The sequence below is a fragment of the Schistocerca americana genome, chromosome 6 (genome assembly GCF_021461395.2).
Source record: "Schistocerca americana isolate TAMUIC-IGC-003095 chromosome 6, iqSchAmer2.1, whole genome shotgun sequence".
NCBI lineage: Eukaryota > Metazoa > Arthropoda > Insecta > Orthoptera > Acrididae > Schistocerca > Schistocerca americana.
Window position 1 is genome coordinate 486,409,369 of NC_060124.1, and position 144,179 is coordinate 486,553,547.

Genomic DNA, 144,179 nt, shown 5'->3' on the forward strand with positions numbered 1-144,179 from the left:
TTACAGAAGACCGAAAGGGATCAAGAAAAACACAACCTGATATACCAGACAGAAAAATTTTCAGGCCGGAAATTCAGGGCACAACAAAAGTTATAACAAAACCCTGAAAATGCCCATTGTTGTGCACAGCATGGTCCAATAGGGTCTAAACGTGAATTATAACAGCAACAGATAAGTTTAGAAAGTAGCGAAGCAACACTGAGAAAAATGCATATCATTATTGGGTCAATATCACGGCCCATTTTAAGTTATCACGAAATTTCGTATAAGAGAATTCAGCGTGAAATCTTAGTTTGATAACTTCACCCTGTCGGTAATAGCTATGAACTCAATGCTGGGTGACAAGTATCATTGAAATTGCCGCTGCATATCTGGAATGATAATCCATTCACTAAAATTTTGTCCAGTAATTCAGTTTATTTTCTCAGCTTCACCAAGCCAAGATTTCGGTAATGACGCATCGTTACGTGGCTGTTTCTTAAAATAACGGATCACTCTACTGCTGTTTTGAAATCGGTAGGCAATTGTTGTCTACATGGTCATCGCCCTACTGAAATAGGTTGGAGCGTGTTTTCCCTTGACCTCCTATCTTATTTATTTATTTTATTTATTTACACGTCAAGTTCAGTAGGACCAAATTGAGGAGCAAATGTCCAAGGTCATGGAACGTGTCAGTACATGAAATTACAACATAAAAGTAATAACAGATAAAAATAAATGTTCATGAACCTGAAAAAAGTCAGTCCATAAGTTTAAGTAAACGCTATTAGCAATACAATAAGAATTAGTTTAATTTTTTAAGGAACTCCTCGACAGAATAGAAGGAGTGACCCATGAGGAAACTCTTCAGTTTCGATTTGAAAGCGCGTGGATTACTGCTAAGATTTTTTAACTCGAGTGGCAGCTTATTGAAAATGGATGCACCTTTTTCCACAAGAGTTAAGGAAGTCCGATCCAAATGCAGGTTAGATTTCTGCCGAGTATTAACCGAGTGAAAGCTGCTTATTCTTGGGAATAAACTAATATTGGTAACAAGAAACGACAATAAGGAATATACATATTGAGAGGCCAATGTCAAAATACCCAGACTCGTAAACAGAGGTCGACAAGAGGTTCGTGAACTCACACCACTTATTGCCCGAACCGCCCGTTTCTGAGCCAAAAATATCCTTGTAGAATGGCAAGAGTTACCCCTAAATATAACACCATACGACATAAGCGAATGAAAATAATCAAAGATTACTAATTTTTCTGTCGAAGTATCACTCACTTCTGATACCGTTCGAATAGTAAAAATGGCAGTATTAAGTCATTGAACAAGATCCTGAACGTGGGCTTTCCACAACAGCTTACTACCTATCTAAACACCGAGAAATTTGAACTGTTCAGTTTCAGTTATCTTCTCTTCCACTCGCGGTGATCTACACTCCTGGAAATGGAAAAAAGAACACATTGACACCGGTGTGTCAGACCCACCATACTTGCTCCGGACACTGCGAGAGGGCTGTACAAGTAATGATCACACGCACGGCACAGCGGACACACCAGGAACCGCGGTGTTGGCCGTCGAATGGCGCTAGCTGCGCAGCATTTGTGCACCGCCGCCGTCAGTGTCAGCCAGTTTGCCGTGGCATACGGAGCTCCATCGCAGTCTTTAACACTGGTAGCATGCCGCGACAGCGTGGACGTGAACCGTATGTGCAGTTGACGGACTTTGAGCGAGGGCGTATAGTGGGCATGCGGGAGGCCGGGTGGACGTACCGCCGAATTGCTCAACACGTGGGGCGTGAGGTCTCCACAGTACATCGATGTTGTCGTCAGTGGTCGGCGGAAGGTGCACGTGCCCGTCGACCTGGGACCAGACCGCAGCGACGCACGGATGTACGCCAAGACCGTAGGATCCTACGCAGTGCCGTAGGGGACCGCACCGCCACTTCCCAGCAAATTAGGGACACTGTTGCTCCTGGGGTATCGGCGAGGACCATTCGCAACCGTCTCCATGAAGCTGGGCTACGGTCCCGCACACCGTTAGGCCGTCTTCCGCTCACGCCCCAATATCGTGCAGCCCGCCTCCAGTGGTGTCGCGACAGGCGTGAATGGAGGGACGAATGGAGACGTGTCGTCTTCAGCGATGAGAGTCGCTTCTGCCTTGGTGCCAATGATGGTCGTATGCGTGTTTGGCGCCGTGCAGGTGAGCGCCACAATCAGGACTGCATGCGACCGAGGCACACAGGGCGAACACCCGGCATCATGGTGTGGGGAGCGATCTCCTACACTGGCCGTACACCACTGGTGATCGTCGAGGGGACACTGAATAGTGCACGGTACATCCAAACCGTCATCGAACCCATCGTTCTACCATTCCTAGACCGGCAAGGGAACTTGCTGTTCCAACAGGACAATGCACGTCCGCATGTATCCCGTGCCACCCAACGTGCTCTAGAAGGTGTAAGTCAACTACCCTGGCCAGCAAGATCTCCGGATCTGTCCCCCATTGAGCATGTTTGGGACTGGATGAAGCGTCGTCTCACGCGGTCTGCACGTCCAGCACGAACGCTGGTCCAACTGAGGCGCGAGGTGGAAATGGCATGGCAAGCCGTTCCACAGGACTACATCCAGTATCTCTACGATCGTCTCCATGGGAGAATAGCAGCCTGCATTGCTGCGAAAGGTGGATATACACTGCACTAGTGCCGACATTGTGCATGCTCTGTTGCCTGTGTCTATGTGCCTGTGGTTCTGTCAGTGTGATCATGTGATGTATCTGACCCCAGGAATGTGTCAATAAAGTTTCCCCTTCCTGGGACAATGAATTCACGGTGTTCTTATTTCAATTTCCAGGAGTGTAGAATATTATTACATTTATACTTCGTCAAAATTCCCAGTGTTCGGTTAGACTCAAGGATTTGGCACATAGCAACAAGACACCTGATCCGTGTCTGTTGTGTGCACGCCAACATAACCTCGTGATCCGTATCTAAAGCTAAGAGTAAAAACTGCCTCAGGGTAACAAAGACGTTACATGAGCTGAACCGCAGGGCTGGAGATTACTGTAGTCACAAGACGCCGCGCGCCTTCCGCCACGTACTGATACGAAGCGCTCAAGTGTGCTCCCGCTGTGCATACTCGAGCGTTCCGGCCGCGGTGATTTACAGCCCTCATCTTCAGGTAGCAGTAACAGGAGCGGTACTTAAGGTGCCCGCTGCCGTGCGCTCGCCGAGTAAACACGCCCGCCATGAAGCAGCTGGTCTCCGACGCGGTAGATAGCAACGCCCTCAGCGGTGCCTTCGCGACGGCCGCGTCGGCAGCACCAGCTGCCATCGAGGCGGCCATCCAGCGAAAGGCCGAAGAGACCAGCCGGGCCGAAGCCAAGTACTCCACCTGGCCCCAGTTCCTCGCCGCTTTCGTCGGTAAGATCGAACAGAGTTGCCTCAGCTGGCATATTTCTCCGTAATCGGGAGATAAATCGGTCGGATAGAGAAGTGAGTTGGCTTTCGAGTCGTAGGTAGTGCAATGTTCAAATACACTACTGGCCGTTAAAATTACTACACCACGAAGATGTGCTACAGACGCGAAATTTAACCGATAGGAAGAAGATGCTGTGATATGCAAATGATTAGCTTTTCAGGGTATTCACTCAAGGTTGGCGCCGGTGGCGACACCTACATCGTGCTGACACGAGGAAAGTTTCCAACCGATTTCTCGTACACAAACAGCAGTTGACCGGAGGAGTAATGCGTACCATCACGTTTCCGACTTTGATAAAGGTCGGATTGTAGCCTATCGCGATTGCAGTTTATCGTATCGCGGCGTTGCTGCTCGCGTTGGTCGAGATCCAATGACTGTTAGCAGAATATGGAATCGGTGGGTTCAGGAGGGTAATACGGAACGCCGTGTTCCATCCCAACGGCCTCGTATCACTAGCAGTCGAGATGACAGGCATCTTATCCGCATCGCTGTAACGGATCGTGCAGCCACGTCTCAATTCCTGAGTCAAAAGATGGGAACGTTTGCAAGACAACAACCATCTGCACGAACAGTTCGAAGACGTTTGCAGCAGCATTGACTGTCAGCTCGGAGACCATGGCTGCGGTCACCCTTAACCTGCATCACAGACAGGAGCGCCTGCGATGGTGTTCTCAACGACGAACCTGGGTGCACGAATGGCAAAACGTCATTTTTTCGGATGAATCCAGGTTTGTTTACAGCATCATGATGGTCGCATCCGTGTTTGGCGACATCGCGGTGAACGCACATTGGAAGCGTGTATTCGTCATCGCCATACTGGCGTATCACCCGGCGTGATGGTATGGGGTGCCGTTGGTTACACGTCTCGGTCACCTCTCGTTCGCATTGACGGCACTTTGAACAGTGGACGTTACATTTCATATGTCTTACAAACCCGTGGATCTACCCTTCATTCGATCCTTGCGAAACCCTACATTTCAGCAGGATAATGCACTACGGCATGTTGTAGCTCCTGTACGTGCCTTTCTGGGTACAGAAAATGTTCGACTGCTGCCCTGGCCAGTACATTCTCCAGATCCCTCACCAACTGAAAACGTCTGGTCAATGGTGGCCGAGCAACTGGCTCGTCACAATACGCCAGTCACTACTCTTGATGAACTGTGGTATCGTGTTGAAGCTGCATGGACAGCTGTACCTGTACACGTCATCCAAGCTCTGTTTGGCCAATGCCCAGGCGTATCAAGGCCGTTATTACGGCCAGAGGTGGTTGTTCTGGGTACTGATGTCTCAGGATCTATGCACCCAAATTGCGTGAAAATATAATCACACGTCAGTTCTAGTACAATATATTTGTCCAATGAATTCCCGTTTATCATCTGCATTCCTTCTTGGTGTAGCAATTTTAATGTCCAGTAGTGTATATGTATATTCAACAAGCCACTGCACAATGCATGGCAGAAGATACATCGTACGAGTATTATCAGTTTGCTGTACTACTACATTCGCGTTCTGTGCGAGAGGAAAATGACTGCCTACATGCCTCTGAATATCCGTATGAGAGATATACGGTGAGGGATGTGTAAGGGTCGAACAATCACTTTAGAATATATTTCCTGAACGAATTTTCGCTCTGTAGCGTAGTGTGTGCTGATTTGAAACCTCCCGGGACTCGAACCTGAGACTTCTGTTCAGATCTGGCACACACTTTTAATCTGCCATTAAGTTCCAAATAATAGGACATTTCTGTGTGGAGTGAAAATTCACTATGGGAACGATCCCTCAGACGATGGCTAAGTCATGTTACCGCGTTATCCGTATCCCACAAGGTGTGCAGGGCAACTTCTGCAACTTCTGTGAAGTTTGGAAGGTAGGACAGACGGCACTGCCGAAAGTAAAGCTGTGAGGGCGGGTCTTAACTCGTGGCTGGATACTTCAGTGGACACAAGGCTTGGCCGCTGTGGGCGTAGGTCCAATGCTTGAATCACAGTTTTAATCCGCTAGAAAGTTTCATTTTCCAATAAAGGTTCTCTACACCTGCCCGACAGGGTTTTGCGAGAACTACATTGTCCTTTTCTCCAAGGATTCCTATAAAAGTTACCTGAGCATTTATTTCATACTTTCCTGTGGGCTATACTGACCTCTTTGATTTCTAGCACCATACCTCACAATTCGTTTGATGTCTGTTGTGTGTTGTCATGTCTACTCAGTAAGGACTTTAGACACTGCAACAATATTTCACAACTGGTCACTCCAACAATCTGTATGTGATGTGCTTTACAGACCTACCACACTTTCCCAGAACCCTTCCAACAAATGTAAGTCTTCCATTCTCCTTTCCTACTACTGATTTTACATCATCATTCCATTTCATTTCGCTTCTTACGTGCTTATACGATGTGACGTGGTCAAGATACTTGAAATGGTAGCTGTAGGAGTGGTACAGTGCCAAGCCACTTTACAAAATACCTTAGAAACAGGTTTAATGTTAAACTTCCTGGCAGATTAAAACTGTGTGCCCGACCGAGACTCGAACTCGGGACCTTTGCCTTTCGCGGGCAAGTGCTCTACCAACTGAGCTACCGAAGCACGACTCACGCCCGGTACTCACAGCTTTACTTCTGCCAGTACCTCGTCTCCTACCTTCCAAACTTTACAGAAGCTCTCCTGCGAACCTTGCAGAACTAGCACTCCTGAAAGAAAGGATATTGCGGAGACATGGCTTAGCCACAGCCTGGGGGATGTTTCCAGAATGAGATTTTCACTCGCGAAAGGCAAAGGTCCCGAGTTCGAGTCTCGGTCGGGCACACAGTTTTAATCTGCCAGGAAGTTTCATATCAGCGCACACTCCGCTGCAGAGTGAAAATCTCATTCAGGTTTAATGTTAGTCTCTTCAAAACCTTAAACACTTCCACAGTAATGGTCAGTACAGAAAACTGTAACCAAACTCTAACAACCAGCTTAAAGAACATTATTAACTTTACAACTCCGATTGCGGACTGTAAAATAATATTGACAATAAACAATAGGTATAAAGAATCATCAAGTATGACCTTTTCTCCTTAAAAGAAATAATTACAACTTACAATTTCACAAACGGCTGGCTCGAGACACCAATAAAGACAATCAGCTAAACAACAGATACAAGCCTTGTAAACCCATTTGCAACCACGGATAAACAACAGCACATAACCTGTGGTGGTGGGTGGGTTTATGCACCACAGTATTGATATTAGTTTTACAAATGGCATGTTCTTCAGTACACTTGCTGGCCTTTCCCTTTACAATAGTCCGCCTCTTGGCGCTTCTGCTTACAATAACTTACGATACCTGTAACGCAAACCTACTGGCACCAGGCACAGACAGGAAGCTACAGCGCTTAATTAAGATGTTTAACAACGGCAAAAGACATAAGTAACCCCAATACACACACACACACACACAGACAGACATAAAATTTACAATGAAAAGCAGTTACAAGTATTAAAATTATTCCTTAGCATCAAACGCCACGGACCCGTTTAATTTTAACCTTTTAATTTAGCCGTCTGTGAATTAAGCCAACAGATGATTGCTCCCTCTCATATCAGCTTAAAACCAACAATATGAGTGACTTCCAGACACTTCAAGAAGAAGTAATTATTTGACCAATACAAGTAAGAGCGGATGACTTTATGAAACAACTTCGTATCAACCGCAGTGCGAACAGTTTAAGCTAGTTATTCGTATTCCACATACAATCAGTAAGTCAACAGCGAGTTCAGAAATATCTGCTGGGTTGACAAGAAGTAACAGGCTCACCCCACTTAACCATACTAGAATTATAAACAGTTCAGCCGGTCACTGTGGCAGAGCAGCTCTAGGCGCTTCAGTCCGGAACCGCGCTGCTACCACGGTCGCAGGTTCGAATCCTGCCTCGGGCATGGATGTGTGTGATGTCCTTAGGTTAGTTAGGTTTAAGTAGTTCTACGTTCTAGGGGATTGATGAACTCAGATGTTAAGTCCCATAGTGCTCAGAGCCATTTGAACCATTTAAACAGTTCAGTGATCATCCACCCAGCTAACCTTTACGTTATGGGTGAACTCCGTTTAGAGCACAAAACATGTAAAGTACGATGAAACAACAACAACACCATGTGATAGTTCTTTAAAAAAAGAACACCGTGCTAAATTATAGTCACCTGAAGTAAAGACATTTCTTAACGGGCGAAAGAAACTTGAACAGTAGAACGTGGGCAGATTACTAATATCAAATCGCTTAGACCAACCAACTGTTTCACAACACATACACTCGGTAGAGCAATCCTGTAACAGAGTAGTATATAACTGCGTAACTATACTGGTACTTCTGTGTGCCACACCAATGCTTGAAACAGCCTTTTAGCCTCCAAACCAATCAGACTAACAAACGGTCACCGGTGCTTGTGAACGCCAGTACAATTTGGCCCCTCAGACTCGAGTACAGTACTCTCCTTGCACTCGTACTCAGCGAGCACGCCGGCTCCGCACCATCACAGCGGTCAACGCGCCCCTCACTCCACCGCCCACTCGCTCTCTCACTCTGTCAACCGGCGCGTGACCCGCGGAGTATCCTCGCACCACCGCGGAACCAAACTTGAAAGGACTCGACAGCAACTGACACGCCGCGAGCGCTTAAATAGTCAAAGACCCTCAGACCATCGTCTCTGATCGGAACACTAAACCACGGACGACCATCAATAAATACACTACTGGCCATTAAAATTGCTACACTACGAAGATGACGTGCTACAGACGCGAAATCTAACCGATACGAAGAAGATGCTGTGATATGCAAATGATTACCTTTTCAGAGGATTCACACAAGGCTGGCGCCGGTGGCGGCACCTACAACGTGCTGACATGAGGAAAGTTTCCAACCGATTTCTCATACACAAACAGCAGTTGACCGGCGTTGCCTGGTGAAACGTTGTTGTGATGCCTCGCGTAAGGAGGAGAAATGCGTACCATCACGTTTCCGACTTTGATAAAGGTCGGATTGTAGCCTATCGCGATTGCGGTTTATCGTATCGCGACATTGCTGCTCGCGTTGGTCGAGGTCCAATGATTGTTAGCACAATATGCAATCGGTGGGTTCAGGAAGGTAATACGGAATGCCGTGCTGGATCCCAACGGTCTCGTATCACTAGCAGTCGAGATGACAGGCAAGGCTGTAACGGATCGTGCAGCCACGTCTCGATCCCTGAGTCAACAGATGGGGACGTTTGCAAGACAACAACTATCTGCACGAACAGTTCGACGACGTTTGCAGCAGCATGGACTATCAGCTCGGAGGCCGTGGCAACGGTTACTCTTGACGCTGCATCACAGACAGGAGTGCCTACGATGGTGTACTCAACGACGAACCTGGGTGCACGAATGGCAAAACGTCATTTTTTCGGATGAATCCAGGTTCTGTTTACAGCATCATGATGGTCGCATCCGTGTTTGGCGACATCGCGGTGAACGCACATTGGAAGCGTGTATTCGTCATCGCCATACTGGCGTATCCCCCGGCGTGATGGTATGGGGTGCCGTTGGTTACACGTCTCGGTCACCTTTTGTTCGCATTGACGGCACTTTGAACAGTGGATGTTACATTTCAGATGTGTTACGGCCCGTGGCTCTACCCTTCATTCGATCCCTGCGAAACCCTACATTTCGGCAGGATAATGCACGACGGCATGTTGCAGGTCCTGTACGGGCCTTTCTGTATACAGAAAATGTTCGACTGCTGCCCTGGCCAGCACATTCTCCAGATCTCTCACCAATTGAAAACGTCTGATCAATGGTGGGCGAGCAACTGGCTCGTCACAATACGCCGGTCACTACTCTTGATGATCTGTGGTATCGTGTTGAAGCTGCATGGGCAGCTGTACCTGTACACGCCATCCAAGCTCTGTTTGGCTCAATGCCCAGGCGTGCCAAGGCCGTTATTACGGCCAGTGGTGGTTTGTCTGGGTACTGATTTCTCAGGATCTATGCACCCGAATTGCGTGAAAATGTAATCACATGTAAATTCTAGTATAATATGTTTGTCCAATGAATACCCGTTTGTCATCTGCATTTCTTCTTGGTGTAGAAATTTTAATGGCCAGTAGTGCAGAAGACACCACTGTCGCCACAAAGCCAGGCGCACGGCTCACTATTCACCACTATCTACATTTAAAGAGAGCCGTCGTTCATTACCCCAAGTGCAATTATTTTTCCGGGTCTCTCTGCAACTCCTTACGATCACCCGAGGACAGTACTTTCTTGTATACAACGACATCATCGTCGTAGCCGTCGTCGTCAGCGAACAAACCGATACTGCTGCATTATCTACATTTACATCGCTACTCTGTAATCGACTGTCAAATGCATCACAGACGGTACTTCCCGTTGCACTAGTCAATATAGATTTTTCCCGTTCCATTCACGTAGGGAGTGCGAGTAGAATGACTGCTTCAACGCCCCTAGAGTGCTATAATTAGCCTAATCTTGCCTTTCCGGTCCCTATGCGAGGGGGTTGTAGTATACACATATCCCTAGAGTCATCATTTAGAGTTGCTTCGCCAAACTTTCCAAGCACGCTTTCGCGGAATGTTTGAGTCTATCTTCAAACTCTACCAATTCAGTGTTTTCAGCTTCTCTGTGACGCCCTCCCATGGGTCAACCATACCTGTGACCAAATGTGCTGCTCTCCTTTGTACACGTCCAGTCCGATACCTGCTTTACCTACCACTGAGCCTGTCTGACCGGCCCATTTTATATCCCTACAAATTGTTTCTTTTGTATTCATCTGAATCGACCTATTGCAACCGTGACTCATTGATTCTGTAGTCATTTCTTGCTTTGTGAAGTGCGAAGTTTTACATTTCTGAACTTTTAAAGCTTGTTGCTAATCTTCGCACCACTATGAAATCTTATCACTGTCTGAATATGTGTGCAACTTTTTTCAGATAATAATTCATTATAGATCATTGTATCATCTGTGAAACCTATGAGGGTAGTTTTAATAACCCCTGTGTGATAAACCATTGACGTATACTGAGACTGTCAGAGAATGGAAGATTAAGGTCTAGCATTTCAAACATGACGAGGTAACTAGAGACGATGCAAAATCTCGCATTTTGGAAGGACAGGGAAGGAAATCGGCCTCGGCCCTTCAAGAAAACATCCCGGACTTTCAGAAGTCATGCAGCACCTAAATATGGCTGTGGGACGGGGATTTTAAGCGCTGTTCTTCTGAAAACAAGTTCAGTGTTTTACCATTGTTCCACATCGCCCGGTCCTGTCATTTCATTCTCGTACTGGCCGTTCGATACAAAGCTTAGCGCTATTCTGAGCAGAAAGCTGCATATAGGGTGATCCGTGGTGATGTTACAAACTTTCAGAAATAATGGAGAAGGGTAAACCAATTTGAGACATGGGCTCTATAATGCATATCTTTAGAGCTATAGGCACTTGTTCAGTAAAAGACGTGTGTTTCACACTAGCGAAGATGAACAAGTGTTCATAATTCTTAAGGTAGGCGTCGTAGTGCTCATATTTACCAGACTGTTTTTTCCTTGTTTTCGTCCATACTACAACCTCTGAAAGTTTCCTCCCAACAGTCTTAGTACCAACTCTATTGGTACATATATTCACATGAAAGATATATCAGAAAGATTTTTGCTTATAACTTTCGATGCGAATATTTCCGGGCCAGGGTTGCTTGTGTCAAGTTGATAATTTATCCTTGCTCATCATTTCTGAAAGTTGCTTACCTCATCTTGGAATCACCCTCTATATGAAGGTGTTTCTCACTCATACGTAGCATCAACTAGATAAAGTTTGGGTTAGTAGCATTGCAAACATACATAGGGAACCGTGAGCGTGGAGCGACGAAATTACGCACCGTAGTAGGGAATCCAAAACGGAATACTTTAAGATACTAGTGGTCGGATGAATGTTTAATTTTTTACTGGCATAAACAAATAACCCCGTGCAGGAACGACTTAACGTCAGAGCAACTGGTCGAAGTGACGACCGACACTCTCATCGCTTCCATTGAAAGAACTGAACTCCGGTTTTGAAGTTATTTGACCAAACCGCTTTCAAATGTTGTTGCCCACATATGAAGTCTTTGAAGTATGGAGATCATGGGCAAGATGGCGAGTATTTTGTTGACGAATCTTCTCCGAGACGTCTCAGCATCGTCTCCTCAAGTTCTGCTTCAGCAACAGTTTTGTGTGACAACATGTACCAGCTCTGGGCGGTTTGAACAAGCCATTATCTCATAAATTTCTGTCCTCGCATTAAATTGTCAGCTTTTTGGGCACTACATCCCGTTGCATCATTCACTACACGCATGTCTCCAAGTTTTTGTAACGACTCATACTTTATCTGTAGCAACAAGGAATATAAGTATTCATCTGCATTTATACTTTGCAAGGCACGCTGCGATGGGTGTCAAAGGGTGTTTCTCGTACCTCTATACAGGGTGTGCCACCTAACGTTACCGCTGGATATATGTAGTAAACCACATCAAATACTGACGAACCGATTCCATCGACCGAACGTGAGGAGAGGGGCTAGTGTAATTATTTAATACAAACCATACAAAAATGCACAGAAGTATGTTTTTTAACACAAACCTATGTTTTTTTAAATGTAACCCCGTTAGTTTTGTTAGCACATCTGAACATATAAAGAAATACGTAATCAGTGCCGTTTGTTGCATTGTAAAATGTTAATTACATCCGGAGATATTGTAACCTAAAGTTGACGCTTAGGTACCACTCCACCGCTGTTCGATCGTGTGTATCGGAGAGCACCGAATTACGTAGGGATCCAAAGGGAACGGTGATGGACCTTAGGTACAGACGAGACTGGAACAGCACATTACGTCCATATGCTAACACCATTTTATTGGTCTTTTTCACTGACGCACATGTACATTACCATGAGGGGTGAGGTACACGTACACACGTGGTTTCCGTTTTCAATTACGGAGTGGAATAGAGTGTGTCCCGACATGTCAGGCGAATAGATGTTCAATGTGGTGGCCATCATTTGCTACACACAATTGCAATCTCTGGCGTAATGAATGTCGTACACGCCGCAGTACATCTGGTGTAATGTCACTGCAGGCTGCCACAATACGTTGTTTCATATCCTCTGGGGTTGTAGGCATATCACGGTACACATTCTCCTTTAACGTACCCCACAGAAAGAAGTCCAGAGGTGTAAGATCAGGAAAACGGTTTGGTCAATTTATGCGTCCTCCACGTCCTATGAAACGCCCGTCGAACATCCTGTCAAGGGTCAGCCTAGAGTTAATTGCGGAATGTGCAGGTGCACCGTCACGCTGATACCACATACGTCGACGCGTTTCCAGTGGGACATTTTCGAGCAACGTTGGCAGATCATTCTGTAGAAACGCGATGTATGTTGCAGTGCTCTCCGATACACACGATCGAACAGCGGTGGAGTGGTGCTCAAGCGTCAACTTTAGGTTACAATATCTCCGGATGTAATTAACATTTTACAATGCAACAAACGGCACTGATTACGTATTTCTTTATATGTTCAGATGTGCTAACAAAACTAACGGGGTTCCATTCAAAAAAACGTAGGTTTGTGTTAAAAAACATACTTCCGTGCATTTTTGTGTGGTTTGTATTAAACAATTACACTAGCCCCTCTCCTCACGTTCGGTCTGTGGAATCGGTTCGTCAGTATTTGATGTGGTTTACTACATATATCCAGCGGTAACGTTAGGTGTCTCACCCTGTATACCCCTCTCTCTCCTGCTACATTCATGAATTGTGCATGAGAAGATTGATTGTCAACAAACCTGTGTATAGACTCCAATTTCTCTTGTTTTCTCGTCGTGGTCATTTAGCGAAATTTATGTGGAAGAAAGCAATATGATGTCCGACTCTTCTTGGAAAATATGCTGTCGAGATTTCAACACTATACCTCTCCGTGATGTACATCGGCTCTCTTGATAGCCAGGAAAATCACGGAAATTCGATCGAAAAGACCTTATCAGCCATGGCGAGTTGCTGGCGTGAGGAATCGTCAGGTTGAAAGATGCTCTTCACATCTTGAATCGTGCAAGGAGGTATTCCGTTATAGATTAGAGGTGCAGAGGTTAGAGATAATGTTATGTCATCTGCGGCTAATCAGAGTTGTAAATGGTACCAGTTCCCTCTACACGGACGGTAACGCCATTCTCTCTCTCTATAAGGAGGTATGTCGGGACAGCATGGACAACTGCTGTATTGTGTTATCATACTGGAAGATAACATCACAGAAATTTCGCAGATAGGGCACAGTCACAGGCTTTAACAAATCAAAAATATCACGATTAGTTTCCAAATTATGTCAATCAAAACCAGAGGAGATCGCGTTATGTACCCAACGACACTCCACACCGTCGTAGCAATTGCAGGATGCTCAATACGAAAACGAAGACAATCATGCAACGAACGCTCTCCTCGGAGGCTCAGCACAAAGATAGCACCATCTTGATGCTACACATAGCAGTGAGACTCCAGTCTCTAGTACCGTCTTTCTGTCTGCTTAATATTGGCGAGGCATTCGGGAGGACCACGGTTCAGACTCGCGTCCGTCCATCCTGATTTCGGTTTTCCATGGTTTCCCCAAATCACTTCAGGCAAATGTCTGGATGGTTCCTTTGAAAGGGCACGGCTGATTTGCTTCCCCCATTCTTCCCTAATCGCAGCTTGTCCTCCTCTCTAGTGACCTCCTTGTAGACGGGACGTCAAACACTCATCTCCTCCTCCAACAATGGAGCACGCAGTGGTGAGTACAGTGCGAAGCTGTGGTTAGCGCCGCTGTCTAGTAATCTGCTGGTCGCCAGTTCAAGCCCAACCACCAGCTATTATTTTTTATTTAGCCTTTAGTGATTGTGGAAGTTTCTCAAAATTTCTTGTGATTGTAATCTTTTTATATTACGGAGTATTCGATGTCTGTATAAATAGCTACGCTATCCAATAAAGAGTTCAGTACTGTTCTGGCTGTATGTTGGTGTTCATAATAAACGTGCTTTCGGTGGTAACTCTTGTATTTCATTCGCGACCCCGCTTTCGAATTTGGATTTGATTCTGATTACGACGTGAAATTATGTAGTGGAGACCTGGGTACTTCAAAACGCCTACATGTCCATGACTGTAACTAGCCAACGTAAATGCCGTCGCCTACACGTACAGGATCCGAAATAGAAGCTGTACATTATTCCAGAGGGCAGTATATTCAGGAAACCAAAGGGTCCCAAAACAGCAACTGCACATCAAACATCCATCGGTGTTTTCCTGAGCCACTCGTCAGAACCCGACGAATTTTCTGAAAGGGTACACTGGCAACGAGACAGATAGAGCACTCCACCCTAGAAGAAAAGTGTCCGAAAATTCACGACAGCAACAACCGTCGGCTGGAAAAGTTTTTTTTTTTTCATTTATTCATAACATCACGGACCGTATTGGGAAAGTTTTGTCCAAGTTTCAAGTGGAGACAATCTTTCGATCCATCATGAAAATTAGTGAAAGTTTAAGATCGGTGGAAGACGCACGACACCCCTTAGCTACCCCAGGTGTGTATAAAATTCCTTGTAGCTGTGGCTTTGTTTATATTGGAACAACTAAAAGGAGTGTTAATACCCGCCTAACGGAACACAAAAGGAACTGTAGAATGGGACAAATTGACAAATCAGCTGTAGCGGAACACGTTTTCAAAGACGGTGATCACGAAATAAAATTTAGTGAGACAAACGTGATAGCTAGGACATTATTATACCCCCATATATAGAGAAGCTATAGAGATCTATAAGCACGAAAATAATTTTAATAAAAAAGAAGAAGGATTAAAGCTTGACAAGATATGGCGGTCGACTTTGCACCAACGAAGTGACAATCGATTATCTGTAATCGAGAGAGATGGCACTAGCCAGAGATAGTTTTAAAGTCGAAAGCACGTGATGAGTGGTGGCGCCATCTAAGCGCTCTTTATAAGCAGGACCTCCAGCGCCTAGCAGCCAGTCGCTGACTCACCTCGCAAGATGTTGCCCGCAGTAGGCAACGAAAAGTCAGGAAGGAGAAGAAGTTTTATATATGGACCACGGCAATTCAGCCCGGAAGTTTTAATTAATGAAGACGCCAGCCGTTATAGCTTATATGTTATGATTGCTGAAAGGATTCGATCCAGTAGCCAAATACAACAAGTGGGATGACATGATGTGTTTGGAAAATTTATGCTTTTCCTTGAGGAGCACAGGCCAGCAGTAGCTGGAGAACAACGAAGTGAAGCTCAATATCTGGGACAGCTTCCAGGACGACACGAGAAAAACGTTTGGTGACATTTTACAGCAAGTCTGCTTAGCGGAAGATCAATTGAGGAGTAGGGACCAGGGCCATGGGGAAAGCACACAGACCTACTTACAGAATGCTTCGGCCTTATTTCACATTTTGAGTTTGAATGTAGCAGAGCCCATAAAAATCTCACAGTTGATGAAAACAGTGGCAGAAGACATATGCCAAGCTCTTCTGGTAAAAAAAAAAACGTAACAGCGACCGATGAATTCAGATATTGGTGCCAGCGCTTAGAGAAAATGCAACAGAAAAAAAAGAAAAAGAAGAAAAAAGAAGAACTGGAGGAAAGGAATATGACAGACTCCCGAGTGTGGTCCCTATGGCAGTTGAAGAAAGCCACCACGACCTCGCATTTTATGGCAGCCAGTGTTGTGTCTAGACAAGACAGCCTAGACACAATGAGAGGAAGCCGAAAGGCACGCGCTAAGCTAAAGCCGGATGCGTGAGGTCTGAAACAGGATACGTAATGAAGGCTATAAAGAAAAGTACGTAGCTTCGGGAATACTTAACTTTAATCCATCCTTTTGGTACATCTGGAGATTGTGGCGATACAAGTGAGACTCTTTAGATACATGCAATGTTACTAATGGCGCCTTGCTAGGTCGTAGCCATTGACTTGGCTGAAGGCTATTCTAACTATCTGCTCGGCAAAGGAGCGAGGCTTCGTCAGTGTAGTCGCTAGCTACGTCGTCCGTACAACTGGGGCGAGTGCTAGTCCGTATCTCGAGACCTGCCTTGTGGTGGCGCTCGGTCTGCGATCACACAGTGGCGACACGCGGGTCCGACATGTACTAATGGACCGCGGCCGATTTAAAGCTACCACCTAGCAAGTGTGGTGTCTGGCGGTGACACCACAGCCAGAAATATCTCAAGACTAAGAAATAGATTAATGTCGATCATATACGTCAGGAGGTAATAGGGAATGTTGGATAAGAAGTCTGTCTAGCTTTAGCACCAATCTCTGCCACCTGTCGAGTGTCGACACGCCAGGAAGAATGGATTCGGCCAACTCGAGCTTACACCGCAGCCGTCAAACAATAACGCAGAATCGACTAACGCAGACACAACCGACTCTTCCGAAAAGTATGACACCCTGTGGGAAGAACAGACATTTCGATCACGGATGACAACACGCCAGTATGTTTTCACTGTGAGCAGCCTGGATATGTTAAACGCTACTACACAGAAAGAAGACATGTTTGCAAGATTTTTACACCGCCGAACGCCGACTATCACAACAATTCTACTCACACCAGTCAACTACAGACAATTGTAGTTGACCTGTGGTACGAAACCCGTCGCTGTATCCTGGACTAGGTCGCTCGCCAACGCGCCACTGCTGATCTCGTCGCCGTACAAGCAGCTCTCCTGACCGCCGAATTCAGGAAAACTAAGCGAAGCAACAGTCTATGCCGGCCGGTGTGGCCGTGCGGTTCTAGGCACTTAAGTCTGGAACCGCGTGACCGCTACAGTCGCAGGTTCGAATCCTGCCTCGGGCATGGATGTGTGTGATGTCCTTAGGTTAGTTAGGTTTAAGTAGTTCTAAGTTCTAGGGGACTGATGACCACAGATATTAAGTCCCATAGTGCTCAGAGCCATTTGAACCAACCATCTATGGATATCGGCCATAACAGACGAAAATCCTCATTGAACGACAATCATCAAGACATCAGGAAATCCCGCTGAAGTCATCACTAATGATCAACCTGTCCCGGCTCTCAACTCAGGGGCTTTATTTTCTGTAATGTTGTATGCTTATCGTCATCAGCTAAAGAATACGGTGATACGAAAGCGATTGTGCTGAAACTCGCAAAAGGGAAATAAGTGAAGCTGAGAGGAGGATGTAGGCTACTGCAAGAGTAACTATCAGTGACAAATCACAGCACCTTCGAATGTAGTATAAATGTTACTCTCGGATGGGATTACAAGCAGTCATAGACAGTGGAAGATCGGGGCTCCAGACTGATGAAGCTATTCCAAAAAGCGCACATGAAAATATCGCTCTGGGCGGTTGTTCGTTGAACATGTTATTCTGTCGTCATCAACGAGACGAGTTCTGGTCGTCAAATGATACATTCAAGCTGTGGAGCTTTTGTCGACTGACAGAAGCTACTGAAGCTCACAAATAAAATTCTCATGCCAGCGACGATCATAGGCGTTCTAGGTGGACAAAAACAACTTTGAATCACTAATTGTTACGAGCAGCTACATCTCATCCCTAAAAGGAAGGTGCATAGAGACAGCCTAGCCAGGCCAGGATAGGTAGCTTTGTGTCATCGACGAAGACTCTTGCTGCGCCACCACTACAGACAATGCATTACTATCGAATGAACTCCCAACAGGATCTAGTCTGACTGAGGAACAATGGTTGTGAGCTTTAGCCACGCCGCACCAATTTTAAAATGCTTTCAGATCCAGACTGAAGAAGTGACAGACCAAGTGGCCGATGGTAAAACACCATATCAGCAGTGGAGATCATCTACAAATTAGCCAGCGCTCTTACGGGATGTTCCCAGGTGAATGACAGTTTGAGAGGAAGTGGGGAGGATCCTGCAATATATTATTAAACCCACAATGTGTCCTTGGTCCTATCCTGTGGTCCTTGTGTTTGTGCACCGATTACTAACGACTGAACAAAATCATGAAAAGAGGTCACTACCCATTGCCGCGCATTGAAGACACCCTCGAACGCTCGAAAGGAGCAAAGTATTTTTAAAATATAGACGTGTAGGAGGATTCTGGCAAATCGAGATTGATGAAGCTGACTGAGAAAACACTAACTTCATATGACCTAATGGCGCTGTAAGTTTAAAGTTATGCAATTTTGGACTGTGTAACAGTCGAACGTTCTTCGAACATAAGATGGACAACCTGCTTACACCCCTTAAATGGACTAAGTGTTTTTGTTAATTTGATTACACTGTGAAACGTCCCCTTTGAACAATTACACATGACTGTGCTTAAACTGACACACAGTATTTTGTTAGCGCAACGCAATCTGACTTTCAAAATTCCCTACAAAAGAATGGCCCTGACTAACATTAAACTATACCTTTCACAAATCACTTACCTCACAAAAATCTTCGCTGCTCAAGCTACTGCAATACAGCGAGCGCCACTACTGCCAGCTAAATAAAAGATTCAAACTATGGAAGGCATTAACTACTGATAGGGATAGTTAGCAAATGAAAGATATTAATAGAGAACAAACAATGTATTTACCTTGATATCATCATATATAAATATAGCAGTTCATGACAAATTTCAAAACTCCGCCATCTCTCTCCCCACATCCACCACTGCTGGCGGCTCACCTCCAACTGCGCAACGCTACGCGCTGTTCACAGCCAGCTGCCTAACACTACGATGGCGAGTATTACAACAATGCAAAGCAGCCACAGACTGCACACAGCACAGCCAGTGATTTTCATACAGAGGTGGCGTTACCAATAAAAAAAACCTAAACAGCCTACTTACATAGCCCCCATGCTCCCCACAAAAAATTTTACAAATTGGATTGGGCAGTGGCCAATACAGATTTGAAAATTTTTTTTTCATAATTACAATAACAAAGAAATCAAATGCACACACTTATTGATACAATGTTGGTCAAAAGCTAAAATTGTCTCACAGTCCATAAAGACAGTCCTAATCGTACATAACAGGAGAATAGCAGTGTTTTTCTCAAAGTCTGAGCAGTAAAAGAAAATGCACACGGAAGTAGTGGATTTCCATGCAGTCTTGAAGAAGTAGTGTTGTCCTTCCAATGGAAAGACAGTGCTGACTCTCGATATCCAGACAGGTAATGGGCCACAACAGAGCAAACCCACAGCAGAGTCAGTCGAAATTTTGAAGAGTATTGGTAGGTAGGTCATCACAGAGCAGACCCACTGTAGTCCTGGTAGAGATTACGGTATTGGTGGGCCACCAGAGGTGCAGACCCACTGCAGTCCTTGTAGAAATAATGGCATGGTGGGTCATCATAGATGCAGACCCACTGTAGTCCTTGTAGAGATAATGGTACTGGTGGGTCATCAAAGATGCAGACCCACTGTAGTCCTTGGAGAGATAGCCAGCAGCCATCTGTTGTGACTGTGCAGGTGCACAATCACCGTTGAAGAGTCTTGCGGATAATATAGCAAGTCCATAACCACCACTTGTGCACTCACAAAGTTTTTGAAATTGTCCTTAGAACCAGCAATGCTGTTATCCAGTCCCTTGCTGAATCATTAACACACGTGCAAACACTATCAGTCCCTACTTCTCACATATTGTCCATATACTATGACCAACAGAAACGTGTGCAGTGAAATGTAACTAACAAGTTAATAATATCATGAACTGGTGACAATTACAATTTTATAACATAAGAATACAATAACAAAGGTACAAAACACATCATTAAAAACATAATAATACAGATAACGTTTGTAGTAATAGGGGCTTTACAAAAGAATAGAAATAAACATATACATCAGTGTTACACGAATTATGACATAAGTAAATACATAAAAGATCAGAATAACTTTTGAAACATCAACTTTACACATGAGCATTAAAACAAAACAGAATTAATAATGTCTAACATCTTTACAAAGTAAATAACATATTATTAGCGCAAATTATATTTGAGGATAACAGTATTCCTCATCATAGTTCATGTAGCTGAGTATGAGAAAAATTCTACAACAAAAGTCTGATGAGGTAAACATATAAAGACAGGAAGAACATATATACACAAGGGTACCCAAACACATAGTGGGATAACACAAAAGGAAAGGACAGGGTTTGTTTCATTGCAGTATTTTGCAAACAAAACTTTCTTTGCTTCTTGGAGATCTCCCTTCATTCATCATTATTCCCAAAAGTCCTATCTAAGCCTGCCTTCTGTATTTCGTTCACATCTTCTGTCAAAAATAGTTTTTCTCTCTGCTTTCTGTATTCTGTTCACATCCTCTGTCAATAATAGTTTTTCTCCACTGTACAGTATCCTTTTTATTTTGCCAGACCATTTTCTGATAGCTTCTCAATGCATTTCTTTTAAATTTATAATAGTTAGTTTCTTATATAGTCTCCTCTTAAGCTAACTTAAATCTACTGAGCTCAGATACTAAACTAAGGGACGAGGCAATGCAGCAGCACATAACAAATTAACACAAACAGCAATGCAAAAAAAATGGAAAATTGCAAAGCAAGCTACAGTAAATATAAATTACCAAGCAATGCAACATTACAACTAATATGAGCCAATGTACAGTAGCAAGAAAAATAAGTCAGTAGTAAAATTAGCTTAACAGAGTAACACAATTTAAAATTCAGTAGCACTATGCCTGGCAAACAGCAGCAGCAAATATAAAAAATATAAAAAATATAAAACTTATATCTATGCATGACAAAGCTCAAGCAGAAAAAATATTACAGTAAAAACAACAATGCAGATAAGGGAAATGTATATTCACATCTTAATATCTATGTAATTAAAGTGGTGCACCACAACAACTGATTGTAAAAAGAAATATTACCATGTACTTGAAAAGAAAATTATGTGTTACTGTTACTAGTTCCTTCTTATTGTTCTTTCCTTTCCAAGTGCTCCTTTTTTAAAGAATGTGGATCATAAAATAATTATTTAATAGATCTGTTGACAGAAAGTGTTCACATTAGCAAATGCATTTTATTTTATAAAAGCAATGCTGCAACACAGCTGGAAACCAGATATCAAGTGAAATAAGCAACTACGAAAAGCAAAGCATAAAAATATCATTCAATAGTCATGTGGCATTTCGTAAGTCAGTAGCTCTCAACTCTCATAGAAAGACACTTGTCATAATCAGGTGTGCAGATGTACGAATATTTCCCATCAATTCATAAGCATTTCAGTAATTAGCACAAAGTACGAGTAATCATATGTTTTCAGATAATGAGCGTGTAATATTTGCGATGCTTTCTACAAAGGAATGTCAATAGCAAGGTTAATGGAAGTAATGAGGGTGTCGCATTTGCAATATTTTCTCTAAAGGAATGCCAATGGCGAGGATAAAGGCCTGCCTTTTTTCTTTTTTTTCTACCTGTGCTTCCGGAAAGGCACACCCTAATGGCTTGTTCTCCAGGTGTTCGACACAGCTGCGTGCCCACGACGCATTACGTGCAGGTGGTCACTTAACTTTCTTACGGAAATATTTACGACACCAGTTTCCGCTACAGTGACAGTCTCACATAAAAATATTTCACAGGTCAAGAATTAGCGTTGCAACTCTGTAGAAAGAAAATCCTAAAAATATAAGTGTCCAAATAAAATATTCGTCAGTATTGTGATACAGTCACGCATATACACACACATTTCATAACTCTGAAAGTACGTTTCTTGGTTTCCAACATCCTTTTCATAAATCAGAGTCCCTAAACACTACTCATTATTCCTTACCTCATTATACATATACATATTCGTCAACACTTCTTCAATATTTCATCATGAGAAATACGTAGCATAATAAACATTCCTCAACAACGTAATACACATCGTCGTCGTAATAATAACATCATAACACTTCAGTCAAATCTCAAAATCGTCGTAACTTCCTCCAATAATTTCTAAGCCTAAAAAAATTCTCTGCTCATGTCAAAAGTGTCAGCTGCCTCAAACGTACTTTAAAAATCGTGATCTCATACCAAATACATCATTCAAAGCTCTCATAGTATCACAATGGTTCCGAAAAAATATGAACAGTTTACAAAGTACAGACAAAATACAATTTCATAAGTGTGAAGTTATCCAACTGTGTAATTGCGTAAACATCTGTCACTGATGTAATAAAAAAAGTTTATCTCTCAGTTACATGATCAGATAGCTGTGTAATTTGTGTGTTAGAGAAATATGGTACCGATGTGTAAAGTTGTATAAGCAAATACCATATTAGCTAGGGTTCCTTGTGGTTGCCAAACACATGGTACACAAAGTAGGCGTATACCCCCCTGAGGATAAATGTAATTATACTCCCAGGTGTTACAAATTACAGCAATGGAATGAAATGTATCACGGAAAACTTTCTTTGTAATTAAAAAAATCTTTAAAAATAAGTGTTTTAAGTATAAGATTAATCACTCAAATGCGTGTACTGTAGCGCTAAACTGTGCATCTTGTCGCAACATAATCTCTGTGGAAGTGTCGTAGTTATCGTCCTCCGAAAGCTAAGTTCTGCAGAAGTCAATGTACTTACCTCATGATAAACAAAAGTGAAATGCTTTATGTATAGATATCTTAGTTATTACGCTTATTGCCGTGATGAAGAAAGTACTGTGCTGTAACGTATTGTTGTGCTACGGAAAAGACAATCTCATTGTTGCTGTACCACATATGTTACTACAAAAACATGTTTTACTTTCCAGAAGAATTCAGAAAAACTGTGCAGATATAAAACAGAAACACTGCAAAAGCAACATTGTAAATTGTCACTCATTAGTAGCGTCGTGATAAAATCGCGTAGCTGTCACATCAACTAACCACTGTGCCATCTGGTATGTCACTGAAAGTACTTTAAATCCAGAATATATTTTCAAGTAGACCAAAATGTTGCATTAAAATCTCATTAGCAGTACTGGTAGTAGGCTGTTTAGGTTTTTTTATTGGTAACGCCACCTCTGTATGAAAATCACTGGCTGTGCTGTGTGCAGTCTGTGGCTGCTTTGTATTCATTCAAAAAGTCTACTCCCAGTATAATTTCCGTCGACAGTAATGGAACAATAAGAAAGTTCATAGAGAAGCTGTGGCTTTGACAAAAGAATTCTAAGTTGGTTTGTTGGCGTACATCTACACTTTTTCCAAAGATTGCACCTTGTAATTTAATCTTACGTAACGGAAGTGTGGGGCAATCGTTCGATTTCTTGCATTTGCTAAAGGCTGTTTCACTGATTACTGAAATGGGACTGCCAGAGTCAAGTACTGCCGTAAATTTTACGTCATTTACTGTAATGTGAATCACAGGATATGCAATGTTGTTATGTTTTACGTCGTGTTCTTGGAGTAAGATGTCCCTAATGTCTTCCATTTTTACGTAATTACTAGCTACGGCAGCTGCGTCGTTAGTTTCATACGTGCGTTTTGTGGCTGCCTGCGGTATGAGTCATTGCCTATTGTCTCTTTGTTGGCGCGCGTCGTTATTGGGATTTGGAGACCTAACTTCTACAAATTCACCGTGACGAGAGGGCCCTGCCCTGTTTAAATCCCGCCAGTTCTGATTCAATTCAGGTCTGTCGTTACGATCACATCGTCTGTCGTCATGTTGGTAGTTCCTGTAGTTTCTTTCTTGTCGGTTAAGTGGTGGAGAATTTCTCCCTGAATCGTAACTGCGCGCTGGACCGTTGCGTCTAAAGTTATTCTGTCTCCCGTAATAATAATTATTTTGGTTCCCATATTGTCTGTTTCTCTGATTGTCTCTGTAATAGTCATTACTGCGGAGAGGTGATCTTTCCCTGTAATTATTACTACTCTGCCAACGGTTGTCATACGGGTGGTGTCTGTTTTGGTCACGATTTACGTTATAAGAATAGCCTTGTCGTGTATTATTTCTGTCATTGCGGAATTGTGACAGATGTGACCTGTAATTGTTGTGCTCCTGTTCCCGCGTTCCCCGATTGTCAGTGTCAATTTCCAGTTCTTGTAACAGTCCCTGAAAAGCCTCAATGCCTTCTTTGCAACGTCCTGCTAAAATAATATGTCGTAAATGTTCAGGTAATTTGATTAAGCAAATGCGGATGAGTTCTGAGGGGCTGTATGGGTTTGACAGGTACTGATTCTTGTGCAACATGTCTTCAAAATATTTCACAAGACTGGAGAATTCAGATTGTTCGAAATGTTTCATCATTATGATGCCATGTTTTACTCGGTCTTGTGTGGCTTGAGACCAATATGCTGAGAGGAAGGCATGGTAAAATTCTCCTTCACTGTGGCAATCGTGAATGACCGATTGCATTCTTACAGCTGGTTCATTCTCTAAGTAGCCACACATAAATTCTAATCTGTGTTCTAACGACCAGTTGGGAGGAAAACAATGAGAGAATTGATGGAGCCATGCTTGTGGATGAATGTCGTTGCCAGAATTCTTAAATGTTTTGAATTTACGTGTAGTAATGAACAGCTTATAGTCAAAATCGTCATGTCGGCGAGTCGCATGTCGGTCATTGTTACTTCGTTTCGGCGGTTCCATCTCAAAATCCAATGCGCCTTGCCAATTTCTTTCATAATTTCTGAAGTGTCCTGTGTTATTATTTTGTGTTTGTTCCGTATTTCTATGTCCCTCTTCCCGTATTGGAGCGCGAGTGTCCTCTGAAATACGTAATTCTTGTATTACCTGCGTCAACTGATCTTGTACTTCCCGGATTTCTCTTTTGTCCTGTGTATTGATTTGATTTTGATTTTGTTTGAATTTTCTAATTTGTTCATACTCTTCAGTGTCCGTGAAGGCTACAGGTGTTGTGTCATTCAGATCATCATCTACCTTTGTAGATAAATTAGTGAACTGATCCGAAAGTTCGGCTACTTTCTCCGTTAGTGTACTTATTTCCTCAGTGTGTTTTTCTGAACCAAGTTTCAGAGTATCTACTGTGTCCTTTAAGTTTTCCTGAGTTTTTGCAAGTTGCGTAACCGAATCGATAGATGCAACTGAGTCAAATTTTGCTTGCAAGGTCTCATGATTTTCATGAACAATAGTTTGCAGTTTTTTTATGGCTGCTTCGTGATTCTGTAATGCATTTTCATGCCGCGAAAAAATAGGTTGGAAATGCTCACAAATTTGTGTTTTTACGTCATTACAGACTTTTTGACATTTCGATTCAATGTGATGTAACTCAGTAGTTAAATCCTCACGTGTTCATTCAAGAGTTTGCTCCAATGAGTCTAACTTTTTGAGATTTTGTTCCATTGTGTCTAACTTTTGAAGCTTTTGCTGTGTTTGTCCCATTTGTTGTATTAATTGTAATAACAATGCATTGGTGTATGAAACATGTTCCTCAGTGCTTTTCGGCAGTGAAGTTGCACCGGCAACATTCACATTTTGACAAGCGGAAAATGTGTCTTGACTCATTTGAGAAAACGGTGAGGACGCAAAACCTGAATCTACAGTATTTGCAAAATTGTGTCCTGTCATTTCGGATTCCTGAGGCGAGCTGTTGCCGACCGATCGATCGATAATGCTTCCCTCTTCACTAATTGTTTCACTGTCCACGCCATTGTTTGACGCCCGCTCCATTTCCCTGTGCACAGTTACCAAATTACTACTTTGAACATTAGTAAATTCATTACTCGGCGGCGCTGATAAGCTACGCTCGTCGTCACTACTATTTCTCAGTTTAGTTTGGAGCCTAGTGTTACGTTTTTCACACGCCATAATTGTCACAATATTTCACACGATAACACAGAAAAGCACAATTTGAAGTGCAAAAATAGGAGAACACATTAACATAGCACTGAAAATAATATCTAGTTAATTGCAAGCGTAGCTGCGAAATACTTGGTGCAAATCTACATGAATGCCACAACTGTTTTACTGTACAACAATGAAAGGCTACAACTACAAAGGAGATTCTCTCTACAATTACGCGCTAGCAATAAACAAAAGCTACACTAAATACACAAACTGCAAGAAAAAATCAGAAGGTTCCAGTGAGGTATCCTAGGCTAAGGGTCGACATATGAAACGTCCCCTTTGAACAATTACACATGACTGTGCTTAAACTGACACACAGTATTTTGTTAGCGCAACGCAATCTGACTTTCAAAATTCCCTACAAAAGAATGGCCCTGACTAACATTAAACTATACCTTTCACAAATCACTTACCTCACAAAAATCTTCGCTGCTCAAGCTACTGCAATACAGCGAGCGCCACTACTGCCAGCTAAATAAAAGATTCAAACTATGGAAGGCACTAACTACTGATAGGGATAGTTAGCAAATGAAAGATATTAATAGAGAATAAACAATGTATTTACCTTGATATCATCATATATAAATATAGCAGTTCATGACAAATTTCAAAACTCCGCCATCTCTCTCCCCACATCCACCACTGCTGGCGGCTCACCTCCAACTGCGCAACGCTACGCGCTGTTCACAGCCAGCTGCCTAACACTACAATGGCGAGTATTACAACAATGCAAAGCAGCCACAGACTGCACACAGCACAGCCAGTGATTTTCATACAGAGGTGGCGTTACCAATAAAAAAACCTAAACAGCCTACTTACAACTGTCGTTTTTCAAAGACACTTGAAGAACATATAACCGTCTGTTGGGCGACTTGAAAGATGTTCGATACAGGAGGTCTCCACCTGAATCATAAAAAAGTGCCCCGTGTCGCCAAGAAATAAAAATCTTGGGTCTGATGGAACTGATTGATGCAGGAAAAAAATTAGTCCAACTTTGGCCACCAGTTGCAAATCTGTCGCTCTACACTAAATGTATGAAGGTATGACATTCACGCCGTCATTTTACAAGCCATAACGTGAGTGAACAGTATGACTATCGAGAAGGCCGATCATGTACTGTCAGTGAAACTGGTTTAGGTGAATGGCACCAATTACAGTGCCACACTGGCAGAGTATCGTCGACTGGAGGGTTTGAGGGGAGGCCCAATGCCATTAATTGGTTTAAAGAAGATGATAATGAAATTCGAAAACACGGGTGAGCTTGGTGTGGTAGCTGGAAGAGGAAGGCGGGCTATCCCAATGGAAGCAGTTGGTGTGGTTGCTGTTGCTGTTACTGACCATGCAGCCAATGCCCAGGTAAAGCTAGTGTTCGTGCTGTGCCACCAGTATGGTCAACAGCATGGAAAGTTTTGCAGTTTATTTTATACTGGAGCCTACAATATCCAGACAGTGTAGCAGCTAAACTGCAGCTACGTTGTGAATTCCATCAGTTTCTGGCACGAATCGAAGTTGATGGCATGTGGCCGGACAATAGTCTATGCAGTGATGGCACACATTTTACACAACAGAGAGCAGTGAATAAGCATAGCTGCCGATTTTGCGGCACGAAGAGCCATTGCACTTGCCGTATGTGACTGTGTGGTGTGGATTCACAAGCACCTTTATCCTCAGTCCATTCTTCTTTAAAGTGAATACACTTAAAGGCCTCGTCTCGTACTTTCAAATGTTCAAATATGTGTAAAATCTTATGGGACTGAACTGCTAAGGTCATCAGTCCCTAAGCTTACACACTACTTAACCTAAAGTATCCTAAGGACAAACACACACACCCATGCCCGAGGGAGGACTCGAACCTCCGCCGGGACCAGCCGCACAGTCCATGACTGCAGCGCCTTAGACCGCTCCGTCGTCAGGTATATCATGACGTCTGCACAGTATCGAGACTTCGTCGCATAGCAAGTGATTCCTGCTGTGAAACAGTGAAACTGTGTGGAAGCCACTGTTTTCATGCAAGATGGGGCAACTCCTCATGCTGCTCGCCCAGTGAAAGATCTGCTTAATGTAATCTTCCACGAACGTATTATCTCCAGAGGTTCTACAGATGCATGGCCTGGAATATCATCTGATCTGAATCACGTGACTTCTAGCTCTGTGGATATCTAAAAGAATTCGTTTGCCGTGTGGAGTGGCCGCATGGTTAGAGGCGCCATGACACAGATTACGCGGGCACTCCCGCCGGAGGTTCGAGTCCTCCCTCGGGCATGGGTGGGTGTGTGTTGTTCCCAGCGTTAGTTTAACTTAGGTTAAGTAGTGTGTAAGTCTATGGACCGATGACCTCAACAGTTTGGTCCCGTAGGAATTCACACACATCTGAACGTTTTGAGAACTCGTTTACCAGTGACACGTTCGGTGTCTATCTAATCTGAAGCCAGTATACAGGAACACGTTACTCAGCTTCCACAGGAGCTGCTGCAAGCAACTGTTGATCACATCGTTTTACAGATGCAGAAACTCGTCGACGTCCTTGGTCATCATATTGAACAAATCGTGCAAGCAGCGTTTAATAACAAAATTTTCCTTGTGCCTTCCTCACATGTTTTACCTTTTCTGTCCACATCCCATTCGTAATACATTACATACGGAAATGTTTATACACGTCATTCTTGCATTCACAGAGCCTGATATGCAGCTGGTGGCCAAAACTGGAACTAATTTTTTTTCCAGGGTAAATCGGCTCTCCACTAATATACACAACTGACCATTAATATTGCTATACCAAGAAGAAATGCAGATGATAAATGGGTATTCATTGGGCAAATATATTATAATAGGACTGACATGTGATTACATTTCCACGCAATTTGGGTGGATAGATCCTGAGAAATCAGTACCCAGAACAATCACCTCTGGCCGTAATAACGGCCTTCGCACGCCTGGGCATTGAGCCAAACAGAGCTTGGATGGCGTGTACAGGTACAGCTGTCCATGCAGCTTCAACACGATACCACAGATCATCAAGAGTAGTGACTGGCGTGTTGTGACGAGCCAGTTGCTCGGCCACCATTGACCAGACGTTTTCAGTCGGTGAGAGATCTGGAGAATGTGCTGGCCAGGACCTGCAACATGCGGTCATGCATTATCCTGTCGAAATGTAGGGTTTCGCAGGGATCGAATGAAGGGTAGAGCCATGGGTCGTAACACATCTGAAATGTAACGTCCACTGTTCAAATTGCCGTAACTGCGAACAAGAAGTGACCGAGGCGTGTAACCAATGGCACCCCATACCATCACGCCGAGTGACACGCCAGTATGGCGATGACGAATACAGACTTCCAATGTGCGTTCATTACGATGTCGCCAAACACGGATGAGACCATCATGATGCTGTAAACAGAACCTGGATTCATCCGAAAAAATAACGTTTTGCCATTCGCGCACCCAGGTTCGTCGTTGAATATACCATCGCAGGCGCTCCTGTCTGCGATGCAGCGTCAAGGGTAACCGCAGCCATGGTCTCCGAGCTGATAGTCCATGCTGCTGCAAACGTTGTCGTCGTTCGTGCAGATGGTTGTTGTCTTGGAAAGGTCCCCATCTCTTGACTCAGGGATCGAGACGTGGCTGCACGATCCGTTACAGCCATGCGGATAAGATGTCTGTCATCTCGACTTCTAGTGATACGAGGGCGTTGGGATCTAGCAAGGCGTTCCGTGTTACCCAAACCCACCGATTGCATATTCTGCTGTCAGTCATTGGATCTCGACCAACGCGAGCAGCAATGTCGCGATACGAGAAACCGCAATCGCGATAGGCTACAATCCGACCTTTATCAAAATCGGAAACGTGATGGTACGCATTTCTCCTCCTTACACGAGGCATCACAACAACGTTTCACCAGACAACGCCGGTCAACTGCTGTTTGTGTATGAGAAATCGGTTGGAAACTTTCCTCATGTCAGCACGTTGTAGGTGTCGCCTCCGGGGCCAACCTTTTGTGAATGCTCTGAAAAGCTTGTCATTTGCATATCACAGCATTTTCTTCCTGTCGGTTAAATTTTGCGTGTGTAGCACGTCATCTTCGTGGTGTAGCAATTTTAATGGCCAGTAGTGTATTAGAATAGCTACCAAGTTTCGGCTCCATACGATTATTACAGCCCACACTGGACCCCTGTGAGTAGCAGCATTTTAATTATAACCACCTGGTACTTCAGTTCACCCCAATTAGACATTTCCTGGTGTTGCAATTTTTATGGCTAATATTGCAGTAAACATGGCACTAGCCCGTATTGCTTGGCCAAAGCCTGCTAGCCATTAACCAGAGACAGTGCTATTCTCCAGTAGTTGTAACCAAAGCGCGGTGCTGCCCGCAGTGAACCTGAACACGTTCGCGTACGGAGCGGGCGTGGGCTGGACGACGATGGCGCTGCCGCAGCTGCAGTCCGCCGAGGCGGGGCTGCGCGACCCGCCGCTGACGACGGACGAGGTCTCCTGGGTGTCGTCGCTGCAGCCCATCGCGGCGCTCGTCTTCACCCCTCTCTACTGCGGCCTGACGGCGCGCATCGGCCGCAAGGCGCTCGGCTACCTGACCATCGCGCCGCTGATGCTCACCTGGATACTCAAGATAGCCTCCTCCTCCACCATCGTCCTCTATATCGCCAGGTGCGTGCAACTACACGTCCCCCACTCGTGCTGCCACCGTACCACAAGTTCATTTCCTTAAGTGTGTTGGCGGTGGTCGTTCAAGAAATTTTAAACATGTGTATCGTATCTTCAGTGTGTTTATCTACAAGGTACGCCCAACTGAAAATGGGACCTTCGCTATAGCGGTGTTGTATGTAACCCCAGTGTGTGAATGCGTTTTCCGACATATGGTATAGTATTCCCAGTTGCACAAGTAGAGTAGACCACTTCGCAGCAATTTCATCATTTCTGGAGAGTTATCTCTCTTGTGAACCCTCGTCACCAGTTTTTGTAAAGGCCTCGTCGCTACTGCTGTGGAGGCCGAGTTGCCACTGTTGTTACGGTAGGCCGAGTTTGTGAGTTCGTGGTGGTGGTAAGTTCCTATAGGAGCAAACCGCTGAGATCATCGGTCCCTAGGCTACCCCGCGACGCGTGAGTTCGTGAAACGGCATCTGGTGCAGTACACCGCTAAGACAATTTCTCCCTGCCACTATTACACAGCTATGCCCCAGGGTCAGGTAACAGTATAGGAGAACAAAGCTTCTACAACACTTCAACAAATTAGTAACACAATCACACAAATGAGTTAAAAATGTGTGTGAATTCCTAAGGGACCAAACAGCTGAAGTCATCGGTCCCCAGGCTTAGCCGGCCGGAGTGGCCGTGCGGTTCCAGGCGCTACAGTCTGGAACCGAGCGACCGCTACGGTCGCAGGTTCGAATCCTGCTTCGGGCATGGATGTCTTTGATGTCCTTAGGTTAGTTAGGTTTAAGTAGTTCTAAGTTCTAGGTGACTGATGACCTCAGAAGTTAAGTCGCATAGTGCTCAGAGCCATTTTGAACCCTAGGCTTACACACTACTTAAACTAATTTATGTTAAGAACAACACACACACCCTTGCCCGAGGGAGGACTCGAACCTCCTGCGGGAGGGGCCGTGCAATCGGTGACGTGGCGCCTCTAATCGCGCGGCCACTCCGTGCTGATACAAATGAGTTAAAAAGATTTATTTATCTTTATGATTAGTTGGCTGATTAAGTCTGCAACACTGCATGTAATATAACACAAAAAAGGCCCTCAATGGCTAAGTGCAAATAATCGTAGGGAAGCTTCGCAATACATATGCAAATGCAATTTACAACAACTGTCACTTCCTTTCCAAGGATTCACTAAACGACGTTCCCTGTGTAGTCAGCCCTGGACAATGATCTATAACAAAGTCGGGAGAGCTGCTCTTCTATCTTCCGAGTATACCTTGTCGTCCAGTCATTCGCGGATTGTACTAGGCCGGCAAATGGCAGGGGAAATCGATATCTTCATCCTCAGCGCTGCCCGTGGCGCTGGTGGAACTAGCTCAAGAGGCGAGTCTCTATGCCACGGGCGCCGGCTCGCAACTTCGCACCTGTGATGCTTTTTCCCTGGCTGTGACGACACAGCAGTGTTGTGTGTTCATTGCATGATGGATCCCTCCCAGGTAGCATGATGAGTGGTTATCCAATTTCTTTGTGAGAGAAAGGAGCATGCTTCACAAATTCACCTCAAGATGAAAGAGGTGTACGTAGGGCAGTGTCTCTCACGATGCACAATATTTCGGTGGTGGCAGCGTTATGAGGTGCGATATGTGGCCAAGAAGACCTTTCAGCGCTTCAGAAATTTCGATGGTGGTCTTGGAGCATGCCCTTTACAGTCCCGACATATCTCATGTGACACGCATATATTTGGCCACTTGAAACAGTCTCTGAAAGTTCAGAGGTGCCGGACTCCATGGAATACTGGACCCTTCGCGACTAGGAGTTTCTACATTGAAGTTATCCAATCCCTTCCTACGCGCTGGGATTGATGTATCAACGCCAATGACAGTTACCTGTAGTTGTACTGATTCACATGAACTGTAATTATAATTTTATTAAAATATCTGCATATATAACTGCATTCTTCTTTCCATTTGGGCACATCTTACATATTAGGGCCGTCAGATCAGCGAAGTTAAGCGCTGTTGGGCTGGGCTAGCACTTGGATTGGTGACCATCCGGTCTGCCGAGCGCTGTTGTCAAGCGGGGTGCACTGAGCCCTTGAGAGGCAAACTGAGGAGCTACTTGACTGAGAAGTAGCGGATCCGGTCTCATAAATTGACATACGGCCGGGAGAGGGGTGTGCTGACCACATGCCCCTCCATATCCACATCCAGTGACGCCTGTGGGATCAGGGTGACACGGTGGTTGGTCGGTACCGTTGGGCCTTCCAATGCCTCTTCGAACAGAGTTTAGTTTTTTATATGTTAGGGCAATAAGGTTTGTTGAGGAGTCAGCGAAGATTCTGAGAACCAAAACGCGGACAGGCTTCTCCACAGCAGAATATGCTTGCCCAGTGTGGTCCAGAACACTTCACGCCAAACAGGCAAACGCGAGGTTAAATAAAACTTGCAGACTAGTTATTGGTTTATGTCACCTACGCCTCGATATACAAAGTGGCCGAATGTACGGACCACAGCTCCCGAAGAGCCAGTCAAAACACACTGAGAAGCCTAAGCTTGCCTTCGTCAATCTCCACCTACTTATTTAGAAATTCCTGTGGTCCTAGAAGACTCCGTTCCAGCAACATATTCCTCAAAAACGGACTTACTGTGCTTCCAAATGCCTACCCTCCACTCTCAGCGGCGAAAAGTTAACCCTAGATTACCAAACCTTCGTAAAATTTACGATTGCAGTGGGGTATAAAACAATATTTTGTATCAAGTTTGGTAAGTAACACACCAGTGTTCTAGAGTTAAGATAGAAGACAAACTATTTTATATTCCGGACAACCGCAGCCATAGGAAAGCATGATGTTAGGAAATTTTACCAGCACCAAGTGGAGTTCTTCCTAATCATCGTGAGATGGAAGATTTGGAGGAGTCTGAGTCGCACCAGAATAGGCATAGCACTAGCCCTAGTGAATTGCCCCGTTAGTAAAGTAATAGAGATTATTTTCGTGGGCATACAGAAAAATGTCAACTGAAGGAAGATGGCAGATTTCATTGCAGAAATATCAACATTAGAGACATCTGACGTATACCTCGTCTTCATGACTGTTTCATTCCTTAAAAGAGCTCACACACTACAACGATCTTTGGAGACAACGAATTCTACAGACTCTTGACTTGGATTAAGCAGTACGTGGATGTGAACCATTCATTTAAGTGGTTCCTCATCCTGTAACCAGTCAGTTCCCTGTGAAATAGGTGTTGTGCAGAGTAATGTGTGGGAAGTAGCTACACACCTACTACTCACAGGAAGTACCCAAATGCTTCGTCAGAGTGCTGATCTCTTAGGGTAGGCAAATGCCTCATAACATATCTTCTCTAGTAAGCTAGCCAGATACCTCGTCGCAGCGCTAATCTCTTAAGGTAGCTAAAAGCCTCGTCGCAACTCAGCTCTCAAGGTAGCCAAATCCTTCGTCTCACCCCTCCTCGCTTAACGTAGCCACATATCTCGTCGCATCTCTTCTTACGTTTTTCAAATGCCTTGTCAATTTTTTGCTCTCTTAAGGCACCCAAATGTCTCGTCACAGTACTGATCCTTCGTCTCACCCCTCCTTGCTTAACGTAGCCACATATCTCGTCGCATCTCCCCTTCCTTAAGGTTTTCAAATGCCTTGTCAATTTTTTGCTCTCTTAAGGCACCCAAATGTCTCTTAAGTTATCCAACTCCCTCGACACATTTCCTCTCTCTGACGGTAGCCAAATGCCTCTTCACACCTCAGCTCTCTTAACGAAGCCAAATGCCTTGTCACACCCCTTCTCTCTTAATATAGCCACATGCCTCGTCACATCTCCACTGCCTTAAGGTATCCAAATGCCTCATCACAACACTTACCACTTAAGGCAGTCACGTGCTTCATCACGTATCTGCTCTCTTAAGGTAACCAAATGCCTCGTGTTGTATTGAGCTACTAGGTGCTGGAATGTCGTGTGCTCAATTCTCACCTTTCTGCACACGTATTTTCTCAAATGGGATTTGTTTCACCAGAGACAAAATGCTCAATAGTCGGAACAGTCATATATCAACCATTGATAAAGGCCAAGGAACAGCTATGACAAGCCATTGGCAAATTTTCAGTCAACTTGTAGACAAACATAACCAATGAGTTGTTACCTTATCCACATTTGCTTCTTTGCCACTTAACTGCACCAGTATATGCTGTATTTCTGAGAGTCTTACTCCTTGAATAATTGGAAGATATCCAACTTGATTTCTGTGAATGGGTGAGGTTCTAACATGTTGGAGCTCCAACTCGCTTTGCACGTCTTGTTTATGGACAGTATACACTGTATTTGTGAGAGACTTATTTCCCACATAGTTGAAAGTATCCAACTTGATCTTCATGCACAAATGTGGTGCTAATATGATGGAGCCCCAGTACGCTTTCTTCATGGACGTATGCCTTTGGTGAAAAGTACATTATAAAGTGTCACTAACAGTGATCGCTGGTACGTTCAAGCGATCATAGAACACACATCTTAAACTATAGCATTTTTATCGGAACTGGAACACCAACAGTTCCTCTATGCCAACTCGGGGGACTTTGCCTATTACACAGCTGGTCGTTAACATTTCAAATAATATAATTTTCCTTTTTGAGTGTATACAGTATAGTAAGAAGAATATGTGATTAAATGTGTAGACGATCTTGCAGTATACAGGGTGTCAAATTTAGTACACATTTCTGATATCTCTGGCAGCAACAGTGGTTTTTGTCTGGGTGGACAATCACACAGAATTTATCAATCGCAGTGGCCGGCTGGTGGTGGCGTGCCAGTCTCGCCACAATTCATGACCACATGTTTTCATTGGATGAAGAACATGCTGGCCAAGGCAACAGTCAAACACACTCTGTATCGAAGCGCGTCGGGACAGGACGGACAACATGTGGTCTTGCTGTTTCTTATTGAAAGATGCCTCTAAGACCTCGAAGATACTACGTGAATCACAGGTGATTGTCCTGTGCTTTCAATGGCATTCCATTCTATCATGATAGATCCTGAGCTGGAATGATGATGACGATCGCAGTGGGAAATGTATGTTCTCCTTGGAGCCTGCACACAGGAATACGTCCAAGGTGATGCTGTACATAGAACTCATCTGAAAAAATGATGTAGTGCCACTCCTGTGTCCAGTGTTGTCATTGAGCACACGTCCCTTGGCACACCTCTCTCTGCTACCACGACAAGGTAAGCTGCAATAGTGGTCTCCTTGCTGACAGTCCATGGTGCTCCAGATGCCATCGCATTATACATGCGGATAATTGTCTCAAACATGTCCATATCTGACTCAAGCTACTTGATGACTCTGTATGTTCCTGATTACCTGAGCAAACATTATGTCCGTCCTCTCGAGTGCTAGCCATGTGGCCCAGTGGAGCTCCTGGACAGCACGGGGTAGTGCCCTGTGCCGTACTGAATCTATCAATTCCATATTCACATGAGAGTCTTGCGGTCCCGATGAAGGCGAAACGCGGTATTGAGGAAACCACGGTCTGGATACTTATCAATTTTGTCGCCGTCGAATTCCGACATGTACATGTACATATTCCTCCTTCTCACACGAGGCAGAGAAAGATCGCTCACAGGCAATGACATACAAACGTGATTTATGAATGAGATACCCCTGCACAAACTTTTCACACACTGAAGCGCCAAAGAAAATGGTATAGACATGCGTATTCAAATATAGAGATATCTAAACAGGCAGAATACGGCGCCACGGTCAACTACAAGTGTCTGGTGCAGTTGCTAGATCACTTACTGCTGCTACAATGGCACATTATCAAGATTTTAAGTGAGTTTGAATGTGGTGTTATAATCGGCGCGCGAGCGATGGGACACAGCATCTCCGAGGTGGCGATGAGGTGGGGATTTCCCTTACCAATATTTCACGAGTGTATCGTGAATATCAGGAACCCGGTAAAACATCAAATCTCCGACGTCGCTGCGGCCGGAAAAAGATGCTGCAAGAACGGGACCAACGACGACAGAAGAGAATCGTTTAACGTGACCGAAGTGCAACCCTTCCGCAAATTACTGTAGATTTCAATGCAGGGCCATGAACAAGTGTCAGCGTGCGAACCATTCAACGAAACATCATCGATATCGGCTTTCGGAGCCGAAGGACCTCTCGTATACCCTTGATGACTGCACGACACAAAGCTTTACGCCTCGCCTGGACCTGTTAATACCGACATTGGACTATTGATGACTGGAAACATGTTGCCTGGTCGGACGAGCCTCGTTTCAAATTGTATCGAGCAGATGGCCGTGTTCGGGTATGGAGATAACCTCATGAATCCATGGACCCAGCATGACAGCAGGGGACTATTCAAGCTGTTGAGGCTCTTTAACGGTGTGGAGTGTGTGCAGTTGGAGTGATATGGGATCCCTGATACGTCTAGATACGACTCTTGACAGGTGAGACGTATGTAAGCATCCTGTCTGATCACCTGCATCCATTTATGTCCATTGTGGATTCTGACGGAATTGGGCAATTCCAGCAGGACAATGGGACACCCACACGTGCATAATTGCTATAGAGTGGCTCCAGGAACACTCTTCTGAGTTTAAATACTTCCGCTGGCCACCAGGTTCCCCAGACTTGAACAATACTGAGCATATCTGGGATGATTTGCAACGTGTTGTTCAGAAGAGCTCTTCACCCCCTCGTACTCTTACGGATTTGTGGACAGCCCTGCAGGATTCATGGTGTCCTTTCCCTCGAGCACTACTTCAGACGTTTGTCGAGACCACGCCACGATGCGTTGCGGCACTTGTGCGTGCTCGCGGCGGGCCTACACGATACTAGGCAGGTGTACCAGTTTCCTTGGCTTTTGAGTGTATATGAGGAATGTAAATGGCGTTATTCTTTCCTATTTTGTACGAATACACAGAAATGCTGATCATTTGCCAATATGTGCACGTTTTAATGCATACCGCTTTACGATGTTACAGTTTTAACGTTCAGCAGTGTGCCAAAAAACTGTGCCTGATCCGGTTTCCTGGCCTCTGAACTAAATTGTCATTGTTCCCAGCGTTCCTAGTTAGGCGTGTAGTCTTGCAAGGGTTATATGGAGGTTTCTGGAATGACGTATTGTGAAGTACAACCAAATTACTACCAGTTTAACAGACAGACGTACAGTACATAAAATAAACCACTATTTTATAAGCTTTGATCTACTTCTCCTGGAAACTATTACATGGTATTGGATACTCGGCCGTTAATCAATCGTAACGGTGAAATCTTACTTAAAGAAAAAATATTTAAAACACAAAAAACAAAATGCATGACTGTGATAGGCAAAGTTAGGTTTATGAATTAGGCAAGATGCTGGAAATAACTGATATGTAACTACATTCAATTAAATATTTATTGGACATTAAACACCCAGGCCGTGTAACAGCATTTGGAAACTTTCTGATAAGCTCCTTCCAACAATGATTCAGTAAAAACAACCACCAATTCCAAACAAAGTAAATGGTTTAATTGGAATAAAATTCTTAATAAGAAATTCCTTAAACATACTTAAATGCAGCTGAATTCTCGCAAAATTTCTTATGCTGGTTTAAATGGAATAATGTTCTCAAGTTCCTTATAATCTCTCAGAAACGCATGTGGTAATACAATAATATACCGACCAGTGATATTGTGATTTAACACAACCTTCAACTAGCTACGCCCATGCGTGACAATGGCCTCCACATACCATCAACTGAACAGCAAACTCACAAAATACGACAAGGTTTCCTGCAACACGTGTAAACTCCTTAATCACTGAAATATTCGATGAACATATCCACTAAATAATCTCCACCTTGGTTTTAAAATGTTAATCCTAAACCCACAATAAATTTACTATTAATTAGCACCCCTGAAGGGACCACAAGATTAATTATCATTTAAAATTGCCATAACGGCACTATAGTTTAACATGCCGCTTAACTGTGGGCACAATCCTGGAAACACAACTGTCAGTACAAAAAGAGCCTGGGTTTGAACAATTTACCCTTTGACTCACCTTAACGGCGAACAATTTACCAGTATCCAAACTTGCCAATGACGACCAGTCCCTACCACACAGTGTTAGAACATCTGCTAAACACAAATTCACTTCACGGGCCCTAGCTAACTGATGACAGTTACCAACGCTGCGTTAAATGACATGAGTGTGACCTTTAAATTTCGACATACGATGCCAACATAAACCGTAAAATTACTAAATACTGAAAACCAGAATGGTGGAGAGCAACCGTTTCACATTTGCAGACCAAGTTCACTACTTCTCACCTAGTGCCCGCCAAACTAAAAAAATACTCTGCTCTGCGTCCACCAAATTTAGGGAGGATTTCTAAGGTTTGTCAACCTTCAGCAAAATCGGGTTCGGTTCGATACACAGCCACGTCCCCATCCAAGGAAAAGCAGCAGCCCCTCCCAAGGCGCCACACTCGAAATTAGTGCGTCTGATTTGCAGAAGAGAACCCCCTTGCTATCCTGAAGCCTTCTCCAGGAATGCGGAACCAGTTGTCTTCATAAGGACTGCGAACCCCACACTCCTCACTAAGGCACTAACAACGTCTCTCTCTCTCTCTCTATGTAGACGCGCAAACACTTCCCTATACTCGCTCTCCGTCACAGAGCCAGCCTGTCAAAAACATACGCAGCCATGTGACTACTGGCTCCAGCCGCTCGTTTCCTTGTCTCATCTGCCTGAGACCGTTAAAGCTATGACCTTGACCTCACGAGTCTGCCACCGGTTCCGACCGTGGCGTCACAATCATCTTACTCACCAAACAAAGATCATCTCAAGCCATTGGACGTACTGATACAGACCACGCCACATCTCACCAATGATGTCCAAAGTGTGGGGTTAGAAAAAAGGGATGCTGTTTTCCAACATTCACTATCACGATGAACAGCTGAAAAGTAGACCAGAATGGCCACCGGCACTACGTGACGAGCGGCCTTTGTCTCAGGGTGGTGGCCGGGGCGAACGCGGCCGGGTCGCTGGTGCTGCCCTCTATCTACGTGAGCGAGATCGCCAGTGACGACGTGCGCGGCGCGCTGGGCAGCTTCCTGGCGCTCGCCGGCAACTCAGGCATCCTCTTCGCTTACATCGTAGGCGCTTACCTCACTTACGACGTCGTCCTCTACGTCTGTCTCCTCCTAGTGGCACTCTACGTCGTCACCTACTTCTTCATGCCAGAAACTCCGTTCTGGTTAATGAGTGCTCGGAAGTACGAAGACGCCAAGAAGGTACGTAAATCATCTTGTATGTCTTCATGCTGGACAGCTATGTTTCTTGATGTATAGATCTCCGGGATCACGGCCGTAACTAATTCTTTTTCTTTTGAGATAGCTCAGCGAAGAAATGTCTAACCATCTATAACATATAATCTCCTGACCACCCGTGTGTGCCGTCGCTGTTAGGTAAAGCAGACGCATTGACTAGTTCCTGCTTGCAGAAGGAAGGGGGCTTTTTTCCACCTGAAGTTAATGGACTGGGCTTTCCGTAATCCTAAATGAGTGGTGCTCAGAGCCAACTAGGCTGATTGAGCAGCGCTGCAGCTAGCGTTGGTGCTGTTGGTAGGTTTCTGTCCTCTGTTGGAGGCCACACCGTATCGTTTAGCTGACATGGTTGTGGTTCCAGAATGAGATTTTCACTCTGCAGCGGAGTGTACGCTGATATGAAACTTCCTGGCAGATCAAAACTGTGTGCCAGACCAAGACTCGAACTCGGGACCAGTTCGAGTCTCGGTCCGGCACACAGTTTTGATCTGCCAGGAAGTTTCATATCAGCGCACACTCCGCTGCAGAGTGAAAATCTCAATCTGGAAACATCCCCCAGGCTGTGGCTAAGCCATGTCTCCGCAATATCCTTTCGTTCAGGAGTGCTAGTTCTGCAAGGATTGCAGGAGAGCTTCTGTAAAGGTTGGAAGGTAGGAGGCGAGGTACTGGCAGAAGTAAAGCTGTGAGGACAGGGCGTGAGTCGTGCTTGGGTAGCTCAGTTGGTAGAGCACTTGCCCGCGAAAGGTCCCGAGTTCGAGTCTCGGTCCGGCACACAGTTTTGATCTGCCAGGAAGTTACATTGTTGCAGTTGTTTGTCTTCTTCTCGAGTTGACTGGCGCCACTTGGTTTGTCAAGCACTGCATAGTGGCAGCAGCAGCGGTTATCGATATGTAGTAACTGTGGCCCTATGTCTTGGGGCGACGTGGTTCTTCTTCCGGGACGTTTCAGTGGCAGTTCGGTTGGGGACTCAGGAGGAGTCAGGTCCGCACAGTGAGAAACACCAGGACCGCTGGTGGCACGCATGGACTGCCGGATCGAAGGCCTGTGGTCACGAGGGTGCACGACCTCGTCGTAAACCGGATCCTGCAAGCTTTAAGTTGAGTGCATTTGGATTCAAGTGGAGAAACCTCCACCATTGCGAAATCTTGCGGTTCTCCAGTGACTTGCGTTAGTGTTGCCATTCGTAGTGTTGCCGAGGCGAAGAGCAGCGAGTGGAGTGCTTGGGGAAGGTGGATGTGATTAGCTTTCCTGGACTTCTAATTACTATTTATTGAGATCAGTTTCTTACTATTTGTTAAGTTCAACCAGCGGTATTTTTCCTCCTTCGTGGCCGCTAACGCCCCAGTTACCTGCTCTGGGGGTTAGTGTATGTAACGGCAGTGTACGTTTCCTCGTATTGCCGCTGCTGTCCGGTGAGGCGTGTAGTTTTGACAGCTTTCTTGATTGAGGGTTGGTTGGCGATTGTTCTACTGTGGTGGCAGTGATTCCTTTCTCGTTCAGGGCACTCTAAGCACAGTATTCTGGGGGCATAGTGCAGTCCGTTGCTTCCGGCTTTGGCGTATTTTTACGTCTTTGCATTTGGTTTATTGGACGTCAGGTAGCCTCAACAATATTCTCATTAGTCATTCGTTAGACTGCAACTAGTCTGAGTTACCATCTTGTGAAGTAAATGCAACTCTAAGCTGCCTATCTCATCGCTCGTGAAAGTGTTTTTTGCCGGACCTACTCAGAGGTCGATTCCTTGTGCACTGTTTGTGACTGGCCCTTGTGTTTTATTACTGTATTTGCTGTTTTATTGTACGTTTCTAAATTTTTAATATAATTTCCATTCTTGGCGTTACAGCGGGTTTAAATGAGTGTGCTACCAAGTTTACCATCATTTTGTCTCACCTGCTTGGTGATCAGTTGCTTGTCCTTTTAAATTAACCTTTGCCATTGTATTTCCTGTTTTACTGTATGTTTTTTAAATTTTTTATATAATTGCCATTCTTGGTGTTACAGCAAATTTAAATGGTTGTGCTACCGAGTTATCATCATTTCGTTTCTCCTGTTTGGTGATTAGTTGCCTGTCTTTTTAAAATTAACCTTTGCTATTGCATTGCTGTTTTACAGTATGTTTGTTAAATTTATAATAATTGCTGTTCTTGGGGTTAAAGGCCTTCAGCTGTGACTGTGGTTACTTGCCTTAAAATTCTAATTGGGGTCACACTGGCTTGTTTTTAAAACATTATTTGCTGTTTCTGTAATTTATGCTCATTTGGTAAATCGTAACGCTCTGAAAGCACTATTAATTACACAGTTGTTTATTTCTTCATTAATAACGTGTGATATCTTGATTTAATGATGAGTCTGGAATTATCGTTTCAAAATAAATGTGTGTAATTGCAAAAGGAACCAATAGTAACTGATTACGGCTCCGTCCACAATCGTTACCGAATCTTGCCTTCCTTGACTACCAGGTTTCACTGATCGTAAGGGTGAATAATTTTCTCATGATTGCCGGTGTTTTAACATTGTTGGAGATAAAGTTCTTAAACTCCTGCGAGAAGACAGCAGTTACAGAAACGCCGTAAGAAAGAGCAGCAAATGGCAGCACGAAATGGCCAGCCAAAATGCCTTCATTCTGATGCTTTATCGGACTAGCCGAAAGACCTATATGTTAAATTTATTTACCCGAGTCAGAAGCCGTACAAATCTCTAGTTCACCTGACTCTACAATGTTTAGGGATATCACAAAAACTCAATTTAATTAATTTACATTTTACTCAGTTTACATAATGAACTACATGATCTTAGCTCAGAACTGAGCAACAACTACTGTACCACCTTCAGCCTTCACCAGCTCATCATCACTGCATGACTCAGGGCACCGTGGACAGTTGTGCAGGTGATCCATTATCTACTCTCCATTCACATTGCGTTGCTCCTTTGGAAAGTCCCCATTTCACAAGGTTGCCCCTCGATTTACCAGCTCCTGATCTTAACCTGTTCAGTGATCTCTGCTTGGACCAATCTGAAGTACGTCCAGGCGGTAGACGCTCAGCAGGTTCCTAAAGTAGATCACATCAGCTGCCCATCGTTGTTGCCTGACAGAATGTGGAGACAGAGTTAGTGTTGACGCTGTATTAAGAAACTTCTTTAGGATTGCAGCCCCAATCTTTGTGATTGATGGCCATGGAGAGGGTATAAATGATTTAATTCTTCTGCGTTCAGTGTCTGTTGCTACCTTACGACGTGTAACAGGTGGTGTTTTGTCCAAGTCCTGAGGGATATGTGAAGCACAACTGTATATCTTTATCCTCGTGGATCCACGTTTCCGACCCAAACACAAGGCAATAAAGTGTTCCCTTACAATTTAAATAATCACTTTGCGCGAGAATTTACTCTGCAAGAAACAATAATCGTAAATAATACAGGGTTATTACAAATGATTGAAGCGATTTCACAGCTCTACAATAACTTTATTATTTGAGATATTTTTACAATGCTTTGCACACACATACAAAAACACAAAAAGTTTTATGAGGCATTCACAAATGTTCGATATGTGCCCCTTCAGTGATTCGGCAGACATCAAGCCGATAATCAAGTTCCTCCCACACTCGGCGCAGCATGTCCCCATCAATGAGTTCGAAAGCATTGTTGATGCGAGCTCGCAGTTCTGGCACGTTTCTTGGTAGAGGAGGTTTAAACACTAAATCTTCCACATCACTATGCGTGAAACTTGCCCGCACGTGTTCAACCGTTTCTTCGCTCACTGCAGGCCGACCCGTTGATTTCCCCTTACAGAGGCATCCAGAAGCTTTAAACTGCGCGTACCATCGCCGAATGGAGTTAGCAGTTGGTGGATCTTTGTTGAACTTCGTCCTGCAGTGTCGTTGCACTGTTATGACTGACTGATGTGAGTGCATTTCAAGCACGACATACGCTTTCTCGGCTCCTGTCGCCATTTTGTCTCACTGCGCTCTCGAATGCTCTGGCGGCAGAAACCTGAAGTGCGGCTTCAGCCGAACAAAACTTTATGAGTTTTTCTACGTATCTGTAGTGTGTCGTGACCATATGTCAATGAATGGAGCTACAGTGAATTTATGAAATCGCTTCAATCATTTGTAATAGCCCTGTACACTGCAGAAGAAAAGTAAGTGATGCACACGTGGAAATCTCTTTAAACCAACAGTATATACACCAAGTGACAATTCATGGGATAACGATATGCACATATACAGGTGGCCGTAATATCACGCACACAAGGTACAAAATGGCAGTACACTGACCGATCTGTCATTTGTGCTCAGGTGATTCCTGCGAAAGGCTTTCCGACGTGATCATGGCCGCACGGCAGGAATTAACAGTTTTTGAACCCGGGACGGTAACTGGAGCTAGACGCATGGGACATTCCATTTCGGAAATACTTAGGAATCCAATATTCCGAGATCCACAATGTGAAGAGTGTGCCGACAGTACCAAATGTGAGATATCACCTCTTACCATGGACAACGCAGTGGCCTCCACTCAATAACACAGAGCAGCGGCGTTTGTGTTGAACTGTCGGTGCTAACAGATAAGCAACACCACGCGAAATAACCGCAGAAGGTAATGTAGGAAGTACGACGACCGTATCCATTAGAGTGTAAATGTGCTATGCCAGCAGAAGACAGACGCGAGTGCCTTTGCTAACAGCTGACATCGCCTGCGGCGCCTTTCCTGGTCTCGTGACCATATCGGTTGGGCGTTGACTGGAAAACCGTGGGCTGGTCAGATGAGTCCCGACTTCACTTAGCAATGGTCGGATTCGAATCTGGGGCAGACCACACGACACCGTGGACCCAAGCTGCCAACAGGGCACTGTGCAAGCTGGTGGCGGTTGGGTTTACATGGAATATATTGGTCCCTTGGGCCCAAATGGACCAATCACTGACTGGAAACGGTTGTGTTCTGCTACTTGGAGACCATTTTCAGCCATTCATGGACTTCATGTTCTCAGACAACGATGGAACTTTGTAGATGGCAATTTCACTGGGCCACGATTGTTCGCCATTGCTTTCAACGACATTCTGGAAAATTCGAGCGGATGGTTTGGCCACCCAGATCGCCCGACATGAATCCCATTGAATACTTATGGGTCATAATCGAGTGGTCAGTTCGTACACAAAATCCTGCACCGGCAACACTTCCGTAACTACGGTCGGCTATAAAGCCAGCATGGCTCAGTACTTCTACAGGGTATTTCCAGCGAAATGTGGAGTCCATGCCACATGAGTTGCTGCTCTATGCCAGGCAGTAGGTCCGACACGTTGTTAGGAGGTACCCCATGTGTTTGGTCATCTCAGTGCATTGATCTCAGAGCTGCAGCATGATCATATGGGAGATCAACGTCCGTACGATTCCAAAACTTTCTGCCTCTTGTGGCAGATCCTGCATCTGGTTGGCTGTCATAGATCAAAGTCCTTGAGCTCATTGAGTCATGCCTCACGTGGCTACACACAGAATAAATGCAGCAGCGAGCTATGCCGTGTAGCCTGTTCGAAATGTTATGCTTTGGAAGAAACAGAATACTGGCGAGCAGCGAGCTTGTGCGCTTATGAAACAATTTAGTGCGAATCCCTGACGTTTCAAGTTTCTATAGAGAGCTCTTGCACTCTTTTATGTAGTGATAATACTTCAGCCTTCTTCAATTAATCTGGCATATTCTGTTGTTTGGAACGTGTGTGTGTGTGTGTGTGTGTGTGTGTGTGTGTGTGTGTGTGTGTTTGTGTGTGTGTGTGTGTTTCAACTCATATGATAATTCTCTATTAATATCCTACAAGCTCGATACTGACCTTCGTTTTTTGTCAGCAGACTTCTGAAACCTTTGGATGCAGTTCTCTCTACTTCCTTCAAAATACTTTACAACGGTTCATTCAGTCCTGTTATGTACTCGTAATATTGCATAAACAGAAAGTGACTACCTGTCCTCCTCACAATTTTACGAGATTTATGCGCTATCTTATGCTACCCTTAAATGACCATTGTCTGTACTGCTAATTAAGCTTCTCAAATGTTATTGATCTGTCTATAAGCCCTCCTCCACGTATCTCGCAGTTGTCTGGAGCAATACGCCGTACATGACGTCTGATTCTCTGTCAACATACATTAAATTTAGATTTCTCTTGGTTCCTATAAGTTATTTCATATGTGTACTTTAACGATGTCGTAGCTACTGAAAATAAAAAAGTGTGTATCTCAAAACGATTTTTTTGTCACTTAATTACTCAATCACAATGAAGAAGTGAATTTCGATTTAACATTCAACTAAACATTTATATTGTATTGTCTCATATTTCGTTCTCACTTGTTGGTCTCTGTAGCTTGGAATAGATTCATAAATAATTTGTTACAGCCTCCATTGGACTTCTCTTTTAGATAAAGAAAATTGCAGAGAGTCCCCTGTAATAAAGTTTGAATCGGTCAGTGATCATGATACCCCTCGCCACTGATAGTAAAGTAAGATGCCTTTGTTTGCGTTTTACGATTCGGATCGCTCCCTGGACTTTTTGTGCACTTTCAAGATAGGTTTTGTCACGCTCTGGACATAGCTTCTGTCCAGCCGTTGACTTCGTGAACTCCGCCATTGTCGACCATAAGAACCACCTGTTGTTTGTTCCACCGGACTTTCAGTCATCCCCTGTGCGAGTGACTACAAACTGTGTTCTGCCTACGTCGAATAGGATCCCTTAGCAGCACTGTTGATTATTACAGCAACGCACTTGTCAAGAACGTGCCTGTTCTCGCAACGTCGCATCTGACGTCATGCCAGACGTAAGCGGTTAATGTCTGGCTGTGTAATTAACGTGAGATCTGTGGCAGCACTGCGAGGCGCTCTGTTGTGGAGATAGCGAAGCAGTCACGCAACAGATAAGCTTATTCGCCGAGGAAGGACGACATAACTTACAGCACAAGAGAAGTCGTGCCATTCTCACCAAATCACCTTACCTATTCCTCGAAAATATACTTGTCTTGCCCTATACGCAGAAAGAGCAAAATTATGAGTCTCTGTTCTGACTTCAAGAGTTGTTGTTGTGGTCTTCAGTCCTGAGACTGGTTTGATGCAGCTCTCCATGCTACTCAATCCTGTGCTAGCTTCTTCATCTCCCAGTACCTACTGCAAACTACATCCTTCTGAATCTGTTTAGTGTATTCATCTCTTGGTCTCCCTCTACGATTTTTACCCTCCACGCTGCCCTCCAATACTAAACTAGTGATCCCTTGATGCCTCAAAACATGTCCTACCAACCGATCCCTTCTTCTGGTCAAGTTGTGCCACAAACTTCTCTTCTCCCCAATCCTATTCAATACCTCCTCATTAGTTATGTGATCTACCCATCTAATATTCAGCATTCCTCTGTAGCACCACATTTCGAAAGCTTCTATTCTCTTCTTGTTTAAACTATTTATCGCCCACGTTTCACTTCGATACAAGGCTACACTCCATACAAATACTTTCAGAAACGACTTCCTGACACTTAAATCTATACTCGATGTTAACAAATTTCTCTTCTTCAGAAACGCTTTCCTTGCCATTACCTATCTACAGTCCGCAGCTCGTGGTCTCGCGGTAGCGTTCTCGCTTCCCGAGCACGGGGTCCCGGTTTCGATTCCCGGCGGGGTCAGGGATTTTCTCTGCCTCGTGATGACTGGGTGTTGTGTGATGTCCTTAGGTTAGTTAGGTTTAAGTAGTTCTAAGTTCTAAGGGACTGATGACCATAGATGCTAAGTCCCACAGTGCTCAGAACCATTTGAACCTGTCTACATTTTATATCCACTCTACTTCGACCATCATCAGTTATTTTGCTCCCCAAATAGCAAAACTCCTTTACTACTTTAAGTGTCTCATTTCCTAATCTAATTCCCTCAGCATCACCTGATTTAATTCGACTACATTCCATTATCCTCGTTTTGCTTTTGTTGATGTTCATCTTATATCCTCCTTTCAAGACACTGTCCATTCCGTTCAGCTACTCTTCCAGGTCCTTTGCTGTCTCTGACAGAATTACAATGTTATCGGCGAACCTCAAAGTCTTTATTTCTTCTCCATGGACTTTAATTCCTACTCCGAATTTTTCTTTTGTTTCCTTTACTGCTTGCTCAATATACAGATTGAATAACATCGGGAATAGGCTACAACCCTGTCTCACTCCCATCACAACCACTGCTTCCCTTTCATGCCCCTCGACTCTTATAACTGCCATCTGGTTTCTGTACAAATTGTAAATAGCCTTTCGCTCCCTGTATTTTACCCCTGCCACCTTCAGAATTTGAAAGAGAGTATTCCAGTCAACGTTGTCAAAAGCTTTCTCTAAGTCTACAAACGCTAGAAACGTAAGTTTGCCTTTCCTTAATCTATTTTCTAAGATAAGTCGTAGGGTCAGTATTGCCTCACGTGTTCCAACATTTCTACGGAGTCCAAACTGATCTTCCCCGAGGTCCGCTTCTACCAGTTTCTCCATTTGTCTGTAAAGAATTCGCGTTAGTATTATGCAACCGTGGCTTATTAAACTGATAGTTCGGTAATTTTCACATCTGTCAACACCTGCTTTCTTTGGGATTGAAATTATTATATTCTTCTTGAAGTTTGAGGATATTTTGCGTGTTCATACAACTTGCTCACTAGATGGTAGAGTTGTGTCAGGCCTGGCTCTCCCAAGGCTGTCAGTAGTTCTAATGGAATGTTGTCTACTCCCGGGGCCTTGTTTCGACTTAGGTCTTTCAGTGCTCTGTCAAACTCTTCACGCAGTATCATATCACCTATTTCATCTTCATCTACATTCTCTTCCATTTCTATAACATTGTCCTCAAGAACATCGCCCTTGGTTCATATGGCTCTGAGCACTATGGGACTTAACATCTGAGGTCATCAGTCCCCTAGAACTTAGTACTACTTAAACCTAACTAACCCAAGGACATCACACACATCCATGCCCGAGGCAGGATTCGAACCTGCGACCGTAGCGGTCGCGCGGTTCCAGACTTAAGCGCCTAGAACCGCTCGGCCATACCGGCCGGCTCAACGCCCGTGTATAGACGCTCTAAATACTCCTTCCACCTTTCTGCTTTCCCTTCTTTGCATAGAACTGGGTTTCCATCTGAGCTCTTGATATTCATACAAGTCGTTCTCCTTTCTCCAAAGGTCTCTTTAATTTTCCTGTAGTCAGTATCTATCTTACCCCTAGTGAGATAAGCCTCTACATCCTTACATTTGTCCTCTAGCCATACCTGCTTAGCCATTTTGCACTTCCTGTCGATCTCATTTTTGAGACGTTTGTATTCCTTTTTGCCTGCTTCATTTACTGCATTTTTATATTTTCTCCTTTCATCAATTAAATTCAATATTTCTTCTCTTACCCAAGGATTTCTACTAGCCCTCCTCTTTTTGCCTACTTGATCCTCTGCTGCCTTCACTATTTCATCCCTCAAAGCTACCCATTCTTCTTCTACTGTATTTATTTCCCTCATTCCTGTCAACTGTTCCCTTATTCTCTTTCTGAAACTCTGTACAACCTCTGCTTTAGTCAGATTATTCAGGTCCCATCTCCTTAAATTCCCCATCTTTTTGCAGTTTCTTCAGTTTTAATCTACAGTTCATAACCAATAGATTGTGGTCAGAGTCCACATCTGCCCCTGTTAATGTCTTACAATTTAAAACCCGGTTCCTGAATGTCTGTCTTACTATTATATAATCTATCAGAGACCTACCTTCAAATATCTTATATAAACAATGATGAGCCAAAAATTATGACCATCTGCTTAATAAGTTGTTTGTCCGTCGTTGCTACGAAATATATCACTGATTCATCGTATCAGGGATCCGATAATTTGTTGATAAGTTTGTGGAGGTATGTGGCATTAGATGTCTACGCACAGGTCGTGCAATTCGCGTAAATAACGGGCCGCTGATCTGCGTATGCTGTGATGGTCGATAGCGACGCATAAGGAAGGGTATCATAGAACTTACATGAGGCGAAACTAATCGCCGAGACATCAAAGCGAGTTCACTATAATTCTCCTCAAACCACTGTAGGACGGCCCGGCTGAGAGACGCGGACAATTGAAGACATGCGAGGAAAAACGGGCTAACCCTCAAACGTAAGGCCTTAGAGATACGTGTTGCCATCTATTGCTGGGTACGGGAGCTATCAAAATTGGCATTGGTCTCACCCCTAATTGATATTTAGGGGTGAGACTAATGTCAGTTTTGATAGTTTCCGTCTCCAGCAACAGATGGCAACACTTATCTCTAAGTTTTTACATTTGAGGGTCATCATGTTGTTCCGCGCACATCTTCAATTATACTGCTGAGAGACTACATCGCCGTCAGGGAACACATCAAGCATGAACGTATGAAGGCGATTCGCAGCTGTCAGCGTCTCTTCAATTACTGCCGGAACCCAAACTGATATTCCCTGAGGTGAGTCGTCTCAATTTTGCACCATTCTTCAGATAATTCGTGTCAGTATAAAACCGATTTTTTCAAAGATTTTGATGTGTATCCGGGGTGACCCAGAGGAAAGGTCAATATTCAGGAATATGACAGAAACGTTTAATCGAAGCAATAAAGTTCAGTAAATATGCATACCTTGAGAGCATGCATACCTTACGAGCTATAAGCAGTTCTTCGTCTTCTATAGTACGAAACAAATTTCTCCTACTGCAAGCTCTTTGCTTTCCATATTCGGAGAATATGGTAGTATGGACCGTACCAAGAAAAAAGTTCAGTTAACATGAACTCTAAAGTGCATACCTTAAAAGCTTTTAGCTCTTGTTCATCTTCGCTGCCGTGAAACACGTTTCTTCTATTCAAAAAAGTGCTCACAGCTCATGAGGCATGCATATCAGAGTCCGTGTTTACTGCACATTTTTTCTTGCTTTGCTCACCTCTACCTTCTCCAAAAATAAGGAAAGCGAAGAGCTTGCAGCAGTAGAGTTTTGTTTCACGGTATCGAAGATCAAGAAGTGCTCATAGCTCTTAAGATGTTCTAAAGTAAATGTTTACTAGACTCTTTTGCTCCGAATGATCGTTCCTGTCACATACCTCAACTGAAGGCAAGGTAAAGTTTGACATGCATAGAAAAGAGGCTACGGATTATTTAGTTCTGAATGTAACATCGAAACACCGTTTTAAATGTGAAACTAGAGCCTTCCGGGCCCTCCTACATAGGTTAAGTAATGTTCACCGGACATCAAAGGCATATGAAAGCGAGTTCGGTCTAATCAAGTATATTGCTGCGCCTAGCGGATATCGGGGGTCTATGATTGAGATACAGGATTAAAAAGACCGAGTGAAGCGCGAGGGAGCATGGAAGAGAATCACTCTGTACCCAGTAGAGAAAAAGAAAAGGTTTTGTAAGTTTCCATATCATGGATACGTATCACACAGGACTGGACAGAAACCGATGACAGCCAACATAGCTCCGACATTTTTCATACCAAAAAAATTGAGCACTGCGTTAAGGGACCGTTACGTTTTCAAAGAGGATCCTTACGTTTATCCTGGCGTGTATCGCACTCATTGTGACAGAAGCCAGTTGCGTAAGAGCAGATACACTGACAAAACAGGCGGCATTTTCATATGAGATTTAAATAACACGAAGTCTTGGCCAATTTTAGGTCAGCTTTGACAATGCGATTTATTGATATCCAGCATCAGCTGCGGCAGGTTAGCGATAACTTAACTATTCTACACAGTGCAGAGGAAGGTCGGATACTCAGTTTCCTGGAAGAAGTTGAAATCTTAAGAAGTCTTCATTTTCATCCTCTAGATGCAATTAATGGATGCACTGACATTATTCTGGAAACTTAAGGTGTGCGTGAAAGGTAATATTTCTAATGTTGTGATGGTTCCGTCTCCTTTCTGCTGTTACTTCCCGATTTTCAAGTTTAAACAGTTCACTAATCACTTATCTGTAGTGCGGCTGGTCCCGGCGGAGGTTCGAGTCCTCCCTCGGGCATTGGCGTGTGTGTTTGTCCTTAGGATAATTTAGGTTAAGTAGTGTGTAAGCTTCGGGACTGATGACCTTAGCAGTTAAGTCCCATAAGATTTCACACACATTTGAACATTTGAACTTATCTGTATCATAACGCGCCTGCGCTATGGGTCGTGTGCGGCCTCAGTACTGAAGGCTAGCATTTACTATTACAGTACATGGTTTTGCTGTTAGTGTTCCCGGTCGGACAGCACTGAGGAAACGGTTTTTATGGAATTTATGTAAGTAATTCCACGCAATATGAGATTTCTCTTCGCCTCTTTATTGCAGTTTACGTATTTCAAGATTCTGATGGCTTTTGGTGTCCGGTCATGATGTCCTTTTTTTCGGGTTTGTCTAGGTCCCCCTTTTGTTCCATGACAACACTGGGATGAGGATGACCGCAGATGGTTAAGTGATTTTATTCGTATCTAACGCTATAGCTTGTCAATCAAAAGACCTTGGTCAGTCAAAGGGAACATTAACACAGGACTTAGCGGCCCTTAACTCATACTTCAAAAAATGGACGCACAAGCCTAGTACCAGTAGGAGCGAGGTGTGTACTTTTCACCTTAACAACAAACAAGCTAACATGAGCTCAAGGTACAATCTCATGGCAATATTCTCCGTCACAATAAGTACCCCAAGTATTTTGGTATCACATTCGACCGCACTGTATCGTACTAAAAACTTCTGGAAAACTCATCAGCCAAGACAAAAAATCGCGACATCATTCACAGACTGTGTGACACAACCTGGAGACTTTGCGTACGCTAGCTCTGGAACTGGTTTTTTCGAGAGCAGGGTAATGTGCTTCTGACAATAGCTGTAATATCAGCCACATCGATGTGCAGTTCAACAACACAATGCACATGATAACTGGTACGTGATTGGATTGGATTGTTTGAGGGAAGAGACCAAACAGCAAGGTCATCGGTCTCACCGGATTAGGGAAGGATGGGGAAGGAAGTCGGCCGTGTCCTTTCAAAGGAACCATCCCGGCATTTGCCTGGAGCGATTTAGGGAAATCACGGAAAACCTAAATCAGGATGGCCGGTCGCGGGATTGAATCGTCGTCCTCCCGAATGTAACTGGTACAATCAGATCACTCCTTTATACTGGCTTCCGCTGCTAAGCAATATCTATCCACCACAGATTCTCAGAATTGAAACCTTGCTTTGAGATTACCACATAATATACCAGAGAGTAAGGAATTACCCATTTATCACGACGTCCCTGTCGTACGAAGAAATAGGCTGCGTTCGAGACACCCGCCACTACTGTACGCTGAACAGCTGGTTACAAGTAACAGCAAAGTAAGAGATCTCTGAAACAACAACTGTCAAATTACCAAGAGCAGGAATGGTTCGAGAAATATAACAGTGATACTGCTGGCGACGAACATGAAAGGAAACTGTGGTTGGAGTTAAATAGCACCCGCCTTGGATGTGGAAGGTACTACGACTTGCTCTATAAATGGGGTATACGGATTCTCCGAGTTGTGACCGTGATGCACTGAAACAATTTATCGGACGTGTAACAGAGGAGTGTGTCCTTCGATGCTATTAGGGCACGTGGAATGATTTTGGAGTGGATTAGAAAGCTAGATGTTGATATTTAGCTGTTTTATTTTTGTTTCAGGCAAGGATATTCGTTACATACTATAAATGTAGCATGCGTGTGCCATACGAATGATGTAAGTAACGTCCTGTTCTATCTTTTAATTTATGTTAATTCATTTTAGGAATTTTAGCTACGTAGTCCTTACCTGACATTTTATATTTGAGGATCCATTTCCACTGTCTTCTAAGGCAATATCTTCATTATTACAGTTCACACAAGATGACGTAAATTTAAATGTATCGAAAGCAGTAGTGTATATAATAAAGAATTGTCGATCGATTAACTGTCGCACTATTTCGTCATTTTACAAAATCTCCCAGTATAATGAACATTCCTCCGGGGGACATCCTGCATGTGTGATGACACTGCAAATCTTTGAGAGAAACAAATCAGTAAGTTGTATTTTGCCTGCTTTCATCCAATAATGTCTTATGGGATAACTTTCTGGGATAACTCATTTTAAAGAAAGAAAGCCTTTACTTCGCAAACACGCGTTGTAAGAAGAATATGTGGCGCTCACCCACGATCATTTGATAGACATCTGTTTACGGAGTTGGGCATTCTGACTTCTGCCTCAAAGTACATATACTCCGATATGGAATTTGTTGTAAATAATCCACTACAGTTCAAAAGGAACAATTATGTACATAATTACAATACCAGAAGAAAAACTGACTTTCGTCATTCTACATTAAAGCTGTCTTTATAACAAAAAGGATCGCACAATGCTGCCACAAATATTTCTGATCACTTACCCAGTGATATAAAATTCTGACAGACAGAGAAGTAAAATTTGAAAAAAAAACTAATAAAGTTTCTCCTTGGCAGTGACAAGCGGGTTGGTTGGTTGATTTGGGGGAGGAGACAAAACAGCGAGTTGGTCGGTCCCATCGGATGGGGAAGGAAGTGGACCGCGACCTTTCAAAAGGAACCATCCGGGCATTTGCCTGAGGCGATTTAGGGAAATCACGGAAAACCTAAATCAGGATGGCCGGACGCTGGCTTGAACCATCGTCCTCCCGAATGCGAGTCCAGTGTGCCAAACACCGCGCCACCTCGCTCGGTCGCCTTGCAACTCCTCCTATTCCGCAGAAGAATTTCTGTTACTGTAATGTGTGAAAGGTGGTGGGTAGGACTTACTAACTCTTTATTTGTACATCTTCTTTCTTTTCGAAAAAAAAAATTAAGTTCAGTTTGCAATGTGAATGTAAATGACTTGTTACACATCATTACGATCTATCGTGCAATATGATCCTTGGAACATAACACAAACCAACTAAGTAACTAAGTGATATTTTTGCTATTCGCCACCTACTTTATATAACACCATTATTTTTTAAAGATAATGAACATTTTCTTTTCGAATCGTCAGTCTTCTGTCTGGTTTGACGTGGCCCACAACGAGTTCATATCAAGTGCCAACCTCTTTATCTCAGAGTAGCACTTGCAACCGAAGTCCTCAATTATGTGCTGGATGTACTCCAGCCTTTGTTTCCTCTATAGTTTTTACCCCGTACAGCTCCATCTTGTATAGTGGAAGTTATTCCACTTAACGGATGTCCGACCATTCTGTCCCTTCTTCTTGTCAGTGATTTCCATATGTTCCTTTGCGCAGAGCCTCCTCATTCCTTACCTTATCAGTCCATCTAATTTTCAACATTCATCTGTAGTACCAAATCTCAAACGCTTCGAATCTATTCTGTTCCGGTTTTACCGTAGTGCATGTTTCACTACCATACAAAGCTGACCTCCAAACGTACTATCTCAGAAATTCCTTCCTCAAATAAAGTTCTGTGTTTGATACTAACAAAGTTCTCTTGTCTAGGAGTGGTGACGTGGGCCAGGAAAATTCCCCATGGGCTGGACATTTGTAAAAGGGCATTTCCCAGGAATTTGCGCAAAGCAGTTTTAAATGCCCAAAATCTGGGCAATTATAAAAAAAAAGCATTTTTTAAAGTTTTCGTGCTAGAATGTATAATTATCAACTAAAGTAGGTAAATGGGATAATACTCCCGATATTAAAGGTTAGTAAATGTTTACACTCGCCTTTATTACTAAGAACGCAAGGAAAGAAGAGAGAAGCATTTCTTTTTTTTGCGCGCGGTTTGCTGAGAGCTACTTATCATTTATTACGTCCTTTTTTACCAGTTCCATTCTTCATTTTTGATCTCTCTCTCTCTCTCTCTCTCTCTCTCTCTCTCTCACACACACACACACACACACACACACACACACAAAACATACATACATACATACACACCGCGTTGAACGGCTATGTAGTGATAATCCGGTGTAAAAAACATTGTCCTTAGGTCATCTTTCCTAATGTAATCACTGTCAAATATCTGTACATTATTGAAGAATGATTATTGATAAAAGAATATTACCGCATGTATTAAACTGCTGACACGTGTTTCTTGATAAAAAAAATGTACCCTTAAACGTTAAACTGTTTTCAGTAAAAAAAAAAAAATATTGTCAGATGTAGTGACATTTGAGACAAACTATAGTTCTCTGTTCTGCTCCTTTCTTTATCCACTTTCGTATGGCTGTATTGTTGCGAAGATAAGACGAGGAAACTAACATAAAGAAGATTTGATAGCAAAGAATCGATGTGCAAGATGCTGGAATCGTTCCATTCCGATACTAGTCGATTCCTAGAGAATTCACGATTCTTGGAATTGTCGAATTGGAACCGCTAGGTAACACATTCCCAACTAAAATCATTAGGGATAACCTTTTTTTTACTCTAATTCCAGCTATTCTAAGTAAATATTTGTGTTATTGCTATTATTGGAAATAGGTATTAGATGAAAATTGAGTGAGGGGCTGGTAATTTCAAGTATTTCATGAAATTCTGTGGGTTATTTAGTTAACTGGAACTGGCAGCACTGGTCTGTCCGCCTGAGAGTCATTCATCTCTATGTGGCTGAGTGAGCTGCAACACAACCTTGTCTTTGTGTTATTTACAGTTTTGTAGACAGTAGGCTATTGAACAGTTGGAAGAAGGTTAAGGAAAAATGACTTGCTTGGAACGTTTTCAGTTTAAACTGGAAATGAGTATCTTGTAAATATTGATTTACGGAAGACGAACAGTCACATTTCGACAAAACGGGGAAGAATACCAACAAGTGATTCAAGTGCCCTCAGAATTTGAAAAAAAAAGTGCTTGCGTTAGGTACAGCGGTTGAGAACAACTTTTGAATTTTTTGCTGTAGCTTAGTATAAATAAAAATAGTACCTAAAGGCTAGCTACTTAACATAAATAATGCTTTATTTTAAAGATTTCTTTTGTACTTGAGTGCCGTTTTCTTTTTTTATTACGTACTAACCCAGTGAGTGACCTCATTAGCGATGTAAAAAGTTATGTTTACAATCCAATTTATTTCCCTAATAACTCTCCCCGAAATCTCAAACAGCTGATTCAACTTGGTTACCAGCCACTGAAGTAGCAGTGTTGCAAAACACCTTTTCCACCACAAAATATCAGCCTAATTTCTTTTATAAGCGCCGCTTATCAATTAATCTGTAAAATGCGTCAACGCCTGGTCATTTATGAATTTTAGTCATTTGTCCAGGCATTTATCTTGATAATTTGCCGCGACTTATAAGTGGCCAGGCATTTTACAACACTACAAAGAAGTGCCCTTTTTGCCAGTGCTAATCTGCTTTTATGTCCCCCTTTCTCCGTCAGTCGAGGGCTATTTTGCTGAACACGGATGATATGAAAGACAACGTATTCGACTGTGCAGTCCCTCCGCTGGCTGCGCCGCGGGATAACGGAGGACCAGCTGGAGCTCGAGATGGCCCGGCTGGAGGCGTCGCTGGGCAGGGATAGCAGCAGCGGCGGCGGCGGGGGCGGCGCAGCCCATGGGGCGGCGGTGGGCGGCCGACTGTGCTCCGCCGTCAGCCTGGTCGGCATCTCGCTCGTCATCGTGGTCGCCATCAACCAGCAGATGGGCGGCCTCTTCGCCGTTGTCAACTACGCCGTCTTCATCTTCCAGGAGTCCGGCAGTTCTCTCTCGCCAGAGCTCGCGGCCATCGTCATAGGTCTGCTACAGGTACGTGTTCCACCCTGCTGCGGTCGATGCCGGCGTGTACGCGAGTTAGATATATGAGACAGGCGAAATATCCTCAGACTTCGAGAAGAATGTAATAATCCCAATTCCGAAGGACGCAGGTGCTGCTGACAGGTGCGAATATTACCGAACCATGTTTAACGTCAAGCTTGCCAAACGCCGAGACGAATCGTTTACAAAAGAACGGAAAAACTGTTAGATGCCGACCTCGGGGAAGATTAGTCTTGTTGCGGGATAAATCCTGAAACACAAGGGGCAAAACTGATACTTACTACTTATCTACGTTTATAGCATTTATAGATTTAGGGAAACCTTTTGACTATGTACTGTGGAATACACGCTTTCAAATTCTGAAGGTACCAAGGACAAAATACAGGGAGCGAAAGGTTATCCGCAGCTTGTAGGGGAGACCGAGAGGAACATTCCTCCTAACGCTTGGATCAAAAGGGCTCAATAATGAATTTTTTTTTAGAAAAATTAGGAACCTTTTATCTAAAAGTTAATAACATAAACTAACATACTTGGTTTGTTACAGCAATAAACTGAGAAAGTGTTTTTAAGTCCATTCCCCCCAGTACACAGGGTGCAATGAACCCCGTTTCTTTTCTTTTCTTTTATTTTTCTTTTTTTTTAATTTCTTGGATGCTACTTCTTACATGTAAGCTGGGCTTCGACGTCCTCACCATCTACACCAGTGTATGAGTTATGAGCAGACTGCCTGCACTTCTAACATGCAATCCATCCGTCAGCTGCCGGCCACGGTGACCGAGCGGTTCTAGGCGCTTGAGTCTGGAACCACGCGACTACTACGGTCGCAGGTTCGAATCCTGCCTCGGGCATGGATGTCTGTGATGTCCTCAGGTTAGTTAGATTTAAGGAGTTCTAAGTTCTAGGGGACTGATGACCTCCGATGTTAAGTCTCATAGTGCTTAGAGCCATTTGAACCATTTGAACCATCCGTCAACTGAAGTGGAATATAATTTCCTGCAATATGTACGTGCCGCATCTTCGTCGTCTTCGGATGTTTCATTTTGTATGGGATCAATTTCTTTTTCTTACGTCGTCCTCTTCTTTAACTGAAGAGCCTATTCCTTTTCCTTTCACTTTCTTCTTCTCGAGCTAGCAGCCTAATCTTTCTCTACTCTAGCTTCTTTAGCTCCCAGGACTTTTTTACCGCTTCTTGTAGCGCAATGATGTAGAGAGATGATGTAAGGGTACAGTTTTACTTCTCTTTCTTGTCACTCGTTTCTTTCCTGGTGTAGCTCTGGATATTGGAGTAACATTTCCCAGGCTAAAATTAGGGAAGCTTGACCCAGTGGAGTTACTGATGCACGCATATTTCTCGTGGGCCAATTTTATCTCTCCGATTTCCGTAAATAAAGACGTACCATCTACCGACGAGAAAGGCACAACATGCAGTAGAATTCATCAAATGAAGAATAAAAGGCGACCGGGGCACAACAGACTATACCAGTACACCACACTGTCCCCAAACGCAAATCTGTTGAGACAATATACGGTAACAAATGTTAACACTTCTTTTAGAACAGCATTGTACACAAAGATAGATAAGAACATGCTGATGTAGGAGGACTAAACGTTGATTGTGAAGAAAAAACTATGACCGATTTACCTTGAATGGAAATGGTCTTTTAAGTTACAACAAGACAGCGAGGTCGCTCATTTTTTGTATGCAGACTAAGCGACTGGCGCGTTACAACAGCTCTAACCTTACTAAACCGTAACAGACATTGGTTTGATAAACACTTGTCACTCTGAGAGTACTGTAGCGGCTCTAGACGAAATTAGACCTCAGAGACCGTTCTCCCCCGGTAGTTCATTCCGTCCCGGTCTCCTCTATAGAATCCAGACTATAATTATAAGGGTTGAAGGACATGAGACGAAAGCAGTGGTTGAGAAACGGGGAGACGGGATTGTAGTCTAGCCTCAATGTAATTCAATCTCTACAATGAACAAACCGTAAAGCAAAACAGCAGGAAATATAGAGGGACAATTAAGGTTCAGGGAGAATAAATGAGACATTTGCGGTTTGCAATGACATTCCAGTTCCCTCATGACACGCCAAAGGACTTGGAAGAGCATTTTAAGGAATAAATAGTGTCTTGAAATGAGATTATAACTGACCAAAAGTAAAACTAGAGTAATCAAAAGTAATCGAATTAAATCGGGTGATGCTGGAGGGACTAGATTAAGAAATGAGACACTGAAAATAGTAGATGAATTTTGTTATTCGTGTAGCAAACTGATGATGGCAGAAGTGGGGAGGGTGTCAAATGTAGACTGGCAACAGCAAGAAAAGCTTATTTTAATTAAATTTTCGCCATTTGAGTATACAACTTCCTTATTTCATATTACTATCAAGATTTAGGCTTAACCCATTCTTAAGTACAACGCTGAATACGTTTGTACAAATGCACAGAATGTGGGAAGGGCCAAAATTTAGCATCAGTACGCCCTCTCAACATCAGAATAAAAATTATCGAAATAATACTACTTACATATTGGCTATAATTAGACTTTGTTAAGCGAAGTCATTGTCAAGATCCTATTGAACTTGATATTCTAGTTCAAAACCACAGAAATGTATGTTTCCAGACATAAAACAATCGAGCCACAGAATGAACATCAGTACATTAGTTACATGTGAGGTGAACATAACGAACATTGTAGGTTGTAAGTCTATGTTCTATAATCCATACATCTTCGGAAGAACTGTGTTATCTGTGAGTACATCTGTAAGAACATGTTTGGAAGAATGTGTTATCTGTGAATACAAGGTGTAAACAATATGCTTACAGCACGAAAGTATGACATCGTGCCGAAATGACTACCCTACATCATATACTGGTTTAAATGAGAAACATCCATACACCAGTGCAATGCAGAACAATTATAACGGTGACAGAGAACAACCATCTGTCGAATCTTAATATAAACTGCGTCTGTGTGTTATACATATATATGGTACAGAATATTACTAAAGTCTGTCATTAAAATACCATGTGTTGTAACCAATATGTTATGGAAGAGATATAATGCATGAAATATGAAGTACGAAATGCACAATTAATATAATGATTGGATATTTATAAAAATAGAGTCCTTCTCATTTTATATGCACTTGCACAAAACCTTTATCAGTGTTGTACTTGACAATGGCTTAAGGTTGAAATCATGATAGTAATATAACACAAAGAAGTTGTACATTCAAACTGCGGAAATTTCATTTAAACATTATTACATGATTGTGGCCCAAAATCAAAAAAGGTAATAAGCAAGCAAAGCGTTTTTGAAAAAGAGGAGTTTGTTTTCTCAACGTGTAACATAAATATAAGTGTTAGGAAACTTTTTTGTGGGTATTTGTCTGGAATTAGCGTTGTATGGAAGTGAAACGTAAACGATAAGCAGTTCAGACAAGAAGTCAATAGAAAATGGTTCAAATCGCTCTGAGCACTATGGGACTTATCATCTGAGATCATCAGGCCCCTAGAACTAACCGAACTAACCTAAGAACATCACACACATCCATGCCCGAGGCAGGATTCGAACCTGCGACCGTAGCAGTCGCGTGGTTCTGGACTGAAGAGCCTAGAACCGCTCGACCACCACGGCCGGCTTAAGTGAATAGAAGCTTTTGAAAAGTGATGATACAGAAAAATACTGAAAAATAGATGTGTAGTTTGAATAACTAACGAGTAGATACGAAATCGAATCTAGGAGAAGTGCAATAAATGGCACAGCCTGTCAAGAAAAGTGGATTAGTTGGTGGAATAAATCTTCAGGAATAAAGGAATTTCCAGTCGGGTAATGAAGGGAAGTATGGGGAGTAAAAATTGTAAGGGGGACAGTAAACAGTTCAGATGGATGTACGTTCTGTAGTTATGAAGAGATGAAGATGCTTAAACAGGACTGACTAGCGCGAAGAGCTGCATCAAATCAGTCTTCGGACTGAAGACCATAGTAACAACGGTAGTGGACGAAAGCCTAAAACTGGACGGATCACACAGCTTCAGCGTGTAAGAGGAAGCTACCACCTCTCCAACGTTTCAGAAATATAAAGAAGCTGTTCGGAGAGCAGTTCAGAGAGATGTTCGAACGGTTGTAGAATTACAGACCTCAGCATTTACAAATCTAGATTACTGTGGTGTTGTTATAGTAGAAAATCCTGGCATAGCTGCTGTGTGGAGTGGCTGCGGAATTCACAACTCCATTTAGCTCTTCAGAAGTGTTCATCCAGGATATGTGCAACTTACTTTGTCACACAATGTCTGTCTGAAAAACCAACATGCTATGTTTCTTTACTGTCTACTTAATTTTTAACTACATCCTATTTATCTAAAAAGTTCAGCGCCTCTATCTGAATAGCAAATTTTTCAACAATACCTACACGAAACTTCCTGGCAGATTAAAACTGTGTGCCCGGCCGAGACTCGAACTCGGGGCCTTTGCCTTTCGCGGGCAAGTGCTCTACCATCCGAGCTACCGAAGCACGACTCACGGCCGGTACTCACAGCTTTACTTCTGCCAGTACCTCTTCTCCTACCATCCAAACTTTACAGAAGCTCTCCTGCGAACCTTGCAGAACTAGCACTCCTGAAAGAAAGAATACTGCGGAGACATGGCTTAGCCACAGCCTGAGGGATGTTTCCAGCCTGGAAATGCCTACATGTTTCATATATCACTTACGTTGATGTATTTCTTACTGGATTAAATGTGAGGATATGCGAAAGCTGAAAGGAGTAAACTTCCCTTCTCCAGTTTCCAACAGTCATTTCACCCTTCAATTCCTGATTTAACGATTAAATTCACAGAACTGTGCGTATCACAAGTCAAAAATTTGAAGACGAATTGTGAATCTAAAAACGACACAATTTGCCACCACCCTCCGTCTGCCCCCCCCCCCTCCACCTTCCGCGCCCAACCTACCCTCTTAACCCTCACCCTTCAGTTAAATGAAAATGGTCTAGTCATTGTCCTGAAGAGTAATGTTACACTCCACTTTCCTTTTTATGAAAAGTGTTCTCTAGAGGTATTGGACTGTATGCCATTTTGCTTTGATTCTTACCGATAAACATCGAATTTTGTCACTTCTGTTATTTGAGGATGCGATATGTGTGTTCCCGGCAGGTGGCTGGTGGTGTTGCATCTGCGCCGCTCATGGACCGATTGGGACGTCGCGTCATCTTGCTACTTTCCAACGTGTGCGTCGGGGTCTCGGTGACGGTGCTGGGCGTGTACTTCTACCTCAGGACGGAGACCGACGTAGACGTCTCGCTGATAGGCTGGCTGCCCGTCACGTGCCTCTCCGTCTACCTGCTGATGATGGCGTTCGGCCTGGGCCCGATGCCGTACATACTGCTGTCGGAGATCGTCGCTCCTCGCGTCAGAGGCGTCGCGTCCGTCCTGGCTTTCAGCGCCATCTGGGGGTCAGCGGCGCTCATGACCAAGCTCTACCCATTCATGTCGGAGGCCATGGGCGTCCACGGCACCTTCTGGTTCTTCGCGGCTATCTGCCTCGCGTGTTCCGTCATCGGGCTTTCAACGCTGCCCGAGACGAAAGGACGACCGCTGGAGGATATTCTGAGGGATCTCAAAGGTGGCAAGGAAACTGTAGACACAGTCTCGTAGTTATGATTATGTTCGGTACAGAACCTTCATACGCGTAAAAAAAAAAAAAAAATGTACTACACCACTCGCAGATGACTTCCGGGACGGTATGCTCTACATACGTCAACTGGACAGCTTCGTCGTACCCCAGATGCGTGTGTCGATCTCTGTCCAGAACAAGCTTTGATGATTGTCAGTCACGTTCAACGAATGACAATGAACTCGTTGACAGAGATTACAAGTCTTTGTCCAGGAACTTCAGCCTGTTTTTGGGCTATATTTATATAATTTCCTTATAGCTTTTGAAACAATAGTCACTGGGTATAAACGAACGTTTCATTTCTCCACACATCTGTTGCATCCTATGTCCCTGCTGGAAATGATGTTCTGCGTTGCCCCTGATGCCAGATCTATAACGTTGTGGTGAATTTGGGGCCGTGAAGCGTGTCATCGACAGACAAAAAATGTGACAGTCTCTCTGCACTAAGCGTGGGTTATATGATGAATATGAAACAATCCACTGCGTAGTATTGCTCCTGCTGTGTGGAGAAATGTGCTGTCTTGATGCAACGAGACTTCTTCGGACGACATTGACCTTCGTTTGTTGCGAATCGGAGAAGTACAGAGTATCCAGAACGTATTTTTACTCTGCGGGGCAGTACGCGCTGATTTGAAACTTCCTGGAAAATCAAATCTGTGAGCCATCTGGACTCAAACCCGGCACCTTCGCCTTTCACGATCAAGTGCTCTACTGACTGAGCTTTCCATGCACGATTCACAACCAGCTCTCACTGCCGCCGCAGAAGAACATCTGTGACGTTCGGAAGGTTCTAGATCAGGTGCTGGCGGAAGTAAAGCTGCGAGATAGGGTTGTGATTTGTCGTGGGATATCTCAGTAGCTCCGTGACTTGCCTGTGAAAGGTAAAGGTCCCAAGATCGAGTACATGTCCGGCACTCAGTTTTAGTTGATAAAAGATGCTGTGTGGTCTGAAATATTTTAGCGACGGCAAACGTTTATAATGTGGTGGATTTTATCCACTTGACATCTAGTACATGAGGTCAGCGTAAAATGAACATGGTTTACTACAAAAAAATGTGTAAGATCTAAAGATGACAGCTAAGACTGTTGAAAGCGGTTGTCTTCAATAAAAAAATTTTTTGTGTGATCTTGGCCGTTGAATGGTTTTTAGCAAATAAAATAGACTGCCCTTCAGTATTCCCATAATGACAAAAATCAATCACACAGTTTTAATCTGGCAGGAAGTTTCAAGCGTAGAGTATCTCCACTATATCTATCCATCGATATAGTATTTATAGCACGTTGTTTCCCGATGGTGCAGCCTCGGAATGGAGAACCCATATGTGCGCCATTGTATCGGAAGGAAGATTCAGATTTAGAGCCACGTGCACAACGAGGTCATTGCAGACTGAGAACAAGGTCTGTCGTCGATGCGAGAAAAGAGATCAGCCATCCTTTCTTCAGAGAAATCATCCCAGCATTTACCTGACATGAGTTGCGGAAACCACGAATAAATCAAATCTGGATGGCCGGACAGAGATTTGAACAGTCATCCTACAGAAGTCGAGCATTTTAGTTCCAGTGACTAGTCATATATGGGGGTACCCCCTAGTGACATACAAGTTAATGTGTTAATCACTCAGAGGAAACCGCATTTCCTACTTGACTTCTTGCTGTATATCGTAGAATTATAATTGATATCATTATCTTCTTGTGAAAATTTGTTCCTGTGTTATATTATGTGCAAATCTGAATAAAGTTCTTTGTTACTTTCGTAAACCTTTTCAGCTCCGATGAACACTTTCAGATTACACAGTAACTGTCACATGGTGCTGAGTGTTCCTTTTCTGGAGTTTTACAAGTCACTGCAATACACTGTTACTCATTACTGAAAGCTAAGAAACAAAAGATGCGAGCTACTCATGAATTTTCAGCTAAGGTGTACAGCAGTTACTAACTAAGCATGTCCGCGGTTTTTTTAGTGGGGAAAAACAACGTTTTACTTTCTTGTAGTAAGCTAGAGGGAAGAATGTTATGTAAAACTGTTCCACAGCATTACACAATCCCACACAGCGTTCAAACATTTAAAACGTGTTGTTTGCGTTGACACGACTGCATCGGTTACCGCTGGTGTTATACGTCCGCCATTAAAGTAGAAACATCAGTTCACTCTCAGACACAACGCCATCGTCATTTACATGAAATATCTCCACGTTAGCGGATCACATTTGCATTTTTCATCTTCGGCTGGCGTTCTAACGGCTCTGACACCACCTGCCGAGTGAAAAACGCGATATCGCTTTGCGGTTCATATACAACGCTAAACTGCACGTCGCTGGAATGTTTGACTAGATTCACGTACTCTACTAACCGACAAGCTTCTGATGCATGTCATTTTGAAATTGCAATCAAGATGTTTCACAGAAAAGAATTATCCGCCGGTAGGGCACTACACGAGGCAATCAGGCATTCAGATTAGAATTTCAGAATAATACAAGTAGATTGCCTGTAAATTCTATTTCAAAGAGACATTATCATCATCAGTCGGTTTACTCGCTGTTGAACTGTACTCCATCCACAGCGATTTTCACGTCTTCTTAATATAATCTGAAGAGGTTGGCCGGTAATCTTCTCCGCTTGAACTAGCAACCTACTTACCGGTCTTCCTCGTAATCTTCTGCTTTCGATTTTGCCTTGTAGGATGGTCTTTTCTAAATTATCTCCTTCTCTTCTCAGAATGTGCCAAAGGAACTGAAGCATCTTTGGCCGACAAACGATGATAATGTGATGCCAACTTCTTCTATAACGGAAGCAATGGTTTTTCTTTCTGTCCATGGAACGCTTAACATCTTCCGCCAACACCACATCTCGAAAGCGTCATTGCCACTGGTTTTCGCGGTCCAGGTCTCGCAACCGTACAAGCACGCAGGGAACACCTATCATCCCACTAAGGTCAAAAATTTTCCATAAATTTCAAATTTCTGACTGGTTTGATGCGACCCGCCACGTATTCCTTCCCTGCGCCTACCTGTTCATTTCAGAGGATCACTTGAAACTCACGTCCTCAATTATTTGCTGGATGTATTCCAATATCTGTCTTCCTCGACAGTTTTTGGCTTCTACAGCTCCCTCTAGTACTACGGAAGTTATTCCCGGATGTCTTAACGGATGTCGTATCATCATGTCCCTTCTCCTTGTCAGTGTTTTCCGCATATTCCTTTCCTCTCCGATTTTGCGCAGAACCTCCTCATCCCTTACCTTATCAGTCCACCTAATTTTCAACATTCGTCTATAGCACCACATCTCAAATGCTTCGATTCTCTTCTGTTCCGGTTTTCCCACAGTCCATGTTTCACTACCATACAATGCTGTACTCCAGACGTACATCCTCAGAAATTTCTTCCTCAAATTAAGGCCGGTATTTGATATTAGTAGACTTCTCTTGGCCAGAAATGCCTTTTTTGCCATAGCGAGTCTACTTTTGATGTCCTCCTTGCTCCGTCCGTCATTGGTTATTTTACTGCCTAGGTAGCAGAATTCCTTAACTTCATTGACTTCGTGACCATCAATCCTGATTTTAAGTTTCTCGCTGTTCTCATTTCTACTAATTCTCATTACCTTCGTCTTTCTCCGATTTACTCTCAAACCATACTGTGTACTCATTAGACTGTTCATTCCGTTCAGCACATCATTTAATTCTTCTTCACTTTCACTCAGGAAAGAAATGTCATCAGCGAATAGTATCATTGATATCTCTTCAGCTTGAATTTTAATCGCACTCCTCAACGATTCTTTTATTTCTTTGATGTACAAATTGAACAGTAGAGGCGAAAGACTGCAGCCCTGTCTTACATCCTTTTTAATCCGAGCACTTCGTTCTTGGCTGTACACTCTTATTAATCCCTCTTGGCTTTTGTACGTATTGTATATTACCCGTCTCTCGCTGTAGCTTACCCCTCTTTTTCTCAGAATTTCGAATAACTTGAGTCATTTCACATTTCCGAAAGCGTTTCCCACGTCGACATATCCTATGAACATGTCTTGATTTTTCTGTAGTCTTGCCTCCATTATCAACTGCAACATCAGAATTGCCCCTCTCGTCCCTTTACGTTTCCAAAAGCTGAACGTCATCTAACACATCCTCAATTTTCTTTTCCATTCTTCTGTATATTATATTTTTAAGCAACTTAGATGCATGAGCTGTTAATCTGATTGTGCTCGCACTTGTCAGCTCTTGCTGTCTTCGGAATTGTGCGGTTGATACTTTTCCGAAAGTCAGATGGTATGTCGCTAGACTCATACATTCTACGCATCAACTTGAATAGTCGTTTTGGTGCCATTTCTCACAATGATTTCAGAAATTCTGATAGAATGCTATCCATCCCGTCTGCTTTATTCTATCGTAACTCTTCCAAAACTCTTCTAAATTCTGATTTTAATACTGCAGCCCCTATCTCTTCTAAATCGACCCCGGTTTCTTCGTCTATCACATCAGGCAATCGTAGCGCACCGACCCGCTCTCTCCTCTGCATTTAACAGTGGAATTCCCGTTGCAATCTTAATGTTACCACCCTTGCTTTTAATTTCACCTATTGTTGTTTTGACTTTCCTATATGCTGAGTCAGTCCTTCCAACAATGATTTCTTTTTCGATTTCTTCACATTTTTCATGCAGCAGTTTCGTCTTAGCTTCCCTGCTCTTCCTATTTATTTCATAACTTCCTGATTTTCCCGGAACATTTTTGTACTTCCTTCTTTCATCGATTAACTGAAGTATTTCTTCTGTTACCCATGGTTACATCGCAGTTACCCTCTTTGTACCTATGTTTTCCTTCCCAACTTCTATGATTACCCATTTTAGAGATGACCACTCCCTTTCAACTGTACTGCGTACTGAGTTACTCCTTATTGCTGTATCTATAGCCTTAGACAGGCTCAAGTGTATCTCGTCATTCCTTAGTACTTTCGTATCCCACATCTTTGCGTGCTGATTCTGCCTGACTGATATCTTAAACTTCAGCCTACTCTAAATCATTACTACATTGTGGTCTATATCTGCTCCTGCGTACGCCTTACACTCCAGTATCTGATTTCAGAATCTCTGTCTGACCGTGATGAAATCTTCCCGTATCACCCAGCCGTTTCCAAGTGTACCTCCTCCTCTTGTGATTCTAGAAAGAAGTATTCGCTATTACTAACTGAAATTTATCACACAACTCAATTACTCTTTCTCCTCTCTCATTCCATGCTCCAAGACCGTATTCTCCTGCAACCGTTTCTTCTACTCGTTTCCCTACAACTGCATTGCAGTCCCCCATGACTATTAGATTTTTATCTCCCTTTACGTACTGTATTACCCTTTCAATATCCTCGTATACTTTCTCTGTCTCTTCATCTCCAGCTTGTGACGTCGGTGTGTGTACCTGAATTGTCGTTGTCGGTGTTGGTTTGCTGTCGATCCTATACTAATTCCTGCTGATATTATGTCAAAAGCGCTTCACTGACAATGAATGATACAATTTTTAATAACTGGCAATAATAAAATATTCAGCATAGTCGTATTCATTTATTAATTTCTGTCTTTGTCTTCATATACATGTTGTTGTCGAGGTGCTCATTCCGGAGACTGGTTTGATGCAGCTCTCCACACTACAGTATCCTGTGCAGGTGTCCTCATCTCCGTGAGAACGCAACCCACATCCATTTCAACACGCTTACTGTATTCATCTCTTGGTCTAACTTTACGATTTTCACCCTCAACACTCCTCCCATACTTAATTGATGATGCCTTGATGCCTCAGAATGAGTCCTATCAACATATGTGTCCTGTATACAGGCTGTTAGAAGCACACTTCTTTTGATGACTGAGGGCAATGTGCTAAACAAAATTACATCAGTATTTACGTCATTTACAGGTTAGTAATTTCAACTGTTACTTGCAGTATGTTTTTACGTTAGTTAGTAGCTCCAAGTACGTGCGGCTCAAGCAATCAATCAACATATATTTTGCCTGGACAGCTGGTCATATATTGAAATGTAGACATGTGGACGCAAAATGGACAGCCTATACTGACCTGCGTTGTCTCTTCACAGTGCAGTTATGACGGTACACGCTGTATAAAATCAGGTAGTAATTTGCGTGATGTGTTTGTGGGAAGATAGATGCGGAGAAAGAAACAACCAATACACTGAAGTAGGAACACATTAAGGTAGAAATTATCAGTATCCGCACCTATACCCCTAACACTTCCCCTCTCTCTCTCTCTCTCTCTCTCTCTCTCTCTCTCTTTCTCTCTCTCTCCCGACATTGCACTTTCACATTCGAATATTTTATACAAATGTATAAGTACAGAATCCAAATTACGATACAGGGTCCCGAAAAGGGTCTGTACTCTGAGAGCGGAGATCTTGTAAACGTCTGTGTGGCAGGGCCTCTTCACAGCTCTACAGACGGCTGCTGTTTCCGACTTTAGCCGTTGCCGCGTCGACGTTGAACGCTGTCGAAAGCGCTGACAGGTGTCAGGCATTTTCTTAGTTGACTCGACTGTACGAGTGTCTTACAAGGGAACCTCTCCATCGCACCCCCCTCAGATTTAGTTATAAATTGACACAGTGGATTGGCCTTGAAAAACTAAACACAGATCAATCGAGAAAACCGGAAGAAGTTGTGTGGAACTATAAAAAAATAAGCAAAATATACAAACTGAGTAGTCCTGTTTTCTCGATTGATCTGTGTTCAGTTTTTCAAGGCCTGTCCCTGTACCAACTTATAACTAAATCTGAGGGGGGTGCGATGGGAAGGTTCCCTTGTTAGTAGTAAAGAATAAATGTATAAAACTTCATGCTTGATACGCCAATTTTTCTCGCGTCTCAGTGTTTATGACGTCATATCTCTTGAAATATGTGTTTTACAATGATGTATTTCTGTAGGCGGTATATGTGAAATATTTACGAATGGTTTTAGTAGAAAGGGGTAATAAATTTAAACGTCAAGCATGAAGCGGCAGTTGTTCATGTATCTCAGTGTTTATGACGTCATATCTCCTGATATTTGTGTCATAGTATGATATAATTTTGTAGGTACATTCAGCGACATATGTGGATAATGTCTGAAAATTTTGTTGCAAACAGACTTATCAGAAGATAAATGATAAATTTGAAAGTCATGCACTATGTAGCAGTTTTTCTCGTATCTCATTATTTATGATGTCATATCTCCTGAGCTATCTGTGGTACCATGATATATTTGTTAGTGCATCTAGCGACATATATGGATGCCGTCTGCGAAATTTTTTGCAAATATAGATCGTAGCACAGAAATAATACATTTAAACGTCATGCATGATGCGGCAATTTTTCACTCATCTCGCTGTTTACGACATCATATTTCCTTAACTATGTTAGGTACGTGGTTCTTACCTCCACAGCATTTACTGTCTGACATTAAGGTATATGTGTACCAAATTTGGTTGAAATCAGTCGAGTGGCATAGGATGTTAACTACGATTGCTGGAGGACGTCAGCGCGTTGATGCCCAACATCCAATTTGGGATGGTAGAAATAATGTTCAACTTGGGTACTGGACGAGTAAAGTGAGGTGAAGCAACAGCTTATATTTACGGATTGTTATAATCGATTTTCACTACCGTGGAGTAAATACGAAATGTGATCTCCATAGGAATATGTAGACACGGTTCACCATGATCCGTCCGTTCAACAGCATATTTCGTGTCATTCAAGCTAAATATTGTATGTACCGGCAATAGGTTCACACTATCGTTTACATACACAAGAAACAACACGAATACAAAAAAAAACTGTACTTCTCACTGACCATCATAATGTTGGTGGAAGACCATAGTAAACCACATCTCATTAGGGCACTATCAAAGAAGGTACGTGACATTACATGTAGCTGCAAAAACTCTGAGACAAGTATGCAGCTTCCCATTCTATTAATGAATATTTCTTTGCTGTGCTCGGCGACCATACAGTTTCGCATGAAAAAGATACAGCTCACGCAAAAATAACAACAAAAAACAGATTGTTCATTGGCACTAATCGGTGGGGACTATCCTTACCTTTTGGAGTGGCCACGGTAGGTACTATACAGTAACAGCCAGAATATGGTCGATACACATCTTGAGCTGAGCGTTTGCACATTACCGTGTCGCGCGAGGATTGATTGCCTGCGCCCCTTCTATCAGTTTTTCCCCACAGCACCTTTATGGGTCACAGTTTTTATCTTTAGTGTGTTCACTTCTTTTATTCCTGGCTACAGTCATTAAACAAGTGAACAGCTTCGTAACCCTGTAAAATTTATTCAGGTTTTATGCATCGAAGTTGTTGTGGCGATGGTAACTGCGTGGGAATTTCCGCCAGTAGGCGAATACAGGAAATAACACCAATTTCCATCAGGTGCATTTGAGCGTGGCCTAATTTATCACTCTTCACTAGTTAAACGTGGACATTACGAGCATCGCGAGGTCATAAGGAAGTTGTCGTACTTCTAAATGTGAGCAAGTAATCTCTCATATTTTGAATATACTTCAGATACATAAATTCCAACTACAATTTGTTCAGAAATAGAAATTGGTGTTGATGACAATTCAAGACGTGGAGAGATAGCGAAGCTCCCATGCAGTTTCAGTTAGGTCGTTCCGCTACAGACAGGCACTGGCGTGGTAGGCCTATATTTTAATGACGGGGGAAGACTTATGAAAGAAAGTTTCGAACCGGTACTGAACAGTTTTATTTGAATGTTCAGATAGCTGCATAGACCAAAATTGAATGTGATCTCCTGTATATAGCACATGAATTTTGACTCAAACTAATTGCCTCTTTGGTAATGTGATTAAAGTAATTAGGTACTACTGTTAAAGATTACTGAGTTCCACCGTGCTCATAGAAGTGCAGAAATAAAAGCGGACCCTTGCTATCAGTTGAGGTTGCCACATAGGAAAATATAGAAAATAAGTTCATAACATGGTACCAGAAGACCAAAACTGAAACAGTGCTTCTTAGCTGCAGAACAAGTTAGATGGGCGCTTCTCGAATGCCATAGAACAAGAATTTTGATTCAAAACTAAGTACCTCTTTGGTAATGTGATTAAATTAATTATTAGATAATGATGAGTCGATTTCCAGTGACAATATTAGATTTTTCTGCACTGGAAAGGTAAAATATGGTGATGTTTGAATTAGTAAACAGTGACACTGACACACAAACAGCCAAGAAGGCGACGAATCGTAAGCCTACAGCCCAGTCGTGAGACAAAAGTAATTTATATTTTAAACTTATGAACTAAACAGTCTAGATTACCTTCTCATCTAAAAGCACAGTAAAGGTAAACAGCTCTATAAATTAATATCTACCTTCAACAATATGTATAGACACAATTGAAGAAATCAGTTAAATAAAAATACCTGGTTAATTAAAATACAGGGAGACGGTTGCTATTACCAGCATCCGATGTTGCGCGTAGCTAAGATTGAGCAGTTGTTAAAAGCTCCTCTTTTATATATAAATGTACAACAGAAATTTGGCGTTAACATCTTCATAAAATGGTAGTGCCAAATCATGTAGGTGTTTCCATGTGTATTTTTGTTACTGGCATATTTATTTTTTATGTGGTAATTGTCATACGAAGAAGGCGAAGATGACTTTGTCTGCGTCACAGATAAGTATTCGGTGACTTTTGTCCGGTTACTCAAAAGAAATGTAGAGACACAACAGGCCTAAACTGTACTTCTTTACTGAACCGAACATTTCTGAAAAAACGACTAATACAGGTACACAAATGAGTGTTCTTTCACTGGGGCAACGAACCAGCCCACAGATCGATAGTCATTGTAACATCTTCTAGGATATGAATTTTTCCTCACTGGCTCACTTTCCTAATTTAGCACTAATTTATTCCTTCTCATCCCGTCCTAATTGGTTCCTTACCATTCCTTACCTCCGGTTTCTCCGGAAGAAATTTTCTGCAATCGATGAAGAGGTCCATTGCAAAACGCAATGTATTGAAGAACTTGACTTTCGCAGTGGGATGAAATAATTTCGTACTCACTGAAATAAGTGTATTGTTGCAAAAGAAGTATATTTTAAAACGAACTGTTTTCGTTATCATACTTCCTACACTAGCTTCACACATGGTCATCATGCGGAAAATCGACTGCTTGGCCTCGCCAGGGCTCTTACCGGGCGTTCTTTGGCCGAAGAGGGCTGAGCGGCCCCACGCTGTTAAACATGCAAATCCACGGCCGCTACCCCTGAATAATGTATCAGCTGGGGATGATGAGTAGGTAATTTTTAATTCGTCGTTGAGGAGACTGAGGCGCCAGTTTCCGACGGGCGCTCTCAGGAAACTAAGAGGACATCTGATCTTCTCTGCCTGTTGAACTAAAAATGAAGGTAAAACTTAAGGAGTCGGAGTTTCATATTCTGCAGAGTCAAAGAAAACGCCAAGGGAAACAGTTCGGTAAGACAATTACAGAAATTAGGTTGGGTTTCAAACTCGTATATTATCGATAAAAGGTTGTTATCAAAATAATACAAACAGCAAAGTCCCAACGAACACAAACCATTCGTGAGATTCTTCTGAAGACACCATTCTGACTGGTTCTATGCTGTCCGTGGCAAATTCTTTTTTTCTGCCTCTTCATCTCACAGTAGCTCTTGCACCATATGTCCACAATTATTTGTGTATATTCCAGTCTCTGTCTTCCCCTACAGTATGTATCCTCTAGTGCTGTGGAAGTTATTCCCTGATGCCTTAACACAAGTCCTATCTTCCTGTCCCTTTTTCTTGTCTTCTTCTTGATCCTTTCTCCGCGAGTTCTAAGAAGAACCTCCACTTATTTCTTATCAGCCCACTTAATTTCCTGTGTAGCAATACATCTCGTATGTTTCACTTCTACTCTGTTCCAATTTTCCGCTCTCCGTAATTCATTACCTGTGCTCCAAACATACGTTCTCAGAAATTACTTCCTCATGCTAAAGCCGATTCTTTTGACCAGGAATATCCTCTTCGCCTTTACTACGTTCCTTTTTACGACTTCCTTGATTCGTCTGTCATGGGTTATTTTGCTTCCAACATAGCAGAATCCCTTAACTTCGTGTACTTCGTGATCACCAATTTTGATGTTAAGTCTCTCGCTATTCTTGTACTGCTTCGTACTTTCCTATTTCTTCGGTTTTCCTAAGTCCATACGTTGTGTTCAGTAGAATTCATTTCATTCAGCATGTCCTACAATTATTCCTCGCTTTCATTGAGGATAACAATGTTATCACTGAATATTATCACTGATATCATTTCACCCCAATTTAATTACACTCATGAACCTTTCCATTATTTCTTTCATTACCTCTTCGATGCATAGGTTGAACATCAGGTGTGCAAGAATACATCCACGTCTTATAACCTTTTTAATCCCAACATTTCGTTCTCGATCTTCCATTCTTGTTGTCCCCTCTTGGTTCTTGTACATATTGTATATTATCCGGCTTTCCCTATGGTTTACATCACTTTACAATGTCGAACTCTTTTTCCAGGTCTACAAACCTTATGAGCGTATCTTGATTTTCCTTCAGTCTTGCTTCCAGTATCAAGCGCAACTTCAGAACTGCATCTACGGCGCCTGTAACTTCCCCAAAACCAAACTGATCATAATCTAACAGCACCTTCATTTTCTTTTCAAATATTCTGTACATTATCGCAGCAGAAGATTAGTAGCACCGCGGTGTAGGGGTTATCATACTAAAAAGTTGCATGAATGGTCCCGAGTTCAAACCTCACCTGGCGTGTACTATTTTAATTTCTATATTCGGTTTGAGTACATTGTAGAAGTGTCCACAAATGGCAAGAATCATTGTACTGGACATGTTCTGTAATTGTATATATACTGTTGTTTTTTGGCCAGAGGCACTTCGCTCCGAGCTCTTGTATGTGCAAGTGCTGAATAAACCTTCGTTAAGTGAAGTTAGTGTTCGTCATTCATCTAATTACACCTACTTCTACGTGACATTATACTGGTGGATACGCTGGGTATGGGAACTTGTGATAACACACATTATTGACGATACAGTGGCTCCCATCAGGCCACGACAGAGGCACCGGTTTACGTGGCGAGAAACCCGATGGTGGTGATGATGATGATGTTTGGTTTGTGGGGCGCTCACTGCGCGGTTATCAGCGCCCGTACAAATTGCCAACCTTTGATCAGTCCAATCTCGCCAGTTTCATGAATGATGATGAAATGATGAGGACAACGCAAACAGCCAGTCATCTCGAGGCAGGTGAAAATCCCTGACCCCGCCGTGAATCGAACATGGAACCCCGTGCTCGGGAAGCGAGAATGCCGAGTTCGAGCCATATTCGACAGACCGCAATCTATCGGAGACAGAAGAAGAATAGGACGTTACGATGAGAACAACTGTGTACCACCACATGAAACACCCTTCCGGGTTCTCTGCTGACGATCGCTAAGATTCAAACAAGTGGCTGAAGGTGTATGAGCGTATAGCCAAATTTAACAAATGGGATGACACCGAGTGTTTGGCTGACGTATTTTTCTTCTTGGAGGGCACTTCCAAGCAATGGTACGAGAACAGCGAGGAGAAGTCCACAAGCTGGGAAGTATTCCAGCCGGCCGGTGTGGCCGTGCGGTTCTAGGCGCTTCAGTCTGGAACCGCGTGACCACCACGGTCGCAAGTTCGAATCCTGCCTCGGGCATGGATGTGTGTGATGTCCTTAGGTTAGTTAGGTTTAAGTAGTTCTAAGTTCTAGGGGACTGATGACCACAGATGTTAAGTCCCATAGTGCTCAGAGTCATTTGAACCATTTTTTTGAAGTATTCCAGGCGGAACTGCGCAAGTATTTCGGTGACACACAACGACAGAAGCGCAAGGTTGAAGATAAAGTGCAGGGCACAGCGTCCAGGAGAAACTACAGCATCCTACATTCAAGACGTCTAGGAGCTGTGCAAAATAGTCAATCCTAGAATGAAAGAGGAAGATAAGCTTGCACATCTCATGAAGGGTGTTGCTGAGGACATGTATCAAGCCCTACTCCTAAAGGAGGTTTCGACAGCAGACGACTTCATAAAATGGTGTCAGTATATTGAGACAACGCAGCAAAAAAGAATTACACGCAAGGAGTTTGAACGGCTTTCAAACGTCGTATCGATGTCTGTGACGGAGGAAGCAACTGATTTCACAAGTGTTCTTCGTCAGATAGTGAGAGAGGAAGTTCAGAAGGTACTTGGATTGCACGGCGAGCAAAAAAAAAAAAAAAAACGAGACGCTTCAAGAGGTCATGTCATAAGGGAGGAAGTGGAACAGGCGTTGAACCCAATGTCTCGTCCTTCATTTCCCTTTAAAACGGTGAAAAAGTCGAGACCCATGAGGAGTTACGTTCCTACAATGCCGCATGAGGAACCTGTTTGGGCACCAAGGGTGACTGACGTCTGGAAGACCCAGGATAACCAACCAGTATGTTTCCACTGCGGACGACTGTGACATGTGGTGTGCTATTGTCGAGTAAGGTGGCGGATATTTGATGACGCCCGCGCCAGAAGACAGCAGACCGATCTTAGCCGACGCCAACTCCGGGACGACGAAGATGAACAAGAAGATGTGGCTGCAGGACGACGTAGGTCACCATATCCGCAAGCTAGACGCTGGAGAGGACGCTCCCCAACACGCCGATCAAAGTCTCAATCGCCGTTTAGAAACTCCCTTCCTTGGAGGTGAGGCCGCCAAAGAGAAAAATCCTCCGCCGTCGATCACTACAAAAAATGATAGGAAACTACGTCGATACTCTCATGGATGGCCGACCAGCTCAAGCTCTTGTGGACTCTGGGGCATCATATTGATTCATTTCGGAGAAGTACTGCCACCAGTTGCAGAAAACTGTTTTCGTCGACAACAAACCATGTCTGCTGAAGGTGGCTCATGGGAAATATGTAAAACCTGCAGGAAGATGTACCACTGGTGTGGGTATAAGTGGCCATACACAGCCATCAGAATTCATAGTCATACATGAGTATAGTCATGACGCCATTCTCGGATGGGACTTTATGAAAGCTTCTCAGGCAATTATAGATTGTGGTCCCTCGAAGATTATGCTAGACGAGATGAGATACTGTGGACAGAAAGATGCGCATCCGGGTGTGTGGAGACTATGTGTGCTGGATGAAGGGATCATTCCTGCAGTCAGCGCTAGAAAGGTAACTGTCACGTGTCACGCCATGCATAAACCCATGGATCTTGTAGTGGAATGTAAGAGAAGCATACCACTGAAGAATAACTTTGTCTTCCCAGACTCTGTCGTCTCGTTTAAGAACAGATTCGGTGAATTGTGTATAGTTAACTGTCACCGAGAACCGCAGATCCCTCCAAGACGCATGTGCGTGGCAAGCGCTGAGCAGTTAATTGCAGAGCAGCTGAGCGTCATAGAAACCTTCCATGTCGAGCCTGTGAGCGAAATTAGCGCTACCACTACGAGACAAGATCTTCTAGCTCGACTATTACCAGATCTCACTAAGGAACAACAGAAGAAGCTACTTGCCATTCTTCAAGAGTTCTCTGAATACTTCAATCCACAGGTGAAGAGCAAATTAGACAAATCGACGGTGAAGCACCGGATTAGCACTGGAGACCATCAACCAATAAGCCAGAGTGCATACCGTGTGTCAGCAATTGAACGTCGACTAATTCGCGACGAGATAGAGAAAGTGATGAAGAATGACATTATTCAGCCTTCGCAGAGCCCATGGTCGTCACCAGTGGTCCTCGTCAGGAAGAAGGATGGCGGTGGGCCCTTTTGTGTTGATTACAGGAAGCTTAATAAGATAACTCAAAATATCGTTTGTGAGCGTGGGGTTGATCTGAGATTCTGTTATTCTGTGCAACGGAGTAATCTGAGATGTACCCCTTACCCTGTGGCTCCTGCAAGATGCAATTTCCACCCCCACACTACTACAGAAGTCAGACAGACGCTCTTAACGTTCTAAAGAGAAATGCCTGAAAAACTTTCAGCAATAAATATCTTCTGGAGTCGTCCGCTGTAAGGGAATGGAACAAAAATCCACAAAATTTCTTACGTAACTAGTGGGATACTTGGATACTGGTGTAGTGCTAGTTAGTGTAAGAAAAACATGAAACTAACGAAAGTTATTATTTATTTTGCAAAAGTTCTGAGAAATCACAATGTAACTTTTAGTTATGAATTGAACAAGTTATATCCTGGTTCTTTTCGGAACGTGAAATTACCTCTCAAGAATAGGATTCGCTAATGAAATTTCTATGCAAAGTTTAAGATTGTTGTTGACTTGGCAGAATGGCTGAGAGGCGCGCCTACTCAACTTGAATAATTATCCTTTACAATGTTGCTAGGTACGGTCGAGGCTGTCGCGTGTGAAATGCAGTGAAGTGTACTGTTGTGGAGGAAATATGGGGCTCGCAATAGCTGTAGCGCACATACCGTAAGCTGTGATGACTGCTGTCTGCGCCGCTCGCTGCTGACAAATAAGATAACTTTCGTTCTATCTGGATTGACCTTCGCCAATCAAACTCTCCCTACGCCTTGATGAAGTCAAGGACTCCTATTCGCTCCTAGTCTAACTATTGGCGTGGTTCACCGGTCAGATAACTAGTCCACCGCGATGCCACTCAAAAATTCTCTTGCAGGCGTTTAACTATAACTCTGTCCGTTTACACCACACAATAAGTGTGTCGGCCAACACAGTGAACAACGCTTAATCGCAAGGACTCAATATAGAGAGTCGCACTTCGATTCGCTCTCGACAGAGGTGCTCTCCCAGTGAATTACTGAGGAGAGACTTGTTCCTCGCTCCAAGAGCGACTACGGAACGGCGACTCTCCACGCCAGTCGTGAAGGGGTATATCTTTCGGTCTCTTCCATTACTCCTTCAGCTCAAGGCGTCAGAAATATCGTCTGCCAATCAGCATTGCTCTTCTAAAACGGGAGAATGACGTTTCGTTTAAGGCGACCAATCTGGAAACCTGTAGCATTGGCGTTTGGCGTTTGCTGTCTCCCTGTGAAAATCTCTGAAACTGCGTGCTATGTGTAAAGAATGCGTAGGCTGGCCGCTCCCACACAATGTAGTCGTTCCTCCTTTCCCTCGGGCGAACGCTGTCCGCTCCATGGGCGGCCACCGCCCGACGTAGATGGGTTGGGCCTGGCCTCCTGGCGTGCGGTTGCCTCTCTCGAACTAAAAGCTCCTGTGACCGTCGTGTCTGGAATGTATGTGTGTACACCACCCTCGAGTATTTCAACCAAGGCGCGCACTTGCGATTCATTAGTTATTTGCATATCGTTTACATGAATTCATACAACATTGACTTTATCTTATCGAGTTTGGGTTCGAATGAAGCGTCTTGATGTGCGGAATATGATTGTGAGGGCGGAATATGTAAGCAATGAAGAAGACCACGACGTCTTACACCCTCTTCCACGAATTGACGATACACTAGATTATCTGAAGGGGGCTCAGTTCTTCTCAGTCTTGGACATGTACTCGGTAGATAAGGCTGACCGTGAGAAAAGTGCATTCAGCACCTCTCAGGGCCTGTATGAGTGTAAGGTAATGTCGTTTTGTTTGCGTAATTCACAAGCAACTTTTGAACGGGTGATGGATAATCTTCTAAGGTACCTGAAGTGGACGGTGTGTCTTGGTTATTTAGATGACATTATAGTATTCTCAAAGACATTTGATGAACACCGAGGGCCGTTCTTAAGTGTCTCCAACAAGCGGACTGAAACTTAATCAAAAAAAGTGTCTATTTGGAGCAAAAGAAATCAAAATACTTGGGCACCTTGTGTCAAACAAAGTTGTGCGGCCAGGCACAGAAAAGAAGATACCTGTAACGAAATTTCCTATTCCTAAAAGTATCAGAGATGTGAGAAGCTTCCTCGGATTATGTTTTTATTACCGTCGTTTTATCAAAGACTTTTGTATCAAAGCCAGGCCACTCCAAGAGTAGTTAAAAGCTGATGCTCAGTTTATCTGGGGTGGTGCTGAACAAGATTCTTTCGATGTGCTGCGAAAAGCTCTGACGACTGACCCTGTACTTGGTCTGTATGATAAGAGAGCACCTGCAGAACTAAACACAGATGCCAGTGGGTATAGGATCGGTGCTGTTCTGGTGCAAATTTTTTGATGGAAAAGAGAAGGTTATAGCCTATGTTTCTAGGACACTTACAAAAGCCGAGAGAAAGCACTTAACTACAGAAAGAGAATGTCTTGATGTGATCTGGTCCATGCGCAAATTTCGACAGTATCTCTATGGAAGGGCAATCATAGTTGTTACAGACCATCATTCACTTTATTGGTTGATAGGACTTAAGGATCCAACAGGATGACTTGCCTGCTGGGCGCTACGTCTTTAAGAGTATGACATTACCATAGTGTACAAAAGTGGAAGAAAACACCAAGATGCCTACTGTCTCTGAAGAAACCGTGTGCAAGACCATCAAGACTTTGATAAAGGTAGTAACCGTCTCCCTGCGCTAAGTAATCTCTCTGCTGAGCAGAAGAAGGACGCCAAGATATCTCAAATTATGCTTGCCTTAATTCGATCAGAGGATGTGAAAGGACAATTTAAGGTAGTTAATGGATTACTTTGCAAGAAAAACTTTGATCCGTTTAGATGTTCTACAGAAATTCCATGATACACCTGAGGCCGGACATTTAGGATTTATTAAGACATACGATAGAATCCGCAAGAGAATTTTCTGGTCAGGTTTATTTAGGAGTGTCCGTCACTATGTGTCGCACTGTCGAGAGTGCCAGAGGAGAAAGGCAGTTCCTCAGAAACCACCTGGCCGACTCATACCAATTCCACTAGCCGAAACGCCTTTCCAGGGTGTTGGGGTTGACCTCCTCGGTCGATTGCCAACTTCTGCTAGTGGCAATAGATGGCTTATTGTTTGCACTTATTAGCTGACACGCAATTCCATTACAAAAGCTGTGAAAACAGCCGAGGCATTATAGGCAGCCAAATTCATCGAGGAAGACATTGTATTAAAACACGTTGCCCCAAGGTCCTTAATTATCGAATCTTGTGACAGAGATAAACATTACTCATCACATGACGAGCGTCTACCATCCGCAAAGTAACGGGCTTACGAAACGCTTCAATAAGACCTTGGCCGACGTGCTATCAATGTTAGTCAATGTTGAGCAGAGCAACTGGGATGAGGTGCTACATTTCGTGACGTTTGCTACAACACCGCCAAACAAGACACCACAGGATTTACGCCATTTTTTCTGGTGCATGGGCGTGAGGCGACTACGACGATGGACACTGTTTCCGTTACATCCTGATAACGTGGATGACAACTACATGGGCTGGGTGTTAACCAGAGGTGAGGAAGCTCGGCAGTTGGCTCGACTCCGCACGCTGCAGGCTCAAGAAAACGATCGCCGAAGGTGTGACGCGAGCCACCGCCCTGTTGTCTACCAACCTGGTGACCTCGTCTGGATCTTCACTCCTGTTCGGAAGGTTGGTCTCTCTGAGAAGCTCCTCAGGCGCTACTTTGGACCTTATAAGGTTGTAAGACAGTTGTCTGACGTTACTTATGAAGTTGAAGATTTCGACCCCGACATAAGACGACGAGAGATCAGAAATACGGTCCACGTCCTTCGAATCAAGCCCTATAAGGATCCTGCAACCCAGGGTAAATTCGAAGACAGGCAACGAGCCGAAAGGTGACGAAGAGCGTAGCGGTAAAATAAGTTCTAAGAAGATCACCGCCAGGGCGAACGTCAGTCATCGGGAGTCGGAGTATGCAGGACCGATGACTCGTTCCCGGACAAGGACGACGTAACACCGAGACGCTGTCCTTAAGGATGGAGCAATGTGGCATAAGAGGCTGAGTAGCACTGTGGTGTAGTGGCTATGATAGTGAACTGTTACATGGAGAGTCGGAGTTCAAAGTTCATTTGGACTGTACAATTTTAATTTCTGTATTCGGTTCGAGTACATTCTACAAGTATCCACACATGTCAAGAATCATTGCACTGGAATGTTCTGTAGCTGTAAATATACTGCATGCTTTCTGGGCGGAGGCAGTCCGTTCCGCGCTCTTGTATGTGCAAGTGCCGAATAAATCTCCGCTAAGTGAAGTTAGTGTTCGTCATTCATCTAATTAACCTTCTTCTTCGTGTTACAAAAAGATACGGCCAAACTTTCAGGAAACATTCCTCACACACAAAGAAAGAAAATATGTTACTTACTTTCCATGTTAGATCTCATTTTATTACTTCTCTTCAAATCACATTAATCATGGAATGGAAACACACAGCAACAGAACTTGCCAGCGTGACTTCAAACACTTTGTTACAGGAAATGTTCAAAATGTCCTCCGTTAGCGAGTATACATGCATCCACCCTCCGTCGCATGGAATCCCTGTTGCGCTGATGCAGCCCTGGAGAATGGCGTATTGTATCACAGCCGTCCACAATACGAGCACGAAGAGTCTCTACATTTGGTACCGGGGTTTCGTAGACAAGAGCTTTCAAATGCCCCATAAATGAAAGTCAAGAGGGTTGAGGTCAGGAGAGCGTGGAGGCCGTGGAATTGGTCCGCCTCTACCAATCCATCGGTCACCGAATCTGTTGTTCAGAAGCGTACGAACACTTCGACTGAAATGTGCAGGACCTTCATCGTGCATGAACCACATGTTGTGTCGTACTTGTAAAGGCACATGTTCTAGCAGCACAGGTAGAGTATACCGTATGAAATCATGATAACGTGCTCCATTGAACGTAGGTGGAAGAACTTGGGGCCCAATCAAGACATCACCAACAATGCCTGCCCAAACGTTCACAGAAAATCTGTGTTGATGACGTGATTCCACAATTGCGTGAAGATTCTTGTCAGTCCACACAGGTTGATTGTGAAAATTTACAATTTTATCACGTTGGAATGAAACCTCCTCCGTAAAGAGAATATTTGCACTGAGACGAGGATTGACACATTGTCGGATGAACCATTCGCAGAAGTGTACCCGTGGAGGCCAATCAGCTGCTGATAGTGCCTGCACACGCTGTACATGGTACGGAAACAACTGGTTTTCCCATAGCACTCTCCATACAGTGACGTGGTCAACGTCACCTTGTACAGCAGCAACTTCTATGACGCTGACATTAGGGTTATCGTCAACTGCACGCAGAATTGCCTCGTCCATTGCAGGTGTCCTCGTCGTTCTAGGTCTTCCCCAGTCGCGAGTCATAGGCTGGAATATTCCGTGCTCCCTAAGACGCCGATCAATTGCTTCGAACGTCTTCGTGTCGGGACACCTTCCTTCTGGAAATCTGTCTCGATACAAACGTGCCGCGCCACGGCTATTGCCCCGTGCTAATCCATACATCAAATGGGCATCTGCCAACTCCGCATTTGTAAACATTGCACTGACTGCAAAACCACGTTCGTGATGAACACTAACCCGTTGATGCTACGTACTGATGAGCTTGATGCTAGTACTGTAGAGCAATGAGTCGCATGTCAACACAAGCACCGAAGTCAACATTACCTTCCTGCAATTGGGCCAACTGGCGGTGAATCGAGGAAGTACAGTACATACTGACGAAACTAAAATGAGCTCTAACATGGAAATTAAGCGTTTCCGGACACATGTTCACATAACATCTTTTCTTTATTTGTGTGTGAGGAATGTTTCCTGAAAGTTCGGCCGTACCTTTTTGTAACACCCTATATATATATACACTCCTGGAAATGGAAAACAGAACACATTGACACCGGTGTGTCAGACCCACCATACTTGCTCCGGACACTGTGAGAGGGCTGTACAAGCAATGATCACACGCACGGCACAGCGGACACACCAGGAACCGCGGTGTTGGCTGTCGAATGGCGCTAGCTGCGCAGCATTTGTGCACCGCCGCCGTCAGTGTCAGCCAGTTTGCCGTGGCATACGGAGCTCCATCGCAGTCTTTAACACTGGTAGCATGCCGCGACAGCGTGGACGTGAACCGTATGTGCAGTTGACGGACTTTGAGCGAGGGCGTATAGTGGGCATGCGGGAGGCCGGGTGGACGTACCGCCGAATTGCTCAACACGTGGGGCGTGAGGTCTCCACAGTACATCGATGTTGTCGCAAGTGGTCGGCGGAAGGTGCACGTGCCCGTCGACCTGGGACCGGACCGCAGCGACGCACGGATGCACGCCAAGACCGTAGGATCCTACGCAGTGCCGACTGCCGTAGGGGACCGCACCGCCACTTCCCAGCAAATTAGGGACACTGTTGCTGCTGGGGTATCGGCGAGGACCATTCGCAACCGTCTCCATGAAGCTGGGCTACGGTCCCGCACACCGTTAGGCCGTCTTCCGCTCACGCCCCAACATCGTGCCGCCCGCCTCCAGTGGTGTCGCGACAGGCGTGAATGGAGGGACGAATGGAGACGTGTCGTCTTCAGCGATGAGACTCGCTTCTGCCTTTGTGCCAATGATGGTCGTATGCGTGTTTGGCGCCGTGCAGGTGAGCGCCACAATCAGGACTGCATACGACCGAGGCACACAGGGCCAACACCCGGCATCATGGTGTGGGGAGCGATCTCCTACACTGGCCGTACACCACTGGTGATCGTCGAGGGGACACTGAATAGTGCACGGTACATCCAAACCGTCATCGAACCCATCGTTCTACCATTCATAGACCGGCAAGGGAACTTGCTGTTCCAACAGGACAATGCACGTCCGCATGTATCCCGTGCCACCCAACGTGCTCTAGAAGGTGTAAGTCAACTACCCTGGCCAGCAAGATCTCCGGATCTGTCCCCCATTGAACATGTTTGGGACTGGATGAAGCGTCGTCTCACGCGGTCTGCACGTCCAGCACGAACGCTGGTCCAACTGAGGCGCCAGGTGGAAATGGCATGGCAAGCCGTTCCACAGGACTACATCCAGCATCTCTACGATCGTCTTCATGGGAGAATAGCAGCCTGCATTGCTGCGAAAGGTGGATATACACTGTACTAGTGCCGACATTGTGCATGCTCTGTTGCCTGTGTCTATGTGCCTGTGGTTCTGTCAGTGTGATCATGTGATGTATCTGACCCCAGGAATGTGTCAATAAAGTTTCCCCTTCCTGGGACAATGAATTCACGGTGTTCTTATTTCAATTTCCAGGAGTGTATATATATACTACTGGAATGTATGGGCCGTTAAGATGATTGTGCAATAGTTCTCTCGCTTATCTTTGCTTTCGTGAGTATAAATGTCGTTTGTAATTGCAGTGAAGGAATTTAGCTTCCAGTGGGCTATTTTAAGATTTGAGATTTGTTGCTCCTTACTAGCATAAACAACCCTTGCACTACAGCTGACGCTTCAGAATTTGAGGATTGGGTATAAACGACATGTTTTCATTTTTCAACTGGTAAAACAATGGGTGTTCATTTTAATAATATCCGTCGCATTTTAATGAACCAAAACTACGTTTTCAAGGCAGCATTCTACATTTTAATCTGACATTAGATCGAAAGTTCAAATGGCTACCAAATGTGCGGGAACTTAAAATAAGAACACTGAAAGTTTTAAATATTTTAAAGTGTCTCGATGGAAAGTTCTGAGGTACAGATAGATCTAGTATATCTAAATTTCATAAAGGATACTTTCGGTCTCTTCTACACTGTGGCCATACCGTGTATGGTTCAGAGCGAACTACGTACCTGATGGTGCTGGACGTATTACAGCCGGCCGTGGTGGCTGAGAGGTTCTAGGCACTTCAATCCGGAACCGCGCTGCTACTACGGTCGCGGGTTCGAATCCTGCCTCGGGCATGGATGTGTGTGATGTCCTTAGGTTAGTTAGGTTTAAGTAGTTCTAAGTCTAGGGGACTGATGACCTCAGACGTTAAGTCCCATAGTGCTTAGAACCATTTGAACCATTTTGGCCGGCCGGAGTGGCCGAGCGTTTCTAGGCGCCACAATCTGGAACCGCGTGACCAGTACGGTCGCAAGTTCGAATCTTGCCTCGGGCAAGGATGTGTGTGATGTCCTTAGCTTAGTTAGGTTTAATTAGTTCTAAGGTCGAGGGGACTGATTACCTCAGAAGTTAAGTCCCATAGTGCTCAGAGCCATTTTTGAACCATTTTGACGTATTACACCATGAGGCAGCATGAGCTAGTAAAATTTTTATCCATTATTGATGTGGATCACTGCGACTGTGGAAACAAGAGCTAGTCTCCGTGTCGAAGCCAGAGAGCCATCATTTTCTCGAAGCCAGAGAGCCCTCATTTTCTACCCCATTTTCTACCCGTCAGCAGCTCCTGACCATGCAACATGCCGTTAAAAGTTAGTCAGTGAAAGTATCTCAACGTCCTCCAACATTTCCCACCCTCCAGCAGAGCGATTACATCTGAACGCACCATGAGCCACAAACCCACTAGGGATTTGGAGCGAAGCAGATGGAAGTATGTAAACAACATAGCAGTAATGAAGGTTCTTCGAGAATGTTGGAGCGAGCAGCCACCTTGGCTGGTAGAGAGACCCAGGGAAAAATTTATCCATCAACATACATACATTTGTCTTTTACACACAGATGTCTCCAAGCAAGGGGGCTTATTTGTCTGTTCCGCAATTTTCCCGGACATCATATTAAGAACGCACCACCAGCAGAATTCAGCATATTCAGTGACGGTTTTTACACAGCTCTGGTGGCACTTAAGCAGTTGAGATGAGCCCGTACGAAGACTTTCCTCTTCTGCTCTTACTCTAAGAATGTCCTGTACGGCATCCAGAGAATGTGTCCATCAGACATCCAAGATAAACGTTTTCTTTATACTAGCAGGGGATCCTCCTGCGTCACGAAGAGACCCCAGAATACAACGCAAGTAGCGTCAGAATTTCACGGCGCCATCTTTTTAAAAATGGATCTGAGCACTATGGGACTTAACTTCTGAGGTCATCAGTCCCCTAGAACTTATAACTACTTAAACCTAACTAATCTAAGGACATCACACACATCCATGCCCGAGGCAGGATTCGAACCTGCGACGGGAGCGGTCGCTCGGCTGCAGACTGTAGCGCCTAGAATCGCACGGCCACTCCGGCCGGCCCCTCAGTACAGATGCCATGAATTATTTTGGGCGTAGGTTACACACAACCGCGACCTGTTGCCAAAAACAAGTTGCAGGCTGATGCACAGTACCAGGCGACTGTCGGTCCACATTGTGCGGCCTCGGCGCCATTTCCACTATGCCATACGTTCCTCATGAATTCGAAGCTTGTCACCTGGCTGCAAATGGCGGAACCGCGCACTTTGGATCCAGTAATTTTTTTTTCAGGGCAAATTTAGAGATACTGGTATTGGTCTGTTGTCACATTTATCAAATTAGCTCTATGACTTTTGAGACAGCTGGGCTCAACTGCAGCCGATTACAGTTGTTGAGTATGGGACTTTGTGCAGTCTGTAAAGTCTGTTTCTGTTACTTTTCTTGACAAAACATGTTTCCGCACATTTGTACCATCATCAGGAGCGTTGAATAAATAATGCAACACATGTTTTTCTAAAAGCAAGTTTGTTTTATTGAGGATTCCAGTACACCATATTACTCCCCACTCTTTTGGCTACGCCGTGCGGGATTAGCCGAGCGGTCTAGGGCGCTGCGGTCCTGGACTGTGCAGCTGGTCCCGGTGGAGGTTCGAGTCCTCCCTCGGGCATGGGTGTGTGTGTTTGTCCTTAGGATAATTTAGGTTAATTAGTGTGTAAGCTTAGGGACTGATGACCTTAGCAGTTAAGTCCCATAAGATTTCACACACATTTGAACATTTTCTTTTGTGTACTAAACTCTATTTTTCAGCATAATCTCCATTCAGTTCAATGGTCTTACAAAAAAAAAATGGTTCAAATGGCTCTGAGCACTATGCGACTTAACTTCTGAGGTCATCAGTCCCCTAGAACTTAGAACTACTTAAACCTAACTAACCTAAGGACATCACACACGTCCATGCCCGAGGCAGGATTCGAACCTGCGACCGTAGCAGTCGCTCGGTTCCAGACTGCAGCGCCTAGAACTGCACGGCCACTCCGGCCGGCAATGGACTTACACCACCTTTCTGGGAGGTACTGTATGCCCTCATAGTAGCATTCCACTTGTCGATGTCTTGCTACATCAATAATCTCTGCATCATCTATGTATTGCTTCCCATCGGCGTGCATCCTCCACTGGGCCAAACAGAGGGAAATCGGAAGGTGGGACAAGCGGGCTGCAGAGTGGATACGGAAGAACAGCCCAATATCTTTCGTTTACATTTTTGCTGCAATGAATAAGCGAAATGGTTTCTTCAATTTTCTGTACCACAATAAGCTTCAGAGTTGATCGTTGCACTGTGAGCGAGGATATCACTTTCAGTGACACAGACGACCGTCGCCGTGGCTCTACTGGTTGACGGTGCGGCCTTAGATCTTTTTCTTTGGAGGAGAGCTGGTGTGGCACCAGACCATGAATTGCCGTTTCGTTTCAGATTCGAGGTGATGAGCTCACGTTCCATCGCCTGTAACAATGTTCGACGAAAAATTGTCAGGATCAGCCTCGTAACTTGCAAGCTACTCCGCACAGATGGTCTTTCGTTCCTCTTTATGGTCTTCTGTTGGGCGGCGAGGAACCCAGCGTCACACACTCTCGAGTACCCCCACTGATGGACGAGTATGTGAGCTCCACCAACAGAGACGTCCAGTTTAGTAGCGAGTTGATTGATTGTGCTCCATCGATTACCTCGAAAGAGAGTGTCTGCACGTTCCACGTTGCAGGTGTAACAACTGTGTCCGTCCAACCTGCGGGATATCGGACTGAATTGGCCAAGAAAAAAAGTGTCGTATCACTTACTGAACGTCCCTCGTACTTTATTATGCTCTTAATTCCCATTTGGTTAGGCTCTGTACAGTCTTCGCTAACTGCTCAGATAACTTGTCACAGTTTGCATTCTTGTCCTAGCCGTCATGCACGTGTTGTGACATGAACAGTAGATTCGCGGAGCAAGCACTGGAGAATGATGTCTTAACAGTCAGTGCAGCAGCTGAGCAGGGCAGGAGCGTCCCATGTAAGCGGAATGGCCAGTGTACCCGGTAATTTAAACGTAGGGTCCACACACGCTTGACTGAGGTGGTTGCGGAAGACCCATATCGACTATAGTAAACGAAATACAATTTGGATATTGCATTTTCATGGAAACTAGGTCAGATATCTTCCACACACGACACAACAAGACCAAATAGACTACAAAAATCACAGCGACAAGACAAGATCAGTGCAACTCTAAGCATACTCTACAAGGTGAGATTAAAAAGTTTCCCTTCGAAGGGCGTACAGTTCAGAAACAATGTGCCAATTATCAAAACCAAGGTGAGCGTTGAGGCCATCATCCCACCGACATACCAGGTTGAAGATACACGTTTGATAAGGCAACTGCTGTGTGGAGAAGCCCCTAACTGCCTTTTGCACATCCTAGTCCGACAGAGGTCGTCGGCCCTTCAAGGCCTTTTTTAAGGGATTGAAGGAGTGGTAATCGGATGGGGAGTCATCAGGACAATAAGGCGGATGCTCGATTGTCTCCCAGTGGAGTTGGCGTAACTTCTGCGTTTCGATATTTGCGGTATAGCGACGTGCGTTTGCATGGAACTTGGCGCACCATCCCACAACGATGCTGCCCCGTACAGATTCTTCATTCTCCTATGGCTGTTTACCAGTGTTTGTTCTTCAGCAGCCATGAAAAGAATAACATCACGCTGGTATTGTTTGGACGCATTTAGTAATAACGGCGCCACAGTTAACGTTTCCACATTTACGGCAAGCGCATCGGAAAGACACGAATGGCACACTAATCCCTTGCCCATATGTCGATGGTTACATACCCCCATCGGAGTCGCGCTACGTTGCGTATACGCTGCATCATCTCCCTCAAACGGAATTTTTTTTATCTCCCCTTGTAAGACAAGTATTAAAAAACTCACTATTGTTTTTAACTATGAATGATATGCTGGACAATAGAAATAAATAACAATTAAATCACTAGATCACATAATACGGCATATCAAATAAAAGCTGATGACAGCAGAAAACACCACAATAGGTTATACTTCAAATCCTGTATGTATATCTAAAGTTACAGACGGTTTTTACAAAATACAGATATGCAGATTTTCACTCTGCAGCGGAGCGTGCGCTGATATGAAACTTCCTCGCAGATTAAAACTGTGCCGGACCGAGACTCGACCTCGGGAACTTTGCCTTTCGCGGGCAAGTGCTCTACCAACTGAGCTACCGAAGCACTACTCACGCCCCGTCCTCACAGCTTCACTTCTGCCAGTACCTCGTCTCCTACTATCCTACTACATTCTGGAAACATCCCCCAGGCTGCGGCTAAGCCATGTCTCCGCAATATCCTTTCTTTCGGGAGTGCCCGTTCTGCAAGGTTCGCAGTAGAGCTTCTGTAAAGTTTGGGAGGTAGGAGACGACGTACTGGCAGAAGTGAAGCTGTGAGGACGAGGCGTGAGTCGTACTTGGGTAGCTCAGATGGTAGAGCACTTACCCACGAAAGGCAAAGATCCCGATTTCGAGTCTCGGTCCGGCACACAGTTTTAATCTGCCAGGAAGTTTCAGCTACCCATAGCGTGAAGGCAGCGTGAGTCATCTAGTTCCTCATCTACTCATCCCAGACAATGACTACGTACAGCTGAGTGAAATTAAATGGCTGCGGAAGTGAGATTAATAATAAAATACATGCACAAAAGGACATGTATTTATAATGCAGCAGGACGTTCTTTCTAAAAGCTGGGCACATCTGTATTATAATTTAACGCAACTCTTTTACATTCCAAAACCGGATGTAATCATTTTGCTAATAAATTATGTAATTCTGTATTATTTTTGTGATGAGCGGTCACAAAATAACTGTGATAATTATTGCTTTTTTCTAATATTGTGTTTACATGTACAAATAGCTTTAGTTTTGAATGATAGTTATAGTTTTACTTATAGTTTTTATTATTTAAGATAGATGCATCACGGAAGGTTATTAAGATCTAGCACCAGTCTTTGGTCCGATCTTCCACTATTGGAGGCTTTCATCTTTTGTGAATGTTATTGTGCAGATGAGTTTGTTCGGCGGCAGCCGAAACATTGTGGCCAGTGAAGCAGCCACGCTAATTAAACATTTTAACTTTTCGTTGGAAGCAGAATAAGTATTCTGAGAGTAGGCTTGGGCGGGCATAGGTACATACACACATCAAAAAGAGTTTTGCGTCAACTCGGTTCCGATGACATGGAGGGCGCCAAAACAGAAATAACAATCATCCCTTCATTGCACCATCACACACACACATCATGATATATGAGACATTATGACAAACAGTGTACATAATGAAGGCCGCACAATTTTACCAACGTAAGAAATTAAAATAATACTAGCATAAAATTAACTAAAGTGCCCTGAAGGAAATGTTTATGAGAAGAACACGACGGGGCCGCAAGGGAGGAGGCAACACAATACTTAACTCAGGTGCACCAAAACAAACAATGGACACCAGGCCGCGCCAACAACGGACACGTACGGCACGCAACTACTCTCTCCGTTGCGGTTCCGCGCGTTCCACCCAAGTAATAGCTACCTGAAACATTTTAATACTTGGAACATTACACCAGTGATCATCAAATTTAAAAAACAATAACATGACGTAAAAGTACAATAATTTAAGAAAATCACATCATATGAGTATGAGCTTAAGGTTCACACAAATGGTACTCCACGGCTCCGAGCACACAGCCCCATACAAAATACAACATAACCACAGCGACCCAGCGTACTACCAGAACCACCAGGCAGTAAACCAAAATCGTACTAAGCCAAAACAAGGACCGACTTTTAAAATAACGAGACCTAGCCCGGGCCGGACAACAGACCAAATGACAGGAAATCCATAAGAAACCTCAGCCAACTTAACACCAAAACAACAATTTATGAACAATATGCAAAACACAAGACTTCTCAGTCCAAAGGCTTCCGTTTAGTCGCGAAGGTGGCTCCGACCCGCCTGCTGAGGTGCCAGAGTCGTGCGGAGTGCCGAATCAAGCTTAACCTTCGTTGACGGAAAGCGGAAGCACCACAAGACAAAACAATCTAACTGCGCAAGGCAAACTCTAAGCAGTGCCACTCGAAGACTATGCACTTGAAGATCAAACATAAAGCACCCAGATTAACGTGCCGCTGAACGACGCACTTCTATCACCTGCGTCTAGTAGAGTACGGAGAGCAGCGTAGCTCATCGATATACATCCATGGGACGGTAAACGAGGATAGCAATCCCAGCGACGGAGAGACAGGAGGACGAAATGACATCCCGCCGCTATAGAAGGTATTTCAAACTCAGGCTCGACAAACTACAACAGGCGAGATTTTGCTCCCCTTGCGAATAAAGTTAAACGGCACACCACACCGCTGTCCACAATATTAACCGTAAAATCACGGTCCGGTCTACCCATAGGGCCCCACTCGGCCTCCAGACGCAAAACAACCCCAGCCGAGCCGAACTATCTTCCCGCCAAGGCAGCCACCTCTTTCCTCCTCACACCCTCCAGCTAAGCTGCGGCCAGCGATCACACACGGAAACAACCGCCTAATGCCAAAGCGCCATCTGAGTGAAAACTCAGCACTAAGATCGATACGGACTTGGAAATAAGCGAGCACCGCAACACAAAGAGTTCCGGAACCTGTACAGAAAACCGAAATAGGGATCAACATAAACATCATTTCTGTAATTTTTATTGCTCATGAAAACCATACATTGCATGTTGTACCACCATGCAGCGAGATCTTCAGAGGTGGTGGTCCAGATTGCTGTACACATCGGTACCATTAATACCCACAAGGGAACCTCCCAATCGCACCCGATTTAGTTATAACTTGGCACAGTGGATAGGCCTTGATAAACCGAACACAGATCAATTGAGAAAACAGGAAGAAGTTGTGTGGAACTGTGAAAAAATAAGCAAAATATACAAACTGAGTAGTCCATGGGTCACATATGCAATATCACGGAGTTCGTGGGTGCAGGAGCGCCGTGGTCTCGTGGTAGCGTGAGCAACTGCAGATGAAGAGGTCAGAGGTCCTTGGTTCAAGTCTTCCCACAAGTGAAAATCTTACTTCCTTTATTTTTGCATAGTTATTATCTGTCCGTTCGCTCATTGACGTCTCTGTTCACTGTAATACGTTTAGTGTCTGTGTTTTGCGACCGCATCGCAAAACCGTGCGATTAGTAGACGAAAAGACGTGCCTCTCCAATGGGAACGGAAAACATTTTATCGCAAGGTCATAGGTCAACCGATTCCTCCACAGGAAAACACATCTGATATATTCTATACGACACTGGTGACGGCATGTGCGTCACATGACAGGAATATGTTGTCGACCGACCTAACTTGTACACTTGGCGAATGGGTAAAAAGACTCTTCTACCTTGCCCGATTTAGGTTTTCTTGTGGATGTGATAATTACTCCCAAAAAAGTGATGAAAACATAAGAGTTTGTCACATAAACTGGAAATAAAAAATTAAAATTTTCACTCGATTGAAGATTTGAACCAAGGACTTTTCGTTCCGCAGCTGCTCACGTTAGCACGAGACCACGGAGCTCCTGCAGTCCCAGCGTCCTTGATGTTACCTATCTTTCCATGAACTACTCAGTTTGTATATTTTGCTTATTTTTTCTCAGTTCCACACAACTTCTTCCTGTTTTCTCAATTGATCTGCATTCAGTTTTTCAAGGCCTATCCACTGTGCCAACTTATAACTAAATCTGAGAGGGGTGCGATGGGGAGGTTCCCTTGCCAGTAGCACGTCCTCTTGCATTGATGCATGCCTGTATTCGTCGTGGCATACTATCCACAAGTTCGTGAAGGTGCTGTTGGTCCAGATTGTCCCACTCCTCAACGGCGATTCGGCGTAGATCTCCCAGAGTGGTTGGTGTCGCACGTCGTCCATAAACAGCCCTTTTCAATCCATCCCAGGCATGTTCGATAGGGTTTAAGTGAGGAGAACTTGGTGGCCACTCTAATGTCGTTATCCTGAAGGAAGTCATTCACAAGATGTGCAAGTTGGGGGCGCCAATTGTCGTCCATGAAGACGAATGGCTAGCCAATACGCTGTCGATATGGTTGCGCTATATCTGAGGATGGCATTCACGTATTGCACAGCCGTTACGGCGCCTTCCATGACCACCAACGGCGTACGTTGGTCCCACATAATGCCACGCCAAAATAGCAGAGAACCTCCACCTTGCTGCACTCGCTGGACAGTGTGTTTAAGGCGTCCAGCCTGACCGGGTTGCCTCCAAACACGTCTCCGACGACTGTCTGGTTGAAGGCATACGCGACACTCATCAGTGAAGAGAAAGTGATGTCAGTCCTGAGCGGCCCATTCGGCATGTTGTTGGGCCCATCAGTACCGTGCTGCATGGTGTCGTGGTTGCACAGATGGACCTCACCATGGACGTCAGGAGTGAAGTTGCACAATATGCAGCCTATTCCGCACAGTTTGAGTAGTAACACGACGTCCTGTGGCTGTACGAAAAGCATTATTCAACAAGGTGGCGTTGCTGTCAGGGTTCCTCCGAGCCATAATCCGTAGGTAGCGGTCATCCACTGCAGTAGTAGCCCTTGCGCGGCCTGAGCGAGGCACGTAATCGACAGTTTCTGTCTCTATCTCCTCCATATCCTAACAACATAGCTTTGGTTCACTCCAAGTCGCCTGGACACATCCCTTATTGAGAGCCCTTCCTGGCACAAAGTAACAATGCGGACGCGATCGAACCACGGTATTGACCGTGTAGGTTGAACTACAGACAATAACGGCCGTGTACCTCCTTCCTAGTGGAATGAATGGAACTGATCGGCTGTCGGACCCCCTCCGTCAAATAGGCGCTGCTTATGCATGGTGTGTGTATTCTAACCTTTCGCTAGACTCATTTGGCTGTAATAACGGTGATTGAGTTTGAGCACCGGTAAAAATTTTACTTGTAGGTTTTGAGGTAGCTGAGAACATTGTTGTCAATGAGACTCGCATATGATGATGGACTCGTTTTCCAGTTGTCGCACTGTTTATTGAAGATAATAGTTTTATGTCGTATTAATAGTGAGAAACTATGTTTGCGAACTTCAAGTGTTTGCTTTCGAATTTCAGCGGACTGTTTAACGAACTTTGCAAGCACATGATCTGTTTACGTTGGTCTGCAGCACTATTATTATTGTTTATCTTTGTTTCATTTATCTCACAATTGTGTACCGCTACAATTCGTAAATGTGTGAATTATTTTCAACAAACATTTACTTGATTTAAACGCTAAATAGCCTATTTTGACAAAATCATTAATCCCACAGGATACATCCATGCAGTTACTTGCTTATAAATTATTTCACTAACCTGCATACTGAATTATAACAATCTAAGATTTATTTCGTTAAGAAATGCATGAGCTTTAGAGCGGTGTAACATGATCGATCTCTACGACGTTAAAGCGGGCCGAGTTGATAGTGTAGGTTGCGCATTGCCCACATCAATACCGCACTGCCAGTGAAGTATTAATGTTTGCCTCTGATGGAAGCGCAGACAAACTGCACAGTTAATTTCGTAGCACATCCTAGAAGTTTAATTTCACAGTAAAAACAATACAATCTGCCTAACCAGTGTTCGAAGGTCCTACAAAATCTAGAAATTAAGAACAGAATAAAATAAGACTCCAATAAAAATGGCACAACAATGTGAGCAAACATTTTTGGACAAGAAATATTAAATAAGAAGATTTTGTGGTTTGCGTAATCAAGCGGAGCTTAGTTACCGTAATCGGCTATAGGTGAGGGCCCTTGTCCCAAGCTGCAGACCGGCTACTGTGATAAATGTGACCTGAGTCTAAATCAACGACTCAAATTACCACAAATGAAATCGTGAGGAAGCCACACGGTTAGGAGCAATAATCACTGGAAGAGAGAAACAAGGTACTACTAGTCATCCTGCGGCTTGTTCCCAGCAAATGTCTGCGGTTGTGTATGACGTACGGCTATAAGAAAAAAAAGGAGTGCATCGATACCGAGGGAGTTAGTCTAGCCGCATAAACTTGTGCGGAGAGGGGGGGGGGGGGCGGATAAACGCAGAAGATGAGAGGTAATTGGCGTAACTGGTCGTGAAAAAGTCGTAAAAGAGGGTCCAGAGGCCGGTGGAGAACGGAAAGTGGAGGTTGTAAAAATTTATGACTTCCACTGGACACATTCCAGACAGTGACAAGGGTTGGGGAATCAGGTCTGACACTAACGAGTAAACTTGTGAACTCAACTGAAAGCTACCGAAATAAAGATTTAGAGTAGTGTGATGTCTACATTTTACACTTGATAATGAAGTGTATGGGCTCTTATGCAGACAAAAGATCTTGCTATCCCTCTAGTAGTAGTGTATCATACGATGCACCCGCCATATCTCTGTATTTTTCTCGATGCCATACCTGGGCACTATTAGACTAAGTCTATGCTTACAACTAAAATAGTTTTCCGCAGCCAGAAAGCATGTATGTCACCCATATGTTACAAAGCTAAAAACTTCTTTATTCTCTGTAAATAATTTAAAATAAATCACATTACTACACGCCTTTTTTATAACGGGGTTAAATGGACAGAGCTTGTGTTTCAGGTTTACAGTATAAGGCCGTTATTGTTTACGGTATATAAAGGGAGCTTCACAATTACTATTAGAGACCCTTAAGGACTGTAGAGGGGATTTTTTTAGATGAAGTTTTGATGGAGGACCCATGCGTGCAGGGGTGTCGTTTGTATACCACTTCTAAATTTTCTGATTCACGGTACGCAAAGAAATTGAGAATAGAACACAGCCATCATCATTTCCTTTTTTAATTAAGTCATTCCCTGGAATAACAACTTCAAGTCCATTGAGCTGACCGGCCGGAGTGGCCGTGCGGTTCTAGGCGCTACAGTCTGGAGCCGAGCGACCGCTACGGTCGCAGGTTCGAATCCTGCCTCGGACATGGATGTGTGTGATGTCCTTAGGTTAGTTAGGTTTAATTAGTTCTAAGTTCCAGGCGACTAATGACCTCAGAAGTTAAGTCGCATAGTGCTCAGAGCCATTTGAAGCAATCCATTGAGTCATTTTCCTGCTTCCTGCAAATATTGAATCTGTACTAACAGGTATTTCCGTTGAGAAAATATTATTATTCTCCTAGAGACACAACGTCCTCTAGAAATATCAGAGGGCCGTGCGGCGCCAAGTTGTTTCACAGACCGCTGTAGACCGTAGACAAACACTTCCACGCCGCCCGGGCTTGTGTTTCGTGTGCGCTGTGCTGAGACTTATTCAGTAATGGTGTGATCTATTTACCGTGGAATTTAGTTTTGATAACATCACAATGGAAGCGACAAGAAACTGTAAAGAAGTATGGGAAGTGATTTTGATAATATATCCATAAGGAGAGTGAATATGAGAACAATGCTATTGGAAGAAAACATAAAATTCAGAAAAGGAAGTGAAAGAAAGAGTTTGGAAAGAAGGCGAAAAATTCTGGACAATGTTATGTTTCGCCAACAACTGGTGAGGAAACCAGTTATAAGAAATTTGAAGTCAGTAAGGAATGATGCTGAAGAGAATGATTTGTAAAAATAAACCCAAAATATAAGAGGAGGTGCATGGAAGATTTTGGTCTATAGATGGAAGGAACTCTCAAGATCGTTGATTTTGAGTCCAATAGAAAACAAAAAAAATTCTAAAACATCTTGTGAAACTAGGTCCGGACGGAACCGTATTTGTTCATACACTGAGTCACAAAAGTAATGCGACGGCGATATGGACAAATACAGATGTCAGTAATATCATGTACACTATGTATAAAAGGGCAGTGCATTGACCGAGGTGTCATTCGCACCGTGTGAAAGGGTTTCCGACGCCATTATGGCCGCACGACGCGAATTAACAACACTGAACACGGAATAGTAGTTGCTGCTAGACGCATAGGACATTCCATTCACGAAATCATTAGGGAACACAGTATTCCGAGATCCACAGTGACAAGAGTCTGCCGAGAATACCAATTTCAGGCATGACCTCTCACCACGGACAACGCAGTGGCCGACGGCCTTCACTTAACGACTGAGAGCAGCGGCGTTTGCGTAGTGTTGTCAGTGGTAACAGACAATCAGCTCTGCTTGAAATAACCGCAGAATTCAGTGTGGGACGTACGGTAACGCATTCATTATGACAGCGCGGGAGAATGTCGCTTTAATGGGCTATGGCAGCAGACGACCGACACGAGTGCCTATTCAGCAACACGACATCGCCTGCAACGCCTCTCTCTGAGCTCGTAACCTCATCGGTTGGACTCTAAACGATTGGAAGACTGTGGCTTCGTCAAATGAGTCCCGATTTCAGTTGGTAAGAGCTGATGGTAGGGTTCAAGTGTGGCGCAAGCCCCACGAAACAATAGACCCAAGTTGTCAACACGGCACTGTGCAACCTGGTGGTAGCTAGAAAATACTGTGGCCTGTGTGTGCGTGGAATGATCTGGATTCTCTGGTGAGAATGAACCCATCATTGACTGGAAACAGTTATGTTCGGCTACCGGGAGACCATTTGCTGCCATTCATGGAGTTCGTGTGCCCAGACAGCATTGCATCATGTAACTGAGCCACAACTGTTCGCAACTGGATTAAAGAACTTCCAGACAATTCGAGGCAGTGATTTGCCCACCCAGATCGCCCAACATGAATCCAATAGAACATTTAAGGGACGTAATTCAGAGGTCAATTCGTGCACAAAATCCTGCAATGGCAACAATTACTCAGTTATAGAATGCTATAGTTTACAGCTCATTTAAAGTGGAATGGCGATCTCTAAAAAACGAAATTGGAAAGAAAACCTTAGGTACATAAAAGGTAGCTGTGATGGAACCAAGAGAAATACTTTAGTTGATCGATGAAAGAAGGTTGATCGATCAAAGAAGGAAGTACAAATATGTTCCGGGAAATTTTGGAATACAGAAATCCAAGTCACTTAGGAATGAAATAAATAAAACGTACAGGGTGTTGTTGTTGTTGTGGTCTTCAGTCCTGAGACTGGTTTGATGCAGCTCTCCATGCTACTCTATCCTGTGCAAGATTCTTCATCTCCCAGTACCTACTGCAACCTACATCCTTCTGAATCTGCTTAGTGTATACATCTCTTGGCCTCCCTCTACGATTTTTACCCTCCACGCTGCCCTCCAATACTAAATTGGTGATCCCTTGATGTCTCAGAACATGTCCTACCAACCGATCCCTTCTTCTGGTCAAGTTGTGCCACAAATTTCTCTTCTCCCCAATCCTATTCAATACTTCCTCATTAGTTATGTGATCTACCCATCTAATCTTCAGCATTCTTCTGTAGCACCACATTTCGAAAGCTTCTATTCTCTTCTTGTCCAAACTATTTATCGTCCATGTTTCACTTCCATACATGGCTACACTCCATACGAATACTTTCAGAAATGACTTCCTAACACTTAAATCTATACTCGATGTTAACAAATTTCTCTTCTTCAGAAACGATTTCCTTGCCATTGCCAGTCTACATTTTATATCCTCTCTACTTCGACCATCATCAGTTATTTTGCTCCCCAAATAGCAAAACTCCTTTACTACTTTAAGTGTCTCATTTCCTAATCTAATTCCCTCAGCATCACCCAACTTAATTCGACTACATTCCATTATCCTCGTTTTGCTTTTGTTGATGTTCATCTTATATACTCCTCTCAAGACACTGTCCATTCCATTCAACTGCTCTTCCAAGTCCTTTGCTGTCTCGGCGGAATTACAATGTCATCGGCGAACCTCAAAGTTTTTATTTCTTCTCCATGGAATTTAATACCTACTCCGAATTTTTCTTTTGTTTCCTTTACTGCTTGCTCAATATACAGATTGAATATCATCGGGGAGAGGCTACAACCCTGTCTTACTCCCTTCCCAACTACTGCTTCCCTTTCATGCCCCTCGACTCTTTTAACTGCTATCTGGTTTCTGCACAAATTGTAAATAGCCTTTCGCTCCCTGTATTTTACCCCTACCACCTTTAGAATTTGAAAGAGAGTATTCCAGTCGACATTGTCAAAAGCTTTCTCTAAGTCTACAAATGCTAGAAACGTAGGTTTGCCTTTCCTTAATCTTTCTTCTAAGATAAGTCGTAAGGTCAGTATTGCCTCACGCGTTCCAGTATTTCTACGAAATCCAAACCGATCTTCCCCGAGGTCAGCTTCTACTAGTTTTTCCATTCGTCTGTAAAGAATTCGTGCTAGTATTTTGCAGCTGTGGCTTATTAAACTGATTGTTTGGTAATTTTCACATCTGTCAACACCTGCTTTCTTTGGGATTGGAATTATTATATTCTTCTTGAAATCTGAGGGTATTTCGCCTGTTTCATACATCTTGCTCACCAGATGGTAGACTTTTGTTAGGCCTGGCTCTCCCAAGGCCGTCAGTAGTTCCAATGGAATGTTGTCTACTCCGGGGGCCTTGTTTCGACTCAGGTCTTTCAGTGTTCTGTCAAACTCTTCACGCAGTATCGTATCTCCCATTTCATCTTCATCTACATCGTCTTCCATTTCCATAATATCGTCCTCAAGTACATCGCCCTCGTATAGATCCTCTATATACTCCTTCCACCTTTCTGCTTTCCCTTCTTTGCTTAGAACTGGGTTTCCATCTGAGCTCTTGATGTTCATACAAGTGGTTCTCTTGTCTTCAAAGGTTTCTTTAATTTTCCTGTAGGCAGTATCTATCTTACCCCTAGTGAGATAAGCCTCTACAGCCTTACATTTGTCCTCTAGCCATCCCTGATTACCCATTTTGCACTTCCTGTCGATCTCATTTTTGAGACGTTTGTATTCCTTTTTGCCTGCTTCATTTATTGTATTTTTATATTTTCTCCTTTCATCAATTAAATTCAATATTTCTTCTGTTACCCAAGGATTTCTACTAGCCCTCGTCTTTTTACCTACTTGATCCTCTGCTGCCTTCACTACTTCGTCCCTCAAAGCTACCCATTCTTCTTCTACTGTATTTCTTTCCCCCATTCCTGTCAATTGTTCCTTTATGCTCTCCCTGAAACTCTGTACAACCTCTGGTTCTTTTAGTTTATCCAGGTCCCATCTCCTTAAATTCCCACCTTCTTGCAGTTTCTTCAGTTTTAATCTACAGGTCATAACCAATAGATTGTGGTCAGAGTCCACATCTGCCCCTGGAAATGTCTTACAATTTAAATCCTGGTTCCTAAATCTCTGTCTTACCATTATATAATCTATTTAATACCTTTTAGTATCTCCAGGATTCTTCCATGTATACAACCTTCTTTCATGATTCTTAAACCAAGTGTTAGCTATGATTAAGTTATGCTCTGTGCAAAATTCTACCAGGCGGCTTCCTCTTTCATTTCTTAGCCCCAATCCATATCCACCTACTACGTTTCCTTCTCTCCCTTTTCCTACACTCGAATTCCAGTCACCCATGACTATTAAATTTTCATCTCCCTTCACTATCTGAATAATTTCGTTTATTTCGTCATACATTTCTTCAATTTCTTTGTCATCTGCAGAGCTAGTTGGCATATAAACTTGTACTACTGTAGTAGGTGTGGGCTTCGTATCTATCTTGGCCACAATAATGCGTTCACTATGCTGTTTGTAGTAGCTTACCCGCATTCCTATTTTCCTATTCATTATTAAACCTACTCCTGCATTAAAAATGGTTCAAATGGCTCTGAGCACTATGGGACTTAACTGCTGAGGTCATTAGACCCCTAGAACTTAGAACTAGTTAAACGTAACTAACCTAAGGACATCACAAACATCCATGCCCGAGGCAGGATTCGAACCTGCGACCGTAGCGGTCCTGCGGTTCCAGACTGCAGCGCCTTTAATCGCACGGCCACTTCGGCCGGCTACTTCTGCATTACCCCTATTTGATTTTGTGTTTATAACCCTGTAGTCAAATGATTCAAATGGCTCTGAGCACTATGGGACTTAACAGTTGTGGTCATCAGTCCCCTAGAACTTAGAACTACTTAAACCTAACTAACCTAAGGACATCACACACATCCATACCCTGTAGTCACCTGACCAGAAGTCTTGTTCCTCCTGCCACCGAACTTCACTAATTCCCACTATATCTAACTTTAACCTATCCATTTCCCTTTTTAAATTTTCTAACCTACCTGCCCGATTAAGGAATCTGACATTCCACGCTCCGATCCGTAGAACGCCAGTTTTCTTTCTCCTGATAACGACATCCTCTTGAGTAGTCCCCGCCCGGAGATCCGAATGGGGGACTATTTTACCTCCGGAATATTTTACCCAAGAGGACGCCATCATCATTTAATCATACAGTAAAGCTGCATGCCCTCGGGAAAAATTACGGCCGTAGTTTCCCCTTGCTTTCAGCCGTTCGCAGTACCAGCACAGCAAGGCCGTTTTGGTTATTGTTACAAGGCCAGATCAGTCAATTATCCAGACTGTTGCCCTTGCAACTACTGAAAAGGCTGCTGCCCCTCTTCAGGAACCATACGTTTGTCTGGCCTCTCAACAGATACCCCCCCGTTGTGGTTGTACCTACGGTACGGCTATCTGTATCGCTGAGGCACGCAAGCCTCCCCACCAACGGCAAGGTCCATGGTTCATGGAGGGGGGGGGGGGGGGGGGACGTACAGGGTAGCTAAGGCGAAATAGATGCATGAAAACTGAAGAAATAGAAAAAGAAATGATTGTCGGAAGGGCTGACTCAGCGTACAGGAAAGTCAAAACAACCTTCGGTGAAATTAAAAGCAAGGGCAGTAACATTAAAAGTGCAATGGAAATTTCACTGTTAAATGCAGACGAGAGAGCGAATAGGTGGCAAGAGTACACTGAGGGTCTGTATGATGTGATACAAAAGGAAATAGAAGTCGACAGGGAAGGGATAGGAGATCCGAAAATACTAGAATAAGACTTTAGAAGAGCTTTGGAAGACTTCAAATAAATTAGGCGGAAGGAATAGTTAAATTCTATCAGAATTTCTAAAATCTTTGGGGGGACTATTGGTGTGTAGAATGTTTGAGTCTGACGATATACCGTCTGACTTTCGGAAAAACAACATCCACACAGTTCAGAAGATTTCAAGAGTGGACAAGTACGAGAATTATCCCACAATCAGCTTAAAGCTCTGCATCCAAGTTGCTGAAAAGGATAGATACAGGAAAATGGGAAACATAATTGAGGATGTGTTAGATGACCATCAGTTTGGCTTTAGGAAAGGTAAAGGCACCAGAGAGGCAATTCTGACGTTGCGGTTGATAAAGTAACCAAGACAAAAGAAAAATGAAGACATGCTCATACGATTTGTTGAAAAAGCGTTCGACAATGTCAAATGGTGCAAGATATTAGAAATTCTGAGAAAAATAGGGGTAAGCTATAGGGAAAGAAGGGTTAGGTACAATATGTACAAGAGCCAAAAAGGAACAATAAGAGTAGAAGAGCAAAAATAAAGTGCTCGGTTCAAAAAGGTTGTAAGACAGGGATCTAGTCTTTTAGCCCTTCTATCCAATCTATACATCGAAGAAGCAATGACGGAAATAAAAGAAAGATTCAGGAGTGAAATTAAAACTCAAAGTGAAAGGATATCAATAATAAGTAAATATTGTAGATAAAACAAAACAAAAGAAAACTGTAAAAAAATGAAAAACGAAAATTGTAAGATGTACGACCAGGTAACAAGTCTATAGTTTGGCAATAAATAAATAAATATCAAAAATAAGATTTGCTGATGATATTGCTATCTTCATTGAAAGTGAAGAAGAATTGCAGGATCTGCTGACTGGAATGGACAGTCTAATGAGTGTAGAATATGGACTGCGAGTAATCGAAGGTGGACCGATACGTTTTTAGGAGGTATCTGATGGCTCTCCATCTACCCCCATAATCGAGTCCATCAACATGTGGTGGCAAATATGAAGTAGCCAAGGAGGTGGAAACGTGGGTTCTATAATGCCAAGACTGTCTGGTAGCTACAACAGGAAAACACAATTAATTAGCAGGAGTACAAAATAAGAAAGTATTTATTACTTAACTTTGCTGTAGTCCATGATCAGTTGGTTGAAAATCATAGAAGATGCGACTAGACTAAGCGCCTGTAGAATGACATAATTTACAAGTCACAAATCTTGCAATGACGAATTAATCTCTTGTAATCTTGAATGTCGAATCCGGTGGATTTGAAGACTAACTTGGAACCGAGCTACAAAGACTTGATGGCAGCAATGACTGAGCTGCAGACGAAGACTAACATCGGCGCTGGCTGACCACTGAGCGCGGCTACGAACTATAGACTGGCACAACTGCACTACTCTCTTGCTACACGTGAAGTGACCTAGCGGCGCCTCGCGGCGAGCAGAAGTACTGCGATTGACTGTGTACTCTTTGGCTAAGAAAGCCGTTATTCTGTTCCGTTTATCGAGAGAATCGTATCCGGCGGATCGATCTCTCAGGCTGCGGTGTGGTTGTGTGACTGACGACATCACAGTATCCCGTGACTTCTGTCACATCATTATATATTTATCACCTAAAACATAGCAAAAGTCGTACAATAGGCTGTAAATCCATGTTCCAGGTAGTTTTGCAATTTACCAATCGTCGTTCACAAACAGTTGTAAACACGACGAATGCTGGTGCGTTTGCAGTATAAGACAAGAGAGAAAAATACAGCAACAAATCGTTTAAAGTAGCAACAGAAATACAGCAATTGTTCGATCTCACTGGGAGCATTTTCCTTCCAAATCCTCACATTATTGCCAAGGCAAACGGCAAAGGACATATTTTGAAAATCCTGACCTTAGTATTGCCAAATAATTCAATCTTCCCTAAACTGTTTTTGTGGTATCACGTATTGATACCACCCCACGGCGTCATACCAGTGAAACTACAAGTTTCTGTCTCACGATCATAGCAGTCATGCGGAATCTGGCAGACCCAATAGGTTCGTTTGAGCAATTACCAGAATGCGCCAGACAACAGGCTGTACTGCGCACGCGCAGCTACGATGACGTAGGCAGCCCGTGCTTGGTGCCTCTGCTCATACGCTTTTCGTCGTATTTCTGGTGGGGCATCACGTGACCATGTGTAGCCGTGCCGCCCATGCGGCATGTTGTTGAGAGGACATACTGAACTGTACTTAGAGCAATTGTTTTATCATATCCCACACACATAAAGCAAATAAGGAAGCAGTTCTTGGCTTTTGAGTCACTTCAAAATTAGACTCCACAGCTCGAAGTACCATAAAATTTTTGACAGATTTTTTTTTTAATTCGTGCTCTGCAATGTTGTTATGCAGCATTTCCAACACGTTTATATCTACACATCACTGCAAAAAGCTACTAGGATGTAATACAAATTACTTGCAACAAAAAAAGAGAGTTTCTTGTGTAGCTTACACCGGAATAAACGACAATAAATTTCATGACTATTTCAAAATGTGAAAAAATTAACATGGTTGTCTATGAGCCATAGAAACTGTACAACTGACAGTTTATATTCTACTCTAGGAATAAATATGAAGCCATGTGGGGAGTTTAATACGATAAAACATGGTAGGCTGCCAGTCTAAAATTTAGCATAGAATGGCATAAAAGAAATTATTCAGGTAGTGAAGGGAGACGAAAATAGAATAGTCATGGGTGACTGGAATTCGTCAGTAGGAAAAGGGAGAGAAGGAAACATAGTAGGTGAATATGGATTGGGGGGAAGAAATGAAAGAGGAAGCCGCCTTGTAGAACTTTGCACAGAGCATAACTTAATCATAGCTAACACTTGGTTCAAGAATCATAAAAGAAGGTTGTATACCTGGAAGAATCCTGGAGATACTAATAGGTATCAGATAGATTATATAATGGCAAGACAGAGATTTAGGAACCAGGTTTTAAATTGTAAGACATTTCCAGGGGCAGATGTGGATTCTGACCACAATCTATTGGTTATGAACTGCAGATTGAAACTGAAGAAACTGCAAAAAGGTGGGAATTTAAGGAGATGGGACCTGGATAAACTGAAAGAACGAGAGGTTGTAGAGAGTTTCAGGGAGAGCATAAGGGAACAATTGACAGGAATGGGGGAAAGAAATACAGTAGAAGAAGAATGGGTAGCTCTGAGGGATGAAGTAGTGAAGGCAGCAGAGGATCAAGTAGGTAAAAAGACGAGGGCTAATAGAAATCCTTGGGTAACAGAAGAAATATTGAATTTAATTGATGAAAGGAGAAAATATAAAAATGCAGTAAATGAAGCAGGCAAAAGGGAATACAAACGTCTCAAAAATGAGATCGACAGGAAGTGCAAAATGGCTAAGCAGGGATGGCTAGAGGACAAATGTAAGGATGTAGAGGCTTGTCTCACTAGGGGTAAGATAGATAGTGCCTACAGGAAAATTAAAGAGACCTTTGGAGATAAGAGAACCACTTGTATGAATATCAAGAGCTCAGATGGCAACCCAGTTCTAAGCAAAGAAGGGAAGGCGGAAAGGTGGAAGGAGTATATAGAGGGTTTATACAAGGGCGATGTACTTGAGGACAATATTATGGAAATGGAAGAGGATGTAGATGAAGATGAAATGGGAGATAAGATACTGCGTGAAGAGTTTGACAGAGCACTGAAAGACCTGAGTCGAAACAAGGCCCCGGGAGTAGACAACATTCCATTAGAACTACTGATGGCCCTGGGAGAGCCAGTCATGACAAAACTCTACCATCTAGTGAGCAAGATGTATGAGACAGGCGAAATACCCACAGACTTCAAGAAGAATATAATAATTCCAATACCAAAGAAAGCAGGTGTTGACAGATGTGAAAATTACCGAACTATCAGTTTAATAAGTCACAGCTGCAAAATACTAACGCGAATTCTTTATAGACGAATTGAAAAACTGGTAGAAGCGGACCTCGGGGAAGATCAGTTTGGATTCCGTAGAAACGTTGGAACACGTGAGGCAATACTAACCTTACGACTTGTCTTAGAAGAAAGATTACGAAAATGCAAACCTACGTTTCTAGCATTTGTAGACTTAGAGAAAGCTTTTGACAACGTTAACTGGAATACTCTCTTTCAAATTCCGAAGGTGGCAGGGGTAAAATACAGGGAGCGAAAGGCTATTTACAATTTGTACAGAAACCAGATGGCAGTTATAAGAGTCGAGGGGCATGAAAGGGAAGCAGTGGTTGGGAAAGGAGTGAGACAGGGTTGTAGCCTCTCCCCGATGTTATTCAATCTGTATATTGAGCAAGCAGTAAAGGAAACAAAAGAAAAATTCGGAGTAGGTATTAAAATTCATGGAGAAGAAGTAAAAACTTTGAGGTTCGCCGATGACATTGTAATTCTGTCAGAGACAGCAAAGGGCTTGGAAGAGCAGTTGAACGGAATGGACAATGTCTTGAAAGGAGGATATAAGATGAACATCAACAAAAGCAAAACGAGGATAATGGAATGTAGTCAAATTAAATCGGGTGATGCTGAGGGGATTAGATTAGGAAATGAGACACTTAAAGTAGTAAAGGAGTTTTGCTATTTAGGGAGTAAAATAACTGATGATGGTCGAAGTAGAGAGGATATAAAATGTAGACTGGCAATGGCAAGGAAATCGTTTCTGAAGAAGAGAAATTTGTTAACATCTAGTATAGATTTAAGTGTCAGGAAGTCGTTTCTGAAAGTATTTGTATGGAGTGTAGCCATGTATGGAAGTGAAACAGGGACGATAACCAGTTTGGACAAGAAGAGAATAGAAGCTTTCGAAATGTGGTGCTACAGAAGAATGCTGAAGATAAGGTGGGTAGATCACGTAACTAATGAGGAGGTATTGAATAGGATTGGGGAGAAGAGAAGTTTGTGGCACAACTTGACCAGAAGAAGGGATCGGTTGGTAGGACATGTTTTGAGGCATCAAGGGATCACAAATTTAGCATTGGAGGGCAGCGTGGAGGGTAAAAATCGTAGAGGGAGACCAAGAGATCAATACACTAAGCAGATTCAGAAGGATGTAGGTTGCAGTAGGTACTGGGAGATGAAGAAGCTTGCACAGGATAGAGTAGCATGGAGAGCTGCATCAAACCAGTCTCAGGACTGAAGACCACAACAACAACAACAACATGGCATTCTATAAATTTAAGACGTAAACACAAATTAAGAAATAACTTCAGGCCCAGAGGAAGTACGAGACAAGTGTCTTGTGATCGAAAAACACTTTCACAGAAGGCTGATCTATAAAATTCTGCTACAGCTGTCATTATATTTGAAACAAAATATTTAGTTCAAAACCACTGACCAAATTTGCCTACTTAGCTTCAAGTCAATGTTTACGTATGTTCGTACGTATATAGCATTAAGAGATCTTACAGTGTCATACAAGGAACAGGACATCAGAGACTACTCCAGCAGCATCGGAATTTCATAAACCATACTAAATGCTTCATTCCGCTCTAACTGCACATTTCTATGTCCAGATGGACTCTGAACTTCCTGATATTCAGCTTTTCATGTGGTTCTCGTGATACAAATTTTCTTGGAGGTCCAGTACTGTATTCTCATATTTGGTTCTTTATTACGGTATAACGCCATTCGTCCCAGAAAATGAAAATTTGCACTTTAAATTGAACGAGGTTGAAAGTAGCCAATAGCGCGGAATGAAACACTTCGTTTCGTTTCAAATAAACTAACTGCCTCAGCGGAAAAAAAATTAACTGAAGCAAATTTCTCTATAAAACAGACAGAAATAGCTTCATTAAGACATTAATGGTTGATTGCTAATAGCGTGGAAATAATATAAAATCAGAAAATTGAAACCACTAACTTATTTTGGTTTTTTATGATTATAAGAATGTATATTAATTCACTTGATGGCTCCCGGCCACAGAAACCTGTTTTGTTTTCGTTTGGCGTGGGAGCTGTAAACGAAGACACGGCCACGGGTCACATGAGGAAGGACTCTCCCCCCCCCCCCCCCCCACTATAACTCAGCTTGCTCTGCGCATGCGCGAATCTGGCAGCTTGGGCGCGCCAGGAAAATTTTTCCGGGTAGCTTCTGGCTACTTGCTGCTACTGCTCGTACACCAAACAGCCACGCTCCAAGTAGCCAGAAGCGGGAGGAAGGCACTGCTCATACGCGAATTCAGCTCTGCGCATGCGCCCGAGCCCGCTGGCAATTGCTCATACGAACCTAATGGTGCACGCCCGCTGAACCTCGCTCCTAGCGGCTGTGTACCACGAGCGCCTTCCGCTTCTGTGATATACAGCAGGATGGCCGGCGGGGCGGCGGCGAGTCAGCCCAACTGCTACGCACCGCTATGCAGACGCCGCATAGTCGCGTCTCCCACACCAGTGTTTATGCTGTTGTGCAGGGAGCCTCTTCCTTGTTAATATCTATTTTTTGTAACGAGTTTTCGTACGCTTGGAGAGATACAAGTTAAGCAAATCTTCTGTTTGTCGTGTTAACTTGTTCGCTAATCATTTCTGCTCCTGTCCAACTTCCCTATGACGGCAGTTGCCACACTGCTCTGTAGCCTACATCTCCTTACTGTTATGTATAAAAGTCGTACATAACACTTTTCACCACGAAGCTATTACGGTACTCCAGATGAAATGTAAATCTTATCATGAGTTCTTTATAGAGAATAGTCTGCACTCATTTCTAAAACCAGGAAATTATACCTGTGACTTACGCTGGGAATGTGAAGATTACTGAGTGTCAACGCCAATGACCCTTGCAAAGAAATATATAAAGATCATAAAATAAAAGTTATACAGCACAGTAAGCTAAAGGATAAATAGTTGAGGCCGGTCGATTTGTAAACACTGATACCTTAGTACTCGAGTTTGAGTACATGCTGAGGTTACCTCTGACTAAACCGAGTACTACTGCGCACTCTGCAAGAGGTTAGTTTGGTTCTATGCATTTAATGTTCACAGTCACAATGACCAGTCGGTTAAGTGGTATTGCTTCCTAGAAGGTGCATAAAAAAGAAATGTTCAAATGGGGCTCAATATCTGAGGTCATCAGTCCCCTAGACTTAGAACTACTTAAACCTAACTAACCTAAGGACATCAGACACATCCATGCCCGAGGCAGGATTCGAACCTGCGACCGTAGCAGCAGCGCTGCTCCGGACTGAAGCACCTAGAACCACTCGGCCACGGCGGCCGGCGATACAGCAGGCAGTTGTTCGTTAAACAGTAAATAGTTTAAACAATACATGCCTGCCATTCGTTATTCATTTAACACCTCGAACTGCCAAGTGTTGTTTATTTTCTCAGAATGTTTGTTTAGGATACTCTGCTACTATAGACTGTCCTAGATCGAGGTAGGGAAGGCGGTTATCGTTGAAACAACCAGTTTTCGGTTACATCGCTTTTTTTCTATGCCAGTTTAACCTGACTGGTAAAAACGCTCAGAATAACCGTTTTAAGAAGTAACCAATTTTCTGTTTTTTATTCCTATTATTCGATGTAATAAATATAGAAATGAAAAATTTTGACACTCTCAGTTACAAGATACATGGACTCAAAATATTGAATTAAACAAGCAAATAAGAAAACTGAGTCCGTCCACCGTTTGTTCCTTTTCTCGAAAATTCATAGGTGGTAGATTCTAATTTTTTGAAACTCAGCTCAAAAATCATGCAATCGAGGATCACACCTCTGTTTGGTCTTCAAGAGTATTCAGTGCTAAAAGTTGAAAGCTGTGGCTGTACAACTTTTTTGTTGTGTTAATTTGTCCGTTTTCAAGGGCTACATGCAAATAAAGGCAATTATGTAGGCATAGGGACAAGATCAGCTATTTCCTATTTTTAATGTGTACTATGAATGAATTATTTAGTTTTTAATTTATTGCTGGTACCTCAATTTCCTCACTCTTATTATTTCACAGAAATGGCAGATAAGTCGTTAATCTTTTACAGTAAATGAAACATCTATTTCATTACTAAGACATCTCTTAAAAATACTTCCAGAATAGTGTTGGTGCTATTCTGCAGTACGACGGACGTCTGGCGACGACAGCGAGAAATTGCAGTATAGATCAGGCGGGGACAAGTCTAGCACACGCACGTATTATGCCACAACACATGGCAACAGGGACATTATTGCTCAGCAATGCTGTACTAATTGTTATACAATGTGTTTATTGCTCGTTTCTCTCGGCATAGTTAATCTTAAAATAGTGCTGATCCCTTTACCCATATTCTACAATAACGCAATATATCAAATCAGTGCAAATATTACGAAAAAAATTACTTCTTTTTAGAAAAAGGTTTATTTATGCACGAAAAATTTTTGCACTGCGACTATGGCTGATATAACGGTTTTGTAGTGGGTTATGGTTAAAAAACAAAAAACATCTGTTGTAACCGAGACCAAACGAATATCGAGAAAATACCGGTCGGTTTTTTCCCATCCCTGTCTCGAGCGTCCGCCATTGGGCTGCAGGTCGCCTGCAGTCGGCGATGGTCAGGGGTGTGCAAACAGCTGAGGCGCGGGCAATCTGGTAGTTGGGTTGTAGCGTACGGGACCATACTGCCTTGGCCACGCGCCCACGAGCAGTGGTGGTCACGTGATTCTTGCGTGTGCAGAACACGTGCAGTACGGCTGCTTGGCAGGCAACCTACATTAGCTGCACCTGCCAGCGAGCAAACTAACGGCCACTCCCCAGCGCTAGTGCCCGGGGTGTGTCCCGTATGAATACAATGCACTGCATGCTCTATTAAATATATGAGTCGTTAAGGCACAAATATTCTTTGTAAGTCCATCCGTAATTATGAAATCCCAATATAATACCTATTTCACAGTCTGTAGATTCTATGCTGCACAAGAGATGGTGTACCTCGATCCGCACTTCCATTTGGCCGTTTTTGTGACGACGCACCATGCTCGCGTGAAACATGGATCTTTGCATGCAATAGGAATATTCCATCCAGCACCTCTGCTAACCTGAATTTAGGATGCATTAGTCATTTTAGTGACGGATGAATGCATCGTACTTACAAGGGGAGGTCCCCACAGGTGTGATCGATTGTTTGAAACAATCTATACGGTGATGTGGGTTAAAACCCCAGGTGTCATTCCCTACAGCCATTCACCCTGGTGGACTCTCGTTTGCGAGTAATCGATGGAAAAACAAATTCGGAATTGTTCTTGGCATTCAATAACATTGAATCAAAAGGATTGCGTCAATAAATTCCGCGATGAAATGAACAGAATACTGCATTTATGTGCAAAGTTTGTGCGCTCAAATCTCGTTACGTGCCTTAATTATATGTCTTTTTAAATCGTTATAGAAATTCTTTAATCATTAGCTTTCTTCAGTTAAGTAGTTTAAATGTAATTTCATATTTCTATTCCATTGTCACGTCATCTTAATCATCATACCAACTTCTTCATTTCTACATCTACATCTACATCCATACTCCGTAAGCCACCTGACGGTGTGCGGCGGAGGGTACCGTGAGTACCTCTATCGGTTTTCCCTTCTATTCCAATCTCGTATTGTTCGTGGAAAGAAGGATTGTCGGTATGCCTCTGTGTGGGCTCTAATCTCTCTGATTTTACCCTCATGGTCTCTTCGCGAGATATACGTAGGAGGGAGCAATATACTGCTTGACTCCTCGGTGAAGGTATGTTCTCGAAACTTTAACAAAAGCCCGTACCGAGCTACTGAGCGTCTCTCCTGCAGAGTCTTCCACTGGAGTTTATCTATCATCTCCGTAACGCTTTCGCGATTACTAAATGATCCTGTAACAAAGCGCGCTGCTCTCCGTTGGATCTCCTCTACCTCTTCTATCAACCCAATCTGGTACGGATCCCACACTGCTGAGCAGTATTCAAGCAGTGGGCGAACTAGCGTACTGTAACCTACTTCCTTTGTTTTCGGATTGCATTTTCTTAGGATTCTTCCAATGAATCTCAGTCTGGCATCTGCTTTACCGACGATCAACTTTATATGAAAATTCCATTTAAAATCACTCCTAATGCGTACTCCCAGATAATTTATGGAATTAACTGCTTCCAGTTGCTGATCTGCTATTTTGTAGCTAAATGATAAGAGATCCATCTTTCTATGTATTCGCAGCACATTACACTTGTCTACATTGAGAGTCAATTGCCATTCCCTGCACCATGCGTCAATTCGTTGCAGATCCTCCTGTATTTCAGTACAATTTTCCATTGTTACAACCTCTCGATACACCACAGCATCATCTGCAAAAAGCCTCAGTGAACTTCCGATGTCATCCACCAGGTCATTTATGTATATTGTGAATAGCAACGGTCCTATGACAGTCCCCTGTGCCACACCTGAAATCACTCTTACTTCGGAAGACTTCTCTCCATTGAGAATGACATGCTGCGTTCTGTTATCTAGGAACTCTTCAATCCAATCACACAATTGGTCTGATAGTCCATATGCTCTTACGTTGTTCATTAAACGACTGTGGGGAACTGTATCGAACGCCTTGCGGAAGTCAAGAAACACGGCATCTACCTGGGAACCCGTGTCTATGGCCCTCTGAGTCTCGTGGACGAATAGCGCGAGCTGGGTTTCACACGACCGTCTTTTCGAAACCCATGCTGATTCCTACAGAGTAGATTTCTAGTCTCCAGAAAAGTCATTATACTCGAACATAATACGTGTTCCAAAATTCTACAACTGATCGACGTTAGAGATATAGTTCTATAGTTCTGCACATCTGTTCGGTGTCCCTTCTTGAAAACGGGGATGACCTGTGCCCTTTTCCAATCCTTTGGAACGCTACGCTCTTCTAGAGACCTACGGTACACCGCTGCAAGAAGGGAGGCAAGTTTCTTCGCGTACTCTGTGTAAAATCAAACTGGTATCCCATCAGGTCCAGCGGCCTTTCCTCTTTTGAGCCATTTTAATTGTTTCTCTATCCCTCTGTCATCTATTTCGATATCTACCATTTTGTCATCTGTGCGACAATCTAGAGAAGGAACTACAGCGCAGTCTTCCTCTGTGAAACAGCTTTGGAAAAAGACATTTAGTATTTCGGCCTTTAGTCTGTCATCCTCTGTTTCAGTACCATTTTGGTCACAGAGTGTCTGGACATTTTGTTTTGGTCCACCTACCGCTTTGACATAAGACCAAAATTTCTTAGGATTTTCTTCCAAGTCAGTACATAGAACTTTACTTTCAAATTCATTGAATGCCTCTCGCATAGCCCTCCTCACACTACATATCGCTTCGCGTAATTTTTGTTTGTCTGCAAGGCTTTGGCTATGTTTATGTTTGCTGTGAAGTTCCCTTTGCTTCTGCAGCAGTTTTCTAACTCGGTTGTTGTACCACGGTGGCTCTTTTCCATCTCTTACGATCTTGCTTGGCACATACTCATCTAACGCATATTGTACGATGGTTTTGAACTTTGTCCACTGGTCCACAACGCTATCTGTATTTGAGACAAAACTTTTGTGTTGAGCCGTCAGGTACTCTGTAATCTGCTTTTTGTCACTTTTGCTAAACAGAAAAATCTTCCTACCTTTTTTAATATTTCTATTTACGGCTGAAATCATCGATGCAGTAACCGCTTTATGATCGCTCATTCCCTGTTCTGCGTTAACTGTTTCAAATAGTTCGGGTCTGTTTGTCACCAGAAGGTCTAATATGCTTTCGCCACGAGTCGGTTCTCTGTTTAACTGCTCAAGGTAGTTTTCAGATAAAGCACTTTAAAAAATTTCACTGGATTCTTTGTCCCTACCAACCGTTACGAACGTTTGAGTCTCCCAGTCTATATCGGCAAATTAAAGTCTCCACCCAGAACTATAACATGGTGGGGAAATCTACTCGAAATATTTTCCAAATTATCCTTCAGATGCTCAGCCGCAACAGCTGCTGAGCAAGGGGGCCTATAGAGACATCCAATTACCATGTCTGAGCCTGCTTTAACCGTACCCCCATTTTTCTTCCTACCATCCTTTTTCCGCTCGGAATTTTTGGTGAATGTGAATTTAATTATATTTATCTACTATAATATTTAAATATTTGAAAACGCCAGTCTATCGGTTAAAAATAAAAGACGAAATAACCTGTTTATATCGACTGTGCAATGGTGTCCAAAATGTATTTTTACTAAAAGATGCACTTTTTTTAGATAGTGATCGTCATACATACGTTGAAAACATAGCCTAAATTCCTACTGCAAAACACAAAAAATATCGCAGATAAAGATTTAAACAAAAGAAGAAATTAAATCGAAATTAATTCATAAAATTAATTAAAGCCACACGAACAAAGATTTCAAATGGAAAAAGAATGATATGAAAAAAAACGAGCGCAAGTGAAGAAGTTGGTATGATGATAAAAATGGTGTGACAAAGGAACACAAATACAAACTTAAATTTAAACTACTTAACTGCAGAAAACTAATGATCAAAATTATTTCGATAAAGATTTAAAAACAGAAGTAACTTAAATCACCTAACATGATTTGAACCCATACCTTTTTAAACATGAAGGCAGTACTCCGTCCATTCCATCACGAAATCAGTCAACACGATTTCACTTATTCAATGCTGTTAAATGCCATGCAAAATTCCGAATTTGTTTTCTCGTCGATTACTCGCAAACTACCAGCGTGAATGTCTATAGGGTGATACCTAGGATTTTAACCTATTTCGCTGTATAGATGGTTTCGGAAAATCGATCCCACAGCTGGGGATCTCTCCTTGTTGCTGTGTCAGAATAATATTTAGCCGGCAGTTTCGCAAAATGAGTGATTGTAATAGAGATGTTATATATTTTAATAAATATGTACACTCACAGCTATTGAGTGAAAAGTTAGAACTTATTAAAAAATGGTCTGTCTACGCCAGTCTCAATATTTAAGGACCGAGAACAGATACATAAACTTCGTTTTACCCACATTTTGCAGCTGCAAATGTGACTGTATTCAATACACTGAAAGTATTAATTTTAAAATCACCTTCTGTCACAAATGTTCGTGTTTTATTAAATACACGATGTATTTCGGACCATGTGGGTCTATCCTCAGGTGCAAGTTGATTTAGTACATGATTTATTTTTGCTCTTGAATGAGGTGAAATGCATTCATGAAAAGATTTGATGTTAGGTTATGAATTTCGTATTTCAAAGGCGGAAAATATGTGCGAAATAGTGGAAAAATGAACAGTGTAAACTTACCACGTAATCCAAGACAGCGCTTATAACTATTTAACACTATCGTGCAATGCTTCTTCCATCCTGTTCATGCATATCACTTCACTCAAGAGGCACATTTGCATACCGGTACAAATTTTTGTAAAAGCTTCACACATGATGTTGTACATGGTGTCATCAAAGATGAATTCATTCATAGTTCCAGAGATATAATTATTAAACAATTGACATTTGCAGCAATAACTTTAGACTAGATCTCTAAAATTACCGAAATAACTGTGGCTTGCGAAATCTGTCTGTTCATTTAGCATACATTCTGTTTTTTTTTTACTTTGTGGAGGTATATCTCCAGTTTTTCTAACAGATTTAGGGTCTTATCATCGACTTCATTATGCAGGACTACCATATTGGTTTTTTAGATTGTTGATGAGATGTTTCGTTTCCAACATCCAAAATTGGGGATCCAACAGTGACTGATATCCGGTGTCTCAAGTATGATCCCTCCGGAAAAATGGAATATAAATTGAAATTCTGCGATACATGGGAACCACTTCCAAGAAGAATGTCAAACATACCCAGCTCATTTACAGTGCCCCTTATCTACAGTTCACCACTAAAGATCAGCGCAGAAAAGTTTACGCATTTGCAACAGCTAAAGCTGGTCCTTCCTAAGGATGTGCATTCATTTTATGACACACTGCCTCACATTTGTAATGAGAGAACATGTCCGTGTCTAAAAAAATGCAGCCGAAAATAAACTTGTTTACAGCCACCTGTACTGTGAGTGTAGCAGCAATAGTAACAATAATAAATGTTAATAAACTGCACAAATGTTTGCAGTAATAAAAGGTTAATTAGAGCTAGCAACATTGTTTCTATGTTTTTTTAAACACTGTAATTTATTAACATCCAGATTCCAATATTTTGATCAATGTGAAATTATTCATTTCACTTTATATCTGTAACAATGTGTCGTTACAGATGTTTCATAATACACAAATAATGCAAAATTTAAGTAAGTTTTTGTAAAACAAATTCATTTCCATTCTTAACCGTGCACTCGTCACATGCCTCTTATCTCCATCGATACCAAAAAAATAACTGTGAAAACCTCGTAACTCCAAAAACCGGCAGACAATTTGAAGCGCATAATAAAGTCTTATGTACCAATGACCGGATCCATATTGTGTAGTAGAAACCACTACATTTGACTAATCAGGTCCTCATGTGATTTATATAATTAGTTTTTTGTTTCTCCTGTAAAATTTGACCAATTTGAGTTACGAGGTTTTCATTGCTTAGCGACGATATGTTGTAAATAACTGATTTTTCGAGATGGTGGAGCCTGAGAGCATTTACGTGTTCCTGAAAACGGGTTTTGAAGTTTCTGCCTGTTTTCCCTAATAGCAGGCAGGACAATTGGGGCATGATATTTTGTACGCTCCACCGCTGCTGAATTTTTCTGTATTTAATTTTATGTTACCGACGAGTAAGTTTCCTAACTTATTACTACAGTAGTTGAGAATGTTGAGAATGTAACTGTTATATTTGGTTTTTTTTAAAAAAAGGTTAGCGATTTTTTGTGATATGGACATTTTTAAGAAAATATTAGTCACTAATTTTTGCAGCAAAAAGAACGGCTTACAAAAGTGATTTGTACCGCCCTTGCTGAGCAGCGCGCGAGTCGGCCAATAACTAGACGAAGCTGTGACAAGAGAACGCAGCGCGAAGTCTAAAGTGTCCACACGCAAATTTTAAGTACTTAAACTATACCATAAGTGTCTCAAATCACTATTTTAGTAACTTGCATTTCACACCGTTATTTAAGCTGTTGCAGACGTAATTCTTAACACAAGTGACTAGACGATCAAGACTGTGAATGATGTTACATTACAGATGGCTTCCATCAATCGGAACTTTGATTCGTTGACATGCAATATTTTATAATAATTCCTGTAGCTCAGTTCATATGATAATTTTATGTAATTTGTATTTTACTAACAATGAGATAGTTCTTTGTTTGTTCCCTACAGTCGTCACAAAAATGCGAAGTGTCTATGGGACGACAAACACAAAAATTTTCCTTACACCAGACACTCATGAGAGATAAACCCTTAATGGATTCAGGCATTTCACAGTAATTACTAATTTAGTTTAGACAAAACTGGACTGGAATAAGAAATGGTCGAGGCATTTGTTCTGCACATTGCGCTGTGTATCAGGCGTACTTGATCAAATTCGTAAAACGTGGTGATGCAAACTGACAATCCACAAATGATTGACGTTTAACAATACTACTGGAAATTATATTTGTCTGAAAATTTTGTAAGATGTGCTTACACTGCGGTAATATTTCTTTATCGAGAGGCTGAATCACACTATCAGTTCCGAGTGGAATCCGAATTATATGAACAGTCTTTTCGTCATATTTATGAAGCCAGAATGTCTTTAGGTTCAGGCCAAGAATCCAACAAAAGCAGTGAAATAATTTCTACAACTGGTTACAACACCTTTCGTCTGTAATATTGAAAATTATTCACTCCCATTTTCCGGATTTTGGTACATTGATTACTGGATTTTTGCAAGCAATCAGCCTTTTTTGTTTAATTTTTGGTCCTAATTTGCCTTGAAGTTCGTGAAGACACATATAAAGCCAGGGAAACAATCCACTGATACTTATCACTGGCATTGTCGTATACTAAGTGATAAAGTGCAGATTGCACACAGATCTTGCATGAAATCTGACTGACTGTTTTACACACAGTATTTTAAGGAATAGCATGACGCTTCGTCTTTACATCAGCTACGAATTTGTCTAAATGACATCTGTACACCTTTACTTTTAATAAACTTTGTAATTTTACGACTTCCTTTTACGTATAATTTCCCGAACCTGGGTAACCTGCGGGCAGAGTCTTCTACATCTTCCCTAACGGTGCATTGTCTGTCATGTGCAGTTATAAATTTTTCGAATTGTTTTTCTTTCTGACTGCGAGTTTCATTTTGACGCCTATTTCGTGCTTCGCGTACACCTTCCTTCCATGTATTCAGTTTACGTTCATACTTTATGAAACGAAACCGGCTTTTCACACCTCTTGACTTTAAGCATATTCTCTCTTCTTCGTTTAACAAAAAATTTTACAGCTTTCTTTTGCCTCTGAAAGCTGTTATTATACATTCTTTCTTTGGGCTTAGAAGTTACTCTATGTTTGTCCTGAATTTTAATTAGCTCAAAAATAATCGTTCGAACCACAATTCACGGAATCGTCCGAGTTAGTGCTAGTTTCTTCTAATGTTAGATAATTTCTAACGAAATGTCTTCATTCGAATGACTTTCCAAGAAATTAATAAATAACACAGACGTAGGTCTTCAGGACAAGTAGGTGATTTCGATTGCACACCACAGTCGGTCTTCGTATTTCGTCTTTGCATCGTTGAAAACATTAATTGATGTCCACATTATTGTGAAACCTGGAACCTGCCAAAGACAGATGCTATTAGCAAGCGCATAGGAAGAAAACATTAAACAAACTCGTTTTCATCTCCGTTGTTAACACTTAGCGACGCTGCAAACGGAACTGCTAATTATTAGGCAGCTACGAATTCTAGTGAACAGTAACTGAGAACAATTGTGACAAACTATCAACGAAAACGGAAATCCGCTTTACAAATTACGATCGCACTGTGCCGTGTTGTTGTTTACAGATGTGCCGTCCGTCAAGGATATGTGCCTGCCGTGTTGCGAATGCGCGGTCTGCTGCAGCTACGGTAGGGGTGTACATTTCTCCAGCTGCATAGCGAACTACGAATTTGTCACTTTTCAGCATAATTTAAAAAACACTTGCAGTTTGTCTTCGCAGCTAAAATTTTGACTTTGTGTTTCCTTAGGTGTATTCTTCCTATATAAAAAAAATTCAGGACAGGTTTCGACATGTCGAATTGTATCATTTCCTTGTTAGTTCCACTTATAGGCCTACACACGTTGAAATGTTACAACTACTATACCAAAATGTTCGTTAAAATATGTAATATCTAGCTGTATATGTTGTATTTTAGTGACACAAATGACTGGAGTATTACCTTAGCTTGTTCAGAAGTGCTTAAATCACTGGCAAAATTTTAAGAAAAAATACCACAAAACTACTGGCATGCGTAGAAGAAAGAAACACACTGAGCGCTAGTTGTGGTGTCGTCCGCAAGGGCGCAGCACTACGCAGCAGCGCTCCGCTGTCAAAATACAACTAAAACCTATCGTGTCGGTATTGCCCCAGGTGTCGGCATTGCCCCGGTCTACCCCACCCTTCTTTGTACGCTAAGTAATCATTTACTTCCGTAGCACCTGAGAAGGTTAACTACCGCCATCACGTAATTCACAGTGAGATGCTTAATCATTTGCGTGTTATTATTTTCTTCGGTTTGAGCTGGCCCTCAGGGTATATATGTAACAGCAAATTTTATTGTCAGTAGCTTCTGCCAGCTTGTTTCGCGCGCACTGACCTTGCCTATGACAATGGCGGGTCGCTCTAGAAGTGGCGACCCGTCCCGTGTGCGTCTCAGCCGGTATAATCCAACTTCCCGGCCTCGGTCGTAAATCAGTGGCGACAGGGAGCTCGCGTACGTCTGTCTGATAAGCACACACAGACTATCTTGTGTTTACCTCTGTACACGCGCCAACAGCGTAGCACTAGAGCGTCACTGTGTACACGGCAATACAGCGGTTTAAACGTCTACAGCAGTGCAATGACATTGCTCGAAGGAGACTTGGCATTACTGGGCAAAGGGAATCGTAGTCACGCCATAGCGCGAAGTCGCGCGCATCGCTACCTCACAGTGCAAGAACAGATGGTGTTAGCAGGAAAGGTCTCTGTAGGCAGCTGCGGCGGCATACTGTTAAACCGTAATCACAGCCGTGAGTACTTCTCACGCAATTACAGTCGTGCGGTTCCTTGTATCACGTTCAGGAGGCGGGAAAAATACGAAAAAAACCACCTCTAGCGCTACTTTTTGCATTTACATATTTGATCTTCAGTTATACACAAGTGGTAACATATCTACAGAATATTGTTTCGGTACTGTGGAAAATGCCTTATCCTATTGTAAGGTGCCAGGACATGGGCACTCACACGTTAGCTTACCAACATTTTCTTTTTTTTTTTGATCATCAGTCTACTGACTGGTTTGATGCGGCCCGCCACGAATTCCTTTCCTGTGCTAACCTCTTCATCTCAGAGTAGCACTTGCAACTTACGTCCTCAATTATTTGCTTGACGTATTCCAATCTCTGTCTTCCTCTACAGTTTTTGCCCTCTAACGCTCCCTCTAGTACCATGGAAGTCATTCCCTCATGTCTTAGCAGATGTCCTATCATCCTGTCCCTTCTCCTTATCAGTGTTTTCCACATATTCCTTTCCTCTCCGATTCTGCGTAGAACCTCCTCATTCCTTACCTTATCAGTCCACCTAATTTTCAACATTCGTCTATAGCACCACATCTCAAATGCTTCGATTCTCTCTGTTCCGGTTTTCCCACAGTCCATGTTTCACTACCATACAATGCTGTACTCCAGACGTACATCCTCAGAAATTTCTTCCTCAAATTAAGGCCGGTATTTGATATTAGTAGACTTCTCTTGGCCATAAATGCCTTTTTTGCCATAGCGAGTCTGCTTTTGATGTCCTCCTTGCTCCGTCCGTCATTGGTTATTTTACTGCCTACGTAGCAGAATTCCTTAACTTCATTGACTTCGTGACCATCAATCCTGATGTTAAGTTTCTCGCTGTTCTCATTTCTGCTACTTCTCATTACCTTCGTCTTTCTCCGATTTACTCTCAAACCATACTGTGTGCTCATTAGACTGTTCATTCCGTTCAGCAGATCATTTAATTCTTCTTCACTTTCACTCAGGATAGCAATGTCATCAGCGAATCGTATCATTGATATCCATTCACCTTGTATTTTAATTCCACTCCTGAACCTTTCTTTTATTTCCATCATTGCTTCCTCGATGTACAGATTGAAGAGTAGGGGCGAAAGGCTACAGCCTTGTCTTACACCCTTCTTAATACGAGCACTTCGTTCTTGATCGTCCACTCTTATTATTCCCTCTTGGTTGTTGTACATATTGTATATGACCCGTCTCTCCCTATAGCTTACCCCTACTTTTTTCAGAATCTCGAACAGCTTGCACCATTTTATATTGTCGAACGCTTTTTCCAGGTCGACAAATCCTATGAAAGTGTCTTGATTTTTCTTTAGCCTTGCTTCCATTATTAGCTGTAACGTCAGAATTGCCTCTCTCGTCCCTTTACTTTTCCTAAAGCCAAACTGATCGTCACCTAGCGCATTCTCAATTTTCTTTTCCATTCTTCTGTACATTATTCTTGTAAGCAGCTTCGATGCATGAGCTGTTAAGCTGATCGTGCGATAATTCTCGCACTTGTCAGCAACATTAGTATTAGTAATAAAAGGACTGGCAAGGGCATCAGATCCTGACTCTATTGAACTATGATAAATATGGGGCACTCTCGAGCAGTATTCCCTGCATGTCTGCATGATTAAGTCACTAACTTAAAGTGTTGGTGAAAAGTGTCGGGAGTTGCGAACTGTGGAATATAAAGTCTGCAGCTGGTAGTAGCTCGCCGGGCCGCCGTGGGCGGCAGGTAGCGGTCACCGGAAACGCGGGACAATACGGAGCTTTTGGGGATAGCCCGGCATCTGGAGCTACCTGTGTGGGCAACACATGGCGAAGACGGGAATTTCGTTTGCCTAGGGGCGTTATGACCTACTCGATCATTGGGTAGATCTCAGAAATGGCGTTGGAGGGATTTCGGCGATGATAGAGCGTTCGACATAGGTCAAAACGGGGTATTCTTCCGCTGCGTTTTCGTATGCGTATGAGACGGGAGATTTGTGGAGAGAGAGGACTTCGCCTTCAGCCATCGAGCGGTATGGACTTGGAAACGGCGTCTTGGCCATCGTCTTCGAAGGGTCTGTATCGCAGCACTGCACCAACGCGTGTTCCGTGCAGAGTTCTGCGGTTAGAGCCCTTTCTGTGCCCTGAAGCGAGTATTTCACCAACGCTTAACCACTGCCAACAACTTATCTAATATTCTTGATCTGGTAGTTATCCTTGCGAGGTGCCGAGTATTTATCAACGCAGCTGCCGGTAATAGGGGCGCGTAATTACAAATTGTCAATGTGCCATTCTCAGAAGTGTGTGGGTGGACAAAGAGATTCACATTTTTTTTTAAATTTTGTCAGTTGTGATGAATATCAAAATGCCAATATTACAATCGAATTATCGACTACATTGTAGCTAGCTAGCATTTACCCCGTCCCAGTAAGCTTTACACGTACTCTAGTCACTGCACAGCTTGCCCAGACGGGAAGGAAAGAAGGTTTGCGGTCTTCTGTGTCAGCGACGGACAAATAAGCTTACACACCTGGCACCTTACACTATTGCACTTGAAATTCTCATCGAAATCTACAGTGATGGACACACATCGAAATATTTAAGTGTACCTCCTTACTTGAAACTTGGTTGTTGCCGGTTGATGTTGAACAGGTACCATTATTGTTGCACTTAATGAGTACTCATGAAAGAGAATTACACAGAAAAAATCTGCACTACTGAAAGTGGCCACAGTTCGCGATACCTTACACGCACTGCGGACACACCTTACTTCAGCATTCCAAACAAATCAAGACCACACACTTGCAACAAAAATAACTTGCCATCCTCTTCAATCCTGGTGAACAAATTCCCCATTTCTTCCTTCCATCTCTAGGTCGTCCTTGTTCACGATTTCCTAGAGCTGCACCTCAGCTACTAGAACTCGACTGATAGAAAATCTTAATTGTCGTGGAAGGTGTTTGTTTATTATCCTTTCAAGTAAAGTAGGTTCTATCAGTTCTTTCTCCAGAGCTTTCATGAAGTTCTTTCTAGGAAGTACAGTTCTTTTCTTGAATGACAAAAAAATGGTTCTGAGCACTATGGGACTCAACATCTTAGGTCATAAGTCCCCTAGAACTTAGAACTACTTAAACCTAACTAACCTAAGGACATCACACACACCCATGCCCGAGGCAGGATTCGAACCTGCGACCGTAGCAGTCCCGCGGTTCCAGACTGCAGCGCCAGAACCGCTAGACCACCGCGGCCGGCCCTTGAATGACAGGTGAACAATATACGCATTGATGACACTCATATCAAGAAAAGGAAAACACAGCCATGAGGCAGTGTTGTGTACGGCGGCTTCAAAAATATATAGCACTCTTTTCATCTACAGTATCAGCACCACCCTTTCTATTATTATAGTGAGCTGTAGTTACAAGCTTTTCACTTTCCACGTCACCGTCTGTGAAGCGATCCATCGTTGATACAAGAATTACAGCTCTTCCTTTCTTAGGCACCTGGGAAGCTGGGAAGGCAACGTGATGTGTTTTGGTAAATGCATACAGCGTTGTTCCAACTTCACGTCCACGGGAAGGCAAGAACGATACCTGCATTTTCTTTCGGTACTTTCGCATTGTTACCGCTATGGTCAAACCATTTTTCCGTAGCACATCTGCAAGTTCGGTTGACACATACCAGTTATCAACAGTAATGTTTCGGTTACTATGTGCTATTGCCTTGCGCAGTCCGAGGTTAGCCTGAGTGGAAACGGCGCATTTCTTCTCGTCTGGTGAAAGTTCTGGTCCATCGGTACCTTTTCACGGTTGAGATGGTGTTCAAGACATAATTATTCATGGAATCGGCGAGGCATTGAAGCTTCAGGCCGCATTTCGCCAGTTTAGGAGGAATATATATTATGAACTTTCAGCGTCCTCTAAAGCCGATTAGCATTCTCCACCTGTAGCGTTAGCCCCAAGAATATAGGACCGTTGCGAATTTTCGTTGAACTTATGTAGAACGTTTGTTATAGCAGCTGGTGGATCAGATATTTTACGTAACTCCCTGTCATCATGTTTGACGACTCTCAGGCAGTTGATAATTACAGCAAATCACGGTCAGTCCCATCAGCAAAAAAAAAAAAGTATGTCTTCGTTAAAAAATGGCTCTGAGCACTATGGGATTTAACATCTGCGGTCATCAGTCCCCTAGAACTTAGAACTACTTAAACCTAACTAACCTAAGGACATCACACACATCCATGCCCGAGGCAGGATTCGAACCTGCGACCGTAGCAGTCGCGCGTTTCCGGACTGAGCGCCTAGAACCGCTAGACCACCGCGGCCGGCATGTCTTCGTTAGTCGATTTAAATACAGCAAATTAAGAAGGCCGATAAACCCTTCATTTCACACATTGTGTAAGGTCTGACTTCTGTTCTCTCCTTCATCGTCTATTTTCCCAGCATTTTTTCAAGTTTTTCATTTTTCCATATGAGTATTTTGTTTAGCGTATCATCACTGAAAGTATAGCTCCAAGCTGTGATTGTCTTCTGAAATCGTATCGAAGTGCTGGTATCTTCAATATATTACGAGCTGCAATTCTGATTTTCCTCTCTGGTTCTGCTGCCGACCACATGAACCTATTTCTGCCACAGAAGTATTTCCAAGCACATTCCTCATCTTGTAGCTTTCTGTTTCTCCTTCAGCCGTTTCCTCGCCGCTTTCACTCTCGCCAGACACAATGGATTCCGAATCATGTCCGCTGTGTATACATTCACCATCATCGACGTCAGAAAAATCGAAGTCGGATATGTCAGTCCCCACTTCATCGATAATTCTTGAAAACTTTTCTTCAAAATATGCATCGTCTGTTCTCACATACGATGGACAAGGGTTACCTAATATAGTTCCAGAGTTATTGTCACCAACAGACGCGAAGAAAAGAACAAACACAACGAGCAAGAAAAATATTCAGTGTGTCACAGACTTACACTAACACAGCCTTTCGGTCCCGCAGACGTCATTTCAACGAAACGAAAGCAAACGGTGCACTTTCAACAATGGCTACCTTGGCAACTAGCAGCAAACTGAGAATATGGAAGCTACTGGGGCAGCCCAACTCTCAAATGTCATTAGCATTCCTAGGAACAGGGATGTGAAGAGCAGCATGGTCCCAGGGACAACAAAACTGTAGTTAAGGGTTAACGTCATTAGAATCACTGACGATCAAAACGAGAAAAGAAAGTTCTGACTGAAAAGGTAAGGGAATGTGCAATCAAAATCTTATACTTGAGTAAGTCATGTGTGCAGTTTACAAAAGGAGGGAACGATGCCGTACAGAGTGGGATTTAGGTATCTAGTAACAAAGTGTAGACAACACTATCCCATTGGCACCCGCCCGGTTAGCCGTGCGATCTAACGCACTGTTTTCCGGGCGGAAAGGCGTGGCGGTCCCCGTCACGAATCTGCCCGGCGGATTAGTGTCGAGGACCGGTGTGCCGGCCAGTCTGTGGATGGTTTTTAAGGCGGTTTTCCATCTGCCTCGGCGAATGCGGGCTGGTTCCCCTTATTCCGCCTCAGTTACACTATGTCGGCGATTGCTGCGCAAACACTTTCTCCACGTACGCGTTCGCCATCATTACTCTACCACGCAAACATTCGGGTTACGCTCGTTTGGTGTGAGACGTTCCCCGGGGGGGGGGGGGGGGGGGGGGGGGGGGTCCGCTGAGGGCCGAACCGCACAATAACCCTGCGTTCGGTTTGGGGCAGCGGTGGGGTGAGTGGACTGCTGTAACCTGTTGTGGTTGTCAATCTCCGTCGTTTCTAGGTCCGCAGTTCCATACAATACAATCAAAATGGTTCAAATGGCTCTAAGCGCTATGGGACTTAAAAACAGAGGTCATCAGTCCGCTAGAATTAGAACTAAGTAAACTTAACTAACGTAAGGACATCACACACATCGATGCCCTAGGAAGGATTCGAACCTGCGACCGTAGCAGCCGCGTGGTTCCGGACTGAAGCGCCTAGAACCGCTCGGCCACAGCGGGCGGCACAATACAGTCCCACTGACAATATCGATAATTTTATTCTCTGGCAGGGCCGGCCGCGTTGGTCTCGCGGTTCTAGGCGCGCAGTCCGGAACCGCGCGACTGCTGCGGTCGCAGGTTCGAATCCTGCCTCGGGCATGGATGTGTGTGATGTCCTTAGGTTAGTTAGGTTTAAGTAGTTCTAATTTCTAGGTGACTGATGACCACAGCTGTTAAGTCCCATAGTGCTCAGAACCATTCTCTGGCAGGAGATTTTTCTATATGGCGATCAAAACAATAAATACCAAATTCGCGAAGACTTCGCAGCTTTTGTTGCACAAAGCTAACATAGAAACTCTAAGAAAAAGTTATTCTTTCTGTGCGATTTGGTTTTAAGAGGTTTCGGATCAAACGAATCGTCACGTGTGCAAACGAGACGATGTAGTTTCAGAAAAGTTCCACATTAATTTTTTAGGAAAATATTATGCATCAAAATTAAAGCGTGGATCACACATATTACACTGTGAATAAGTTTTGTCACAGTATGCAAGAGATTCTGTCGGAGGAAGGAGCTCGTCAGTGTATAATTGCTGTGCTATGGAGGGCATTGAGCGGGGCCCACGAGAAATACGGGCCATGCAACGGGCTTGCGACGTCACACTTTGCGAACGCACACTTCGTGCAGGTCCCATAGAGACTCAATACGTAATTGAAATGTAAACACTAATGGTCTGAACTTTAACGTATGCTATCGAGAGCTTGCAGGTATTTAAACGTGCACTCAAGAATTATGAAACTCGTCTGAAGTACAGTAGTTACTCGCTCCCCGCCGGAGACGGCTGCTGGCTCTCGTAATACCCGTAGTGACACGCGCTGTGACGTACGCGCCGCAGCCTCGTGGGCCTCGGGTGTTCATGTACTGATGTGTTAGTGTCTGTTTACACCTTACTTAAAGCAGACAAAAAAGCGAGTGGTAGGCCAGCCAGAAAAGCCGCATGTAGTTGGAGGCGGCACAAAGCGCACGTTAGTAATTCCTGTTGCAAGGAAAGAGAGCAAGCTATCGTGGTGTCGACTGCCAAAAGAGAATCTTCAATTCTTGATTTTCTGCTACCGCTGTATTGCATATCGTGGCAGTGAACAACACGAAAACAGGAAAACAGTCATTATGGGGGAAAAATGGCTGAGCGGATGAGAGTAGAGAAAAGCTTAAGATTTCTTCGAAAATAACTTATTTTAGAAGACGAATACACCTTTCTAAATTGATTGAGGATGAGCGAGGATAATTATGAATTCTTACTGGACTTCGGACGGCCAGAGTGACCGAGCGTTTCTAGGCGCTACATTCTGGGACCACACGACCGCTACGGTCGCAGGTTCGAATCCTGCCACGCGCATGGATGTGTGTGATGTCCTTGGGTTAGTTAGGTTTAAGTAGTTCTAAGTTCTAGGGGACTGATAACCACAGCAGTTACATCCCATAGTGCTCAGAGCCATTTGAAACATTTTTTTAGCGGACTTCACATAACATACACTACTGGCCATTAAAATTGCTACACCAAGAAGAAATGCAAATGATCAACGGGTATTCATTAGACAAATATATTATACTAGAACTGACATGTGATTAGATTTTCATGCAATTTGGCGCATAGATCCTGAGAAATCAGTACCCACGATAACCACCTCTGGCCGTAATAACGGCCTTGGTACGCCGGGGCATTGAGTCAAACAGCTGCCCATGCAGCTTCAACACGATACCGAGTAGTGTCTGGCGTATTGTGACGATCCAGTTGTTCGGCCACCATTGACCAGATGTTTTCAGTTGGTGAGAGATCTGGAGAATGTGCTGGCCAGGGCAGCAGTCAAACATCTTCTGTATCCAGAAAGGCCTGTACAGGACCTGCAACATGCGGTCGTGCATTATCCTGCTGAAATGTAGGGTTTCGCGGAGATCGAATGAAGGGTAGAGCCACGGGTCGTAACACATCTGAAATGTAACGTCCACTGTTCAAAGTGCCGTCAATGCGAACAAGATGTGACCGAGACGTGTAAACAATGGCACCCCATACCATCACGCCGGGTGATACGCCAGTATAGCGATGACTAATACATGCTTCCAATGTGCGTTCACCGCGATGTCGCCAAACACGGATGCGACCATCATGATGCTGTAAACAGAACCTGGATTCATCCGAAAAAATGACGTTTTGCCATTCGTGCACCCAGGTTCGTCGTTGAGTACACCATCGCAGGCACTCCTGTCTGTGATGCAGCGTCAGGGGTAACCGCAGCCATGGTCTCCGAGCTGATAGTCCATGCTGCTGCAAACGTCGTCGAACTGTTCGTGTAGATGGTTGTTGTCTTGCAAACGTCCCCATCTGTTGACTTAGGGATCGAGACGTGGCTGCACAATCCGTTATAGCCATGCGGATAAGATGCCTGTCATCTCGACTGCTGCTGATACGAGGCCGTTGAGATCCAGCACGGCGTTCCGTATTACCCTCCTGAACCCACCGATTCCATATTCTGCTAACAGTCATTGGATCTCGACCAACGCGAGCAGCAATGTCGCGATTCGATAAACCGCAATCGCGATAGGCTACAATCCGACCTTTATCAAAGTCGGAAACGTGATGGTACGCATTTCTCCTCCTTACAAGAGGCAGCTCAACAACGTTTCACCAGGCAATGCCGGTCAACTGCTGTTTGTGTATGAGAAATCGGTTGGAAACTTCCCTCATGTCAGCACGTTGTAGGTGTCGCCACCGGCACCAACCTTGTGTGAATGCTCTGAAAAGCTAATCATTTGCATATCACAGAATCTTCTTCCTGTGGGCTAAATTTCGCGTCTATAGCACATCATCTTCGTGTTGTAGCAGTGGCCAGTAGTGTATTTAACGTAATAGTAGACTGTAATGGGAAAAGCAATTATTTTTTCTAAGAAGTTATCGGCAATTCCAAGATTCCATTTCACTGGTGAATCGAAGTCTGTCAAGAAACTATAATTTCAGTACATAAATAGCCTCACTGCTAGCAGCACTTCTCCTCAGGGTCTCAGTGACATGCCTCTTTCGGGAGTACCGTCAACGCAGACCTTTTTTTCTGTTTAATTGCCTCTACTGTTGTCTGCGGCCTACATTCTCTTAAAATGTTGACATGTAAAATATTTCGTTTAACGCTGTTTCACTTTTGTTCCTGTTGTGATAAACTTTACTTCTGATGTCAGAAAGACACTGTTCAGCCCACTCACTTTTGTTCCTGTTGTTATAATATTTACTACTTATATCAAAATGACATTGTTTCAGTTCACAAACGTGTTCTTTCCACCAAGTTGCCATATTCCACTTCCATTCTTCTCGAAATCACTTTGTCAGTGCGCCGCGGCAATTTTGAATGCACAGTCGTACACCTGTGCTTGAATGCTTGCATTCATGTGACAACATTCGTGTATCATCGTGTGTGCTTTCATGCACAGTTACAGATCGGAGTGATTAGTTTTACTCGAAGCTTACTTGGAAGTGGCAAACAAAACGACGTGTACGTACTTGTTCAGCACATTTTGTGGTTGCATGGAGCTTTAATCGTGGTATATTCGGAAAAAAACAGCTAAATACTTGTAACGGACAAGAATGTAATTGTGATCTTTGGTCGTTTCAGTCGCAGGAATTTAAGCTGTGCTCCTAGGTTCCTGCATAACCAAACGCTCGGTTATCGCGACATATTCGGAAATAAACAACCAAATACTTGTGAGAAGCAAGAATATAAATGTCACTGCTTCTCGTTTGACTCACGGAAACTTAATCTTTCGAGTTTTAATCACACTAAAGTCATGGCAATGAAGTCACAAAATTGAACCGTCTCACTCCCGAGAAAGAGCACTCTTATACGAGGGTAATCTCAAAAGTAAGGTCTCCCGTTTTTTTATAAGTACGTAGACCTGTTTATTTCTACAGTGCTTTACACCAGTTTACAGGTTGAACATTTAGCTATTTTTCGACATAATCACCATTTCTTTCGACGTATTTATTCAGACACTGTGGCAGTTTTTGTATGCTCATGTCATACCAGCTCGCCGTCATGCTGTTCAGAAAGTTATGAACTGGCGTGATTGCCTCAGGTGTAAAGTGGTATGGCTAGATTTCGTCACCCGTGCCAATTGAGTCCAGAAAGTTATCCTGTTCGGCTGCAAGGCGGTGAAGAAATGAGCGGGAAGCATCAACCCGTTGCCGCATGTGGTACTCAGTCAGCATGTGTGGCATCCATCTTGCGCACACCTTTAGGGTTTTCATATCACTTCAACTACACACGCCCCACACCATTAAAGAACTTCCACCAGCTTGAACAGTCCCCTGCTGACATGCAGGGTCCATGGATTCATGAGGTTGTATCCATACCCGTAGACGTCCGTCCGCTCGATACAATCCGAAACGAGACTCGTCCTACCAGGCAACATGCTTCTAGTCATCAACAGTCCAATGTCGGTGTTCACAGGCCCAGGTGAGGCGTAAAGCCTTCTGTCGTGCAGTCATCAAGGTGTAACGTCCCCTCAGAAAAATTATGACTGACTGTTCTACTAAAACTCTTACGGTATTTGATTTTCAATCAGCTGAGCAAAACTCAAAGTACTCAAACAGTTTTCTCTTTACTTATTCTGATCATCACTAAAGTGACACACAATATTTTTAGCGCAACGCAGTCTGACTTTCAAAAATCCCTACAAAAGAATGGCCCTGACTAACAATAACCTATACCTTTGGTGAATCACTTACTCCACAAAAATCTTCGTTACTCGAACTACTGCAATACGGCGAGCGCCAATACTGCCATCTAAATAACTACTGAAGGCACTAACTACGGATAGGCATAGTTATCAAATGAAAGATTTTGATAGAGAACAAACAATGTACTTACCTTAATAATGTTCAAAAGTCATCATATATATATATATATATATATATATATATATATATACATATATATATATATATATATCAATTCATGACATCCATCGTTACAAATTTCCTTTTTCTGGCGGACACACGTCCAGATCGTTCGCTTACAGCAACCTCTCAAAACTCTGGCATCTCTCTCTCCACATCCATCACTGCTGGCGGCTCACCTCCAACTGCACAACGCTACACTATTGAATATTTCAACAATGAGTCCAACCAGCCACAGACTGCACACAGCGTAGTCAGTGATCTTCACACAGAGCGCTACGTGGCGTTACCAACATAAAAACCTAAACAGCCTACTTACAAAGGGTACACCAGTGGTCCTTCGGCTCCTAAAGCCCATATCGATAATGTTTCGTTGAATGCTTCACACGCTAACAGTTGTTGATGGCCCAGCACTGAAATCTGCAGCAATCTGCGGAAGGATTGCACTTCTGTCATGTTGAACGATTCTCTTTAATCGTCGTTGGCCCCGTTCTTGTAGGATCTTTTTCCGGCCGCAGCGATGTCGGAGATTTGATGTTTCACCAGATTCTTGATATTCACGTTACATTCGTGGAATGGTCATATGGGAAAATCCCCACTTCATCGCTACCTCGGACATGCTGTGTCCCATCGCTCGTGCACCGATTCTAACATCACGTTCAAACTCATTTACCGTTTGATAAGCTGCCATTGTAGCAGCAGTAACTGATCTAACAACTGAGCCAGACACTTGTTTCTTATATAGGCGCTGCCAACCAGAACGCCGTATTCTGCCTGTATCTGCCTGTATTTGAATAAGCGTGCCTATACCAGTTTCTTTGGCGCTTCAGTGTAATACTGTAAATTTATTTTGTTTATGACGTATGATGTCGAGAAATGTGAAACCACGCAGTATGCAGTGCGACTGTACTGCCATTTAACTGCGGCACTTTCACAGTTTTCACATCTTCCCCTCCTCGCACTCAGACAGCGTGGCATGGTGGTGGGGGAAATGTGAAGCGAGGCTGAGCACTTTGGCACTCGTACCTGGGCATGGTACGCGAGCCGAAATCTTCGCGGCCCTTGCTTTAAATACATAAATATTTATGCGACCTAGACTGTTGAATATAATTAGCACATCATCTTGACGTCACTTTGCAGTAAGTTTCGAATGACACTGGTTTAGACTTGACTTTGGTTCGGTGCAACATAAAAGGAATGGTGAACGAACTTGAGAAGGGTCGTTCGCGAACTAACAAGTCCAAACGAACGGTTCACCAAGATGAATGGAACGAGCGAGGAACGAATTCTAAGGGACGGTCTTCCATAGTTCACTTCGGTCGCGGATTTCTACTTACAGCTCCCGGGAACGGGAAACCGACGGTCTCGTTCTCGCAATGGCACGTCGGCCGGTCCCGTTCCAGCCTCGGTGCCGTTCCCGTCTGTCTCGGTCTCGCTCAGCTGGACTCGTCCTTCTTCGTGTGCCACTCGTCGCAGTTCCATTGCCGACTGCTCATAGTTCAGTATCTCGTTGTTCGTTTCAGTCGCTGCGCACGTCCATTCTATATCAGTTTGAAACCTTTTTTGAACTCTGAACTTCTGGTACGTGCCGAGTAAAACTGTGAGGGATGGGAAAAACCCACCGTGGTTCAACAACAAAGTTAGGAAACTACTGCGAAAGCAAAGGGAGCTCCACACCAAGTTTAAACGCAGCCATAACCTCTCAGACAAACAGAAGCTAAACGATGTCAAAGTTAGCGTAAGGAGGGCTATGCGTGAAGCGTTCAGTGAATTTGAAAGTAAAATTCTATGTACCGACTTGACAGAAAATCCTAGGAAGTTCTGGTCTTACGTTAAATCAGTAAGTGGCTCGAAATAGCATATCCAGGCACTACGGGATGATGATGGCATTGAAACAGAGGATGACACGCGTAAAGCTGAAATACTAAACACCTTTTTTCAAAGCTGTTTCACAGAGGAAGACCGCACTGCAGTTCCTTCTCTAAATCCTCGCACAAACGAAAAAATGGCTGACATCGAAATAAGTGTCCAAGGAATAGAAAAGCAACTGGAATCACTCAATAGAGGAAAGTCCACTGGACCTGACGGGATACCAATTCGATTCTACACAGAGTACGCGAAAGAACTTGCCCCCCTTCTAACAGCCGTGTACCGCAAGTCTCTAGAGGAACGGAGGGTTCCAAATGATTGGAAAAGAGCACAGATAGTCCCAGTCTTCAAGAAGGGTCGTCGAGCAGATGCGCAAAACTATAGACCTATATCTCTGACGTCGATCTGTTGTAGAATTTTAGAACATGTTTTCTGCTCGAGTATCATGTCGTTTTTGGAAACCCAGAATCTGCTATGTAGGAACCAACATGGATTCCGGAAACAGCGATCGTGTGAGACCCAACTCGCTTTATTTGTTCATGAGACACAGAAAATATTAGATACAGGCTCCCAGGTAGATGCTATTTTTCTTGACTTCCGGAAGGCGTTCGATACAGTTCCGCACTGTCGCCTGATAAACAAAGTAAGAGCCTACGGAATATCACACCAGCTGTGTGGCTGGATTGAAGAATTTTTAGCAAACAGAACACAGCATGTTGTTATCAATGGAGAGACGTCTACAGACGTTAAAGTAACCTCTCGCGTGCCACAGGGGAGTGTTATGGGACCATTGCTTTTCACAATATATATTAATGACCTAGTAGATAGTGTCGGAAGTTCCATGCGGCTTTTCGCGGATGATGCTGTAGTATACAGAGAAGTTGCAGCATTAGAAAATTGTAGCGAAATGCAGGAAGATCTGCAGCGGATAGGCACTTGGTGCATGGAGTGGCAACTGACCCTTAACATAGCCAAATGTAATGTATTGCGAATACATAGAAAGAAAGATCCTTTATTGTATGATTATATGATAGCGGAACAAACACTGGTAGCAGTTACTTCTGTAAAATATCTGGGAGTATGCATGCGGAACGATCTGAAGTGGAATGATCATATAAAATTAATTGTTGGTAAGGCGGGTACCAGGTTGAGATTCATTGGGAGAGTGCTTAGAAAATGTAGTCCATCAGCAAAGGAGGTGGCTTACAAAACACTCGTTCGACCTATACTTGAGTATTGCTCATCAGTGTGGGATCCGTACCAGATCGGTTTGACGGAGGAGATAGAGAAGATCCAAAGAAGAGCGGCGCGTTTCGTCACAGGGTTATTTGGTAACCGTGATAGCGTTACGGAGATGTTTAATAAACTCAAGTGGCAGACTCTGCAAGAGAGGCGCTCTGCATCGCGGTGTAGCTTGTTCGCCAGGTTTCGAGAGGGTGCGTTTCTGGATGAGGTATCGAATATATTGCTTCCCCCTACTTATACCTCCCGAGGAGATCACGAATGTAAAATTAGAGAGATTAGAGCGCGCACGGAGGCTTTCAGACAGTCGTTCTTCCCGCGAACCATACGCGACTGGAACAGGAAAGGGAGGTAATGACAGTGGCACGTAAAGTGCTCTCCGCCACACACCGTTGGGTGACTTGCGGAGTATAAATGTAGATGTAGATGTAGATGATTCTTTTCGTATTCTATTCAGCGTCCATGACCAGTAATTAAAACGTATTTTATAATTACGTAAATTACATGAAAATTACTTGGTATGCAATACATACATTTTTTCAGGTAACATAACGGCATGTCAGCTTACTTCACTATTTAGATAAATAGCAGAAGAAATACTTGTAACAAGGCAGGATTTTTTTGTTATTAGACATGCAAAGGAAGTCGGCACGGCACACACGGGTGGCCATTTTCCGTCTTTTTTTGATCCAAGGTAAAAGGACTTGTTCATTGTTATGGAAGGCAGACCGACTTAAAACCGAGTGAATCTCGCATTTCATAATCGAGTGTCTGGTGTCACATTTTGCAAAGAGAATATAACTTCTATAATATTATTTCAGTGGTACAGGGTGGCGCACGAAAATACGGCTCCAAGTACTATACTGCTCATTGTCTCCCACCATCTATCATGATCTGTTGTTTCGAAGTTGTTGTTTGCATTATTTTTTTGTTATTTCTTCACTGCCTAATTATTACATGTTTATCTATTCTGGTCGTAGCGGTCAACAAATCGTGTGTAACTGGGGAGCTGTCTGTACTCGGGGCCAGTTTTCCGTGCACCAACTTATTTCACTGCGATCAGCTACATAACGCGACAGTTGGCTAAACGAGAGGTTTTGCAGAATCACGAAAATTTGAAGTGTGTGAGAATTCTGTTATGAATACAAACTCTGTACTCCAGGGCGGAGGCAAGTGCCCCTCTTGGCGTCTTCGATCTTCAGATACCTAAGCTACTAATTTTTCATAAGAACAATATAACTAGCACAAATGAACGGTGAGCGAGTAAAAATTACGGTTCCCAAAGAAGAGCGATCACAAGTGGACTAGTTCCCAAGGATGAATGAGTTTGCCCGTCTCTAGAACGAAACGAGTCTAGCGCGACTGTCACCTAGCGGTAAAACGAGTGCAACTAAGAGGAATTAGCCAGCAACTGGAAATGTCTGTGAATCCACCAATGCGCTCTAGACGGCAATAACATGCGCATATGTAGATGGGCAACTCTGAGTGTACTTTCTACTTGTTAGTGATCGTTGATTACTGCTATTTTTGACATCTGTGGTCAGCAAATGACTTCTGGCTTCAGTATTGGAGCTTTCGTGCATTTTTGGGGAGAAAATTTTCATAAACGCAATAACTGAACAAAATAAATATTATTTGCCTGCAGACTTTCTTTTATACATGTCCGCAGAAAATAGTCTTTGCACTGATTGTTTCATATTCTAGAAATGGAATGGATCAAACACTCATTCTGCACTGCAATCTCGGCATACAGCAAGGCAAGGTGTCTGCATGATCTTCACGATCTGCTGTATCATAAAAGCGTACGTTGGATGTCGTTTATTTCCGAGTAAATATATAAACAACTTTACATGTTTGATTTTCGATTTGTAAACGTAGCTCCTAAACTGATCAAAGTTTACGTTTGATTTGATTGTACCTTTTGCTCTGTTTCAGCATGCCAGAAAGAAGAAACTGGTAATAGTCACCAATACAGTCTTGTCGCAAAATGAACAAATAAATGGTTTAATTCTAACTTCCGACCAGGTGAAATAGTCTCCTACATTGTTGCGCCACTTGAGCGAATTCTTTCCTCTCACATCGACAACAGCCGTTTAGAACAAGCTAAGTGCATTCTCACGAAGTTCACAAATTCCTGCAGTTTCTCAAGACTCAATTCCTTCATTAATAGGTAGTACATTCCCCTTCTTCTCAGGCAAGGTTCACACCAACAACATCTGGCTTTTCGAAGTCGTCATTCTGGCGTAGTCCCAAGGGTTATAGGCACCGCCGGGATAAAAACAACAACTTTCTCCATGTGGAAAACGCTGTATAAACACAAATATAGGTAAACATAATGATGTACATCTCGGGCGCTGCTGCAGAAGTGTACACCTTAGACTCATCGTGTAATACATGCTTAAATGAGCACTTACAGCACTGCACTTGCAAGAATACCGGAGTGTACGCAATTATTATTCGGCAAAGCACACCGAATGCCCGGTCGTAGCTGGGCAGCTGACTTGGTCGCGTGACTAACGCAGAGTCAGGCTTCAGTTTAGAAATGTTCAAATTTCTGTGAATTCCCAAGGGACCAAACTGCTGAGGTCATTGGTCCCTAAACCTGCACACCACTTAAACTAACTTATGCTAAGAATAACACACACACCCATGCCCGAGGGAGGACTCGAACCTCCGGCGGGAGGGGCAGCGCAGTCCGTGACATGGCGCCTAGAACCGCGTGACCACTCCGCGCGGCCTTCAGTTTAGAGTAGTGCGCTTTGTTACCTCACAGTGCAAGCAAGGAAAGCGATCATGGAAAACACTTTCACGGGCAGCTGCGATGGCTTGCCGTTTACGTGTTAAATTTATTGACGATGAAAAGAAGACAGAAGTGACAGTACTGACGCAGAAGGCACCGTAACGTGCAAGGAAAACGTTACAATTTAGTAAGTGGGCAGAGTGTAATCTGGGGCAGGGGAGAACAACGCCGGGCTCAGTGGAATCATGTATCTACTATCAACCCCGAAGACGAAGAATCTAAAAGTACACAGTAAACATCCCATATACAGGGTGGTCCATTGATCATAACCGGGCCAAATATCTCACGAAATAAGAGTCAAACGAAAAACTACAATGAACGAAACTTTAGCTTGAAGGGGGAAACCAGATGGCGCTATGGTTGGCCGGCTAGATGGCGCTGCCATAGGTCAAACGGATATCAAATGCGTTTTTTTAAAATAGGAACCCCCATTTTTTTACATATTCGTGTAGTATGTAAATAAATATGAATGTTTTAGTTGGACCACTTTTTTCGCTTTGTGATAGATGGCGCTGTAATAGTCAAACTAGACGAGTTTCGTTCTTGGTAGTTTTTTCGTTTGGTGCTTATTTCGTGAGATATTTGGCCCGGTCATTATCAATGGGCCACCCTGTATAAATGTACAATCTGAGACAGAAAAATAAAAAATTAAAGACGCACAACGAAGGAGTCATCTGAATGCGATGGGAATCGATATATGTGATGTATATGTACAGGCAAAGAAAAGGTTTCAGTTTTAGAAAAAACAGATGATTTGTTCAAAAGGAAGGACGTCACAAATTGAGCAAGTCAATAACGCGCTGGCCCACCTCTGGCCCATTAGCAAGCAGTCATTCGGCTGGATACTGGTTTACAGAGCTGGATGTCCTCCTGACGGTATCGTGCCAGATTCTGCCCAGCTGAAGCATTAGAGCGTCAAAACACCGAGCTGGTTGCTGGGACGTAGGCCCAGGATGGCCTGCCATGAAGGGCAACAAAAGGGGGCGTAGAATATCGTCGACGAACCGCTGTGCTGTAATGATGACGCGGATGACAACCAAAGAGGTCCTGCTAAGAAAAGAAATGGCACACCAGGGTATCACTCATAGCTGCCGGGCCGTATGGCGGGCGAAAGTCAGGTTGGTATCCCAACGTTGTCCAGAGCGTCTTCAGAATCGTCTTGACTAGTCATCAGGGCTCTTTCAAGACTCATCACTGAAGACAATTCTACTCCAGTCAACGAGATTCCAGGTCGAAAGTGTCCGAAACCCCTGCAAACGCATCTGTTCGTATAGAGAGGTCTACATCTACATCTGCATCCATACCCGGAAGCCACCTGATGGTGTGTGGCAGAGGGTACCTTGAGTACATCCATCGGTTCTCCCTTCTATTCCAGTCTCGTATTGTACGTGGAAAAAAAGATGGTCGGTATGCCTCTGTGTGTGCTCTAATCTCTCTGATTTTATCCTCATGGTCTCTTCGCGAGATATATGTAGGAGGGAGCAATATACTGCTTGACTCCTCGGTGAAGGTATGTTCTCTAAACTTCAACAAAAGCCCGTACCGAGCTATTGAGCGTCTCTCTTGCAGTCTTCCACTGGGGTTATCTATCATCTCCGTAACGCTTTCGCGATTACTAAATGATCCTGTAACGAAGCGCACTGCTCTCCGTTGGATCTTCTCTGTTTCTTCTGTCAACCCTATCTGGTACGGATCCCACACCGGTGAGCGGTATTCAAGCAGTGGGCGAACAGGTGTACTGTAAACTACTTCCTTAGTTTTCGGATTGCATTTCCTTAGGATTCTTCCAATGAATCTCTGGCATCTGCTTTACCGATGATTAATTTTATATGGTCGTTCCATTTTAAATGACTCCTAATGCCTACCCCCAGGTAATTTACGGAATTAACTGCTTCCAGTTGCTGACCTGCTATATTGTAACTAAATGATAAAGGATCTTTCTTTCTATGTATTCGCAGCACATTACACTTGTCTACATTGAGATTCAATTGTCATTCCCTGCACCATGCGTCAATTCGTTGCAGACCGCCTGGATTTCAGTACAATTTTCCATTGTTACAACCTCTCGATATACTACAGCATCATCCACAAAAAACCTCAGTGAACTTCCAATGTTATCCACAAGGTCATTTACATATATTGTGAGTAGCATCGGTCCTACGACACTCCCCTGGTAGTGAGTTCAGCTCCCTTTCTGTGAATTACGTATTAATGGTTCTTGTGGTCACTGAAGTACCAGTAGCACGTCGGATCGATGATAATGATGGATCCAGGGCTCTGACTGCCTCTCTGACGGTTGGCAGCTCCCCGTCTGTCTCTCTAGGTCGACCGTTTCCTTCTCGACGCTGCATTCGGCCATGGTTCACCCATTCCTGCAATCATCGTTGAACAGTGGCATCGCTCCTATTCAAATATCGAGCGCTCCGCCGATTACTCCAACCGGCTTTTTTGAGCCTAACTACACGTCCTCAAATGTTACCATCTCCATATACTGTTTATGCGTCTGCCTGCGAGGCATACTGTCCAACTGAGAATACGGAATGTAATTCTCAAAGACTATGCCCTCGTATCGACATGTCCCCCGTTTACTATCCTTGCCAGATTCACAGTAAAATTTCACTGCAGCGTCACATATTCATCCATCAGGAACCAAAGTTCGCATTTTGCATTTTTCGTCAATATCTGCTCGAATATGAATCTGTAACCAATTTACATAACCTCATCGTGATGCGTCGTATTTTTTTCTGTCTTAGAGCGTATTATTTATCAGCAATCTCTACGGTATTATGAACAACATAACGCAGAGAACTGGACACGAAACACAGCAACGAAACCCCGAGAAAAGTTGTCTGTCTTTTAGCTTTGGTTCCAAAAGATGCGAGGATCAATAAGTCATCGGAATTAAAGCGGCCACTAATTTATGACGCGAATTTTGTAAGTAGGCTGTTTAGGTTTTTATGTTGGTAACGCCACGTAGCGCTCTGTACGAAAATCACTGGCTGTGCTGTGTGCAGCCTGTGGCCGGTTTGCGTTGTTGGAATATTTGCTATCGTAGTGTTGGGCAGTTGGATGTGAACAGCGCATAGCGTTGCGCAGTTGGAGGTGAGCCAGCCAGCGGTGGTGGATGTGGGGAGAGATGGCAGAGTTTTGAGAGCGGACGATCTGGACGTGTGTCCGTCAGAAGAACGAAATTTTTAAGACTGTATGTCATGAACTGATATACATATTATGACTTTTGAACGCTATTAAGGTAAATACATTGTTTGTTCTCTATCAAAATCTTTCATTTGGTAACTATGCCTATCAGTAGTTAGTGCCTTCAGCAGTTAGAATCTTTTACTTAGCTGGCAGTACTGGCGCTCGCTGTACTGCAGTAGTTCAAGTAACGAATATTTTTGTGAGGTAAGTGATTCATGAAAGGTATAGGTTATTGTTAGTCAGGGCCATTCTTTTGTAGGGATTATTGAAAGTCAGACTGCGTTGCGCGTGTGTCAGTTTACTGTTGATCAGAATAAGTAAAAAAGAGAGAAATGTCTGAGTACGTTCAGTTTTGCTCAGCTGTTTGAAAATCAAATAACGTAAGAGGTTTACCAGCACAGTAATTCATAAATTTTTCTAAGGGGATGTTTCAATTTATACTCAGTATATTATAAATAAAGGAGCATTGTGAAGCGAAAATGACAGTCAGTGTTCAATTGAGCTATACAGGACGTTGGCGTACAGATGTGTAACATGTGGCAGTACTCCACTTGTACACTGTTATTACTTCCCCATCCTTGATTGCTTGGCTTAAACACCACAGTGCTACGATGTTGGCCAGACCTTCAGTTCACTTTGCAGGGTAGTAACAACATGGACTTCCTAATTCTGTTTCCACAAGCGCACTTCCCAGTAGCAATTCTGGATGCCCCTGTTTACATTCTAATTTTGATTCTGGAAACTCTGTTTTGTTTGCTGTGTTTCAGTTTCCATTCATTTTATTCGCGGCGTGTAAACACACTACCATACATATGAGTTGTGATTGGGTTGCCAGGATGCTACTTGCTTTTTAAAATGTTGGTTAACGTCGATGTAGCGATTTTATGTAGAGTGAAGGAAAAGAATAAATATTCAAATCACAAGTAAATTATTCATTTTCTTTATTTAATTGAAAAGAAGCATATTTTATCTTTATTGGATAAGAATAGATTTCTGGTGACCGATATTATGGTGACCATAAGGGGAGAAAGAGCAGATGGACACTCACAGAAACAGGAAAGTCGTGTGATACCCCATCAGCAGAGGGTACTTGGCTGATAGCAATGTGGTAGAGCTACTAGTTCTTCAGGTAACTCATGCTCTCAGAGGGCAAACCATTTAAGGTTACGCCTATGACGCGCTCCAATGATCTTCAGGTCTGTAAGAGGAAGAGTGCAGGTCGGCAGTTAGAGCTTTCAGCCGGACTCGCCTTTTGCTTTAAAATTGGGACTGTTCTGTTCAAAGTCCTCGCAGCAGGTATCAGTGCTGTTGTTGAGGAAAGCTGTCGGTCATTTGGCTGCCTCCAAGTGCCTTGATTGCCACAGTTCTCTTGCCAGATCATCGGTCCCAGTCGCCTTCCCAAACTCCATCTGCCCTATGACTTTTAGAACATCAGGCTTGGTGATCAACATGATGTGACCTTCGAACAGGTGCGAACTATTATCCTAGGGAATGCGGGAAGTCTCTATTGGAAACTGCCCAGAATTACCGCCGCCAGCGCTCTGCTGCCTTCTTTCGCTCAACGATAAGCTTTCCTTCGCTGTCACCGAAGGCAAAGAATTTTTCTAGGTTTTCCGTAGACCCATGGCGCTCCTAATCTAGGCGATAGATATCCTGCTCATCAACTGATCTGTCGAGGCTTTCATAGATCTTGTTGTTATGGACTGATTTGGATGCTCCAACTGCCTTATTTGCATCATGTCTAACATCGCAGTAGGCGTTCCAGTTCGTTTTCGAAGCGAGGAGTTGTTTGTAGTAGGCCTACTCTTTCTTCGCTCTCTCTTCGTTCTTAAGGTCTCCTATCCATAACCACGTGTGACGATTTGTTTTACGGCGTCCATACATGTACAGGTCTATTTGTTTACGGGAAACTGTTTTAGCATATTCTTCATGTTTCGACGCCAGTAATGGAACAGTAATATTTGAGATGTTTTTTCTCCTTCTTTGAACTACCTTCATTTTATTACTGCTGAGCTATTTCCTTCGAGTAGTTATTTTGACACGCTTTTGGACTACAAGTGGGCTGTGTCTAGGAGCCACTATTCCTCTGCGTCAAAAATTATCTTTTGATCACGTTTTCACTCGAAAAGGAAGTCAATCTAGCTGTTGTTGGCGTCACTGCTGTATGTCCAAAGATGCGAGTCTCGTTCCTTGGAAAACGTGTTTGTGATAAATACGAGGGTAATCCCAAAAGTAGGGTCTCCTATTTTTTTATAAGTACATAGACCGGTTTATTTCTACAGTGGTTTACATCAGTTTACAGCTTGAACATTTAGCTATTTTTCGACATAATCACCATTTCTGTAGATGCATTTTTGTTGACGCTGTGTCAGTTTTT

General features: G+C 43.4%; 1 protein-coding gene across 1 annotated transcript; it reads left to right on the forward strand.

Moving 5' to 3' along the window:
• The first annotated feature begins 3,235 nt into the window (after nt 1-3,235).
• Nucleotides 3,236-65,273, forward strand: LOC124620238 (facilitated trehalose transporter Tret1-like). The gene is made up of 5 exons (XM_047146906.1): nt 3,236-3,410; nt 30,628-30,916; nt 39,934-40,213; nt 57,621-57,929; nt 63,096-65,273. The coding sequence occupies exons 1-5, from the start codon at nt 3,236-3,238 to the stop codon at nt 63,594-63,596; spliced, it is 1,554 nt and encodes a 517-aa protein (XP_047002862.1). The 3' UTR covers nt 63,597-65,273.
• Nucleotides 65,274-144,179: the final 78,906 nt, after the last annotated feature.

What these genes read in the sequence shown, in the direction of transcription:
- LOC124620238 (XM_047146906.1), top strand. Translation starts at nt 3,236, where the DNA reads ATGAAGCAGCTGGTCTCCGACGCGGTAGATAGCAACGCCCTCAGCGGT. An exon ending in GTTCCTCGCCGCTTTCGTCG is followed by an intron (nt 3,411 to 30,627) that starts GTAAGATCGAAC and finishes TGCTGCCCGCAG; the next exon opens with TGAACCTGAACACGTTCGCG. An exon ending in AGTACGAAGACGCCAAGAAG is followed by an intron (nt 40,214 to 57,620) that starts GTACGTAAATCA and finishes TCGACTGTGCAG; the next exon opens with TCCCTCCGCTGGCTGCGCCG.